At 41.2% G+C, this 126277-nt stretch overlaps 6 protein-coding genes across 11 annotated transcripts; 4 read left to right on the top strand and 2 right to left on the bottom strand.

Annotated features, from left to right (window-relative positions):
* The first annotated feature begins 17089 nt into the window (after positions 1-17089).
* On the top strand, positions 17090-40501 carry mxd4 (MAX dimerization protein 4). 2 transcript variants are annotated; one of them, XM_086295580.1, is made up of 6 exons: positions 17095-17359; positions 18010-18109; positions 21437-21466; positions 34341-34455; positions 36559-36721; positions 37141-40501. In XM_086295580.1, the coding sequence occupies exons 1-6, from the start codon at positions 17296-17298 to the stop codon at positions 37299-37301; spliced, it is 633 nt and encodes a 210-aa protein (XP_086151706.1). In that variant the 5' UTR covers positions 17095-17295; the 3' UTR covers positions 37302-40501. The 2 variants fall into 2 exon arrangements, with proteins under 2 accessions (XP_086151707.1, XP_086151706.1); XM_086295581.1 differs by lacking the exon at positions 21437-21466 and having other exon boundaries at positions 17090-17359.
* On the bottom strand, positions 40144-56495 carry LOC147327720 (PRELI domain-containing protein 1, mitochondrial-like). 5 transcript variants are annotated; one of them, XM_086295578.1, is made up of 7 exons: positions 56115-56365; positions 54631-54837; positions 53708-53933; positions 52771-52884; positions 51836-51914; positions 51037-51062; positions 40144-43422 (listed from the first exon to the last, which is right to left on the bottom strand). In XM_086295578.1, exons 2-7 carry the CDS (start codon positions 54720-54722, stop codon positions 43387-43389), a joined length of 573 nt encoding a protein of 190 aa, XP_086151704.1. In that variant the 5' UTR covers positions 54723-54837; positions 56115-56365; the 3' UTR covers positions 40144-43386. The 5 variants fall into 5 exon arrangements, with proteins under 5 accessions (XP_086151704.1, XP_086151703.1, XP_086151705.1 ...); XM_086295577.1 differs by lacking the exon at positions 51037-51062 and having other exon boundaries at positions 56115-56358; XM_086295579.1 differs by lacking the exon at positions 40144-43422 and having other exon boundaries at positions 51037-51123.
* Positions 56496-57782: 1287 nt separating this feature from the next.
* Positions 57783-60834, top strand: ndufb6 (NADH:ubiquinone oxidoreductase subunit B). The gene is made up of 4 exons (XM_086295574.1): positions 57783-58058; positions 59699-59791; positions 60496-60540; positions 60691-60834. Exons 1-4 carry the CDS (start codon positions 57879-57881, stop codon positions 60754-60756), a joined length of 384 nt encoding a protein of 127 aa, XP_086151700.1. The 5' UTR covers positions 57783-57878; the 3' UTR covers positions 60757-60834.
* Positions 60835-60972: 138 nt separating this feature from the next.
* toporsa (topoisomerase I binding, arginine/serine-rich a) lies at positions 60973-69049 on the top strand. Its single transcript, XM_086295571.1, has 2 exons — positions 60973-61818; positions 65847-69049. Exon 2 carries the CDS (start codon positions 65850-65852, stop codon positions 68247-68249), a length of 2400 nt encoding a protein of 799 aa, XP_086151697.1. The 5' UTR covers positions 60973-61818; positions 65847-65849; the 3' UTR covers positions 68250-69049.
* Positions 69050-71111: 2062 nt separating this feature from the next.
* Positions 71112-93817, top strand: mtap (methylthioadenosine phosphorylase). Its single transcript, XM_086295572.1, has 8 exons — positions 71112-71235; positions 74369-74455; positions 74610-74668; positions 74851-75018; positions 85975-86077; positions 87687-87926; positions 92126-92248; positions 92764-93817. The coding sequence occupies exons 1-8, from the start codon at positions 71155-71157 to the stop codon at positions 92800-92802; spliced, it is 900 nt and encodes a 299-aa protein (XP_086151698.1). The 5' UTR covers positions 71112-71154; the 3' UTR covers positions 92803-93817.
* Positions 93619-96905, bottom strand: cdkn2a/b (cyclin-dependent kinase inhibitor 2A/B (p15, inhibits CDK4)). The gene is made up of 3 exons (XM_086295573.1): positions 96692-96905; positions 96456-96596; positions 93619-95562 (listed from the first exon to the last, which is right to left on the bottom strand). The coding sequence occupies exons 2-3, from the start codon at positions 96588-96590 to the stop codon at positions 95302-95304; spliced, it is 396 nt and encodes a 131-aa protein (XP_086151699.1). The 5' UTR covers positions 96591-96596; positions 96692-96905; the 3' UTR covers positions 93619-95301.
* Positions 96906-126277: the final 29372 nt, after the last annotated feature.

Genomic DNA, 126277 nt, shown 5'->3' with positions numbered 1-126277 from the left:
TTAATTTTAATGTTGTTGTTTTTTCAGGTATGCGCGCGCGCAGGCAACCACGTAAAGTAAGTAAATTTAAAAATTGTTGTGCTTTATGTTGTTGTTCGTTTATGCTGTGTTTGTTACAGGGGCGTAACAAGTCAGTTCTAGGCCCCGAAGCAGATATCTGTGTACAGCTTTAGCCTTGAAGTGGAGCAGCATGGAAACTGTACAAGCAATAGATAGAAGAAGAAGAATGAACATGGAAAGCTTGAAATTAGCTGAATACAAAAGGCCAGAACAATTGGAAAAAATTGCAATTTTTCCAGTAAAGTTCAACAATTGAATCAAATATTTTTGAACTTTACTTTCTTTGAAGCGCTGAAAGGATCAATACTGAATTTGTTATATGCTGTCTTTTGAAAATGAATTTCAGATATGGAATTTATGCCTTTTTGTTATTGTAATGTCTTCACTGACAACCAAAGTCAGAGGTCAGGGGATTAGGCGTGTTCACGTTAGCTTAACTACACTTTGGCTCCTCCATCAGTCAGACGTTACGCCTTTGGTTTGTTACATGGTAACTTTGTCCAAGTTGTTACTATTTTCACTGCTTAGGCAGTGTTTCAATTAATTTGTTGTTGCATCCACCCGTTTTTGGTGTCAGTGGTTGTGAGGAAAAGTGACCAAAATTGTTAAATAGAAATCATCTAATTTTTTTTATCGCATTTGTCAGCATTTTTGTTTTGTTTTTCTATTGGTTTGTATGACTTAATGCGTATTCTGTCCTAAAACCCAAATTCCAAATCCTTTCATCAACTGTGCTGCCAGACCCAACGTGGGTAGAAACATAGCCAGCAGTCCACCACAAGAGGGCAGCAGACAACATGCTTTTGCTTTTGGAGGCTTTTTTTCCCCCCTTCAGGGTTCAATGACCTGTTGTGGAAAACAACACTTAAGCTCAAAGTGAGCAAAACGAGGGTAGTTACAGATGTATACATTTGTAGTTAAGGAAGTCATTTAGTCTTTTTTTGTCTCTTATTCATTGTGACGCACAGCCTCTCCTTATGTTCTCTTCAGTAGGTGTGTTTAAAACCCTTGAAACAAAAGGTTAAAAAAAGACTCTCTAAGCTGCTTTTGTTGCCACACCTATAGTTTTCTCCACGTTTCACACCTGTGGTTGAAATCCCTCACTGTGTAATGCACATTTTAGAGCTTACACACTGGTTTTGATTCATCTTTCTAAGGTAAACCCAGTTAATTAGCATGGATTATAGGTTGCACTCATTATAAGGGTGTGTTATCTACTTTATTTGTAAAGGCACACGTGTTGAGATGGTATCACAAATGAACTTTAACATTTCTCAGTTTTGGTGAGTATGCAAAGTTTGAAAATGTTTGCAGCTCCACACACACGAGCCAAGACAAATAATTTCTTTCCTTCCTTCTTTTTATACTGTCGCCTCATACCAGCTCAACTGTGGCACTGGACCCAGGTTTACTGTAATTTACAGAGCACTAAAGAGAAGACGATTGGTCAACTTGTTTGTGACAAAAATACACTTCCTCCACTCCATTTTATGCACATGAATGCCCACACGCACACATACACACACGCATAAAAAACAATATGCTTTTGCATACAAGAAACGGTCCAGTTTCTGTTTAGAATTCGCACACTTCATTGTAAACTTTTACATCCCTCGACTGATTTGTGAGTCAAACTGTGCAATATGATTTAGAGGAAACTCAAAATGAAACTAATTTCATATTTTGTGTATTTCCACAGTGAGGTTGGTGTTCTATGTAATAATTACTCTGGCTAATTGCTTTGTAACTTCTCTGTAGCTCATGAAATTTCCAGGTTACATAAATTTCACGCTAACTGTCTGAGACGTGACCATGCAGCACATGTCTTCCTCTTCTTCCTCGCAGTCTCACGTCAGAGTGTTTTCTCTTTAAATTCTGAGAGGGGAAGTAGGTACTGCACAAAGCAACATACATGCATATATGTCAGAATAAGGCTGGCATCCAGATCCAGCAAATCATTTTTCTACAGGCATAATTTAAGAGTTACTTGTTTTCTGTTTTCCAGGAAGCCCAAATCATCACCCTTCCACCGCCATGCTTAATAGATGACATGATATGTTTGTGCTCATATGCTTTGTTTGCTTTTTCACCAAACATGGAGCTGTGCATTATGTCCAAAGGACACTGATCAAGATTTCTAGGAGATGCAACTTTGCAAACCTAAGACATGCTGCCATGTTCTTTTGTAGAGAGAAATGGCTTTCTTCTAGAAACTGTTCAGTCTTTTTCTAATTGTGCTGTCATGAACTTTACAGGCCTCAGCTAGCATGGTAAATGTTAAGAGTCTGAGATATCACATCGGGGGTTTTCTGGAGTTTCTCTGAGCATCGCACGATCAAACCTTTGCTTGGACGTCCACTCCTGAGAATATTTTGGCACCTGAATGGTCCAGACCAGCAGACTGTCAAAACCTTTGCTATTACAAAGGTAGTCACACTTGCTGATTGTAAGTTAATCAAGTGCATTTGACTCTTAATTTCTATGAAAGCAGCATTCCTTTTTAAACGATTCAGATATGAAATATAAAAAAATAAATATAGATTTTCACCCATCTTATATCTGAATCAATTGTAGTTCCACAGACGTGTAAAGCAAATAGGATAATAATACAATAAAAGGACAGCTTATCTCTGTGATTAAGCGCAGATGGAGACTAAACTTGAGTTCATATTGCAGACTTTGACACAGTTATCAATAAAACGATTATATTACTGTGAAGACCGTTTCCTGTAGCTATGCGTGCTGTCATTTTTAAACCTATCAAACGCTAGGTGCTCGTAGGGCTCAGCACCGGTGTCACGGCAGACAACAGACCGGGAAAAGGCACAAGTGGTGTAACTTCCCCTTTCTCTATAAATCTCCAACAGAAAGCCCAAAGGAAGACGTCACCAAAGCTTAATAATTTGCTAATGCCAGGAAATGCAAAGTGGTCTAGCACTGCAAAAACAGCATGCATCTGTCTGCACACACCACACTGTCAATTCGCATCCTGTGTCTCGTGGTCATGTGACATTTAAAAATGCCACTGTAAATGACAGCACAGTGCACAGTGGGTCCCTGATGGGCCCCTGAAGGGGAGAGCGAAATTCCATACGCTTAGCATTAGTATCAGCCATATTTCCAAGTAGTGAAGGAGCACTGCATGACAAATTTTAACTTTGTTTGCCTTTTTTTCTTCATGCAATCTCCTTTAATCGTATGCATATGCTTGACTTTTGAGAAAGCTACTAACCCACAGGTGTCCTTGCGATGCTTTACTGGTTTCTAAAGGCCCTGTTGTTTCCCTGAGTTTGACCTGCTATTTTAAAGCATGCAAAAACCACAGGTTCTTAATTCACTCAGACGTCTAATGAGAGCTCTGCAGATTAAAATCATTGATAAAATTCAGCACTGTAACATCAAATTGATTGTCTCTGTTTGAGTCAGCAGCCTCTTTTTTTTGGTGATTTTTAAATGCGCCATGAATATTGTGCGGCATAGTCCTAGATTGATATATTTCAAATCAGCTGATCTGAAGGGGATTTATTGACTTTGAGATATTTTTTATTTGATCTATTGTCTGGTATGGTATATTTTAAAGGACCAGTCAGAGTTTAAAAAATGTAATAAACTTTTAAGTGAATATATTGGAGAAAATAACTAATCCAGTGTTTGCCTGATAGCAGACAGAACTGTCAACCCACTGTGCTCAATTGAAATCTTCATTCGGCTCGGTGGAGAGGTCACTTGCAAAGGTCGAAGCTCAGTCCTGTGCACAAACGATGGCTATGTGTTCATGCCCCTTAAAATTTGTCTAAGAAGAACCTACATGCTCATAGTTACACCCACGGCCAATTTAGAAAAACAAAATTAACCAAACATGCATTCCTTTGGACTGTGGGAGAAAGCCAGAGTACCAGGAGAGAACTTAGAGACACATGAGGTGAGCATGCAAACTCCACACAGAAAGGCCTCAGCTGGCCAGTGGATTCACCCCAGGACCTTCTTGTTAATCACCAAAACACTGAGCTGCACGTAGGACACTCAACTATATTCTTATTATAGTGATCATAGTGTATGGCTGTCTATTTCCAAAGCCCTCCTAGACATGTTAATCAATGAATTTGTTTATGTAAAACACTCTTTTGGAACAAATCGTAAGGGTTTTTGTAAGTGAACTAAAGTCCATGTAACACAAAGCCACAGCACCCAAAAGATGGAAGGCTGACGTCATAGTGCCAGAGACCATTGCATGGATGGCAGCATGAGGAGGACCAAGACAACAATAGGCAGGTGGTTTAAATGATGTAGTTTCTGTATGGATTTGGTCTGTATCCAGATTTGACAGTTTTGTTTTGTTGCCTGCTCTGATTTTAAGATTGAAGAATTTCTCAATGCTTAATTCATTTTATATCAATTGCAAGACTCAATACATTAAGGCACTTTAAAATTTATTTGCTGTTTCTACAAGCAGCCCTTGGGCAATTTCTAATTTCTTGTCTCATCAGTCGGTTGGTGGTGATACATGACATTTAGCATGAGGCCTTTGAAAGATCCTCCTCCAGCTGTCCCTGGTTAAGAAACACAAGAGTCACTGGATCAGCGTCTTTGGGCTCTTTGTTTGAAGTATGATGGCAGTGTGTTATTAGAGCCACTGTAAATCAGCTGTGCCTGTGCTAATATACTTCAGCTGTCAAACAACTACACAGAGACACACACAGAAAAGTGTTCCTCTGATGTTTGTAAAGGATCACAACTCTAATCCGGGAGCAAACATTTGTCATTATGTTCTGCAGCAGCACAACCCTTCACCAACATACAAAAACTCAATACTGGTCAATATTCACACACGCACACACACAATGGGATTGAGGGCTTTTACACTCTCATTGTCATTGACATTCGGTTTGCAGTATTGTATTTCTTTGAGATTTGAGAGTTGAAATGACTGTTTCTTGAAAAGGCCACACCTTGGTGCTGTGAATTGAGGAGCTGTTTGGGGCAAATGCTTCCCTGAAACATTAGATTTTTCTCCACGCCACTTTCTTTGTATTTTCTGATGAAATTATTGTTTAATTGTAGGCAGTCTGAGGGAAAACATGATTCATCTCTCTCTAATGCTGGAACAAACACAGGGGGGGCATGTGACTGACAGGCTGTTTAGCACTCATACTCGTACTCTGTTCCTCTCGTTGACAGTAGATTGAACTGACAGACACCTCCTTGAGCGCATGCACATACACACACACATGCATGCACACACACATACACAGTGGAACCACAGGCCAGACAGAGCTCCATGACAAGTCCTGGTAATTCAACCATAGTTAACTTAATGAGGGTAGTAGACACCTTGACACATACACATACAAGGGGCATGCTATCAAACATGATTGTCGTAGTGTTGAGTGAGACAACCAAAACATCATATGAGAAGACTTGATCGGGTTACCTCTGCAGTCTGAAGTGTGCAGCTGCATAGCAGAGCAGCGTATCATAATCCACTGAATTAGTTTTGTTTGCTGCAGGCTTAAAAAGATAACCTACTGAGCCACCTACATCATGAAATAAGCTCATGGCGTTTTGCTTCTGTACCTCAGCCATGGAGGTTTTGATCATGTTAATACGACAGCAACAAATGTACATACGTACAGTGTGAGCAGTAATATGGGTTTCAGTTTATACTTCATTTGGCATTAACACTTGTTTTAAATTTGAGTTTACTTGTAATTGTGTGCACATCGGTGATGTAAAGAACACTTGTCTGTTCAGTCGAGCAAGAGAAAAACAGATCAAAGTGAAACGAGGATCACATTCACAGAAAGGTCATCTTTGGCCTGGGACAGGACTAGAAATAGATGTATATAGATTATTCTGCAAAATCCGATTTGAGGGGAAGTAAAACATTGGGGTCAGATAATAAGGGGGAAAACCACAAAATGAAATAGTTGAGTTTTTAAAAAAAACAAGAATAAACAACAAACAAGGTTCCCCCATATTAATGCAGTTCCTCCGCCACCCCTCCCTCTGCAGGACCGTGGTGACTTTCAGTGTTTAGTGCCGCTTCTGCTGCTGACACAAGGCTTTTGTTTCAGCCTGGCTCCAAAACAAGAGGAACCCAGAGGACCATACGAGCATAACAGGAGCACAACAAGTGAACCAAACTCGGACACCCTACTGACTCCTGTAACCCAGTTAGCAGAGGAAACTTCACACAAGTAGAAAAGCCAGTTCCTAGTGCATGTCTGCAATGTGTCTGCTTTCCCCATGTGAATGCTTTTTTTTTCTTCTTTTTTTTTTTTGCTGACAGTGGAGGGCTGACTAATTACAGTCCAACTACTGCAGCCACACTTTGATAGGCACCACGCTGCTGCAGCACACAAGCATCTGCAGCCTGCATCGCTGCAGTTTCTGGGGACAAGAACAAACTGTTTTCTGGTGAGAAACTGTCAATATGGTATGCATAAAAAAGAACTGTGTGATACTGTAACATGAAGCCTCTTTTCCACTTGCACTCATTTTTTTTTATGCCACACCTGCTTTGAGTGCCACAATGTGAAAGAAATGCTTGTGAGAAATACTTTTGCAAACACCTTTTTATTTTTAGCTTTTGTGTTGTTTTTTCTTACCACATTGCTTGAGTCATGTTTTATCTGGTTTTGCCCTCTTTCTGCTCCTTGTGTGGATTTGTTGCTGCACATTTGAGTCCTTTGGATTCTTAGCTGGCCTCCACTGACTCTCTCTGTCTCTCAGTTTTCTCTTCTCCCCTGCTCTCTATTTTTCTTTTTTCCTCTCTTCTGGAGTCCTGAGACACAGTGACCCACTTCCAGTTCCTTCCTCTCTCCAAAGCAGAGTGTGTGTAAATGTTAAAGTTAACGGTTTTTGTTTTTGCAGCCTTTTTGCTGCACAACGCCCCCCCCCCCCCCCCTCTTCCCTTCTTTCCTCTCTTTTTTTTCTCCCATACAACAAACCCAATTCCACTGACTCTCTCTCTCTCTCTTTTTCTGCGATTCAGAGAAACTCCGTCAGTTTCTATGAGCATATATGAGCATGTGTCCAAAGATGTGCACATATACTTGGAGCAGCAATGAAAAGATTTGAAAGTGCTTACACAAGTCTGGTGTCTGACATGCCATGCAACCTGTTAAACCTATAGCTGAATTCTGCCTCTCTCTCACTCCTGTTTCTTTTACCCCTCTTAACTCCAGTGTCTCCTCCCTCTTGTTTTTCTCCCTCTACCTTCCCCCCATGGCTGAGTCTGGCAGGGCCACGGGTTCAAAGATGTGCAAGCACCAGAATGTAGGTCAGCCATCGGTGCTGAGTTACCGATTAGAAACAGCTGTGTGTTTGTGGGCCATTTTCTCCACTGAGGCCATTGCAGAGAAACGGTGCAGAGAAAAGCTTTGCTGTCTTTGAACACCCTCTGCTCTGAAACTCCTAAACTTCATTCTACTTTCACCCCCCTAGGGATGGGGGGGGGGGATGAATCAGCCACTTTGGCTTTGGTCAGCTCATCTACAATGACATGTAAACAAATCTAGTCAGGTAGTGCTGTCCTATATGCATGCAGAAACAATAAGCATGTTTAATTTGTCGCTCTTTTGTTCATAAATGGTAGTTCCTTGACCCCCCCCCCCCCCCCTTTTTTTTATTTTCTCTTTCCTCTGAGCCCTTAAAATAGTCTGGCATGTCTGTGGTTCTGTCTATTGTGTTTGAATGAAACCATTGCTCAACTGCAGAATGTGTTTCCCTCCTTATGCTGTAACTAATGTGTAGCATGAAATAACTGGGAATGAGGGTGGGGGGGTGTCTGTAAATGACACCAGTACTGGCATGTCTAGATCAGCCCTGGATGCCCCACCAGAACAGCCCTTATTACCAGTGCCTGTCTATATATATAATAATTACCTTTTGCCTGTTAGAAATTCATGTTTAAAACCCCTAAATACACTAGTGTTGTTGTGTGGGAGGAGCGCAGGGAAAAACGACATCACTCCTTGCACATCCAAACTATGAAACAACCCTCCTTCTAGTGCTGTCTGAGCACCGGATATGAGCCAAACCCTGTACCTTGCAGCTGCGTGCCCAACATGTCAAATGGGGAAAAAAATAAATGCATGCAGACACCCAAACACATACATTTACATGTAGCAAACTCAACAAAGCAAATGTGCGTGCAAGCAAACAAAGAGCATATACAAAGGCTCAGATGCAATCAGTCACAGAAGCTCAAGTTGTACGGTATGTATGACCTCGAGTGATGTAGTCATCACAGCGGCGTGCTGTCTCTGACAATTGTCCCTGCCATGCCCTTTTGAACACTTGTGAGCTAGCTAATGAAAAGCTTAAGAAGGGCATGTCAGTAACAAAAGTACGGACGCACACTGACACACACACAACTCATTACTCGCACGGCACGTGTGCATTTTTTAAAGATTGGCAGAGCCCAGCTGAGAAACTGATCCTTCGACCAAAATATATGGTGTCCCCCATTTGTGCACTATGTGATATTTGTTCTGGGTCATGGCATCATTTAGCAGGAATAGTAAAAAGTAAATTACAGTGCAGAAGTGGTTAAAGATGTTTCTGCTTACTATTTGGAAACTCTCGTGCAAGTGAGCGAGATGTAGAGCCCCGACGCTGTTGTCACATGCTCCTGGGATGGTCCTAATTTCCGCATTAGGAAATTGTTCTGTAGACCACTGTGTGTTCATCTGACCTTGAGTTGGATTGTGGAAACAACATGAATACGAGTCTCTTTTTAAAGAACACGTCGGCAGGTGTTTCCAGTAAAATATTACTTTGCAAGTCAGGTGCCTAAAAGTCTGAAATTTCCATAGTTTCTGAATGGTTGCCCTGACTTGCAAGGGTGTTTTCCCAGTTGGGAAATTTATTTTTACCTTTTCCAGCTCTGCATGAATGTGGAATTAGCATAAAATTTGAAAACATAAATAGGTGCTTCCCATTAAACTACAAATGCGTGTGTGGATTTACTTCTGGCCTCTGTTCAGCTAAAATAAATGAGATGCACTGTCCATTTGAGAGTTACAGTTACAGTTGTTGGTGGGTTTATTCATTTTTTTTACATTTCTGACAAAGCAAGCTTTTCCTGATTGATGGTGACGCTTTCATAGGTTAGCTGCTACACATGCAGGAAAAAAGGTCTAAGTACTCAAGTATTTCACTCTCAGGCTGATTGATGTTGATGTTTTCTACAATCAAAAACTACAAACTTCAAAGCAGCCTTTCAAGCCTACAGGGGCTGGGTGTCTCACTTCCAGTGAATACACGGAAGTGCACAGTCACAAGTCACAACAAGTCCAGAGGTTAGACGCAATGGCACAGTAGGGATCTGCAAATCCAGACATCCTGACAGGGAACCTCGGCAGAATGTCAAACTCGCTTCTGAACTGTGAGACATGAGCCTCGGTTTTTCTTTTTGTTTCAGAAACAGAGTGCTTTCATTTGCTGATATTCAGCCATCATGAGGAGAAAATCACATCCACTGGTGGGTGGTCTGTCACCATATGTCTATGCTGCCCACCCACAGGAGAAGATCGGCCTGGTTTGCATATTTATAGGGAGGATGTTTGCTGTTGGAGCCCGCTGTTTGAGTGTATGAATTAGCTTAAGTTCGCCAGTTGCCATGGTCACCGATATGGTTGTTTTATTTAGGCCTGCCCCCCTCCAGGCTTCCTTGACTTTCTGTAGCTGTATGGGTCGTGCTGTTGTCTGTGTTTCCGCCTGGTGGGACACCCCCCCCCCCCCCCCCCCCCCCACTACTAAACCACTCCAGCATGAACATAAATATTTAATAAAAGTGAATCAAGCAGAAAATCTATAATGATTTACATCCTACATGGCATATTATGAATGCAGCAGTGCCACGCACTCAGGTTTTAACACTGCATGAGATCGTGGAGGACGCATGGAGGACATATGCCACAGCAACATGGTGCTGTCAGGACAGCACAGTGCCCAGGAGGGGAAGGAGGATGTGACAGTCGCTCTACCACATGCAAGGTAGGCAGAGGAACCCAGGAACTGGGAGGGAGTCCAAATGAGAAGAGCCAGACACAGAATATTGTCCAGAGTCCACCGCTAGTTCCACAAGAAAAGGGGTTGGACCACAAGATTTGGAACAGCAAAGGATAGCCGAACAGTTTGTCACCTTTCAGCCTCTCGTTGTGTGGACAGCCGTCAGCTCTGTGGGAGGAGCTGCACAGATGGAGAAAGCTGGGCATGCTGTATGAAGGGACATGGGAGGAAAAAAATTATTTTTTGTAGCCTCAGTGTGCACAAATAAACCCAGTGCATTCAACAAAATCACTAACAGAGGACCTAAAGAGCAGTCACCTCCAAAATAATAAAATCCACCCCCTTTTTTTTTTTTAAAGGACCAAGGCACAAATCACTTCAGAAGTTCCAAAGCTGTTTCATCATCTGTTAAGAACATGTTTTTAAGCCATATAGGCCCTGAAGGTATCCAATCTGTGAGCATGTGTACATCATATCAGTCTCATGCTGAGATTAGCACAGACGTTGTTCAAAGAGACGTGACACCTAGCACATTCACTGTGCGCTCGGACTGCAGTGCTGCCAAAGCGAATACTGACCTTACAAAACAGAAAAAAATGATGACCTTCTCAAGTCATCAGAAACGCTTGGTAAGAAGAGATCACTCACCACAAATGTTGCATGATTGTGGAAGGGAAATGTCCCTTCCACCCACTCCCACTCCATGACATGCTGGTCAGTCACAGGAGCACGTTCAGTGAGAGACTGAGATTACCGAAAAGCACCACTGAACGACACAGGAAATCATTCCTGCCTGTGGCCATCTCCCTGTACAACGCATCCACTTAACACACTGTTTGCTGCTACAACTACACATGTTTCTTTTCCAACTATTTATTTATGAGTGACTTATGTATGTATGTATGTATGTATATGTATATATTGTACTATTCTTAGTTAGTGTATTGTCTGTCTTGTCTTAATGTTGGTTTAAAATGGAGCACTGTAACAAAAAATAATTTCCCCCAGGGATCAATAAAGTATTCTGATTCTGATTCTGATTCTTAAAGAAATTCAGTTAGATAACGAAAAGAATGGATACACAGTAGATCCCATTTACAGAAGAGCGGTGTGGCCGATTAATAGTATAGAGCATGTAGATTGCACCCACACACAGAATATGACCTGGGAGGACGTCAAACAACTTCACGGTGATAGGAGCTGAGTCACGTGACCTTGTCTCGACCTGGAGAGAGGGCTGAGAGACAAAAGGCAAAACCAACACACCACTTTGAACAGAAATAAAGGGAGTGACGAGTAGTGGCATTTTGTGTCTGGGACTGCCCGACACATCTGAGAGAGTCTGACTGAAAGAAAGACATCTGATGGTTTGAAGCCTGCCAACATCAAAGGCTTTTAGTCGGGGCCGAGATGAGACTCGAGCTCAGAGGTTTTGTTGTGCGACAAACTGCAAGCTTCACCATGACAGCGTCCTTCCTTTTAAAAGCAAAACAATGTGATGCAACATTTCTCAGCGCACCTTCTCATAAGCATTTGTTTGCCTTTACAGTAAAATGTTAAAATAGAAAACTTATTTTCACCTTTTTTTTTAAGCACTTTTTAACAGTTCTAATTAAACACTGATAAATACAATATTGTGGTGGCGATCGTGGCTCAAGAGTTGGGAGTTCGCCTTGTAATCGGAAGGTTGCCGGTTCGAGCCCTGGTTTGGACAGTCTTGGTCGTTGTGTCCTTGGGCAAGACACTTCACCCTTTGCCTACTGGTGGTGGTCAGAGGGTCCGGTGGCGCCAGTGTCCAGCAGCCTCGCCTCTGTCAGTGCGCCCCAGGGTGGCTGTGGCTACAATGTAGCTTGCCATCACGTGTGTGGATGACTGGATGTGTAAACCGCTTTGGGGTCCTTAGGGACTAGTGAAGCGCTATACAAATACAGGCCATTTACAATAAATAAGTAAATAATATTACATGATGCAATCTGATGTGTGGCTTGCAGTACAGTAGTTGGACAGACTTATTGCCTGTTGTGGACACACCCCACCTCGCCCTCAGGAACATTTCCAGACAGTTAATTCATTGGTATTTCTTTACTGCATCAACACCTATGACACACAGGAAAATGCATCGGGATAGACGAAGGAACATGTAATTTCAATGACTAAGACTGTTTGTGTCAGCGTCTACTACACAAAACCTGTGGTGCGCTGCATCACGCTAATACCGAGTGGTTAATTTTCAATAGCAAGTGTGAAGTCACATGAGGCGTTAGTACTTTTTCAGTCATGTGAATATGAGGTGTTGCTCAAGACCAATCAGAGCTTGCTCATAGTGAAAAAAGAAATCACCTACATGCATGAGCACGAACACTGAATTTTTAGATATCAGCTTTAACTCTGTGCACTCTTGAAATCGTCTTTACGGCTTGAGTTTTACTTCGTGGTGCAAAAATGGCAGAACGCAGACCACACTGAGGAACGTTGGCCCAGAGGATGTTGGGGAAGATGGGTGGGGGGATGAGACGGAAGGAAGGTACCCCGTAAACAATCAGTGTCAACAAGATAAACAACTCCCTAAGCCTGCAAATCCCTCTCCCCTTGTCGCTCATTAGCGTTCCTGATTTACAATCGCACTGAAGCCCCATGAGTACACTGCAGCCTGGCTGCAGGGCTGGTAAAGCTAAGATAGAGGTGTTTTATTACCAACCCCCCACCTCATTTGAGCTAAAACTTTTTGGGCATTAAATTAGACATATATGTATTTACTGAAATAACACCGTCCTGGAACATATTTATAATTAAAGATCAAATGATAACCAAGTAAATAAAATTGACATGTCTTGTCATTTCTTGCCACGTCTTTGCTGTTTGCTGCCTCCGCTGCTTCAGATTATTAATTATTGAAAACATCTTTATGACTCATGGGCACAACTGTAAGTGTTGTGAGACTAGCTTAGAAGTGTCATGTAAAAGAAAAAAAAAGCAGTAACCCCAAATTCAGTCACTTAATGGAGGCGTTTTAGGCTGTTTCCTGTGAACATCGCTGTGATTAGGGGATTATCACTTTGATGCTGGTTGCTTAAAAAAAGTGTTTTCGATATTTTGTTTGTCACTGGTGACTAAAAATGGAAAATGTTGATTAAAAATGAAACCTTGCATTTTCATTTCACTGAATCTTCACCTTCTTTGATTTCTTGTCATCACAGTTAAGCCTTCGCTTTTGGTTTTTGATAACTGTATGTGGAAGGTTTCTGCAGATTTGGGTCTTGGTGTCGCATAATTATCTTACTATAGTACACAAAATGCCTGTGTTTGTTTCTTTGCCCATGAACTCCTCCTAGATGATTGTGAGCTGAGCTACCAAACTAGGCACACAGATATATCCTCAGGCTTCTGAGGGTTCTTATCTATATCAGACATTATGTTGTGACAATGTAACCTAGAAAAAACTTAGCGACTTGCAAATACCTGTTTTTAGCATTTATGCACCTGTGACACCTTATAAAAGCATTATGTCAGTTTTCAGTTCATGAGAGTAGCATCTCATTTATATCCACTAAAGTTTAATTGTGCAGGCCTAGCAACAGGCTAAAATGGGCAATTTTTAGCACCCCTATTTTCCCCAGTTTTCATATGTTTATTTGTTCATCTTATTCACGCTGAGAAAATTAAGTATATCAGTTTCATAACAGCACAACCAAGCCAATCAGTTCTGTACTAGTAAAAATAATACTCCAGCAAACAAGGAGAAGAGAAACAACTTCAAAGCCCAAAATGAAGAAGCTCATAGTTTGATTAAAAAAACAAAACAAAATACTGGCATATACAGTTTCTGATCATATTCTTACATTAACAACATTCAGTAATTAACCCCCCCCCCCCCCCCCCCCCCAACATTAGTTTAAAGCAACCACTATTAAAAAGGCCAAAAATAAAGTCTCTTCCTCAGTTGACTTTATGACCTAAATTTCACAAATAGTCATAATGCTCTTATTCACAGTTCAGTGCTATTAATTTGCAGCACAAATGCCATTGGTCTGAGGCCAGATGGGGCTATAGCGTTGAGGCATTTGACTATGATGGAATGATGGATGAGGGGGTTGGAAAGAAAGAGCAAGTGGAGAGAATTGTCATTTGTATGACAGGCCTGAAGCAATGAGCAATGCAAGGCCTGGGCCGCTGTGATCATAGAGCATGCAGATGATAAGTCTATAAATAGGCGTATGCAGCAGGAGGGACAAAGGCTATTTCCTCTCATATGATGCAAAGGGATTGTTGGACTTCTGCACTGTAATGAACGCTTGAGAGGTTGACCAGTCACCACTTTTGAAATTTAGGTTCAGGTGTATAAAATGTGTGAGCCTGGTGTCTGATTTGGCCACGCTGCATTTCTTTTTAATGTCTAGTTTATGTCTGTAAAAATACTCTGCAGATGTCTACATGACAAGTGTTTCCGGTATTATTTTTAAACTAAAATAATTTAAAATTCTAAGCACACATTTTATATTCTGCCAACCATGCTAACTTCTTTGTGAAACATGTTTTGGCTGAATTTTCCACTGGAACCGAATGGGTTGTCAAACTATGCCACTGAATAATTACAGCAGCCCAAAAGCCACATCTTTCTACTTAAGAGCACTCGACTAAGAGAGGAAACAGAAGTGATAACATGCACAAGATGATGAATGCATGCTTGCATAAAGGATCTTTGCAGGATCAAGGTCAGTTTACTTGTAGGCATTTGTTTTATAGTGCTGACCTCCCTCTGAGGTCAAACAAATGCTCATACAACAAAACCCAGAGGAGGCAAACACACCCACTGTGTCTCCATAAGCCTGTGGCCTTCTGCGATCAGAAACCAGCTACAAGATTATGCAGGTTTCAGTGGCACAGTGCATCAAATGTACATGTGGGCCCATGATAAGAAGCGTTCAAGTTGCCTAACGTCTCTGTAATTACCCAAGGAATAGTCATGAGATGTAGTCCAAACGCAGCATCAGGCCTGGCCGGAGAAAATGCAGCAACTGAGCAGATGTGAAACACTTGCATTCTATGTGTGATGGGTTATATTCTCACTATGACTGTACCCAAATGCCGCAAGGCTAATTTCGTCTCTGTTTACTGTGCTCTTCGAGCACACATATTCTCAGTCCTCCTTGGTATTGTCTAAATTCAAAGGAAACGCAGATAAAAAAAAAGCAAATAATTCCTTTTTTCTGATCTGTGTGCATGGGAGGAGAAATCTGTTTACTGACAAGTAGGCATGCCTCATAAATGTGTATTAAAAGGAAAAACAAAGCATGGAAAGCATTCGTGCAATCCTGTCTATTACATTTCTCAATGCATTTGTTTATTTTGGAGCATTATTAAGCGAAAACAAGAGTTCAAGCTGACACTCAATATTAAGTCATGCAAAACACAGGAAATAAAAGCTTTGGATGTCCATCAATTCATATACAACTTGATTCGCACCTGACTGTGGTTTCTGCATGGCTTGAGATGACTGAGCCAAATTCTGAAACCAATTTTTTTTTTCAAAATGTCAAACGATCTAAAATCACCCGCATCCTGAACAACGTGCACAGTTTTAAGTGGACTGAAAATTCTCCAGCTGATAGCAGTGACAGTACGGTTAATATAATGCTTATAAAGATGATATTCAAGATTTAGCCTGTTTTCTGTGTGTTTTTATAAAGATGGTAGATATTACATATATTTCAATTTGAGTTGGTTTGGCTGCTTGTGGCACCCGTACACAGCTTCACACATTTTAGCTGTACTCTTTTTTTTTTCTTTGCACATCGCACTTGTAAACTTGCTGACTGTCACAGACTTAATGTGTATTGTATTAAATCTTGCAATTCATGATATACTGCCTGCAGTTTAAGCACCACAAAGACCCTGTGAAACACATAGTATCAATAAAGTACAACAAGTACCTTTTCCTCATCATCCACACTGAAAGTCACTTCCCCCTCAATGGTATTTCTTCAGAAAGCACTCCCAACAATCTAATATCTGACTGCTAGAAACATAAACTGCCAGCCATGCGAAGCATCTGCAGGCATCCCCCTTATTGCTCCAGCAATTGCAACACCCAAAGTTCAGCTGCAAGCCTACACAGCTGAAAATTAATAAACACTGGGCTTCGCTTCTGATGCACTTTTGCAGATGAAATTAAAGGTGTTGCAGACAGAAAAAGCTGCTATCAGAGATAAAACTAGAAAAATTGGAGTCACACGATTTGAAATATGCTGAGTGATGAATCATGACCTTAAAGTTTTAGAAAAAAAAAAGGGGGGGGGGGGGGGGTATTTTAACGGCACTAAATTAGGTGAGTTTTATTTTATGTTATTTTATTTTGAGGACTTGGGTTTATTAGGACTTGGACTGGACAAAACCAGAGACTTTTTTTAAACCTCAAGGTGGATGCTTTGCTTTTTTAAAACTGCTTTGTAAAAACGAGTTGAGAGAATTTCAAAGGAACTATCTTTATTTTCCTCAAAATACCAGACAAGAAAAGTAGTTCATCTCATATCTTTTGCACCAGTAAAGCCTGCATACTTTCTGCAGACTCATAAAAGACTTTCACAATGACTTGGGCAGGAAATGAACACGAATACTGAAAAATTTTCTCATGTCACACACGCATACGTGAAATTGCTGACGTATATTTAACGGAAGACAAAAAAATAGACCTTGTTGACTAACAGACCGGAGGGGGCAGTTTACGCTAAAGTCCAAGACCAAAAGCATACTTTTTGAGAAGTCATTAAATTTGGCAACCAAAACAACATCCCAAGTTCAACCGTAGCACACGCCCAAGACTTCCTTCCAGCCAATCAGAGGGCTATTTTCCCGCCTCAACCCTATCATGTACTGAGAAGGCGGACAGCTCAGGCTTGTTGCTAGGGCATGTCCCTGCTCGCTTTAACTGCGCTCAGCCAATAGAGTCGGATCTTATAGTTTCCGCCGAATTATTGGTTGAGACGAATGCCAAACGTTTGCCTATACGGTTTTCCTATTGGCCAGCGCTTCCATCAGTCATTTCAGTGAGTTTTAGTTAGCTGCTGTTGATATGTAGTTTGGAGTCACCAAAGACTCAGAAGTGAACGTAGCTGCGCATACATACCGCTCTGAAACATTTTTTAACGTTTTCATTCCATTCATTTTATGACTTTATGACTAAGTAGTTTCTATTTTTTTAAATAACGAGACAACAACAAGATGGAGCTTAATTCCTTGTTAATTCTGCTGGAAGCTGCAGAGTACTTGGAAAGAAGAGACAGAGGTATTTCAAGCTAAACAGACAAGTTGTCAGCATTTCTAAGCCAGTAATTATGTCGTAAATGGGGATTGGGACGGCAACTAACTTCATTTTTTTTAAATAATTTGTTACGTTTTGACGTGCACTGCCATAGTGCAGGTATGATGTCACTTTACAGACAATGGGACATAGACCAGGCGATGGGTGCAAGCTGCACTCTGGGAGTCTGTATGCTAGACAGTGATAGGTGTAAATGTTTAATTTATAGTGTGTCATTTTTTATAAAATATGTTAGTATCATTTCCGAATGTGTGTTGTTGCAATCGAGTGTTTTTCCTTTGGATTTGGATGTAAGAAAATGAGTAAACAAGCCTGACATTGAAAATATAGGACAGAAATCGTTATGCAGCGGTGGCTATATCATAATATAGACCTCGGTGCTAAAAAAGAAAGAAAAAAGACTGCACTTTAATCGATCTTATTAATGATTTATTACGTGTTGTTCCTCTTTAATTGAGTCCCCGGTTGATATTTCACGTCTCAACTATTTCTCCAAAATGACTCACTGTCATCTATTATTATTAGGATGATTGTAATTGTTTTTGTTTATTTGCTTTGCCGTCCTTGCAGACCAAGCTTAAATGTAACACTCATTTTGCTTTCTGTGTTTACAGAAGCAGAGCACGGGTATGCCTCGGTTTTACCGTACAGCGCCGAGTTTTCCCGAAAGAAAACGAAAGCCTCGCCAATTTCCAAAAAAACTCAGAATAATAGGTAAATATAATCCTTTCTCCCTTCCCCCCAGCTTTATTTCTGACTTCATGCCAGCTTATAAAAACACACACTCACTCTCTCTCTCTCACACACACACGCTGTCTCACTCTCCTGTCTGCTGCCTGGGCTGGGCTCTCTGTTTTGGGCTCTCCAGTAAACAGTGCCACGCGTACACTGTCAAGCCTGCTGCTCTCACTGTTCTGTTTCACTCACACCTATCTCTGAGAGGAGAGAGAACACCGCATACGCCCGTAACCTTTCGTTTCTGCACCTTGTCTCACACAGTTGCATCCAACCTCTGGAATTGTGTGAAGCTTTTAAACAAATGTGTGTATGTCTTTTTTTTATGTGGTTGTTGCGTTTAAGCTTTCGTGCTTCTGATGGAAGTAAATTGATATTTGGAAAGGAAAGGGAACCTCAGCCCAGCACACCCAGAGTTCATTACTGGTGTTGTCTGGAGGATTGAGTTGCTCCCACCGAGTTTAACCCCTTTATTTTGCAGCTGTGTAAGAAGTTAAAGCGAAATATATTACATAAGTGCACGGCATAGCTTTCAGTTTCGGTTTGTCTGCTTCTTCTTCTCAGACCAGTGCCATTGGCAGATTAAAGGTCATTTAAAAACAATCATGGCAATTAATGTGTGGCTGTGTAATGTGTGACCTATGAAGTTAAAACACCCGTGCAGGCTTATGTTTGCTTTCTAAAAGCAAAAATAAAACCATCCAAACTTTCAACTAAAAGTAGGCCATGTGACAAAGAAAAGCAGGAAATCCTCACATTTCAGAGGCTGGATCCATTTAGTGTTCAGCTTTTTTTTCCCATCCCCACCAGGCATGGAGAAACTTGCTTTCTAGGCTACATGCAAATTTGGTTGCCCTTCGGTCTCATTTACAGTAAACAGGCTATTGTTGAAATGATTGTGTCAATCTAGTTCCGTTCCTTAGAAGATTAACACATTACGATCTGATTTAATAAAGTGAAAGATAAAAAAAGAAGGGAAAAAAGCATTGGCTAATAATAGTTTAGGGAAGCAAAGTGTGGAAATGGCTCGGCAGTGAGTCTGATGGTTACGACAGTGCATGTAGATGTACGCTAGAAAGTAGTGTGATTACGAAGGGTGACACAGAGCATCGGAATCAGCAAATAAGGTGGCGATTGCTGACGCCAGTTGCTGTTTTTTGTCCTCCGTGTCACGCCAGTTTTGTGTCAGGTGACTGCTGAAAAGATAGCTCTGTAGATAAACCCCTTAAGATGAAGAGCGAAAAGGCTTCAAATAATTGCAGATGATACTTAATAATATTTTGATTTAACTGGCACAGAAATGAATAAAACAGCATTAAATAAACAAAATAACAAAAGTGTTTTTGCACGCATTTCTGACATGGGTATCAGACTTTTAGTGTGGCTCCATTCCCATTGTCTCTGTTAACTTCCACTCCTGTTTACAACGTGTGGGTGTTCTGATATGAAAGTGATACTTGCACTCGTTTGGCAGAAATGTGAAAGCAGCACCTTCCACATTCCTCTAATCCACAAGTTAACGTGCATTATATTTTGTGTACACCCGTGTGATCGAGTGAAGGGGTGTGGTGTGGATGTGGCAGGTGGGTGCGGCGCCTGAATAAGGCGGGCATCTACGCAAGCATATATGACAAACACCAGACCACTCGCTGGGCTTCATGCAGCCAGGCCTGCGTTTCCATACTTTTTTCTCGTGACAGAGCTTGGGGCACATCCCCCACCCCCGTTACGCCGTTTCCCTTTTTACACTCGCCCTCAGCTTCTTTTTTTTTTCTTTAAGTGTAGACAGGAGCTGATGCAGGCTCCTAGTTATAAAATCAGAACAAAGCAGTAATGTTTAATGTTACATCTGCAACCTAACACGGATAATGTGTGTTAAAGCGTTTACTTAAAGGCTGTTATTACCCTGCTTCATCGCTCTGTCACACCATATGTGAAAATTTAGGTCAGCTGACTTCGTTTTCCTCCTCTAATTCCTTGATTTGAATGTAGGAAAACTTTTTGAGTCCTCCCAGCTTGCCTTTTGGCCATTTGTAGCTCATAAAAAAGTGATAAAAGGCTTATTTTAAATGCCTCTGATTGTTAGAGGATGATTTTATGACATGTAAAAGTCCTCCTCATGCCATCCTGTGGTTTTACATAACATGTAAAGGTGTGGGCTAACCTGCTGTAGTTACAGGTCTGTGAACATTCTCTTCCTCGGAATGATTTCCTGGTCGTGCCCTGTGCTTTGACTGGGACATTTCCCTGATTTGTGCAGGTTTGAATTGCACAACTTCCTCCACGATGGCTCTTTGTCGGCTTCTAAGATCAGCCGCCCAACATCCTGTGTTGTCTTTCGGGATGATTTTGTGCAGACGCCACATTATAGCAGTCGCACGGTCAGCTGTAACCCGTTTTGGTGCGCAGGACGGCGTTGTGGCACACAGCTGTGGGAACCAGTGCTTCGCGAGCACAAGGGCGCCTCAAACAGTGGAAAATGTGAAAAGGCTTGTTGTCAGTCTGTCCCTTTTGTTGTTGCTGTTTTTGTTTTTATTGCCGTGGTATCCATGACGGTCTCATGAACAGAGGGCCTGTTTCAGATGGACCGCAGTGCCCTCGCCGCTTCTGGCTGCGTGTCATAATAGGGGTTCTCCTCGGAATAGCCCACACACTGATGAATTCTGTGGCGTCCGGGCCTCCAGACGTCTGAGAGTGTTTTCATCCCGTGTCCACGCTGAGCAGCCGCGGCGGGGGCAGTGGTGCGTGGATGCTGTTTGTATATGTGTAGAGGGGGGCAGGCAGGCTGTGTCACAGATACAGCTCTCTCTCTCAGGGCCATTTTTGCCCTCGTGTGCGTGCTCTCTGACAGATGTCCCACAGAAATGGGAAAAGATTTTAGAAGTCGTTTATCATACATTTCCCAGTCTTTGCATGTCTGTGCCCTTGATCCACCTGACTGGTATCCATAGACAACAAATTTGTCCTGTTTTAAGCATTAAAATACTGCATTTATTTCTTATAGTACAGCAGCATTCAAATGCTTAAGGCCTACAGCCACCGGAAGGCAGAAGAGCAAGAACATAGAGATGAATCTAGGCTTCTCTTTGATCTCTTGACACACATTTTTCTGATTGTTTCTCAGATCTGTTACTTAACATATTTGCCCAAATTGCTTTCATCTGCCTTGCTCTCTGATGAAAACGTGTACTAACTAAGCCTCTCACTATTATACAGAATCTGATGTCATGTCAGATGATTTTTTTGTAGTATTTTAGTAGTAGTAGTGTAGTATTCCTGCCCTGACAGTCATCTTTGTCATTTCAGATCATCGCACAATGAGCTGGAGAAACACAGGTAAGATGACATCTGACCCCCCTCGACCTTGCCCGTGTTTGATTGTGTGTTGAGTGCGTGTGTCTTTTAGTTCCTGACATAGGTAGTAATTGAAGAGCTTCATGGGGGCTTTCAGGTATTTTCTCCAAATCAGAAACACTAGTACGACAGATCAGATCAGAGGTCGTCTTCAAAGAGCCAAAGATTTAATCTGTTAATTCTTGTGCCTGAAAAACAGATAATAACCTGATTTCAAAGAGCACCTTCACGCTGTCTCCGTTTCACGGATGAAACTCGTGTCCTTGTAAGGAAGAATCTTGGGTTATAATCCTGCCCAGACTGACACTTTGAAAAGAAAAGCAGTAAATCTGGACTTCACCTATCATTCAGCACTGAAATTGGGCTTTTTCTCCTTCCTGGAGGCACAGAATCGCAGCTCATGGTTTGCTTGTGTGTGTGGGGTTTGTGTTTTTTTACTTCACAGCTTTAGAGTTTCTTGTCAGGAAGCAAACGTCTCTTTGATATCAAAAAGGCCTTGCTGCTTCAGAGTAGATTCTTTAAAAATTGCCTTGCAGACAGGAATAAGAAAACAGCTGATGTGACTATCAGCATGTGAGCAGTGGCTGAAAAGGGTGTGTGAGTGTTTGCGTGTGTGAGCGAGCATGACACATGCTGTCACCCACGATGAAGGCCAGTCACATGGCCGGGAGTGAGTAATGGATGTGCGTGGCAGAGGGAAAAACAAGCCCGGACATATTCCTCCCTGACCTGCGAGGCACAGGAAGGCCCCGGCTGATTACACTGCAGGTGTTGAGACACAGGAGTTACCTCATGTCCGACGATGGGTGTGGCTGGTTACCAAGCGCCTGTGACGTCCAGTCAAACTGACAAAAGTGGGTGCCAGTAAAGGGTTTACTCACTTCCTTTGTCATCACCGCAGCCACGAGTTTCTGAAAAAGCGGAGTTTTCATGACAGACATGTCACTGATTCCATGATGGAAGGAAAAGAAGAAGAAGCCCTTTGAAGAATAAAGTTGCGTTCAAACACGCCGTCACATTGCATCATCACCTGTGACAAGCGAGGAGTTATTCTGTATAATTTCATGCCTTGTGTTTTTTCCTGTTTTTGCATTCACCATGCCCGTTTGTGTGGAAACATCTCCACCCTCTTATTTGAAATGACAGGGCTGCATGGTCACAAGGTTTTGCCACGTGGTCCACCCTGAGTCAAACCCCTGTCTGAAAGCGTGGCCACAAATTACATGGTCAGCCACTATACAGGTGTTAACAAGGCTCAGACTCCGCCTTTTGGCACAGCCATGTCTGTTGTACTAGCGACCGTCGTGTGACTAATACGCAACATTGAAACTACTAATAGTTTTTTATAACTGACAAAAAAAGAGACTTCTGAGCTTCTAAAATGAGGCAATTTTTGCTCAAGTACCTTTTGATTTTCTTTTTAAAGCTAATGGCGGCACAAAATGAGCAACTTGAAGAATGTTTTCCTCAAACTTGTAAACGGACATTTGCGTATGACTATCAAGAATCTGGCATGCCACTTGACCACGTTATCAATCGTGATCAGGCTTTTGTTGCAGTCACACGGAAAGTCTATATCTGATAACCAGTAGCTATCATCCAATGAAGATTTAGCATTTTACATTGTTCATGCGCAAATTTATTTTTGAATTTTTAAGACTTCCTCTTCCACACCGACAGATGGACTAAGACGCCTTATCCTAGATATATGAAGCCTTGAATATTCAGCTGCTGGCCTCAGAGTCAGATTACCTAGTATATGAAACTTGCAATGAACCTTTCTGACGAGCTTCTCACATTTGATTTGTAGCTTAAAGATATAAAGAGAAGAGCTTTAACAGACATGCTCAACAAAAGAATTTTTAACTTCTGATTCATAAGAAAACCAAAAGTCTTTAGGTGTCCTGTTCAACCAGTTTAATGAATGTATGACCAGTTCAGGGGTATCTGCTTAAAGCATCAGCCCTGTTTGATCTGCAGTATCGCCTCAGAAATCTGTACCTCCCACACGTCCTTGGACGCGACTCCAGGGAGGTGGCTGCTGTTTGAGGCCTGACTCACTGTCTTTGTTTCTTCGTGTGTTGTTTTTGTTTCCCCCGCTGCTGCACAGAGCAATCCTTGTACTATACATTCACGAGGTAGATAAGGTGGCGGATGAACGTCTCCTTAGAGGCCGAAAGGCATCGCATGTAATAGTACCAAAATCACGTTTTCTTGCATGAGAATGTCCTCTAACCAGATTTTATTAAATAAGGGAACACTTTAGTATGCAGTTTTTAACTTTGAGCAGTTGACAAAAAAATATGAAATTATTTTGTTTCATTAACAACAGATGTTAAAATAAAGGAGATAAAACTGGAAAATGTTGATTGAAATTGGGAAAGACCTGATGTCAAACAAGTTTGGAAGGTGGTTTTCATCTTTTAAGATTTTTTTTGTTTGGTTATTACTTTTTTATTGTTTTTTATTTATTTATTGATTACTTTAAAATTATTTTTTAGAACTGTTTGTCAACAAAGATACCAAACTTTCCACATGCAGCCAAGACTGAAACGGTGTGGCTAATCGGTACATTTGCTGAATAATCAGCTAAATGATTAATCAACTATTCATTGCTGCTGTTATATGAAGCTGATTAAGTTGGAACTTTTTGGCTCTCTGGGTACCGTTCGCTGACCTCGTGCATGCTAGGTGTCTCTGGCAGCTGCTCCGGAGACACCCTGCATATATTTGTGTCCCATTATCAGAGTCAGTCAGCTGCTTCGTGGATGTGGAGTCCCACAGAGTCGGCTGTCCTGACACTTATCTGCTGCAGCCTGATTTTTAGCTGTGACAGCTCTCTATAGACCATCTCTTGAATGACTGTGCTGCTTTTTGTTTTGTTTTTTCCTTCCCTCGTCAGACCTGCAGAGCATCAGCTCAGAGTCTATGTGAAACTTAAGTGCAGTGTGTTTGTTCTCCACGAGCATTGCTTCCTTCCCATTTCTGACTTTAACCGCTTTTGATCACGCTTATGACAGCTCAAGTTTCCTTTTCAAGCAACGCCAAGAAATTACGAAACTAGATGTTTTACTTTCCCACATATCACCTGTTTACAGGAAGCCCAAGTCCAGTCTGCATAATCTAAGCTGTCTGGTATGTTTGCCATGCCTGCCTCGATCGAAAAAGAAAAGAGAAATATTTAGAGTTCTATTTTTATCCCCACCCATTTTGGCTCTCAGGTGCTCTTGGTTTCAGTTTTTCGAGATCGTAGCGAAGCTCACGAGTTTGCAGGCTGATTTCGACAAACAGTATCCTCTTACACTACGCTCTGTATCACACTGCAGACAATGTGCAGCAACTGTGGAGCACCCATTGAACTCGGCTTTAAATTTACATGCACTTCATGGACACGGGAGCAAGCCCTCCATTTGTCATGGTCTAGTCTTCTCTCTAATTAAATTTACTCTCCATGTTTCTTCTACTCCCAGCTGTGAATGAATCACTTTTTTTTGGCAGTGAGCAGGTCCTTTTTTCCTCGAGTGAAGCACACTTATGTGTGTCTATGCCGGCCGGGCAGCACCTCTTTGAGTTACGGCAGCGTGCTGGTGGGAGGGATGCCCATCCACGGCCCTGTTACTTCACCTCCTTGACATCTTTTCTTTGCCCCACCCCCACTTTCCAGAGTCCACATCTGTCTTTTCTGTTATCTGTCTTTTTTTCCCTCTTCCTTCTCCTTATTCTCGCTCTCCTTTTCGGCCCTACTAAAAGCCCCTGAGTCAGCAGAAACTTGAGGCAGCGAGGAAGAGAAGGAGGGGCAGGGCTCTCTTCCTTCTCACTCTTTTTTTCTTAGTGACAAAACTCATCTGTTCCCATTTCTCCTGTTTTGAGGTATAAATCCTTGTCGTGTCTTCGATTTTATACCTATGTTTATCCTGTAAATGTGCAACGCTGCTTTTAAGGGCTGCTGTATATCCTGCTTGTTTTGCTTATTTTTTATTTTGAAGTTAAATGTCATGTTTGCCTCTCAGGGGCTGCTACGTAATTAAAGTTTGGAAAGTTTTCATTTTTTCCTTCCAGTTTTGGTTTTGGTGTGACGTCCTCACATGTGACTGCATGTGCACTTTAGTTCCCTGCTGTCACAATGCCAGTTAAATTCCCCTTTTTGTTGGCATCATGGAGGAATCATTGTAGTTAATGATGTCTTGTACGCAGTCTAATTACAGAACCTGTAGAGCAAGGATGTTGTTATTTGTCATGAGATTGAATCAGCCAGTGCTGAAAGAGTCAACTACATATAGTCGACTATATGGATAACTAAGTTTTTCTTTTATTATCTGGAATAGTTTAAAGGCCGGAAATTATTTTTCCATTATTGTAGTTGATGGTTTTGATTTTAAAATTGTGTAAAAAATTCAAGGTGACATTTTTAAAGTGACATAAAACTGAAAAGTGTAAAAAAACACACACACAAAAAAACTGTCTGCAGACGAAACAGAACAATCTGGGTTGAGTTAAAGATGCAGTGGGAATAAAAATAAAATCTAGACAAGCAAAGACTGGAGGGGGAGAAGAGGCTTAGTTTGAACTTTGACAGGCCTCATCCTGCAGTTCTCTCTCTGATCTAATGGTGCGCTCCATTTGAAGTGGGAAATCAGAAATCACGACTTCCAAGTTGGAATTGTCAACTGGGAAAGTCAGAAAAGCCCCACCAATGACATCACAATCCAAGATGTTGACAGAGCATGTAAACAGTAGTAAAAATGTAAACTGTCTGCAAGTGTCACAAACGCACTGTTAAGTGTTTGCGACACGCTCAAAAAAGCATGCACTGAGCAGTGACGGGGCTCTGTCCACCAACGTGCTACAGCAGTGTTTTTAAAAAAACAGGGATTGCATTATGTCGCTTGAGATGCATGAATGACTCTACTTTATGTATGAGCAAAAACAAATCCAGTTTTTCCTCGCTTTTCCGACCGCTACTACGAATGCTGAAACGCAATCAACTTGGGAGTTACGCCACTCCCAGCTTCAACAGTCAGCTTAGAGGTAAAGGAATACACAACTGCTGGGGACTACTCCTCAGACGTATGTGTGTACGCTAAAAATAAGTCAGTGGCAACATTTGACTTTTTAGAGCCTAAACAAGGCGTAGGAGGTCTAGTTCTGTCTTGGATTAAAAATTCCATAGTGGATTTTTGTCTTATGGCACTAAATCCTGTTGGATGACTCAACTTAAAAAAAATCTTATATATCTGTCAACTTACAATCAAAATGTAACAAACGTAGTCCTTATTAGTTTGCGTCGTTACCTGGAAGAACATAGGTAAAGAGAGTAAAGTTTGGGTTAGCTGATGCTTTGTCCTAATACATGTGGCCATGTTGGCGTGTAAAAGAAAAGGTTTGTCCAAACGTGTGTGTGTGTGTTTACTTATCCAGGCATGGGACAGTCTGGGTTTGTAGCTGAGCTGTGTGTGACTAAAGGGTAACAAACAGGCCACAGCTGGACGTCAGCAGCAGTGCTCCCATGTGGAATTTTCTCCACCCTGAGGTCACCCAGCTTTAAGAAGTTCATCAAACCCGGTTTTTTGTAAAGCCCGTGGACGATCTGCTCTGGCGGGTGGGTGAGGCGCGGGGGGTATCTTTACACGTAATGCAAATATTTCAGGCCACCGCAGACCTACATTTACAAAAGAATGTTCTCGTTCCAGCTCAGGTGTTACTGTGTTCTCCGCAGTAAACTCGGCTCGTTGGCACAAAACAGTCGGTGCTCATAAAAAAACAGCAGTGTAGGATGCACTTTAACAAGGTGTGTGAATAGCTTTGGGGTTTCCAGGATAGGAAAAAGAGAGCAATTAAAGAAAGACGCAACTAGACACAGAAGTGCGATGACTGAACCATTCATGGTTCGGCCATGGCTGAGGAGGAGGTGGAGAAGGAGGAGACAAAGACATTCTTGAGTGTTGCTGAAGGGAGGAACTTGAGGCAGTGTAGGACGTGGCTGTTATGTGTGTCAGCCAGGCACCCTGAAATTCAGGTCAGCGGAGCATACACACATACACTGGAATGCAGAGTTAAATAAGAGAAGCGGCTTATGGGGAAAGTTTGAAGATGGATGGCAGGTGGGGTCACAGAACTAGCAGGCCGAGTATTACTAGAATGCTTCGCATTCAGCGCTGTCTGCTTTTTTGGCACAAGTGAGCCCCAAGTGAATGTTTGTATGATTATGCACTGATAGGCAAGATTACAGCTGCAGGCATTCTGGTTTTGCACTTTTGTCCAGCAGTAGTTTTAAACCTTTTGGTAAGCGAGCTCTAAATCAGCTACTTGGAGAAACAACATAAAAGTGGAAGGTAGTGGAAATCTCTTCTTTCCTCTTTTCCTGACCCCTCTGGATTTTTTCGTAGGCAGGCCCAGACCTTCATGCAGGACCCCACCCCACTGCTCTAAAACCCTCCTTCAGATGTAAACAACTCCAACTTTTACAGTCAACATGGAGCCAGGAATCCTCTCTCATGCCACTAGATTCCTGCATGTTAATCATTGACAAGGACCATTATAAAACCAGAGCGCCCCATGTCAGGGGAACGTGTTTATGGTGCTTGCTGAACTTGTCTCTGCTAGTCTGTCCCAAGATTTGCGAGATGCACTTTTCATGGCACGCAGGGAAAGGCAATTAATGTCCAGGTCTGTCATCTGACGTTGGCATTGAAATGGGATGTGCAGAGAAAAAACCTTCCTCTATTTTTAAGCCTCCGCCATCTCTGTTTCGCTCGCACGCTCTCCCCTTTAAAATCTGTTTGACATCTGTTTCTCTGTTAACACCGCAGTAAGCTGGCTGTGCTGAGAAAGGGATTTTGTAATGATCCTCGCTCGCACAGGGGGGATTGTTTGAGTACACGAAAACAATCAAATGAATCTAATTACTTGGCATTCCCAAGCATGCCCCGTGGAAATTCCAGTTTGTTTTGTGGAAATTGTACTACAGTGAGTGAGCAACACACTGCTTCTACTCTTTCCTGTTGTTTAATCACCAGAAAAGCATGCTGAGCTTTTCCTTTAGAGTAATTCACCGATAAGTGAAGTAACCTCCCTCTGCCTGCTTTGCTGCAATCGTGTGTGTGTTTTCAGGTTTCTGTTTGCTCCTCGCGTGTGAGAGCAGAGTCATGTGAGAGCGAGCTCCATGTTCCTGCCGTCAGGAGAATGTGTTTATGGGGGACTTGTATCCGTCTGTCTCACCTTACAGAGTTGTCACTGCACACAGTGGGCGTGTGGGTGTGGCGTCCCCGATGACAGAAAACAAACATAACTCGTCCCAGACGACTGACATTTCATATGAGCGAGATAAAGACTTCTTGTGTCTCCCTGCGCCTCGGTGCGTGCCTTTCTTCTCACTGGCGTGGGCAGCGTGGTGAACCACTCTGTCAGTTTCACATGAGCGTGTCTTATTTTTCTGCCGTCTTGTTTTCCGTGAGATCGCTGTTAAATGGGAACGCTTACGGGGCTGACCTGCAGGGTGACAGTGAGACTAATAAAGGCTGGGTGTGTCTTGTGTTTCTGTCGGCAGGCCACTGGGCAGGGTCTCAACTTCCCTGCTCTCTCACTCCTGAAGATATATTCAGCCTGATATAAACCTGTAGCAGAAATTGCCATGTTTATAGCTAACAACAAAAAATAGTTTTGGTTTCTATGGCTGCATGGATGGTAACTGTACAGGTAGTACATTTTTTATGCAATAAAAGGGGGCGTGGTCGTTTTCAATGTCAAGTTTATGGTGACTAGGCTGTTCATGCTTGGCTGCAAATTCGCTCTCTGAGCTGCAACCTGTCGACCGTGTTTATGGTGCTGTTTTCTGACTAATAACAAGCTCTGCTGTGGTTAATTGTACTTACTACTGGGTTTCAGAGTCTGTGTGATACTTAGCACTTCTGGATCTGGGGGAAAAAACACAAACAACCAAAAGGTTAAAAGTGGCTTTAAAATGTGACTTGAATGTATGACATCACGGTGCCTGTGTCCATCTTTTATATGCAGTCTGCGGTTATGTCATATAATCAAACAAGCAGTCAGAGAGTCACATGGGTTTAAAGCAAACCTTCAGGTTAAAGAAACTTATTTAAAAACAAATGTAATCACATGATAACCCAAACTAACTACTGCAGGTTATTTGGAGGTAAAACCTGAAGTGGACAAGTACAAAATATCAGTAGGAAGTCCACAAGCATGTGCATGTACAGCTATGGTAAAATACATGGTCTTAGCCTTGTTTTTTAAGCTTTGCTGTAAGAATAACGAATAAAACTATAAGAATAACAATTCCTCAAGAACACAGTTTTTGTATCCTCTCATATGCGTCTTGAGATTGAATGACTGCAGTTCTGTGCCTGCTTAAAGCTGAGCTGATCAGAAACTCTTCTTCATCTTGATGTCTTGTGGGCTCAGCTCAAAAGGAAAATAAACAAACAGGCATAGTTGTTGCATTTTCTGCTTCTGGGTACTGGGGCAGCTCTAGCACTGAGAGCTAGCATTGTATCATGGCTTCTGATGACCTTTGACCTCTGTTTAGTAGGCCTGGCCCTGTGCCAGACAATCCACTCAGCCCTGTGCATATGGGTGGAGGAATGTGCTGGGCTGCAGTGAGCTCATTAAACAGTACAGTGAGCGAGGGGTGAAGGTCTGTTGTTTGCACTAGCTCGCCTTCTCAGGCCCTTTGTGTGCCGATGGAGCCTCCTGAGGGACACTGTGTCCACCAGGAAAGTGTGTGTGTGCGAAAACACTGCACAAATGGTCACTGCAACCTTTTTCCTCTGGTGCACAATACATCAATACCCCTAACGTGCACACCCAGCCTGCCACAGATGCACTTGAGCTGGAAAACAAGATATATTGTTTTCCTTCCAAGGCCCAGAGTGTGAGGAGGTCTGTGAGAATGGCCTGATCTGTACCCGACAACCTTGGAGCGCAAGTCAGCGGTTTGGCTTGTTCCAGTTTCAGCAGTGTGCAGCTTTCTGAGCAAAAGTTCCTTTTTTTTTTTTCACCTCCCCGGCGTAGTCTGTGCTTTGTTTTGGCTCTGAGCTGCTGATGGAGAAAAAAGATGGAGGGGGAGGGAAGGCCAGAGATCAGACACAATCATCCCGTGGTGGCAGCACATGAGAACAGTCAGGTGGTGATTTCTGGGCAGAAAACAAGTTGATCAACCAGATTCACTATTAAATCCTCAACTGCAGGCAGGAGTATGGGGCAGTCTGATTTAGCATTTTTAGCAGTTTTTATTTGCAAACTTTTATAAACAAACAAACAAAAGGAGACCTCTTGCAAATATTGATATTGTTGTATAACGAAGCTCCAATCCTTTCAAACAAAATCTGCCTCAACCCCAAATCAAAGGCTATCCTATTTTCAAACCAGACAAATTGGAAAATTTGCAGTGATTCACAACCATGTGGCCCGGTGATGGGGGCAGTCTGCTTCCCATCATTAACATAGCATATGCGTTCACCTCGCGCAATGCTTTGCACAGCGGTTTTAGGCAATCTGATAAACACTGCGTGACCGGGGCTTTTTTAAGTAATAACAAACCTGTGTGAGAGGGGGTCCTAAACCCCGCTCCGAATCAGCTGTGTGCTCCTGAAGAAAAATTTCTCGTGGCGGGAGAACCCCTGCTGCTGCTGCTAATGCGAGGGAGCTTTCAGGGACACACGTGCCAGGTTTAATTCTCTTAATTATATGCAGCTAAGCGCCTGATTCTTCTCGGCCGGGGCAGAGTGCACACTTTTGTTACTGTAAGGTTAACTAGTGGGGATGGTGTGGGAAAAGCTAGGTGTTTCCCCTCATTTTAACCTTTGTGTAATGCTAGGCTAACCATATGCTGGTTTCACCTTCATAGTTAGTATTCAGATATCAGAGCAGTATCAATCTTCTCATCTGAAATAGTGAACAAGTGGGTTTTTGTTCACCAGTTTCATGAACTGAAGATCTGCTAAGATACGTTTTTTTCTTTAACCGCAGAGATCACATTTGAGAAGAATTCTTCACAGGGGGGCAACGACGAACTTTTTAGGTGCAGCCGACAGACACCGGTCTCCACCAGTCATTGCATATGAATGCAGAAAAAATAAAAACCAAAGCTTCTTAAAGACTGACCCATTATTGCTTGATAGCAGGTGTGGACTGAACCAAGATCGACTCAAATTTTGAAAGCACAACCTTTGTAAGCCAGAGAGCTTCTGGAAACAAATATTTTGTCTCTGGCCTGCAAATTCTTCTTACTCATTTTTAGCTATTAAAGTTGGGTATATATTAAAAGTGTTCTGACACTTGGATGGCAAAAGGGGAGGGGCCTCCTTGAGGTTTTCTAAACCTGTCCAGTGGGCTATATTTGAGTCTTTCCCGAGCCGATTCTGTCCCCCATCCTGGGGGAAGGCAACTAATCCGGCATAACAAAGCGAAAAAATGTTACATGTAAGACCCTTTCCAAGAAGCTGTTAGCCCACATATTTGGCGAATCAGCCAACCCTAGCAAAATAATATTTTCATTTTGGTCCCGGCAGCATTTCACTTTATTTTTTTATCTTTTTTGCAGCTGCAGAAAACATGGGTGTGGTCTTCTCCCTTTGGTGGCGAGTTTGTGCGTTTAACTCTTTGCTCATTTGTTTCTTATGTGGTCAAAGGGCACCAGGGCACACTTCTCTCTTCTGCGTGGCAGGTAAAATATGAGGCCAGGATACATGAAGGGCCTGAGGTGAATAACACTGGTGAAAAAACACGGAAAAAGAGTTTTCTTGAGGTGGGTAGTCGGGCAGAGTATTCAGGGAAACGCCTTGTTTTTGTTTTTTGTTTTTCGCTATGAGAGAGCAGTGGGGGCAGGGTGAAGTGCAAGATGGTTGCCCATTGGCTCAAGTTACCCTTTGGATGATGCGTATGGAGTGCTGCCTAGTGCAGCTGAGCACACTGCACTGAAAGGGTCCTTTTTTCAAACCAGAGAGAAAGTCATCCACATACTCGGACCCCGCTGCAGAACTCCTGCTCCTCCCTGCCTGCTTCCCCTGGCTGCAGACCAAGCGCTTCATGTGGCTTGAATGGGGTAAGCTGGAGGTGGCCCCCACCCCTGTCCTCAGAAGACACTTGTTTTCCAGTGGGATGAGGGTGTGTTAGTGTTGGCAGGGTGGAGCAGAGAGTTGAAGGGGTTCAGCGGATGGGGGGTTAGGCGGACTTGCCTCCTGGGAGAGGAGGTAATAAAAGACTGAGAGCACTTTCACATGACCCTTTCACACACCTACGTGCACCTGTAGAGAGATGACACGTTGTTTATTAAAGCCATATCTTTCTGTTTTTAAGATTATTTTCTTAATAATTGTGCAATCAAATCCATCAAAATCGATACTGTGCATGAAGTGAGACTGGTCAGATTTATTGCCCACAAGATGTCTCTGGTCGAGGTCTAAGTGAAACAGACGTGGCTACTGAGATGGTCTCATTTTGCATAAAAATGAAGGTGACGCCCTTCCTGAAAAAGAGCTGGGGAGAAAAAAACACAGAGTGTGTAAAGATTGTGTATGATTGCACACTAACCGTGGACTCAAAGAGAGCCTCATTTCTCTGATTAGGTTTATCTAAGCTGCGGCAATGGCTGGTGGAGACCTTGTGTTGTTGGAGTTTGTTTACCATATAGTCAGAGTTCCTCAAAGGAACAGGAGAAAGGCAGTAGTGGTGGTGGTGGAGGGAAGGCTAGCTCAGAAGAATGAAACAGTTCATGGACTAGCTTGACTAATGGAGGATTCAAAGGCCTTTTTGAACAAGTCTGAATGGAGCAAAGTCAGAGAGGGGATCTTGCTGATAGGATCTTCTCTTAAATAACATACAGTATCCATAAAAAATGTAACTCTGTCTTCACTGTCTCTCATATAAACATCCAAATGACGCTGTTTACTCGAGGATCCAGGGCAGGGTTGTTGGCCTGCAGGGCTTTGGCAGGGATGCAGGGTTCACAGTTTCGCTCTGCGACCTTATCACAGCTGCCATTTTGATTGGTGACTAATTTTTGTCTCTTCTTTTGCACGTTTTCTCAGTTTTAGCGTACGGTGGGTTTGCCATTTTGCGCACACGAGGTTTGGAAAATGTCGGTCAGACAGCTGTGCTGGAAAGTATGGGGACTACTATACTATGCACAGTGATATTTAGGTCAGCGTGTAGCACACTGGCACTCTGCCCATACGCTAGTGAGTGTGTGCACATGTGTTCAGAAAATTGTGAGCAGGTTTGGGGAATGAATAATCACCTCATAAATGAAAAGTGCATACATGAAAATCCCAAAAGTGTGTGTGTGTGTGTGTCACATGTTAGCTTACAAGAAGAAGATGGATAAACCGTGGCTGGATTTCTAACAATCTAATCATTAACACAGTATATCTCACTATTTTTATTATAATATTTGCAGTTGCTCGTGAACTCTTGATTAGTTCACTAATCACTGTTTGACGTAGCTCGTCTCAGATCATTACGCACAGCAGTGACAGTAAATGTAAGACTATCTGTGTCAATTTTGCACAAGTACAGCACAGCCTGCGCTTTGTTGTGGATGAGGAGCTTTGAACATGACTAACCACAGATCCTCTGAACCCCTCAACCCTTTGAAAATGTCTCACGGTCAAGCCCAGAGTCAAAGTGAAACCAAGCGTGCAAAAGAGCGTCAGGCCACGATCGCGCAACATTCGCACGCGAGAGCAGGACATGTAAAAAGGAAAAAAGAAAAATCGGTGTGTGCTTCTCATGCACACACCGATTTTTGTGTGTGCATGAGGTTTTGTGGAGGTTCTTTCTCACTTTCTGCCGGTGGATGTGTGCTGACTCACTTCTGTGTTTGCTTGTGTGCTTGCAGACGTGCCAAACTACGGCTCTACTTGGAGCAGTTGAAGAAGCTGGTGCCTTTGGGTCCAGACAGCACGAGACACACCACTCTGAGCTTGCTAAAAAGGGCCAAGATGCACATCAAGGTACTAAAATGCACAAACCTTATGAATCATTCAAGTGTTCACGTGGCACATCGCATGTTGGATTTAAGCGACGCATACATTTTAATGTTTTCACCAAGCATTTATCTGATGGAGTGTTAGGGCCACTTTAAGAAAAATATGTCGTTCTTTTTAAGATTATAGTCAAAAAGTGGAGATTGAAGTTGTCGTTTCAAGTCAAACAAACTGCCAGGGCTGCTCTGTAAAACGCCTTGTGTACATGAGTTAGTGAAACAACATCAAACATCAGCTGTCTTATTGTGTGTTGTGACACAGCATATCCCCTCCGTACCGCACGAGGGTGTAACCATCGGCATCCTCTCATCTGTCCATTGTCAGCTATTTCATTTTGCATGAATCCGACCAGCTCTTTGAAATTTTTTGAGGCTTTTTCTTTCTGACCAGAAGCAGCTTTCTGCACCATCTGTTCAACATTCTTATATTTGTCACCACACTGTGTTTAAGTGCCAAAAGAGAAATCATTTCCTTGTTACTAAAACTGATTCGAGTGTAATTTCATTAACTCACAAGGCATTTTGTAGAGGGTACTCTTAAAATAACACAATGCGGCCCTAATACTCTTTCGCAGTATGATGAGTGAATTTTTTCCTTATATTTTATTTTCTGAATAAACTATTGACGCTCCTCTGTGGGGAGGACCCCCCTGGAGGGGCACCGAGCCACTGTGCATGGGTGTGAACACCCAAGAGAAGAAAAATTAAATTAAAAATTAGATCCAAGTGAGAGGACTTAACTTTTTCTTTTTTTTTTTGCTTTTGGAAATGGGGTCATACCAGAAGAAGCATGAGAACCTCTAGACTAAGCAAACAGAGTAATCTAAAAATCTTCTCTGTACCAGCTTCATGCTCTACTTCTCCTGTTTCCTCTAAGTAATTTTTTTCTGCACTTTAAGTGTGTCGTTGTTTTCTAATTGTTCAATCAGGATGGATCGGTGCTCAATGAAAATAAAAATCAAACAAAAAAGAAGAAGAAAAAAAAATCTTAACACAGAGCCTTCAAAGTAAAATATGTGGGAGACTTTGTGGCTGATGTTTAGATTGTGTATTTAATATTTGGCTTTGCCAACTTTTCCTCCATGGTTCATTAAACTGTTTCACTTCACAGACACCAAGTGACGTGCTAAAAAATGCTCTGCAGCAGCAACTAGTGAGCGGAGCTTAAAAAAAGTAGCAGCAGTGCTTCTACCCGTGCTGTAGAAGACCAACCATAAGTAGACTTTAGGACACGCCGCACTGATCTTGCTGTTTACAAGCAGCAACAGTGTGGTTGGTGGAAAATCCAGACGTAGCGAGTTTTAACCCTTCATTTCCTGTTTACTAAGCATGTCCTCTCTGCTCAGACGACCTGCGCTAATTCTCGGCATTGCGACCGTTTCTTCTTACGCGAGTTCGCTTTGATTCACCACTGAAAACCTTCATATACAAATAAGGGCACAAAAAAAAAATCGAACCCCACTCTGAGTCAAAATTTGACTTTGAGTTCAAGTTTATTTTTAGTTTCAAACCCGTGAACCTCACACAGTCATTTGGCTACTTCCCCAATAAAATGTTGAAATTCAAGGTCGTGTTGTAACTTTGACAGAGATCTGATTTAAAGCAGATAGAAGATAAATCTGGTTTCAATTTTTTTGTTAACTTGATGAGATCAAAAACAAGAACTAATATTCATGTTTCAGCTAAAGTAATACTTCACCCTGCAGCAGTGATACAATAGGAAAATACTGTGGTCGTCACACTAGGAAGAAGTGTTGTCTTTTACTGCAGAGGAAGCTTTTTTGGTCTGGATTGTGGGTTTAACCATGTGTATTATGTGGTGTGCAGTAAAGAGAAGGCAATTACTAGAACCCTGCACAGGCATGGACTGAGGTTGCAGATGAAAAAAATCCATGTCTGCAGAACAGACACCTTTAAACCAGTCTTAAGTATGCTAAGGAAGAAAATATGTATACTAGAGGTCTTCACTTCAGTTGCATACTTTAAAGGCAGAGCAAAAACGGGGAGGTGGTCCAATCCGGTGAGCATGGTCGTTAATTTTTCGGCATTTTTGTGTGTGCTTTGTGTGCAGAAGCTGGAAGAGCAGGACAGGAAGGCTTTAAATGTGAAGGAGCAGCTTCAGAGAGAGCACCGCTACCTCAAACGCCGCCTGGAGCAGCTCTCCGTGTCCGGATCTGTGGAGCGCATTCGCACCGATAGCATGGGCTCCACCATCTCCACCGACTCAGAGCAAGGTAGGCTGTCCTTAAAGAGCCAATCACACCTTTCTGGATTGCACTTAGACATGGATTGCGCGCCGTATTATTAGAGTACACTGTAAACGCTCTCCATGAGCCGGTTCTTTGTGCCTCAGATGTCTCTGTAGTGCTTAGTTTGAACTGTTGAGGTATGTTTGATATTCCTGAACGAGGTAACACACATGCAGTTGTTTGTCATTGTAAGGGATTATCTGCTGGGGCACAAAGATCTGGCTGTTTGTGCGGAGGTAATGGCTGCCTAAATCTGGGTTTAATCTCCAGGCACAGCAGGCTTCCTAATAAATATGCCCACGTACTGGTTGTGTGGAAATAAACAGTTTCTTCTCTCTTGATCAGTTTCTAGCAACACTAAAACCCCCCAAAACATTGTGTATTTTTTTCCTTCTTGTGTACAGAGGTGGACATCGAGGGCATGGAGTTCACGCCTGTTGAGGCAGACAGCGTGGACAGCATCAGCGACGGCGAGGAGGAGGACCAGTACAGCCTCCAGAGCAGCTCCAGTGACAACAGCTACACGGGCACACATTCCCACAGACTGCAGCCACACCACTGTTAGACCCATGGCGGACATCCATCTGTCGACCAGCTTCCTCACCCATCCACGCTTCCCTCACCTCATCCCCCTCCCTCCCACTCTCCCCCTTTTGTGTTCACCTACGCCGCCCACTACCTACACCACCTACACAAGACCACGATGGCAGTACCCCCGAGCCTATTCTGTCCACACTTAAGACTTGCTGACTTTTCCTCCCTTCTCTGACCACTGATCCTACCTCACCATACTGTATCCTGCCTGACCCCGCCCCCTCCTTACACACCTGCCCTTTTTACCACCCAAACAGCGCAGAGCAGAGCTTGTAGTTTTTAATCTGGGTTCTGTGGTCAGGTGCGCAGCTTTGACCTGTTAATTGGTTCGAGAAAAGTAAAAGGAGAGAGTTATTATCAGGTGGCAGTAATACCACACACAGTTTATGATATAACAGATGAAGCAGTTTGGTTTGTTCTGCAGTATATGCAACATTGGGAACCTCGGTAGTCATTTTCATCATACAGATTCTTCCCTTTTACACAACAGGATTGTGCAGGAGGTGTCCTGTCCTTTCCTTGAAACATCTGATTGGTGAAAAATGACGAAACCTTTAGAATTTCTCATTTGGAGGCGGTGGCAGGATGTTCTCAAACCGCTGCCACCGCCCGAGCGTACCCAGTATGGGAAGCATTTTGCTTCACTTTTCGTGCGCATCGAACAAACAAAGCACGACTCTGATACCTAAACAGTCACTGTGCACTTGCGAGAAGTTTATCCACCACATCGAACTCTCCACAAAACGGTGAATTAAGCTTTCCCTTAAATGTCCAAACTTCTTACTGACTCAACTCTGCACACATGCTGAAAATGTGTCCACAGACCACCTGAGAAGGTTCGAGAGCTGCAGCAGAGCAGGAAGAATGTAAATAGATGTACAGATACTGTAGAAACCCTCGTGTCTCCCCTCTGGTTGGGTTGCCTAACCACTACTCCACACTACTGACCACTACACTATACCACCCTATGGTGTGGATGGACTACTATGTCAAACAATGAGAAAAAAAAAGGAGTTTCCTCAAAACTAAAACTCTACTCCTTACATTTGACTCAAATCTTGTTTCCTTCTCAGTAGCTAATTGATGTAGCAATAAATACATGAGGCAGGTGCTTCCTCTGAGTGTTTAATCGATTCTGGCAGACCATGAGGTTCTATGGGAGACTTTTTTTTTTCTATTTTTCTTTTTTTATTTCTAGATGGGGATTTGTCGCTCACCATTAACAGACCTGCATCTCCTTCACTAACGGATGCTTCTCTGTGAGCGCGTCACCATCTACCTAGATCTCGCATTTCTCTGCAGCTCTTGTCGCCTTCTCGGTCAGAAGTCGGTGGTATTTTAAATATTTGTTTAAATCGATTAACAAGTCAAAGCTGTAAACACCCGGGAGGGGAGGGAGGGCAAGCTTGTAGTGATTTGTTCATTTTAGAGGCACTCGTTTTTATCTAACCTAGCAAACTAATCACTTTCCTTATCCCCTCGGCTGATCTGTGGCTTATTTGCGAAGCTTTGGGCACGGCTGAACACCGATGTAGGTGAACCTTGTTCTCTAACCCGTCTGTAACTTATGCACATTAGTCACTGTTGACGAACGAGGCGCTTCTGTCGCTCTCTGACCGTTTAATAATCCTTAGCCCCGGTCTCTGGCAGTCCTTTAGAGCTTGGCACTTTAAAAAGAAAAAGAAAAAAAAACACACAGACACAAAAAGGGGCAGGCCATTGAGACGGATCTGACCCCACCCAAAAAAAAAAGAAAAGAACTACAAAAGACTCGAATGAAAAAGAAAAATACTTGCATACAGAATCTACTCGTCACTGAAAGTGAGTTTAGCCAGTGTAGTCTATATTTCTTGTATTAAATTTTGTATTATATTTTCCTAAATGTTCTCTTGTAATGAAAAGACAAAAAAGAGTGAGTATATCTATCTTATCTATATATAAAAAAATATATATATATAAATATATATAAAAATATGAGTGACAGCCAGACAGACAGGAGGCCAGGCTTGATGAAGGGAGAGTGGGAGCAGGGGAGCTGATAGACTGGCCCCTCTCCCTTTGGGTGACTCTCCTGCTGTCATTCTGTGCCTTGGTGAGCCTTCGACCTCCCTCATCCTCCTCCTCTTTGGCCCTTACTCAGGTCACGCTCCCCCCTGTCCTCTCCCCCTCTCGCTTGCATCCCTCCCTCCTCCTCCTCTGGCGGGGCCTTTTTTTAATTTCAACGTGAGACACTTCCATGCGTGAGGGCCGCGTGAAGAGAGAAGACCTCATAAATGAGTAAAAATTATCCCCCCCACCTCCCCCTTTATCTCAGTTCCTACTGAAGCCGCTGTTGTACTACACCCTGTCCAGGCACTCCTCCGCCCTCTCGCTGCCCGCCCGTCTGCCAGCGTCATGGAGATAAAAAACAAACACACACACACACACACACACACTGGTGAACTCCCATGGCAGCTTCCAGTCGCCCCGAATGGTCACCGAAGGGGTTAAAAACTTCTGGGCTTGAAGCGTGTTTATCTTTATTTTGATTTTTTTGTCATTTTATTATTGTTGTATGTTGACTTGTTTGTTCGGTGGGAGCCACTGGGAGAGGAGCGATAAAAAAACAGAATAATCCAATCAATGGCAGCTTAACGGTGTTATCCTCCGAGCTCCCGGTGGTGCGTCCCAAACAAAGTGTTACCCATCGATCAGGGGACCTCTTGAGACACAGCAATATTACCATCTTGTGCTTTCTGAGGGAGGGTGGGGCGGGCGGGGCGCAGGGTTTTTAAAGACAAGCAGGTGGTTTTTGCTCTTGACTCTGTGGTGCATTGTTTTTTGTTTTTGTTTTTTTTTTGGTGACCAACTCTTATATATATATTTTTAATTTTTACCTCCTATCTGCACTCTCTCCATATTCTGCAGGAGGGGAAAAGAGTAACTATAGATGAGGAAAAAACAGCTGTTTGTTTTGGGGTTTTTTTAATCATCGAGTTTACATTCATGTCAAAGACTTTGTACATGACTGTTTGTAGCAAAAAATGTCCTTTTTTCAGTTTGTCAGTCAAATGAACAACTGAGTAAACCATTACTAAATGGCATATTCTCTCGCACAGAACCTCCCACAGCGATAATTGACATAAAAAGAAGCAGAAGACAAAAAGAGGGAGGGAGCGGGACGATGAGGCGGTGGGGGTGGGGATAGATATGAGATTAGAGATTTTAAAAACACATACATATATTTTCACTCAGTGTAGTGTATGAGCAGCTGATTGGACATGCAGACATTTTGCTTGAATGTTGGATGGATCGTGTTTATGGGAAAATCTTTTAATGATGTGCCTTGGGGGGTGGGAGGGTTCTTTAAAGAGATTGTACCACTTAATGAACACTGTTGAATCAGTTGCCCTAACTTTAAAAAAAAAAACAACGAAGTTCCCCATCTTGTTCCACTTCCCTTCTCGTGACAAAAGAAGCAAACGGTTAACGGCAAGACACAGAGACACAGAGGAGAGTGGGGTTGTGCTGGGGTGGGAATGTTCATCAACATCAAAGTGGGATTTTATTTTAAAAAACAAAACAAGGTCATAACAAGTACACAAGAAAAGATTTGATGTTATTGCTTTCATGCTGCTGTTGCACAGAGATTTCTAAGAGCACAAAAGTTTGTTTTTTGGGTGGGTGTCAGCAGGCGGAGAAGAAAGAGGGTGGTGGGCATGACGGAGTATGGGGGGCGTCTGCAGCTCACGTGCACACAGATGAAGTGAGAAACACGTCTTTCTGTCCCTTAGCCTGCTGCTGCTTTAAAGGTGCTTCTACAAACCCACAGAATGACTTCCATGAAATCTTATTCCTGCCAAATAAAGAGTCACTTTTGAATCTTTTTAATGATTAATACGATAGCTTTAACTACCTGTAGGCTTTAGGTCAGCTTCCTGCTTTCTGCACTTCAGCCTTTTATTTTGTATTTTCTCCTTAATTGTTTTGTCCTACAACGTTATGGTTCCTTTTTTTCTTTGTACCCACATAGAAGCTAGAGGCTGAACTGGCTTGGATTTAGTTGAGGGGGAGATGATGAGGGGGTTTGTTTGGGCTGAGGGGGGAGTTCTGTGCCAGAGACCTGTGAATATGTTGCTTTTAAGCAGATGTGTAATTCAGAAGATGTATAAGTTCCATTTTTTTTTTGTGCGTGTGAGCGTGCGTACACGAGTACCTGGTGCTGGCTGTGCTTTAGCAAACACTTTAAGGTATTGTGTATTCTCTCATTGTAATATAATTAAAATGTTTTATACAGAAAGCCGTGTGTGCTGGTGTCATCAGTGCTTTTCGGGGGAAGGTAGCAGATTAAAAACTGACGACCTACAGCTGAACAAAGCTGAAAGAAAATGTAGGTAAAGACGTTGAAAAGTTTCGGGGTTTCCTGTTTGGTTTACGCAGCTGTGAAACTGGAATATTGGGGGGATGTTTAAAGTTCAGAGTTCATCTTTTGTCAGCGTGACAGCGAAGAGACATTGGGTGACGGCGTCAACAAACAGGCGCAATTAATTCGACAAATAACTCGTCAAACTTTTATTAAATCTCAGCTTAACACTGACGAGCTTCAAAACATGTCTAGCTATTAAACTGAAAGTCCAGAGATTTATGGACATCTTACAGCACAAAACCCTAAAGACTTCTTAAAAATACATCACATGAATAATTTTTAATGATAAATAAAATGTTGGAGCGAAAAAACAAATCCAGTCGATTCCATCCTGAAGGGAATGCAGTTGTTGAAAACAGTTTACAACAGGGGTGTCAAACATACAGCCCGAGGGCCAGAACCGGCCCACCAAAAGTGTCCAATCCGGCCCAGCAGATGGGTTTAGAATATTGCAAAGAAGAAAAACTTACATTTTTGACATTTCACTGCATTTGTCAGTTTTATTATTTTATTATTACTGACAAAAACATCACGCACAGCATAGCATAATACACCTAAACAAAAATAATAAAATTATTCTATAAAATTAACAGTAAAGATCTTATTTATTCATTTCATTTCATCCAGAAAAAAAAATTCTGTTATATTACAGAACAAAAAGACCCTTTTTCTGTTAATTTATGCTATTATTCCTTAACGTGAAAGCCAAACAGCCGTCCTTGTTTTTCATAATGCAGAACAACAGATATATTTAAAATTGCACTTCATGTTCATAACACATCATCGTTTAAGCGCGTAGTTAAACTTCTTTACACTGAATCTAAAGGGCAAACAATTGGCAGTGTGTTTTTAAGACTTTATTAGGCAGTACTGTAGTTTCACTGGTCCGACCAACTTAAGATAAAATTACTCTCTATGCTGCCACAACACAGAGTTTGACACCCCTGGTTTACAATAAAATAAACTTCAACAGTAAAGAAGATTTTACTAAAACTTTAAATTAGCTTAATTTTTTTCTTGTGATTATCCATGCATCAGTACAGACCTGCTGGCAGAAACATATATGCTTTCCAAACATAAGAACGATATTACAGCAGACGCTGTGTGCTGACACCTGTAACAGATATTCTCTGCAGTTTATTGCAGTGTCAAACCTGAAAAAATGAACCGTAAAGCATTTAAGTACAGTTAAGCATTCAACTACAGCTCTGATAACTAACCGATGAAGTTAAATTAAAATTACAAAGTCACGTGATCGTGATTTGGTCTAATTTGAGCTTTTAGCTGGAGCTCAATAATAAATGATATGTTAATAAATATAATAAACTTGAAAGAGCCAATGAGAAGAAAGCATATGTGCTGATAATAACGATGTTTATAATCGTCTTTGACAGCAGATTTGTCAGCAGAGGTAACCCGACAGAGGAGTCAGACTGTTTCTTATTAAGAGAAATCGTAAACAGCGAGCATACAGCAAAACTTCAAGATGATCGAGATGATCAAAGGCAATCATGCCGAGTCCACACACACACACACACACACAGACACACAAACACACAGTGCTTTCAGATAAACTGCCGGGGTTTCTGTGGGACGGCAGCAGCTGAAGCCAGCGTCTTGGCTGCTTCTTTGGCCTTTTCTGACGCGTCCTTCACTGTGTCCCTGAGCAGCCGCTGGGGCGCCTCTCCTGTGGGAAGAGAGCGAGGGTGAGGCGGGAGAGAACGAGGACGACAGGCATCAGCAACACTGCGAGATCCTTGCTGAGATCAGGATGCTCACTGACACTTCTGTGGCCGATTTTCTCGTGACTTTCATGATTTAGTAGCTTGAGAAGTGTGCTGCCTTTTTTTGTTCTTGTTGTTGTTTTTGGAGCCACCCACAGGAAACAAGCACACAGAAACACACGCCTTCAAAAATCAAAGAGAATACTTTTACTACAGTGAAGATAAAGTGAGCTCCTCTCCGTGCACTTGTTAACTTTTACCAGACAGTGCTCACTCAGTTCAGCGCTGTTACTAAGTCAGACCTAATGATCACAATTGTGACTTTCCTCTAACAGTCATTAAAGGTAAGGAAAGGTAAGGTGACACATACAAAAAATAAATACATATCAACAAGGACCTTTCTAAAAAGGCTTCACTGAATAAGTCTGCACTCTCCTCATCTGTATGCTGTCAGGAACAGCCTCATACTGGATTTAGCGCCAGGGGCTGCACAGTCTATTTGTGTCTGCCCTGACTATGAACCCCACAACCTTGTGTGAGAACAACAACCTGAGTCACAAAAAGACACAGTGATCCCCCCCCACTCAAACACGAGATGATAAGGAGATACATTTCCTTCAATTCTGCACTTTTATTTTTTTAAACCGAGACGTAGATATGAAGTGCGAGTGTGCGTTAGCGCTGTCAAAGGGAAAGGGCTCTTTGTGTGTCTGAACGCTGACAATAACAGCGGGGAGGGACTCCTTACGGTCAAAAACAAAAGTCTCTCACGTTTTTTTCAAGGCAGCATTTTTTAAACAAAGCAAAAATTGCTTATTGGATTTAAATGTAGTAAGCAATATTAAAAAGAAAAAATATCCAATCAGCAAACTATAGTGAAATTCATATCAGCAAAGATATGAACTTCTGGAGACGTGTGGTACTTTCAGATACTCGCATGCCAACTGTCTAAGAAAACATGTTTTGTATCCCAAGATTGTATCTTGGATCAAATCAAATAAATGCATAATTATAATAAAGGTCAATCAAATGGACCAATATGGCAAGGCCATGATGATCCAATAGGTAAAGTAAATCCTTCAGACAACAATTCTGATGGCTAAAGAGCCAAATGGGACAGGCGGAAAAAAAAAGAAAAAAAAAAAAGTATTATTTTGTATTTTGTCTGTGAAGGTTCTCAGTCATCCAGGTCATCGTAGTCAAAGGAGCTTGCAAAGAAAAGCGTCTGGACTTCTTTAAGTTGCTTGAAGACGTTTCACCTCTCATCCGAGAAGCTTCTTCAGTTCTAAGGTCAAATGGTGGAGAGTCCCAGAAATAAACCTAGTGGGAGTATCCCCCCCACAGAGGGACAAAAGGACCCCCTGATGATCCTCTAATCGCCTGAGCCAAGGTGGGAAACTGGGCGTGGGTCCCAATCAGCCAGAGTTTCGGGTGTGTTCATTGTGAAACCTGGCCCCACCTTATCATGCGAATTCCTGAGGTCAGATGGCCCAGGATGTGAGTGGGCGTTAAGGCGTCTGGGAAGGGATCTCAAAACTGGATTATAGATGGCAGAGAGTTGGTGTCGTAAACCCCCGCCTCTGTTCAAAGATGGTCGCTCACAGTGGACATAGATGGCTTCTTTCACTCCTCTTTCAAACCATCTGTCCAAAATGTGAACATTGGCATCCTCGAAAGAGTGACCTTTATCCTTAAGATGCAGATGGACTGCTGAGTCTTGTCCTGTGGAGGTGGCTCTTCTGTGTTGTGCCATGCGCTTGTGAAGTGGCTGTTTGGTCTCTCCAATGTAGAGGTCTGAGCATTCCTCGCTGCACTGTACAGCATACACCACATTGTTAAGTTTATGTTTTGGCGTTTTGTCTTTCGGGTGAACCAGTTTCTGTCTGAGCGTGTTGCTGGGTCTGAAATACACTGGGATGTCATGCTTGGAGAAAACTCTCCTGAGTTTCTCTGATACACCGGCTACATAGGGGATGACAATGTTGTTGCGTCTGTCCTTCTTATCCTCCCTCGCTGGTGTCTGGTCTTCTTTTCTGTGCCTCTTTGCTGACTTTAAGAACGCCCATTTAGGATAGCCGCACGTTTTGAGTGCTTCCTTTACATGTGTGTGTTCCTTCTTTTTCCCTTCAGGCTTAGAGGGAACATGTTCTGCCCGGTGGTGTAGGGTCCTGATTACTCCAAGTTTGTGTTCCAGAGGGTGATGGGAGTCAAAGAGGAGGTACTGGTCCGTGTGTGTGGGCTTCCGGTAAACTTCGATGTTGAGTTTGCCGTTCTCTTCAATGTGCACAGCGCAGTCCAGGAAAGGCAGACAGTTGTCCTTTGTGTCTTCCCTGGTGAACCTGATGTTTTTATCCACAGCGTTGATGTGCGCAGTGAAGGATTCCACTTCTTGTGTCTTGATTTTGACCCAGGTGTCGTCCACATATCTGTACCAGTGGCTGGGTACTCTTCCTTTGAAAGAGCCAAGAGCCTTCCTTTCCACTTCCTCCATGTAAAGGTTGGCTACAATAGGTGACACGGGGGAGCCCATGGCACAGCCATGTTTTTGTCTGTAAAAGCCTTCGTTGTACTTGAAATATGTAGTGGTGAGGCAGAGGTCTAACAGTGTGCAGATCTGATCGGGTGTGAAGTTGGTCCTGTCCTCCAAGGAGCTGTCTTCTTGTAATCGTTTTCTGACAGTCTCCACGGCCTCCATGGTGGGTATGCAAGTGAAGAGAGAGACTACATCAAAGGACACCATGGTTTCATCTGGATCCAGGGTAAGTTTCTGGACCTTGTCGGTGAAGTCGGTGGAGTTCTTGATGTGGTGTGGGGTGTTCCCCACGAGAGGAGCAAGGAGCCCTTCAGGCTTAGAGGGAACATGTTGTGCCCGGTGGTGTAGGGTCCTAATTACTCCAAGTTTGTGTTCCAAAGGGTGATGGGAGTCAAAGTTCATCCTGAACCTACACAACCCAGAGAAGAAAACACACCTGATGCCAGTCAGGAGAAATGGGTTAAGAACTTTTCAGACAGGATTCTCACTGAACCTGAAAAGAGAGTATTAGCCAAAGGACTCAATTTTGCCATTTCTCCACAACAGTTGCCCATAGTGGACCTCATCACAGCCACAGAATCTGCCATACGGATTAATAAATTATCACAGACAGAAGCAGAGCAAATCAGGATGAAAGTCTCAGCCACGCTCTCCAGTGCCAAAGTCCCTCCATCCAACCTCACAATACAGGAAAGGAAGGCCGTCGCTTCCCTGAGCAAAGACCACAACATCACTGTTTTACCAGCTGATAAGGGAAGATGCACCGTGGTCCTAAACACTACAGATTACCATACAAAGATCACTACTCTCCTCAGTGACAACAATACCTACGAAGCCCTAAAGCGAGACCCCACAAGCAGCTACAAAAAGAAAGTTATAGCTTGCCTTCAAGACTTTGAAAAGGACAAAATTATTGACCGCCTTACATATCACCGCCTTTACCCAGGGGATGCCATACCCTGCATCTATGGACTTCCTAAGATCCACAAGGAAGCTGTCCCACTCAGACCCATAGTCAGTAGCATAAACTCAGCCACTTATAACATTGCAAAACACCTTGCTACCATCCTTGCTCCTCTCGTGGGGAACACCCCACACCACATCAAGAACTCCACCGACTTCACCGACAAGGTCCAGAAACTTACCCTGGATCCAGATGAAACCATGGTGTCCTTTGATGTAGTCTCTCTCTTCACTTGCATACCCACCACGGAGGCCGTGGAGACTGTCAGAAAACGATTACAAGAAGACAGCTCCTTGGAGGACAGGACCAACTTCACACCCGATCAGATCCGCACACTGTTAGACCTCTGCCTCACCACTACATATTTCAAGTACAACGAAGGCTTTTACAGACAAAAACATGGCTGTGCCATGGGCTCCCCCGTGTCACCTATTGTAGCCAACCTTTACATGGAGGAAGTGGAAAGGAAGGCTCTTGGCTCTTTCAAAGGAAGAGTACCCAGCCACTGGTACAGATATGTGGACGACACCTGGGTCAAAATCAAGACACAAGAAGTGGAATCCTTCACTGCGCACATCAACGCTGTGGATAAAAACATCAAGTTCACCAGGGAAGACACAAAGGACAACTGTCTGCCTTTCCTGGACTGCGCTGTGCACATTGAAGAGAACGGCAAACTCAACATCGAAGTTTACCGGAAGCCCACACACACGGACCAGTACCTCCTCTTTGACTCCCATCACCCTTTGGAACACAAACTTGGAGTAATTAGGACCCTACACCACCGGGCACAACATGTTCCCTCTAAGCCTGAAGGAAAAAAGAAGGAACACACACATGTAAAGGAAGCACTCAAAACGTGCGGCTATCCTAAATGGGCGTTCTTAAAGTCAGCAAAGAGGCACAGAAAAGAAGACCAGACACCAGCGAAGGAGGATAAGAAGGACAGACGCAACAACATTGTCATCCCCTATGTAGCCGGTGTATCAGAGAAACTCAGGAGAGTTTTCTCCAAGCATGACATCCCAGTGTATTTCAGACCCAGCAACACGCTCAGACAGAAACTGGTTCACCCGAAAGACAAAACGCCAAAACACAAACTTAACATTGTGGTGTATGCTGCACAGTGCAGCGAGGAATGCTCAGACCTCTACATTGGAGAGACCAAACAGCCACTTCACAAGCGCATGGCACAACACAGAGGAGCCACCTCCACAGGACAAGACTCAGCAGTCCATCTGCATCTTAAGGATAAAGGACACTCTTTCGAGGATGCCAATGTTCACATTTTGGACAGATGGTTTGAAAGAGGAGTGAAAGAAGCCATCTATGTCCACTGTGAGCGACCATCTTTGAACAGAGGCGGGGGTTTACGACACCAACTCTCTGCCATCTATAATCCAGTTTTGAGATCCCTTCCCAGACGCCTTAACGCCCACTCACATCCTGGGCCATCTGACCTCAGGAATTCGCATGATAAGGTGGGGCCAGGTTTCACAATGAACACACCCGAAACTCTGGCTGATTGGGACCCACGCCCAGTTTCCCACCTTGGCTCAGGCGATTAGAGGATCATCAGGGGGTCCTTTTGTCCCTCTGTGGGGGGTCACTCCCACTAGGTTTATTTCTGGGACTCTCCACCATTTGACCTTAGAACTGAAGAAGCTTCTCGGATGAGAGGTGAAATGTCTTCAAGCAACTTAAAGAAGTCCAGACGCTTTTCTTTGCAAGCGCCTTTGACTATTTTGTATTTTTTAAAGTTATTTATTTTCATTTCATTAGTTCATTTTTTTAAAATTAATTAATAAATTTTTAACTTATTTATCTAGCTGCCAGCATTGCTGAAACCATGTTAATAAAAAAAAAAAAAATCCACCCCTGTGTGCGATCAAAATGTCAGAAATATTTCAGCATTCCCGTCGTCTGGGTTTACCCACACTGCCTGAACGTTAAAGAGTCCTTGCAGACTACAAACACGGGTGGGAAATAACTTTCCGGTCTGTTTCTGTGCTGTGGCATTTCAGGCGATTTTCATTCATTATGTTATGAAACAAATGCGGCTGTTTACATTTAGACATCTCAGGACCTGACGACCTCTGAACACACCCTCATCAGTCCATCTCTCTGTATGTGCTCTTAAATAGCAAACTAACACATAACCATAGATTTCTCCTTTACACTGACAATTTCCCTAACAAATGAACGAGGTAAGGACAAACCTTTTTGACTAAGAAAATCGAATTCATCATTGTGTTTACCACCAGAATACAACATATGCTGAAATCCTTCTAAAAGTGAGTTTTGCCACTCTGTAGCCATTTCGGTAATGCCTCTGGGCCGTTATTTTGAAGGTGTTCGTGTACAAACAAAGACTGAGCAACAGTGCTTAAAAATGCTCTCATAAACACTCTGCTCACATTGATTCTTGCTTAACCCATATGGAAAAGATATATATAAATCTTATAAAGTTTGTATCTGTCTTGTATGAAACTTGTATGTTTTGGATACTTACTAAAAAAAATATATGAAAGTAATGAGAAAGTGGCCACTTTCATGAGTAAATCATATAAGTTTTTACTATTTCTTTTCCATATGGGAAGATAAGGCTGAAAAACCTTCCCTCTGCCCCAAGCTTACACTTCTCTTCCAAACATGTAGAAGAAGTGTAAGCTTATACAGTTGGTATGAAGTGACCCAAAGGATACATTGTGTTGTTTACATCAAATTCTATTGTCCAATTTTGGTGAGCTTGTGTAAATTGTAGCCTGAGTTTCCTGTTCTTAGCTGACAGATTGCACCTGCTGTGGTCTTCTGCTGCTGTAATCTATCTGCTTCAAGGTTGTACATTCAAAGATGGTCTTGTGCCTTCTCTGGTTGTAATGGCATAACAACATGGTATGCAGGGTGCTCAGCTGCGAACAGGAAAGTACTGCAGAGGGTCATCAACACAGCCCAGAAGATCACTGGCTGCTCTCTGCCCAGCCTGGAGGTCACTGCAAACTCTCGGTACCTCAGCAGAGCTGGCAATATCATCAAGGACCACTCTCACCCCAGCAACCAACTGTTTGAACTATTACCGTCAGGCCGACGGTACAGGTCACATAAAACCAGGACAAACAGATTCAGGGATAGCTTCTTTCCCAGAGCTACCACCGTAGTAAATAAGCACAAAAACAATTGAACCTATTCCATACCGTCACTGTCATTATATTAATGCTGCTATCCTGTATATATTGTACATACTATTGTTTGAGTACTTACGATTGTTTTTTTGTACTTTTTATATTTTACATTTATATTTATTATTGAAACTTGCACCAAGGGAGTGGCACTCCAATTTCGTTGTACATAACCCCTAACCCTGTACAATGACAATAAAGGCTATTCTATTCTATTCTATTCTATTCTATTCTATTCTATTCTAATGAGTGACAATTTGAGTTACTGTCGCCTTCCTATCAGATCCTATGGCTCCAACAAGGCAAAACTGCAGCTCACTGGACATTTTCTCCTTTTCATTCTCTGTAAACGTAGAAATGGTTGCGAAAATCTCAGCAGATCAGCAGTTACTGAAATACCCAGACCGGCCCATCTGGCACCCTCAACCACGGCACATGTAAAGTCACTTAAATTCCTCCTCATAATGATGCACAGCTTGAATTTAAGCAGGTTATCTTGACTGGGTCTAAATACCTAAATGGCACCCAGCTGCTTCCACGTGATTGGCTGATTAGATATTTGCATTAACAAGCATCTGAACAGGCCTGCCTAACAAAGAGTCCAGTGAGTGTGATCTTCTCTACATGAAGGTTTGCCAAATTTGATGAAATTCCTTCAGTGGTTGATGATGACTCAAAACATCACAACCGTATTTAATTCGTTTTAAAATAAGAATCACATCAGAATCAACTAAACAACACATCTACTTCTATACTCTAAACTACTATTTAGATCACTGTTGCTCAGACAGGGTAAAAAGTTACTGCCTCAGCTACGCTGTCTACTCTGTGCAGCAACATGTGACAACCCCCGGGCAACGCCTGGGATGGCAGATGGATGCCTCAGTCCTAGCACACTTACCATGACGCTCAGCCTGATGCCGATTCCTGTAGTGGCATCAACAAAAGTGGCAACAGGACGGAATCACACAATCAAGACACACGTACGCTGCATCAGCACAACACACAGTTTGGAACAATGTAAATATTATCTTATTCTTTGGGGTTAAATTTGACTTTCCACACTTAATGTACAAATTATTTGAGGTTATTCGTAGTGCGCAGACTTACAGTACTTTTAAAAAAAAATCCCTCAAATGTGAACATTTTCAGGTTTAGCTGGTGTCCTATTATTTTAAACTAAACCCTACCCAATATGAGAAACTGATAAATCAACACTAGAAAAAGTGACTCATCTGCAGATGGTTCATCTCTAAGTGTTGTTGTTTCTTTAATACATCTCTTCATACATCCCTCATTATGATTTACTCTGTTAAACTCTCTTTATGCAACACTGACTACCTAAATTATTTCTGTCCAAACCTAAATTAGGAAATTGTGCCATTTGTGACTGTAGCTGTCATGGTTTCACATCCCCCCGCCTTTTATCACATGGCACGTGGAGGAGTAAGATTTCTTCAGGCTATTTGTCAATTATGTATTTTCAGGATGCTGGGAAGTTTAGTGTTGAGTCCAGAGTGGCAGGGGTTGTTATGACAGCAGTCCTGTGTTTCTGGGGCGAAAAGAAAGCTCCATTTCCTGTTTAAGTTTTCCCCCCTTCCAGAAATGGCAACAGTTAAAAATAAGCTGTTTTGTTTTCCTCTGCTTTTCCTCCTGCTCTCTGCCCTGTTTCAGCTGGAACACACATGAAGTGTACATACCCTGCAGGTTGGACAGCGCGTATTCCAGCCCCTTCATGGCCTTCACCTGGTTGCTCTTGAAGCGAGCCAAACCAAACTCCTGTGAGAAGACAGAACAGGAAATGGCTTTACACAGGGGAGATTGTCTGGGAAACAACACCGTCTTGTCACTGCAAGTCTCTGGGGATATCCAAACAAGCCTGGCATCTTCCATATTTAATGATTCCAATTTAGTAGACTTATTTTTTGTTTTGTTTTTTTGCTGTAATTTCACTTCTCCCACTACTTTATTTTAGCATGAGCGCTAAAGTAAAGATCTGAAAATTCAGGACATCGGCCTCTAGAATGAAAAGAATTGCATCTATTCTATCTGAACCGCCGTAGAGTAGATGAAAGCAGACGAATAAATGCTTCTAAGAGTACTCATATCATTCCTGTGCTGACTGACATCTAACTTACCTAAAGGGCAGATGGGCTCTTACTGAAAGAAAAGAATTCATTTACCGTCTTGTGTCTATCACACAAAGGAAAGCCAGAGTACAGACTGTATATAAAAGTTGGGAGAAGCAACCATGACATCGCTATGTGGTTTGTGGATTATTTTTTTTGAATTTGCAGATTTAGCACGTTAGACATTTATAGATGGTTAGCGCAAACAGTTGATCTTACTAAGAAACTAAGAAAACGGCACAATAAATCTTTATTCTGTTTAGTTTACTAAACACGGGATCATAACTTCTTTTAAAAAGGAACATCATGATTTGAATTTAGCAACCAAGTCCAAAAATGTAGGAGGATAGTGCTTACTTTGAGCTCCTAAATCAAATAAGAAGTCTGATTGTTTCCTCACAGAGGTCTGCTTGCAGCTACATGAGTTGCCCTCTGCTGGCAATGAGAGTGAATGCAGGTCTCAGGCACATTTATATACAGTGGTTTTGGCTGGGGTCTGTCTGTACCTGAATGGGTTTGGAGAAGCCATAAATGCTCGAGGATATCCACGCCTCACGTTTCAGCTGTGTGGTCGCTGGATGCTCCACTGAGCCTTGGAAAACACAACGCTCCTCAACAGACTTGATTGGGAAAGAAAAGTGACAGCAGGTTATAATAAACTAAGATGCAACTCAACAGATTTACTATGGAAGTCATCATTTCAGGATTTTAAGTAACTTGTGGTCTTGGCAACAAGATTTCTGGAGACGTAACTTCACTAAAGACGATCTTTCTTTCTGCAAAAGCCTTTGAAGGATTTGAAGAACTGTTTTTGTCTCAACAACTGCACAGAACTACCATGTCTCAAAATGTTTTCCATATTTTCCCATGAAGCCATCATGTTTCAGACTGCAGCAAATTAAAAACACAAGCATCATCAAGTATGTTGCAACGTAGTGCAGTTTTCATTAAAGTTTTAAGAAAAGATCATAAAAATATAACATTTAGTTGTGTGTATAAATGCGTGTGCGAAATAAGGACCTCTGTCCTTGTGTGAACTGATTTCTTTATTCCTGTTATTGTCTGTGCCAGACTCTGGCAACCCACAGTACTCTACAACACCTGTAACCACAACAGTGATGTGATGTCAGACCACATTACTTTCCTTATATCATGGCAGCAAGATGACAGCTTTGACAGAAGTCCTACACAGTTTCACATGTAAAAAAACAAAACACAAACAACACATACCTACTTTCACAGCAACTTCAGCAGAAAAACAAGCAGAGTCAAGTGAAAATTTTAATTTCTCTCCACCACACAAGATCACAAAGGCAATGATGATTAAAACCCATCAGGAAAAAGGCATAACACAGGAAACTGGCTGCGTGTTGATTAGAATCTCTCTGAAACAGCTCAACAAGTAGACGGCAGGAAAAAAACAACAACAACACAAAGCCTCACCATGAGAGTTGTGTGGTTGAGGTTCCAGGTGTAGGTGGTCAGGCTCTTGTTCACTGGGTCCACGATGGAGTCCTCGATGATGTACACAGAGCGAGACATGCCGGCGGGGAAGAGCCGCTCCGCCCAGCGAGGCAATCGATTGGTCTTCATTAGAAGCCGTCTGGAGAGGAGCCGGTGGTCTGCTGTTACCTCCCGGTACACGACGTCCTCCGTGAGAACATGGGTGCTGGGTGACACAAAAACACACAGCCACATCACCTACAGGGTTACTGTGAGGCTTCTCATCTGTTTCTAGTGTACGTTCAAAGAGTGCACCATCATAATATACACCAAAAGAAAGAAGAAAAATATATGCAAGTAAAATATTCTGATGTCGTCTAAGTCAGGCATAAAAAAAACAAGAAGCACATAAACCACCTGCCCACCTCGATCAGCCAAACTTAGTTTTGCTTCTCTGATACACTGTCTCAGTTCTCAATCTCACTCAAGACTGACAAGCGTATTTTTGCTTGCGAGCCTCCAAAATTGAAACAATATACAGGCATCACCTGCACGACTGCCTAGTTTTGAAGAATGATTAAACAATACACTAAAACATTGCACTACATAATTATTTACATTTTCTAAACCACAGTTCAGCAAAGTTAATGTAATTCCTACTTTCCAACTAGTGAGGAGATCAGGGGAAATAGAAAGCATTTAAAAGATATCACACAGCATTCAAATGTTCACTAAAAGTAAAAGCCAGCAATGGTAATCCCAAAGTCAAAAAGGACTCGTTTTTTTGGCACCTTAATTTTTAGTAGCAAATTTTATGGCTCTCCATGTGACGGCTGAAGGAGGACTGACATCTGAAGGCATGCTGCTAGTGTTTTCTAATGAGCACCTTTGATAAAATACTGATTATGAGAATGCTGGAGTACCTGAATGGGTTTGGGTACCTCTGCCAGAAAGCAGAGACAACATGGTCCCATGTACTCCTGATGTCGGTGCTGCTACAGAAATACTTGACCATTTTTTTTTTGATGGTGTGCAGGACGGTGTGAATCCCAAACCCTGAGGTCCCTCGCTGTGATTATACAAATCAGTGAAAAGTTTGGTGCTGACTCCATCCACAGTCTGTGGTGATCCTGCAAAAGTGAAGGGAACAATGAGTAAAAAGGTTACGCGGATAAAAATGCTGAATAAAGAGTATTTTACTGCTGGGTGGGATGGACATGGTCAGCACCAATAGTCAGATAGGCTGTGGCATGTAAACGATGGTCAGTTGGTAATAAGGGGCCCAAAGTGTGCCAAGAAAGTATCTCAAACACTATTACAACTTCAACAGTCTGCACCATTAATAAAAAGCAGGATGGATCCACGCTTTCATGTCATTTACACAAAACCTCTGATCCTACCATCTTAATGTCTCAGAAATAGAGACTAATCAGACCAGGCAGCATTTTTACAAGCTTCTATTGTCCAATTTCAGGAAGCATGTGTGAATTGTGGCCTCAGTTTCCTGTTCTCAGGTGATAGGAGTAACAGCTTGTTCTGCTGCTTCAGAGCTTGATGTAGTGTTGGCTCTTTCGCATATCATGATTGTAACCAGTGTTCATTTGAGCTGCTATTGCCTTCCCATCAGTTGAATGTTCTCTGACAATCATTCAGACCTGCAACCAGCTCACTGGATATTTTCTCTCTTTTTTTGGGCTTATTCTCTATAAACCCTAGAGATGGCTGTGCAGGAAAATCCCAGTAGATCAGCAGTTTCTGAATGCTTAGAGCAGTCCGCCTGGTACCAACAACAACGCCACATTGAAATCACCTTAAACTCCAGCAGGTCATCTGGAGCATACCTGCCGGCCTAAATGCACCGAGCTGCTGCGATGTGATCAGTCGATTAGCTAAAACAATGTGAACAGGTGTATCTAATAAAGTGGCCGGTGACTTTATGTTTTTCGATTTTGTTGTATAGACTTCAATGGGTCCCCCAAATATCCATTTTTTTCCCAATTACAGCACCAATAAAACATTTTTGAAACCACCATTTGTTATCTTTTATTGACTTTTCACATTTTCATAGCTCAACATGACGTAAGTCCTTACGTAATATACGCACGTCACCTTGACATATGGTTGGCTGGTTATCGTTACCGTTGGTTTGCTGGACAGCTAAGAGCTATCAAGTTAGCTTCCAGAAACCACTTAATTAACCACATAATTCAAGTGATTTACCTCTAAATGTTATACTGAGCTTAAGTAAAAGACCGGTTATTTCACAGCTTAATGTTAACTGAGTTCAGAGTTTGACAGGAGGTTTACAGCAATAATACCGCACTTCAAGTTTCGGTAGCCTCCCGTTCCGTTAAATGGCCACTAACCGAAATGTGAAACATTCCGGAAATAGTATAAGCAAGCTTACCTGTAGTTGCTGCTACTTTAATGCTAGGCTAATAAATATTAGTTGTTTGTTGAGCCTAAAGCCAACAAACTAACTGATGTTAGCTAGTTATATTCATAGTGTCATATGAACCCGGTCAGCCAGCTCCGAGTCGTAGGTCGGACCGTTTTACTGTAAAGCCACTTCCGGTTGTCGTTTTAAAGTAAAAGCTCTCACAAACATTTCTCTTTTCACGCATTGGAGACTGCTGTGTGATACAAAGACCTGATGGCTAGTCCCGAATTTTGAACCTTTAAAATATATATATATTTAACGAGGAACCTACAGTTTTCATAAAAGTACTCATGAAATACTTGTATTTAGATTCCCATCGTGCCTATTCTTGCCTGCTGGTGTTCTAATTTAAACAGTCAGCTAAAATAAACATTAGCTGCATCCGTTACAATGTAGTAAAGACACTTATTTAATTCTAGAAAAACAGTGAGAAGATGAAGCCAGTGAACAGTTTTTACAGTTGTTCACTAAACGTCACTATGAGACCACCCTGCAGTAGGATATGTATGGTTGCCCATTATATCATTTCACACTCCTTGAATTTGTCCCAGACCAACAAATTGCCAAAGCTTCTGCTTTCATGGAGATGTTACACTTGCTGATGATCAGTGAATGCATTGCATCAGGAGCACCTGGCTGCTACTTTACTCTCTTAATTCCTATGGAAGCAGTAAGAGTGCACTTGGGTTTTTTATTTACAGGGCTGCAGAGAGTCCTGTGATAACTTTCTTTTTCACGTGGCTGTGGTGTTGTTGAGCTCTCTCTGCTCAAACTCACATCCCAGTTTGCAAACCAGACTTTTAGAAATCATTGTTTTTTTAATGCTCACATGAACTGTGGAGTAGCCTAATCAAGACACTGTCCCTTTAAAAGGCCCGCTGAGGCTTCACGTCAGTCTTGTGTTTTATTTTGCCATCTAGTGGGCAGGATGAACCACAGACATGACAGTACCAGACATTTAAATTATTGATGAAAATCTCATTAATTCAGGTTTTCATTCTATTCTGGTCACTTTGAGGCTTTTGTCACCCACAAAACCAATTTCTGGATCAAACTATTCACAGATATTTGCAAGGAGGATGTAATGTGACAGAAGAGCTGGTGCAGGGATTACAGTCTCTGCATCAGTGTCAGGAAAACAAAGGAGATGATCATGGAGATAAGAACGATCCTCAAAGGGCTCCTGGCAGCAGCCTCCCAACAACTACAGACATGTACATAAGCAGATGCTGGAAAGAGCCTCCTGAAGCTTAAAAGACACTACTCACCCAGCACACACACCGTTTGTCTCCCTCCCTTTGGGAAAGTGGCTGCAGAGCAGAACCACCAGACTGAGGCACTTCTTCCTGGAGACTGTGACTCTGCTGGCCCAACCCAAAGGTAACAAACATGAGAAAACACCTGTGTCTTTGTAGTATCCACCACACACATTTAAAATTTGTTTTTTATTTATACTGTGAATTTATCATCTATTCCTGATTTCGGTATATATTGCTATTGTGTGAGCCCGCTTTTGTTCCGCTTAGAGCTGAGTGCAACATTTTGTTTCACTACTGTCATTGGTCCTCCAGTAACCAGTTCATGCAGCAGGTGGCGCGCTATAATACACCACAGAACGATATGTGTCCCATTTCCGACTCTTCTTCTTCGTCGGTGCACTTTCCTGCAGAGGGAAGTGTCCTCCATGGTGTCATTGTAGATCTTTCGAGGTTGAATATTAGTAAATAAGAGATGTCTGGGTACACACCAGACCAAAAGCTCCGTTTCGAGCAGATAACGAAGCTCCGGAGGCAGTGGCTGAAGGACCAGGAGCTCAGTCCGAGGGAACCCGTGGTACAAGCTAAACCGCCTGGCCCTGTCGCCAAGTTCTGGGCTGGTTTTCTGGAGCCCAAGAGCCTGTGGAGGGTTTACGTGAGTTCTCGTACACAGCTGATCCGACGACCGCTAATAATGACATTTACAGCTGGAATCAAACCGAGCGGTTTATCTGCTACTAGTAGCGTTTCATTAAGGACAAGGGCCAGGGTAGCTGTTTACTGCTAACGTGGTTGGCCGCGTTTACTTTGCAGGCTTCATGCCACACACACACAGACCGCATCTACTACAGCTTATATTGTGATGTTGTTCTATGTCAGTGACACAATCTAAGGTTTTCCTTGGATTATCTTTAGTAGATACAAGAACTAAACTGCCTCAACTAAGCAGAAAATACTCTAAAATGTATTTTTTGTAATGGATTCTTTGTTTCCTTGCCACAGAATAGCAACAACAAACAAACAAACATAAAAAATTAATGCTCAAATTGTAATTTTTAAGCATGGTGTCAGTAAAATCTGTTGCTTCAACAATACCTACTTAGTTTAAAATATGCACTATAGTTTAATGCTGGAGAAAAATTATGGTTTGATTGACTCACCAATAAGTTTACAGACAACATTTTAAAAGTGACTAATCCATACCTATGCTATTAAAAATGTTGTGTATTATGCATTGTTATGACCCTGACGAAGGCCATAAGACATAGCAGAATAAAGGAGAATAAATAAGATAAGATAAGATAAGATAACCTTTATTAGTCCCACACGTGGGAAATTTGTTTTGTCACAGCAGGAAGTGGACAGTGCAAAAGTTATGAAGCAAAAATTAGAATACAATAAGAATAAATACAGTACACAACTGTACAGAATAGAATAAAATAAAATACTATATACAGTAGAATAAAATAAATTAAATATACAATAAGATAAAAATAGAATACAAATACTATATACAACTGAGTAAAAATACAACGATGACAGAAAGGATTATTGCACTTAGTATTATTGCATATGTATGGATGTGTGTGCTTGATCAGTTAAAGTCTTTATTATGGAGTCTGACAGCAGTGGGGAGGAAAGACCTGCGAAATCTCTCCGTCCCACACCGTGGGTGCCGCAATCCCCCACTGAAGGAGCTGCTCAGTGCTGTCACAGTCTGCTGCATGGGGTGGGAGATGTTGTCCATCAGGGATGACAGCTTAGCCGCCGTTCTCCTGTCACTCACCACCTCCACTGGGTCCAGAGGGCATCCTAGAACAGAGCTGGCCATCCAAATCTGTGCATCCCTAGCTTTTAGAAAATGTTGATACAAGGGTAGTCACTGCAGAGAACTTTACACAGAAAAGAAAAGAAAGTCAAGCAAGACAGAATAAATGTGTGTGTGAATGAGAGGAAAGCGGGTGTAATGGTGAAGATGCTAGAAGTAAAGATGGTGAAGGTGAATGGGCAAGATAAGATCAGATTAAATTATAGAAACAACTCAGGTTAATCAGTTTGGAGAGGTTCAGATGGTTTGGGCGTGTGCAGAGTGTGGCTTAGTGGATATATTGGAGATAAGATGTTGGGGGTGGAGCTGCGGTCTTCATAATCTGTAGAACACTGAAAATCTTTAGGCCCTTTATCTAAACCGTATATCACATATTCCACGTCTTTAGCAAAAGAACAAACTCAGTCCCTGTAAACATTATGATTCTGTATGTTCTTCTCTTTACTGATATTTGTTTGTCCTTGCAGACCTACAAAGCGTACAGAGGTGGAGTTTTCACATTAACACGGCTGCTGATACCCGCTTGGATTGTTCACTACTACGTGAAATACCATGTTGCTGTAAGTTTCCACATTTGATCATTTTTATTTATATCTAAGCCTTTAAATACAGGAGATGGATGATAGAGCCATAATATGAAGTTCAAGAAGATAGCTATTTTTTTTTAAATTGTATTTAATTTGTTTGATAGTATGCTCCCAGGTAACTTGAAAGAAGAAATGGTAAATGGCGCTTTACTAGTCCCTAAGGACCCCAAAGCACTTTACATATCCAGTCATCCACCCATTCACACACACATTCACACACTGGTGATGGCAAGCTACATTGTAGCCACAGCCACCCTGGGGCGCACTGACAGAGGCGAGGCTGCCAGACACTGGCGCCACCGGGTCCTCTGACCACCACCAGTAGGCAGCGGGTGAAGTGTCTTGCCCAAGGACACAACGACCGAGACTGTTGGAGCCGGGGCTTGAACCGGCAACCTTCCGATTACAAGGCGAACTCCCAACTCTTGAGCCACGATCGCCCACGAAAAAAAACAACTCTAAAATGACATCCTGTACTTGTGTACAACTTAGCTTAGAGAATAACTTCACAAGGCAACTAAAAGAAAGAGTTTTAAGTTACAGACATGCAGTATTAACTTATTCTTGGCCAAACTAGAGAACCCTGCACCTTGAATTTCGTTTGTAGATGGAGATCATGTGACTGATTCGATCAGAATGGGTAGCATATTAAAATTCCGTGTCATTGTTCCCTACAGCAAAGGCCGTATGGCATTGTGGAGTTGAAACCCAAGCTGTTCCCAGTAAGTGTGACCCATTTATTATTTATTACTTCCAACAGTTAACTTTTTTTTTGTTTCTCACATAATACCCCATTTATTCTTCATATATTTGTATAAATGTAACTGAATGTTACCTTGTTTTACCATAACTAATACTTTTTTTGTGCTTAGGGTGACACGATCCTGGAGACGGGTGAAGTTGTTCCAGATCTCCCAGAGACCCACGGCCATCATTGAAGAGGAAATAGTTCAGCTTTTTCCTTGAGTTTCTCTTGTAAAAAATTCTGTATATGTGATTAAAATACTCAAAAGTTATGAGTGTGAGCTTGACTTAACAGAATAAATTAGTGATAGTGTTTTAGTAGAATTCCATCCATCCATCCATTGGCTTCCGCTTATCCTTTTCAGGGTCGCGGGGGGGCGCTGGAGCCTATCCCAGCTGTCATAGGGCGAGAGGCGGGGTACACCCTGGAAAGGACGCCAGTCTGTTGCAGGGTCAACACACAGGGACAGACAACCATTCGCACTCATATTCACTTGCACATTCACACCTAGTGGCAATTTGGATTATCCAATCAACCTATTCCCACAAGTTGCATGTCTTTGGACGGTTTTAGTAGAATTGTTTTTTTTTTGTTTTTTTTAATTGTGCAGTCAGTCGATCAGAGTTCATTTTTGCAAACATGGCCATGTGCAGATGAACACTTGAAAGATGCCTTTAAAAAAAAAACCTTGTGACCATGATAATGTGACAAAGATGTCACCTGGGATTTTCAAATTTATACCAAAAGCGTATTTACTTAAAACCTCGACCTCAACTTAAAGATCACATGTGAAGTTTTCTGAAAATCATGTGAATGCAATAACTCAAGAAGAATAAGATACCTAGGATTTCTAAATTCACGCCATAAGTGCATCTAATCCATAAGTGTATCTACTGCACTTATGGCATGAGTTTTAAAGAAAGTCATCCTTCTCCGAAATGTTTTTGCATAGGTTTGCTGACAGGCAAAGGGCACTAAGAATATAATTGTAAATATGACGATAGCGCTTGATATTATTGTGAAGGGCGCTAATTTCCCCATCCCCCCCGAAGCCTGAAAATTGAACTTTTATTGTGAAGGAAGTTAGCGGAAGTTCCTCATTGAATTCACGGTCTGTTATGGAAGAAAAGGGGGTTCATAGTTCTGTCAACAGCCGCTTCAGGACTGATGGCCATATAGAAATTAATGTGTTTCCACAATAAGGGGAGAAGTAATCAGGTGTCACCGCATTCGTGGCTGTCTGAAGGATTCAGAGGTAATTATTACTTAACTTTTCTCGAACGTCCCGAGTAGCCACGGAGTTCCAAGCTTTGTAACGTCCGTAGCTAGCCTGCTAACTTGAGCTAACCTGGTCAATGTGTGCTCAAACTACTGTTTGAGCACACTATGTTTTGCTAAGTCACGTTGGTGTTTATGTAACATTTCATATACCCCAGGGGCTTGTTACTATATATGTAACAGCTCTTAAAGACGATTTTTAAGTTACAGTGTCTAGATATTATTCAACTTCTCCAAAAGGAAACACAAGTGTTGTAGTTGCTATGCTAACAAAATGATAAACAGAAACAAAGTGGGAAAACGGTTATTGGGGGCATTCCGGTGTATAGATTTTATTCTGTGACATGTCTGTCGAGATTATCGATGGCCAAGAAAGACATTTAGGGGCTGTGTAATATGTATTTTATCGCTCATGTAGCTCATAAATAGTTGTTCCGAATGGCTAATTGTAATAATATTACTGTTAACAATATCGCTCGCCATGTTATCCTCAAGCAAGCACCCATTCCTGTTGTTTGTAGTGTTTTTTTTAACCAACGTTTTAGTATAATATAATAACATGTAGCCCTACCAGTATATCAGTGCTCAGACATGAGCCTGCCACAGATGTGCCATCGTCATGTGTGTATATGTTGTATGATAGGCAACAAAATGAATATTACAGAACATAAAGCAGAAAAAGTTGTGTGGGTGGTGTTCTTATCTTAAGTCAAATTCATTAATAGACAAACAGTAACCTTATCGTGTACTCTTCCTCTCACGACCCCACAGGAGTATCTCGCCATAGCGAGATATTTATATTATTTATTAGTGATGGTCATCAGGGAAAGACAAATGCTTTACATGCTTTTAACATTGTAGACCCACCACTTTTCATGCACCAGAGTTTGAATTGGAATAGTCCTCCAGAAATAATGACACTATTTTCTGGAGAATTGATTGGTCAGGAGGAGGTGATCTCTGATCTTGCTCTGGAACTGGTTAGGTCTGCAGTATAAGTTACTATAGCAATGTTCCCCTGGTAAAGAAGTGAACTGCTTTCATAGTACAGAAAACCCAGATTTAGCCCTGAAGTTACATGGATAATCTTCAGCACCTGCTTTGTAGGGGGTTCTGGTCTATGATGACTTACAGCTGAATTACAGATGTAAAACACAATTAGTTTGTTATTGAGGCCGCAGTTAAGTGTTTCTGTACTACATTTAATGAAGACATGCATGTGGTGTTTTGTAATGTTCGTTTTAGCCAATGTGAGGATAAGATAAGATAAGATAAGATAACCTTTATTAGTCCCACACGTGGGAAATTTGTTTTGTCACAGCAGGAAGTGGACAGTGCAAAAGTTATGAGGTAAAAATTAGAATACAATAAGAATAAATACAGTACACAACTGTACAGAATAGAATAAAATAAAATACTATATACAGTAGAATAAAATAAAATAAATATACAATAAGATAAAAATAGAATACAAATACAAATACTATATACAACTGAGTAAAAATACAACGATGACAGAAAGGATTATTGCACTTAGTATTATTGCATATGTATGGATGTGTGTGCTTGATCAGTTAAAGTCTTTATTATGGAGTCTGACAGCAGTGGGGAGGAAAGACCTGCGAAATCTCTCCGTCCCACACCGTATAGAACAGGAGAAAACAAATAATGCTGACCAGTACAACACCCCACCTCTTTTACCGTATTTTCACGACCATAAGGCGCACTGTGCTAAAAGGCGCAGTCTCAGTTATGTGTGCCCTTACTGTATTTAACACACACATAAGGCGCACTGGACCATAGGGCGCATACAAGTACCGTATGCGTATTTAAAAATAAAGCGGGAGCAAACCTGAATTCGGTACCTTACTCACATTTCTATTGCCGGTAATCGTCATCATCAACAACACACAAGCATACAAGTGTGCGTATTTAAAAATAAAGCAGGAGCAAAACAAAGTTTGGTACTCACATTTTCATCATCAATCAAACCCATCGAAGTCCTCATCCTCTGTGTCTGAATTGAACAGCTGCGCTAAATCTCCATCAAACATGCCAGGTTCACTGTCTTCACCGTCAGAGTCACTTTCCGTGCCGTGCGGCTCCTCGGAAACGATGCCGGCTTTTGCGAAAGCTCGAACAACAGTGCCAGCAGACATGTTAGCCCAAGCATCTACAATCCATTGGCAAATTGTGGCGTAACTCGCCCGGCGCTGCCTTCCACTCTTAGTGAAACTGTGGTCTCCACCGGTTATCCATCGCTCCCAGGCCGCTCGCAGCCTTACTTTGAACGGGCAGTTCACACCGATGCCCAGCGGTTGGAGTTCCTTTGTCAGGCCTCCCGGAATGACAGCAAGCTCACAGTTCATTTGCTTCACAAGTTTTTTCACATCGGCTGTGAGATGGGCACGCATAGAGTCACAGATCAACAGCGATGGTGATGCGTGGAAAAAACCACCTGGTCTCCTTACATACACCTCCCTCAGCCACTCTTTCATCATTTCCTCATCCATCCAGCCCTTTTCATTTGCCTTAATGATGATTTCTGCTGGAAACTTCTCTTTAGGCAAAGTCTTTCGCTTAAAAATCACCATAGGCGGCAGTTTCTGTCCATTAGCATGGCAGCCAAGCACAACAGTAAAAGAAGACTTTTCATACCCCGTTGTGCGTATCGCTACCGTGCTGGTCCCCTTCTTCTCCACAGTGTGACTCACCGGGATGTCAAAAGTGAGCGGGACCTCGTCCATGTTTGTGATGTGGCTGGGCTGGATGTTTTTGTCGCCGATGTGTTTGCTGCAGTAGGAGCGGAAGATGGCCAGCTTTTCCTTATACCGGTAATCCGCTGGAAGTTGCTGCGCTACCGTAGTCCTGGTCCGGATGGAAAAATGGCACCGTTTCATAAAACGAAAGCACCAAGACGGACCTCCTTGGAAATGTTCAATGTTCATCTCTTCAGCTAGTGAAACTGCTTTTAGCCGAATGGTGACCGTCGAAACGCTTCTCCCGCTCGTTCTTTGCTCGATGATCCACCGCTCGAGTCTTTCCTCCAACTCGGGCCACCTCGCCTTATGTCCGCGGAAACTCAGCTGCGTTTTCTTGACCTGCCGGAGCTTGTTTTCCAGCTTCCTCCATTTGCGAACCATCGATTCGTTAATCTTAAATTCTCTCGCCGCTGCTCGATTTCCATGTTCCTCCGCGTAGCTGATGGCCTTCAGTTTAAACTGTGCTTCGTAAGCGTGTCTCTTTGCCATTTTCAGGGTTGTTAAAACAACGATGTCCTGCATAATGCACATACCTGTTCTTTTATACAGGTATGTGCGATTGTCCCGGTATATACGATCAGTGCCCACACTTCACCCTTTAACGTTCTCATGGTGTTCTCTACTACGTCCTCCTTACAACGCTATAGGGCGCGCCGCACTTTTTGAAGAAAATCTAAGACTTTTAAGTGCGCCTTATGGTCGTGAAAATACGGTATCTCTAAAACATGTAAATGAATGACAATATTGTGAAAAAGTGAAGATTAGGGACATCGTAAGTGGCTAACAATTGTATGTTGAAAAAACTTTTTTCAGTGCAGCCATTTTTACCCCAACACCGCAGGTAAACACAGATGTTACTGATCACATCGATTAAGGCTTTGGCCTGACTAGAACAGAAGCTTCATTAGTGGCATTGCTAACACCTGTGGCTGCTGAAAAAAGGTGTTTACAATATGTGTGAAGATATATTTGTAACTTTAATGTTTTCAATGTTGAACCTGACAGAAACCAAGTGAAGTCGCACAGTGTCAGAAAATGTTATCAATGTATAATGTAAAGTGAGCCACTCAATAACATCTGTATAAGTCACAGTGTAATCAAGTGCATAAAAGTTACATTCTTGTCCTCTAACAGTGTTTATTATAAAGTCAAACTAGTAAAGTTTAGAGCTCCATGAATGCCTTTTTTGGGTAAATGTATTTAACTATTTTTCATTTTCAACGTGTTTTTGTTATCATGTCAGATCATGTCAGCAGTCAAGCTCGCCCTGCAACTGAGCCAAAAAAATGGCAGAAAAAGGTCCTCCGAAACAAAATCTGCAGAGGTGTCACCCGACTCCAAGTGCCCCATCTGCTTGGACACATTCAGCAACATTTCCCGCCTTGACCGCTGCTTGCACAGGTTCTGCTTCCGCTGCATTCTCGAGTGGTCCAAGAACAAAGCAGAGTGTCCGCTGTGTAAACAGCAGTTTAATTCAATTTATCACAGTATAAAATCAGAGCAAGACTTCAAGACTTATGACCTGCAGCCAGTGGACAATGGCTCTTTTGGTTATTTTCAGGGAGTGCGGTTTAGATACCGCACAACTCTCACCGCAGCCCATCGACAGTTGAGAGGAAGGATGTCTCTGGCTCCTGACATTGGTATAATATCTGAAGGCCCAACAAATTCTTCCCAACAGCGGCCAGACCGTTACATGCGGCGCATGATGATGAGGCTGGCAACCCAGAGGAGAGCTGCAAGGGAAGGCAGGGCGGTGGCCAGTGTCCGAGAGCAAGAAATTATCAACTTTAGACGGGAGCTGTACCGACGGGGGGTGAGGGTTCGAAATGTTCAGGATGGTGGCCGCTCCCGAGACACCTCAGCGGAGTTTTACAGAAGAAATCCAGCCTGCCTTCACAGACTGATCCCCTGGTTGAAAAGAGAGCTGAATGTGCTATATGGAACCCATGGCTCTTTGGGCAACATGGTTCAACATATCATCATGTCACACATTACACGATATAACATGGAAGACGGAGCTATTCAGGAAGAGCTCAGGCACTACCTCCACAGTCACGCAGAGCATTTTATGCACGAGTTCATCAGCTTCGCAAAGTCCCCCTTCAACATGGAGGCATATGATCAGCACGCTGTCTACGACTGTCCGGCGCCTTCCTCAAATGAAGACAGCAGCTCCAACTCATCAATAATCGCTATCTCAGAGGATGAAGACAACTCTACAGGGTTGAACAACCCAGATGACTCCACATCTGCTTTGAGCCTCTCGTTGTGGGATGATGAGACACCTGGGCCGTCGTATTCTACGACAGCAGAGCAGGGCAGGACAGAGCATCTGTCAGTCTTGGACTCAGACTCTGACAGTAGTTTGGAAGAAGAGACGCAAGAGTTTGCGTCACCACAGCAAATGAGTCCTCATAACCAAACAGACCTGACTCAGGGCAAACGCAATAATGAAGACTGTGTATCCTCTGACAGTGATGACTGTGTCATTGTGGGTTTTGTTAAACCAACAGTAGATCGGACTCCTCAGGTGGTTCAGCTTTCCTCTGACTCTGAGTGGTCTGCTGACGATACTCAAGAAGTGCCTCTTCAGCCTCAACACATTCGATTCACCAGTAGCAGTCCTGCAACTCTACATAGCAGTGATCGTAGTGGGGCTGGACTATCAGAAAATGTAGACACAGATGATCGTCACCACTCAAGTTCAAAAGAAAGATCAAGCAAGATGTATAAGAAGTCAGACAGAAAAGGTCAGGGTAGAAGATTTGACAGCAAAGAGAGATCTAAGGAGAGGCACAAATCAAAGGACAGACACTATAGGAGGAGGAGGTCAAGAAGTAAAGAGCGGAGGCACTCTAGCAGAAGCCCGGTGATCTCCCACAGCAGTGTGAGCACTTATTCCACTGAAAAAAGTTATTCTTATTCAAATGGCAGAGACTACTCCAGGTGTGACAGATATAAAAGGGACAGTGATTACACCTACCAGTCATATAGCCATTACAGCCAAGAGAGAAACGATAGCGGGCTCCATTACACACAAAGGCACTCGTACTATTACAGCAGCCGCAGATGCTCAGGTTTCCGCTCTCGCTCCAGTAGCCGCGACAAGGATTTACGGAGACGGTACAGGAGGCGCTCTCGATCCAGGACTTATTCCAGCAGCCGCTCCCCTTCTGCCAGAAGGAAATCTCATTATGACAAGCCTGGTGGGAAGAGGAAGTACAAAAAAAGACATTTAGAGGACCCCTCCAGTACCACAGCGTTTAACTCCCATGCAGATGGTGACTCCTCTGCATTAAGAAAACACAAGAAAAAAAGCAAAGAGAAGCACCGTAAAAAATCCAAAGAGAAGTCTAGAAAGACCAGCAGGAGTCTCAGTGTGGAGCTCCTCAATGAGGAAAAGGCACATGAGCGGGGCAGGCGTCACCATAAGAAAAAGAAGAAACACAAGAAGAAAAGCAAAAGGCACAAGAGCAGCGAACGCACAGAGAAGCGTTCACCCACTATCATTACCATTGATAGTGACAGCGATTCATTTGCTAATGACAGTATCACTCAGGCCACTAATGCTAATAATGATAAGCCCGCAGACGATAGGACAGATGACACAGTAGACACTACCCCTGCAGATACACTGTTGTAATCCTATATCAGATTTTTACCCTCAGCTGCTGCCACCATTTTTTTTTTTAAATCACAACAGTGTTCAGTAGGGTGAAAGCACATATCACATGTTTGCTATAGTGATATTACATTGGACACTGACAAACTGATGGTATGATGTATGCACAATGAGAAAGATGACCTTTTTAGACCTCCATGGCCTGATTTAAAACAATGCTTTTATATCTGTTATGTGCTACTATGTGTAAGACAAATGGAATAATATTGGAAGTGTCGTCTTTTTGTTGTTGTTGTTGGTTTTTTGTTTTTTAAGACTCAGTTCTTACTCTGTATTAGGTGCTGAGGGTCTCTCAGGGTTAATGCTGATTACAATTTGTGCTGCCATCAGTCGGCTATAATCTGGAGACAAAAGAATATAATGTTTTGATTTCAAAATAACTTCATTTGTATTGAATTTTATTTCTAAATAAATTGTAAAGATTCATTGTGTGTCAGAGAAAAAGAGCATAATTACCAGTCACAGTATTTCCCCCCTTTTTTTACTGTATTACGTTACAGCTTCAAACTCAAGCAAACAGTATAAAACAGGGCAGATCCAAGATGTGAATGGAGAATGTACGTAAAAGTACATTCAATTTATAGAAAAAAAAATTGGTGGTGAAATGTTTGTAATGAATCTGAAAACATGCAGTAAACCACAGAAAATGATAACAATTAAAACCTTTATGAAGGTACTTAAGGTATGTGTTATTTTAAAGGGTTGTAAAATAATAATGCAAAACAGAAATAAAGTATTCAAACACAAAATCCCCATATTACATCTCAAGCTTCAAATGGAGTGGACTACAATATTCTGGTGAACTGAATTGTCCTACTATGTAATAGATGAGATCTCTGTTTGTCTGCAAACTCCTCCCACACAATCAGGAGTTCAACAATGAGAGCTGGCACACAGGTACATCATTGTTCCCCTGAAGTTTCTTGTGTTTCTTTATCAGATGCTATGGCATCACTATATTGCCATATGTAGTAACACTGTAACACTTCATAAAACCATTTGATTTTGTGATAACATCTCATTTAGTTAATATTGAATATATTTGTTGATGACACTTTAGTTTATGCAGTCAAGCTTACTTTACATAGTGACTATACCGTCTAATGTTGGATAAATACCATTCTAAAATCACAGTTTATCCAGGACACTATTTTATGCATTTCTGTCAGGTGCTTGTTATTCATGTTTATTTGTATTTTTAGTTGTGTGAAAAGGAAAATTTCACAGGACTCTCCCGTCATGGGAAATATTAAGCATACCTAATGAGTAATATTTCTGTGTGACTTCATCATTTTGGCCCACACTTTGTTCCTTGAGGTTTGCATGCATTCATTTATACACTGGTGTCTTAGTGGTCTGCCACAGCGTTTCAGTCAGGTTGAGGTCTGGAATTTGCACACCTTGATTCTTTTCTTTTTCAGCCATTCTGTTGTAGATTTGCTGCTGTTCTCACTGGCTTGCTTCACAACAAAATTTCATCCAGGCTTTAAATGTTGGACAGATGGGGTCACATTTGACTTGAGAATACTTTGGTAAACAGAGGAGTTCATGGTCAACTCAATGACTACAAGGCGCCCAGGTCCTGTGGCTGCAGAACAAGCCCAAATCATTACCCCCTACATCACCCCACTGACACTTGGTATGAGGTGTTTGTGCTCATATGCCATGTTTGATTTCACGACACAGGTCACTGTACATTATTATGGTCAGACATCTCCCCTTTGGTCTCATCTGTCCAAAAAACGTTGTTTCAGAAGTTGTGTTCTTTAAAGTTGCAAACCTAAACTATGCTAAAATGTTTGGTTTAGAGAGAATAAGCTTTTTCCTGGTAACCCTTCCAAACAAACCATACTTGTTCATCCCTTTTCCAATTTTACTCTTGATGAACTTTAACTTTTAACATGGCAGTTAAGTGTGTAGTGTAGTCCCTGTAGAAAAGTAGATGATTTTTTAACCTCATAGGACCTGGCGTCCACATATGTGGACATCACATTTTGGGTTATTTAGACCAAAATACTCAATTTTGCTCTACAAGGCCCTGATATTCACTTACAAGGACATTATACTGCTACTGTTCTATCGAAAATTTAAACGAATATCCTCATATATGGCTCTCATTTTTCTTAGAAAAAAAAAATCAGGTAATTCTTTGTTTTTACATTCACCAGGTCTCAGTATGCCCAAATAGCAAAGAGAAATTAAAAATGCATGCCATGGAAGGTCTTAGGAAGTTAAAATAATCTCTCCGAGCACTGCATGTTCTGAGCTTGGGTGTAGCCTTTGACGTTCACTCCTATGAATACTGGGACTTTTTTAATATACGCCTGAATGGTCCAGACCAGCAAACTACCAAAAACAGAGGCGCTCATATTTGCTGACGAGTGCCTACTTGTTAATCAACTGCGTTTGATTAGCAATACCTGGCTGCTACTTACTCTCTTAATTCGTATGGAAACAGTAAGGGTGTGCTTAGTTTTTCACAGGACGGCAACTGTTGGTAAACCATAAGATATGTAAATATGAAACCAAAATGAAAGTTAAGCGAGGAAATAATATTTTACTAAATGGTTGTATACTCAGTGAACAAAATCTTGCATACCAACTTTCTTTCTTTAATGTTGCACTGGACGTTTGACGTGGTCATATATAGATGTAAATTGTTTTGCTGAATACAATCATACGATTACTTCATTACTTGTTTTCTTTTTAATTGTGCATTTAAATATATAAACATCATGACCAGAACAAACATTACTATAACAGGGATGTTTTATACATAAAAATAATCAAACGTTGCTTTGCTTTTATTTTGGAAAAAAAAAACAAACAAACAGGAAGAGGAATTTGATGTCCCGCTTCCTTTCGGATGTATAAAAGCCGGAATTTGTCTAGCTCTACTGTTAACAGCAAGAAAACTGTCGTTATGGCATCCGCCGTACCTATTAAGGTATTAACATTTACTTTAATATCGTTTTAGTGATTGAATGCTGTGTGTTTGTCTTTGACAGAGGAGAAACATCCATGAAAAATGTAACTTAAAGGCTGCTGGGGCGCCGTTAGGTATGCCAGGAGAAGCCCTTAACCGTTAGCACAGTGTTAGCAAAGCTTTACAAGTCTGTAAAGTACGCTCCCTGCCTTAATAATACAAGCTAAAATTCAGGTGCTAACGTACTGATTTCTGTTAAGGTGTCGTACTGTTAAAAGAAGCTAAAGAGTGATTATGTCAGGTACAGCTGGTATGGCACGTGGCCAGAGTAAGTGCACGCGGCTGCTGTACTGTTACAGCTGTCAGCAGGGTATCAAAAAATGTGTAAAACTGTGCAGGTCATAAAAGCTCAGTACAAGAAGCATGTTAAAACGTTGCATAACTACACTTCTTATCAGAAAGATGAAGTGGGGAATGAAATTGATTGCTGTGTTTGTGCAAGCAGCTTTTCAACTGCTCATTAACACAAATGTGTAATTAGCAATCAAATGGAAGCAAGTCCATGCAGATGGCTGTTCAAGATGACCTGCTGAGCACCAGAATATGGAAGATTGGGGGGATTTCAGTGACTTTGAACGTGACATTGTGTTGGTGCCACACAGGCTGGTCTACTGGGATTTTCCGCCACAGTTTACAGAGAGTTGTCTGAGAAAGAGAAATTATCCAGTGAGCAGCATTTCTCTGGGAAAAGGTGCCTTGTTAATGCTACAGGTCAGAGGAAAAAGACCAATCTACTTCGAGGTGATGGGAACAAGCTCACCAAAATGAACCATAGAGAACTGGAGAACCGTTGCCTGGTCTGCGTATTGATTTTTGCTCCAGCATTCAGATGATAGGATAGAATGTGGTGTAAACAACAAAAGCATGGATTCAGGTGCTGCTGGTGGTGTAATGTGATGGATATTTTCTTGGCACACTTTGGCCCGCTTAGTACTTAACTGAGCATCGTTTAAACACCTCAATCTACATGAGTATCCGTAGTTTTCAAGTGAAATCGGAGGTACTGGGACACACCCATCAACATGCCTGTAGCTGTTCATACTTTGAAACCACAGATCCTGGCAGCAGTGTAAGGTGATCAATTCTCTACAAGTTGCAAGTAGATGTCACTGAACTGGAGCTTTGGGAGAGGCATTGCCACTTTCAACGATTTAACTAGAGCTGCTGAGGCACAATATGGAGTTTCTCTTCATATCTTTGTTTTTCATCCATGGATAGATGATCCAAGCAGAAACAGGTGTTCCCCCCTCCTTGTCTTGCGGTACATCTAACTGTCCGCTATTGGTTGTCACGACAAGGTATGTTTTGCCCTGTAGGGTAGTGAGTCACATACTTGGTTCATGGCGCAGCTGTGGGGCAGATAGACACACCTGAGCTCAATCAGCTCATCACGCCTCCCTATTAAACGCGCCGGGACCTGAAGAGTTGGTTGTTGTTGTGTGTAGGACGCAGCTGGAAAGCTGCGGGCGTGTTTTAAGGAAAATGACAACCGGAATAAACATGTATTTAAGAGCGAATATGTGGTCAGGTCTGTCCTTACTGCCACAATGACTTAAAACTATGGAATGTTAATGACCATGTCTATCCCTTTATGACCAGAGAGCAGCCACCAAATATGCAACAATAGTATTTATGCTGCAGGAGTTGCTGCACTAGCTATGACAGTGTACTGGTGTGTGCTAAGCAGTTGTGAAGTATATTCAGTTCTTGGTTGAAACTGATAGAGGGATGTTGTGTCAACCCTATGATTGTTTTGGACTATGTAGTTAGTAGGGGTGCAACGATACACGGTTCGGTTCAATACTTTGGTGTCACGGTTCGATATTTTTTTCGATACAAAAAAGGTTAATGCCTTTTTGATTTGTCATTTATTAAAATTATAAATATATATTTTAACTCAAAAGTACAGTTCACTACACTATACGCTTCTTCTGGGCTATATTCTCAGCAGCATATTAAACATATCAGGTCCCCATAAGGAGAATCATGTGCTAACGGCTGTCTAAATAACTCAGGTAAAGTTTGTAGCATGCCTGCTTGTTGTTTTTGTCTGCTTCCACTTGTCTTTGCACTAGGATGATGTCGGAGTAAATGTGCAGTCATATTCGTTGTGTTCCCACTAGTGCTGTCAGAGTTAATCTCGTCAAAATGACGTTAACGCCACAACACGGCTCGTTCTCCGTTAACGAGCTACCGCGGATCGCCCTGTGTGTCAGGCTGGACGACGTCAACACGTTAACGAGCAAACTGCGCTAACGCACTAGTTCCCACCAATGTAATTGAGCATTGCGTGGCACATCGACATACTGTTTTACTTTTGTCCATGACGCCCTTACCTTCAGGGTCATACGTCACATGAAAACCAAAATAGTTCCAAACGCCAGATCTGAATGAGGGTGGGGGAGGTTCAACTTGCCATGTTCCAACAAGAGCTTAACTTCTGTCTTGCTCGCTTGCCCTGCGCTCGGTGAATCTGCGTTCGACTACTCCGCCTAGGCTGCACTGTCGAGCACAGATCCACTGAGCGCTCAACACAGACAGCATCGTCAGAAGGAAAGTTGATAAAATAAATTAAAAATGTTGTATTGTTCGATACATATGCATATCGAACGGTTCAATATCGATACGAGTATTGTTGCACCCCTAGTAGTTAGTGACATTCTTAAAATATTTCACTTATTTACATTTAAACATTTTCTAGACAAAAATTATAAATGAGCCACGAAATAAGCTGTTGGATGGAGTTTTTCTCCTATTAAAATATAGTGAAAGGTTAAGTATAAATTAAATCATTTAATAAATGGCAAATTTGGCACTATTGTTGGCGGCTCCTTTCTTTCGTTTTTTTGTTCTTTTTCCTTTTTTTTTTTTTTTTTTTTTTTTTTTTTTTTTTCTGCATCAATTCTGTGGTCTTCCTTTCAACATCCTTTGTCCAATATATCTTCTGTACTTCCATTCTTCACATGTATGATAGTAAATATGTAATTAGCTGCTTTGAGGTTTTGTTTTTTTATTTTGAAACGTCTTTTAAGAAACGTGTTTCAAGAGATTCATTCTATAGACTGAAGTTATGAACTGTTCTCATATCTTTCAGATTGGAATAATCGGGGGTTCAGGTCTTGATGATCCAGATATCTTGGAGGGAAGAACTGAGCGCTATGTTGAAACACCATATGGGAAGGTTAGTTGTATCTTTTGAAGTCGTGCTCCAGGTGAAGTAGTATAAATATTAGACTCTATTTGGGTTATGCCCTGTCTTACTTGTGAAATATTGTACTGCCTTGACAATGAAGTTTGTGTGTATATATAAATTATCCTGGTCCTCCTTTAAACAGCCATCAGATGCCCTGATATTGGGGAAAATAAAAAATGTGGACTGTGTCCTCCTAGCAAGGTAATGTGTTCTTTTTTTTTTTTTTTTTTTTTTTTTTCCCAATTGTGAAAATTTCCTCTCCTTTTTCTCCATCTAGTGGACAACTGTATTATTTGCACATACTAGTTATTTCATGTGTGTGTGGATAGATTTTTTTTTTTTTTTAATTACACGTATTAAATGTTGAATTGTGCTATTCATAGGCACGGGAGACAACACACCATAATGCCATCCAATGTCAACTATCGAGCCAACATTTGGGCCCTGAGAGAAGAAGGCTGTACACATCTGCTGGTTACCACTGCCTGTGGCTCCCTCCGGGAGGAGATCCAGCCAGGAGATATTGTCATCATAGATCAGTTCATTGACAGGTTAGTTCTGCGAGTCCATTAGTAGGTTAAGATTCAGACATACGTTTTCTGACACATCATGAAACTAGGTTATCTTTCAGGAAAAGTAGAGCATTAAGTGTAGGCGGTGTCCTGTTTTTGTAGGTGGAGTAAAAACCTGGTGATAATTCCTATGAACACTTCCTGTATAGAGTGTGGAGCTGATCAACAGTTCAGTACAGGGATGGCAAAAAAAGAATAGGGAAAATTGTTTTGATATTTTTTTATTTTCTTAGATAAACAAAGACCTCTACTATTCAAATATGAAAAAGGAGCTCTGCACCACACTCAGGACTTTCAATCAAACATGTAGATTAAACTCTTAACCCAACACTTGCATTCTTGCATGGCTAGGTGTATCTACGAAAACTCTCAGATGAGTTTGAATCCTTGTGACCTCAAGCTCCAGGTCAGATGTGAAGTTTCTGAAAATCTTGTGAATGCGATAACTCAAGGAAGTCTAAAAGATTAATATGGTGTGACAGCGCATTCATAGTTTCTGTGTACTGATTGAACTAAACTAGCAGAACAGATTTGTCTTTTGAGTATATAGACAGACCAGTTTTTGCTAAATGTTTATTTTTGTTCCTATATCTAGACTGACTCTGTCAGAAGTCATTATTAGTGGTTATCCTGTGAGTCTGTTGTGCATCCTCCCACATATCGCAGGGATTACTGCTACTGGTAATCCCTGTGATTGGGTTTTCTAATTATGAAATTAACTTCATGCTTGCAGAATTCTGTTGCGGAATACCATGTTTACATTGTATTCACATTAACACATTGGCCAGGTTACTGGATAAGCCTAGTTAAATGTTAGTCTAGTCTGCCACAAGTCTTACAATCGTCTTCATTATAACGTTCACATTAGAGCAGGGGTGTCAAACTCAAATACACAGTGGGCCAAAATTCAAAATGGAACAAGGTCGCGGGCTAACGTTAATATTTATTGAAAAAAAAAAATCTTCCTCCAGATATAAGAATGAATCTTTTCTTATAGACTCAAACAAGTTTAGCTGAAAAACTGAATATGGAACAGCAAAGCTTAATACTAAACAATATATATATTAGCTGTATAATACCAGTAGGCCAGCTCTAATAGTAATTTGGTATGGCTTCGTGGGCCAAATGTAATGAGGCTGCGGGCCAAATTTGGCCTGCGGGCCAGAGTTTGACACCAATGCATTAGAGCATGGTGAGAGTGGTGTTTGAATTTGTTTTTCTTCAATTTAGAGCTTGCAGTTAGGAGGGAGAGGGAGAGATAAGTGGGTTTTTTTATTTTTTTTATTTATTTTTATTTTTTTAAAACAAAATTAAGTGCATAACATGCTATATTTCAACCACATCCACAGTATCCCATTCAGGGTTCTCAAGCCTGTGGCTCTGTAGCAACTATTGAGGTTTTTGCCTGTTGCTTTGGCAAAAACTTGATGGAGATGGAAATGAACAATTGTTATATTTAAATATTTTTATTTCTATGTATCACTGCTGTAATTGACTCATGCTTGCTATGGCTTCCAAATTCAAAAATAGGTCACTGAGGAAACTAATGAATTTACAAGTGCTCGTGCTGATGCCTTTTAAAACTGGTCTTTTTCAAAATCTTATGTATTTATTTACACTTTTTTTTTTAAAAGCAATTGGACCACTTTGTTTTTTTGTTTTTTTTTTATTAAAGTAGACTATTTCAAATTTGATTTATTTGCACACATAAATAGGCATCATGGTGGTAATTGGCCTAACCCTAAAAATATTTTTCTTCTGCCTCACAACACCGTTTTATAATTTATAAAAACTAAGAAAAAATAGAAAAAATAGTTCTGTAATTACATTGATGCTACAAAAACATTGGATCACTGTAATGAAAATGCAACTACAGCAAGCATGTTGGAAAGATTTTAATTATTTATTAATAACCTATACTTATGAGTATACAGGCTTCTAAGGTACACATGTTTTGCAGATCCATGCTGAGGGTTGTTTTACTATCAAAAGAGTGATTTTTGACAAAATTTTAAAACTTCTGACCTATAGACAGTTGATTACATTAAAATAAATAAAGAGTTCATATTTGTTTAACCATGACTAACGACATATTAATGAAGTTTGCTGTTTTGGCTTGGTCTGTAGTCTCCACACTAAGCTGTGGCCACCTACGGCACAATGTTCCAATTTTCCAATAGAAAGCATTAAAGTCTACCACAGGAAGCTGTCCTCGTAGTGCTGCAGACCACAGTGACAAGCACCTGGGGAGCCTCTCAAATGGACTGTTTGACTGTCCCCATCACTGCCTAAACAAAACTAATAACTGTCATTAAAGACATTTCCTGTTTGAGTTCACCGGCGTTCATGATAAGCACAAATGTGCATTCTTATAGTATCAGATATTTCAGGCACCAGTCTCATTTATGCATATGACAACCCAGCTTTATCTGTTCATGAAGCCAGGTGACACCCACCATTTAAAGAGATGTGAAGCCCTGGATGACCTCTAATTTCCTAAATCTAAATCCAGGTAAAACTCAGGTAATTGTACTCGGCCCTATTACTATTATTACTCAGGATTATCATGTTGTCCTAAAAACTCTCTGTAAAGCCTTCAGTTGATCAAGAATGCCACAGAATAAGTATTGACAGGGACTAGAAAGGGAGACCATATTTCTCCCATATTGCTTTTCTTTATTGGCATCCTGTTAAATCCAGAATCAAATAATAGTAGGATAATGGTAATGTTGTGGGTGCAGTGTTCCTTGACCTAAAAAAGGCTTTTGACACTGTCAGCCATGACATACTTCTTTTCAAAGCAAGCAGTTGATTGGTTTGAGTCCTATCTTCACAAAAGAGAGCAGTGTGTGAGGGTTGATAAAGATAAGTCGTCCATGTTGGAAAACAGAATGGGTATTCCCCAAGGATGTGTTCTTGGCCCATTGCTATTTAGTTTGTTTATAAATGATTTGCCTGCCAGTTGTCCAAAAGCTAACTGCCAACTTGATGCAGTTATACACGTACCAGCTAAGTCACCTGGCGAGGCAGCAGACACCTTAATGGTACATCTAAATGATGTCCAAAAATGGCTGGAACAAAATCATCTTGTATTGAATTAAAAACAAAAAACTGTTTGTTCTATTAGGAAACGAAGTTCATCTAATGATTTTAAAATCAAGTTGGGGAACGAAGAAATAAAGGAAGTCAAAGATTTTAAGTTTTTAGGAATAATTTTAGATTCACATCTTAAATTTGACATGTAAAGAAGATTTCTAAGACGGTCAAGGCTAATCTGAATTGTTTTAAGTTAATTCGGCACTATACCCACTTAGCAGCTCAGTTATTTATGCATTCCATGACATTCTCTCATTTGTCATATTGTATGACAGTTTGGACCCAAGCAGCACCATCTACAATTCAGTCTGTGGTATCCTTATATAACCAGTCTTTAAAAATAATGGATAAAAAAATCTGTTCGGTGGCATCACTGTCAGATTTTAAAGAAATATAATCTACTTAGTTTTAAGAGTTTTAATCATTTGTTTTCTTAAATTAGTTTTTAAATGTATAAATACGATGGCCCCAGAGTGTCTCAATAGATGCATCCAGAGACAAGATGGTAATTGTATTACTAGGAGCAAGGTGAACGGCAACTGCAAGATATTATATTGCAGATCGACATTCGGTCAGTCAGCTTTTTCCATAAAGGCTTGCCATCTGTGGAACACACTTCCAACCGAAATCAAATTGATTACAGACATCAGATCCTTTACATTGAAGGTTAAAGTTTGGTTAAAGGGAAATCAGAGATGTAGTCATTTTAACTAATGATTTTAATTTTATTTTAAATTATTGTCTATTAATTGTAATTGTATTTATGATGTAATTTGGTTTTATGAAAATGTATGTTTTATTGCTAAATGTACCTATTTTGATTGTAAGCCCAACAAGGGACAATTGTTGAAAATTAGCAATAGCTATAAACCTATGGGCGTTAGTTCAAGTACAAAACTGATGTATGTTAAACTGCACTGTCCCTTTTTAAATAACAAAATAAACAAACACATTTGAAGTCCTATTCCAAACAAACAAGCTCTTGAATAATCAGGTAGTACTGTTTTACCCCAGCAGAGCGCTTTGCTCTCAGACTGCAGGTTTACTTGTGGTTCCAAGAGTTTCTAAAAGTAGAATGGGAGGCAGAGCTTAAAATCAAAACCAAATCAAAATTTATTTCTATAGCACATAATAATACAACAAAGTTGACCAAAGTGCTTCACAGTCGGTCAGAGCAATAGCATAAGACAGAATAAAAAGAAACAGTTAAAAGGAGGGCAGGAAACGACACGGATTTAAAAAAAAAAAAAAAACCAAAAACATAACTAGCCACGAAATAACATACTAGTTTGAATCAAAAGCCAGGCTAAAATAAGTTTTAAGACGCAATCTAAAAGACTGGATGGACTCAGAGGAACGAATATAAGGAGGGAGGTTATTCCAGAGTCTGGGAGCTACGACAGCAAAGACCTCGGTTGCGTCAGGAGCATTTAATTGGAAGATCCAAGTGCCTTATTAGGGATATACAAATGGAGGCATTCGCATAGATAACTGGAAGCCAAATTGTTTAAAATTTTAAAGGTAAGCAAGAGAATTTTGAAATTTATACAATATTCTACAGGGAGCCAATGTATGTTGGCTAAAACTGGTGTGATGTGGGCATAATTTCTAGTACCAGTTAGGAGAGGTGCAGCTGCGTTTTAAACTGGAGCCGGTGAATAGAGGAAGATGGGAGGCCTGAGTAGAGGGAATTACAGTAGTCTAACTTGAAAGTGATAAGAGCGTGAATAAACTTTTTTCCTACGAAGGGAGGTATGGCTTTGTCTTAAATATCTGACGCAGCTGGTAGAAACAGGGTTGTTTTTTTTGTTTTGTTTTTTTTAATTTATTTTTTCCCAACGACAGAGGAGATCTGTTTCTCGGGTTTGAAAGAGCTGTCCAGGAAAACACAAAGGTTTCTAACAGTGGGCGAGAGATGGCTACCAAGGGGACCTAACGCATCAGTTAGTTGTTCCAGCAGGGTGTGACTATCAAACACTACAACTTCTGTCTTATCCTCCTTCTGGCCTCTCTTCTGGGGAACCAGCTCCTAGTTTGGATTCAGGACATAAACTTCCTCTCTACCTTTTAAGATTAGCCCTAAAACCTTTGTGTTTTTTTTTCTTCTTTTTTTTTTCTTTTTGATAAAGAATATAGTTAGGGCTGGATTAGGTGATTAGGCATTAAGCCCACACCTGCTCTAAGTTCAGACCCACAATGAACGAAAACATTCTGTGCATATCAGAGATACAAACTTTATGACACAAGTTTACGTGTGTGTGTGTGTATATAGGGAGCTCAGGAGGAAAGCAGTGTTGTAGAGTGACTCGGTAGGGATAGTGCCAAAGCTTTCTTCTTCATAAATGAGAGATGCAGGGTTTAAAATGACCGGGAAGCGCATCTAGTACATGTGGAGTGGGTGCAAAAAAATTGGCGGAGTGCAACAGCAAGTACAACACAAATTTTGGGCAATTTGCTCCAGCTAGCGGTTAGCACAGCAGATGCCGCATCCTGCCGTGTGAATGGGCCTTTGCTCCAAAAGTGAGTCAGTCCCCCATAGACTCAATGTTAACTGTAACTCAAGTTTAGAACAAAAATAAGCTGATTTCCATCTGCTTCCAACTTTGTCAATGAGATGGAGAATATATAAATGGGTTTTTGTGATAGTTCTTCAGTTAATTCATCCTTAGTTAACAAAGCGTGTGGGAGGTGGAGGAAGAGAACCTCATTGTGCTCTAGTTGCATGATTCATAAAATTGGCAGTGAGCAAATAAAAAGCAGTCTCCATTTTCATCTGGTGGAGCTACAGGTATGAAATAATTGATGTGATGATGGCACTAGAATTTAGATGGAATCATATATCATAGAGAGATCTCTCTATCTATAGACAGACTGAAAGGAACGTTTAGTATCCGTGCAACAATTACCGGTAGTAACAGGACAAGTGACTGAACACTGATCGTTGGCTTTTTAAAGACAGACTGGTATGTGCAGTAAATATTCATGGGAACAGGTTGAATTGGTTTATAACCTGTCAGTTTCCTTCTTGTCAACAGAGTCAAAGTGTGACTCAGAGTAACCTTGTTGACATAAGGATGACTCTTTTTAAGTGTCTCTGTCCGTGCACTGAAAATACTTGACTAAAAGAAATCATCTCCAAGTAATAAACTAATAAAGATCCAGTATTTTGAGGATTTTATAGATGTAAACATGCAAATAAATACACTCATATATGCACTTTGATATTTAGTGTCAAACCACTTTCTAAAACAAAAAAAAAAAAACTGAGTCTAGTATTGTTTTATCCCTCAAAATCCACAAGAATTTGCAGCTTCATCTTTAATGCTCATTATTTTGTATTGTATGGAAAAAATCCTACTTGAGAGAGAAAACAGCCTCTGGTTAGGAAGCACTTGGTGACGGTGGGGAGGAAGGGGCAGCCATGTTCTACAGTATTTTATTTATTTTTCAGGTGAAGGGAAAGAGCAGAGGGAGAACAAGCATTGAGATACGATGATATATGACAAAACAAACCGGGGGGACGTAGATAAAAGGGTTATGGCTTGCAAGTGATCGCTGGTATTGTATGGCTGTGGTTAAAACTGTAGCACGCGACTGAGTTCTTGCTTAAACACACTTGCTGGTAAACCTTGATAATTTCTTTCTGTTTCATGGAGGGGGGAAAAAATAGCTTGTCAGCTGTTTCTGACCTCAAGGCATACACACATACTTCTGCTGTAGCGTACCAAGAGCACGACCTTGTGGGAGTGTTGTTCTCTCAGTTAGCTGACAGCAGAGATTTTATTAAATGGCACAATATGTGCATTGAGAGGTGTAAAAAGGATTCCTTATGACTCATGAGTTGGCATGCATCTAGCTGAATTGAGGTAAGTTGTAGTCTGCCTTCCCTAATTTATGTCAGTGTGTTCTATTATGAATTTCAACATGAGTGAGTTTGCATGTGGGTTTGCCTGTTTTGTTGAAGTCGATAAACTACTAGTATCAAGAACAAACAAGATCTGTTTATCGGAAATGAGGAAGTTACTTGTTGGGACATGCACAGACTTGTCCCACAGCATGTGACAGCATGCTGTGCTGCTGAAGGCTTTACTTCATGCCATCACCTCTGCTTATTTGTTGTGTGCAAACCACATGGTCACTATAAGAGCTTACTTTGTCAGATTCTAATCATGGCTAACACTGTGCTAAATTGTACTTTTAAAATGCATCTACGGACTGTCAGGTTCTAAGTTTAGCCTTTACAACAAATGCTTTTGCTTTTGGATGCAGCTCGTCTTATATTGATTTATGCGTGCTCAATAATCCAGGAAAAAAGTTTATGTAGTTCATGTAGATTCAGTGTTTTCAGCACAATAAGTGTTTCATCACTGATCCAAACAACTTTTTTTTTTTTTTTTTTTTTTTTGGGTTTCAACTAACTGCAGGTTTTCCCAGCCACATGAACAATTCCGTTGCATTATGGCCGACATTAGCACCATTACCTAATAATGGGCCACAAGATCGGTGCCATGACTGAAGAAATTAAAATTACTCTTTACTGCTTTATTTATTTTTTGTTCTTCTTTGGCCACTTATGAGTTTGGGTTGCAGGGTCAGTCTAAGCAATAATGTCCAGACCTGTCTCCGTCTGGCCACCTCATCCATCTCTATCCATCGGACATTTCTGAGCTAATAAACAGATGGAATCTCTTCAGTTGTTCCAGGCATTTCCAACTGGTTGGAAATGCCTTAAATGCCTCATCTAGGAGGCGTCCAGGCAACATCCTAGTCAGATTCCTGAACCGTCTCAACTGGTTCCTCTTGATGGGTTCGGAGCAATGTTCCCTCTAATTTTTCACGTGTCTGAGCGAACACACAAACTCCCTGAGCGGTCCCTTGGACCACTCTGAGCGACATCAGACGTGTGCACTGTGGTCGCGCCGGCATCTAATCCATCCAAGTTACATGGTTTATTAAAATAATCAAATTACAGCATTTACATTTATGTTAGACTTCTTTTAATTAACTGCTTTAGCCCCCTTACAATGAAAATGTAAAAAATTCTAGTCATTCACCTGTGCAGTATGTTAACACTATTGGAAGTACAAATAACTAACTCCAATTTCGAAAACACAACTTGATTTTTTTTTTTTTTTTTTTTTTAAATTTATATTCTAAAGCTCTGGCTTGTATTATGAGTCTGTGGTCTGGGAGACAGTCCTGTAACTCTGTCTGCAAAATATAGTATATAATGACTAGGGATGGGTATCGAAACCCGGTTCTTGTTGAGAACCGGTTCCCACTGTTTCAATTCCTTGGAATTGTTTGCCATTTTTGCAAACGATTCCCTTATCGATTCCAGTTGAGGGCAACTTGCAAAGTAGATATTTCATTTAAGGGAGGAAACACTACGAATATGCAAAAGCATTTGCTCACAAAACACGCGATGACCTTAAATGAATGTCGTGTTTTTAATTCCGCTCCGGACTCGTGAATCTCAACCCAGCAGCAGCGGTAACGTTTGCACGTCCTCTCCCGTTAATGCGGCAGGTAAATAATCAACTAACGGTGCATATTATGTTAGCGCGATCTGCCTTATTACAAAACCTGCCATTACTGTGCATTTAGGTGACCATGATGAGAGAGACAGAGTCTGGCTCAGATGCTGGCAGTTCTCGCTGCAGTCTACCGGTAGCGTCTCCTTTCAGGCCAGGATAGACGAATGTCACCAAGCAGTGACTAAGTTTGTGGTAAAACGCTGCCGCAGCAGGTGCCCCCGATTTTCAGTAAGTGAATGTGTTTAATTGTAGGCAGGGACATTACTGGATATTCTTGTGTAATTGCTACAGAATAATTTATGTTATACTTTGTTATTGCTACAGAAGAATATTTATTTTATTATTTTACATTTACAATCCAGCCTAGGCTTACAATGTTTTTTCCAGGGTCCCCAGGAAAAAACATTGTAAGCCTAGGCTGGATTGAAGAGCCGTAGGCTGGATCTCTTAAGGTCTCACTGCTGGGTTTGTAAATGGCCTGTATTTATATAGCGCTTTACTAGTCCCTAAGGACCCCAAAGCGCTTTACATATCCAGTCATTCACACACTGGTGATGGCAAGCTACATTGTAGCCACAGCTGCCCTGGGGCGCACTGACAGAGGCGAGGCTGCTGGACACTGGCGCCACCGGGCCCTCTGACCACCACCAGTAAGCAACGGGTGAAGTGTCTTGCCCAAGGACACAACGACCGAGACTGTCCAAGCCGGGGCTCGAACCGGCAACCTTCCGATTACAAGGCGAACTCCCAACTCTTGAGCCACGATCGCCATGTTACTCCTAAATTTCTATCTTGTTCAAAGAGAAGATATAAAACAAAGTTCTAAGCCAGCAATGTCACCAGCACGGCCCAAAGAACAATCACACCCACTTCAACTAAAACTACTCTTGCAGATGTCAACATTTCACCTTAACTGCATTTTGTTAAGGTGTTGTTTTGAAACAACATTATGGCTTATTTGACCAACATACAGGTCTCCACTATTCATTGTGTTCCTTGTCCCAAACATGTCTTTCCTTATTATTCCGTGTAACAGTTAACAGTCACACAGCCTTCTCTGAACAATTGATGCGTCTACTTAAATCTTGGGAAGCACTGACATTAGCTCTAGTCATGCATGTTGAAAACAAAACCAATGATCTGCAGCCGAGGCAACTCGGTCTTCCATTTCATGATTTGTTTTTTTGTTTTTTGTTTTTTTCCAAGTATGAGATTTCTCTTAAGGTGCAAAGCACACTGAGGCAAAGCAATGTGGAGTGTGTGCTGATACGTGAATCATCAGATTTGATGCATGGCTGGAATTCCCCTCTTTATTTTAAAAACAAGTGCTGGTGTCCCATTGACGAGCGCGTCATTTCATGCTGCATACCTTTTTGATTGGTTATTTGGTCAGTATCTTTCATTGCAAGTGTATTGCTGTATAATGCAGGACCACTGCTTGAAGCCACCATCAATGTATCATCACAATTCTTTCACTTACGTAATCTTTCACCTTTTGGATTACTAAAGTAGTCAGATGGGTCTGTTTGGTATATACCAGCAGAACCTCAGCATGATGCAGCTAATGCTTTTGAATACAGTTAAAAAGGAAATCATGTGAATGTGCACAAAGTCACTTCTGGCAAGCTGTACAAGACAAGTGCAAAGTGGCCATGAAGGCAAACAGTGGCTACTTTGGTAAATCAGTAATATGAAGTAAATTTCTTCTACATTGAAGAACATGGCTTTGTCCAAACTGCATCCACACAGAATTCCCTTTATACAAAAGAAGCTAAGAGGCTACATGGAGCACAGAAATCCTGATGTTTTCAGGTCACTTGGATAAGTGAATCAGCCTTTTGTGCAATCCTGACCTATTGCCATGAAGAACCATGGGGACACAGGCTGGCACTTTGCCTCTTGCAACAGCACTGACTCAGCAGAAGGGAAAACTTTAGGTCGGTTGTTATAGCGAAGCTTGAGACCTTCTTCCATTCTGTTGATGTTTATAGTCCTGACTGCTGTGAAACTGGTCATGCCACAAAAATTTGCAGATTTCTGAGCCAAATAGTCCTGATTATGAAATGAATGATTTCTGTACCTCATTCATGTCGACATGTTGTCTAGAATGATTTTGATGGCCATTCCCAGTATTTCTGCAGTTATTCCTCATATCTTTTCACATTTTTTCTCAACTTTAGGTCAGATAAACTCATTAAAAAGAAAGTTATTAATCTTACATCTTTAAGTGTTTTTATATTTTTGTCATTGAAGCAAATCTGCTTTTTTTTTTTTTTTTTTTTCTGTTTTGTTTGTTTGGTAGGACAACCAAGAGGTCTCAAACACTCTACGATGGTCAGCCCACCAGTCCCCCAGGTGTCTGTCATATCCCCATGGCTGAGCCTTTCTGCAACAAAACTAGAGAGGTAAGTCTATAAATCTAAACACGTCCTACGTCAAACTTGTTATTTTGTAACTGACATGTAATTTTGCTCAGTACAGTGGTCCCTTGCTATAACACGGTTCACCTTTTGAGAGCCTCGCTGTTTCGCAGATTTTTTTTTTTTTTCTTTTTAAAATAGTGCATTGTGTTCTGAGTCCTGATCAGCTGTAGACCATTGTCAGTCAATCTCCTTCATGCCGTGTCTCCTGTACAGTACAGAATGCGTTCAGCTTGTCAAATTTACATAAATCTTCGATCGCTAGCAGTGTGTGACTGAAGTGCTGCACTGTGTGTTTTCTCCCCAACAAACACAACAATGTCGACAAAACGTTTTGCACCATCAAAAGCACCCGTGATAACACCCAAAAGGCAGAGGAAGATGCTAATCATCGCACACAAAGTTGGACTTCTGGACATGCTAAAGGAAGGTAGAAGTTACCATATTTTCCGGACCATAAGGTACACCGGACTATAGGGCGCATTAAGCGAAACAAAACAGTCAGATAAGTCAAACTTTACTCATCTCATTGTTATTGCTTCCTCTACTTCCGTACCATTGATTCATTAATGTTGAATTCTCTGGCGGCTGCTCTATTCCCATGTTCTGGACCTGAGAATAGGGTCTGATCTTTGGTTTCATTCTATAATGCTGGACTTATTTTTCTACGAAGGTTTGAACTTTGAGTGTTTAAACAAGAGAAAATGTGAGTGTTCATGCCTGTCTGAGAAAAGTGTATAAAGTGTGTAGTGAGGGGTTTTACAGCCTTAAAATCTATAATAATTGTAAAAAAAATAAAGTTGACTACTTTGCAGATTTCACCTATCGCAGGTTATTTTTAGAACGCAACTCTCGCGATAAACGAGGGACCACTGTATACTAAATTCTCCTAAAGTGATTATTTTTATTCAGTGTAAGTATTGATAGCATAAAGTGCACATCACTGTGGGTCTTTTTGTCTGACAACGTAAAGGAGGTTTTTTGTGATGCTTTTCTAGACGTTACATGACTGAGGTGCATATGAGAGCACAAATATCCGATGCAGTCAAACTGGACATTAAATGGTCTTTAACCTGCCAGCTCTCTAGCACCAAGTCTAAGCGATGTCCTGTTGGATGGGAAAGTAATACAGGTAATTTGGTGGTGAGTTGTGTGTCCTGTCCTCTGCAGGCTCTGCTGTGGCAGCACCCTCGACTGAACCAACGTACCATTCTAACAAATATTAACCCCGCATCATTTCCAGAAATGGGAACCTCGACTAACGCGGGATATCTGCTGCTGTGTGCTGATGGAAAGGCTTTACTGTCTGATTGCTGGTTACCTACTGTTTGTTGTTTTGTTTTCGGGCCACAGAATGCACCAGGTTGAATAAAACCATAATTGTCTTTAAGTTTCCAATATTGACATGAAAAACTTCTCCTGGTCAAGAAAAATAATGGACCTTCAGAGACAGTGTTTTCATGGGGGTAGCGTCTGTGTTTAGAATGAATGTCTGCTTATCTGCAGTAGACTGAAACGGCATACAGATAAGCAGTTGCCACCCCACCTTGGGGGTTAGTGATTTATTCCAGAATGACGGTGATATTCCCTGCAGGTTTTGGTGGAGGTGGCGCGGAGTCTGGGGGTCAAATGTCATGTGCGAGGGACCATGCTGACTATCGAGGGGCCTCGGTTTTCTTCGCGGGCAGAGAGCCTGATGTTCCGCCAGTGGGGTGCTGACGTCATCAATATGACCACCGTGCCAGAGGCGGTCCTCGCCAAGGAGGCTGGCTTGTGCTATGCCAGCATTGCCATGGCAACAGACTATGACTGTTGGAAGGAGCACGAGGAAGCAGTGAGTGGCGGGCCAGAGGTCCTAACTGTCGTTTTTATTACTTTGATGTTTCAAGCTTTTATTTGTCTTGTGAGTCAGTGGCAGTGGATGATGCCCTGTTAAAGTGGGTCAGTTAACGGTGCATCGTGCCTCTTCCCTGGCCCACTGCACAACAAACGCCAACCTAAACATTTTAATTTTACACGACGAAATTAAAGAGCATTATTTAAGAGCTGAATGAATATGACTGATTTTAAGTGTAAGCTTTTTGATATTAGGCCTGAAGATAATTGCACAACTTTAAGAAAAGGGTAGCATAAAGCTAATGGCATTAGGTTGCATTTATATCATTTATTTGCAGCCTAATCATCATGTTTGTTCTGCGATCCTCAAACTGGCTCCCTTACTTTATCTTTGCTAAGCTGTGATCAGCAGAGTTTGCAGGTGAAGTTCTCTGTTTTTTGGCTTTGAAAAAATAAATCACTTTTTAACATTAATTTCTTAACAATACACTTATTTTTGGGAGATTAAGGAATATGCATATCATTCTCCTATGCCAAAGCTTAAAGACACAAATCGCACCTCAAAGTATGTAGATTCATAATACTGTGACTAAATGTCAACAAGCGCAGCAGACTGTTTTGGAGTTTACCTTTCAAACCCTCCTAAACGACAGTCACCCTGTTCAGCCTGATCCAGCACATGCCCTGATGACTTGTGTTGATACATTTAAAAAAACAAAACAAAGACGACACTAGCAAGCTAAGTATTGCTTATCATAACATCTTTTTACGCATTGCAGACATGGTTTTGTTTCTTTACAATGGAAAACAAAATTTACCAACAAATAGAAAACTGCCTTATACCACAACATCAGCTCTGGGAACTTTCCTGCTGGCTGGCCGACCAGGTAGAATCAATGACAACCTTTTAACTCCATGGTGCTCTTCAGAAGCTCATTCAAAGGCCATCTTGGCAAGCTGTGCGAGGTCAGCCTTGGCCTTGGCCTCAGTTGCTTTTGTGCAACACAATTTAAACGCACGTCCACTTCTTGCATCAAATAGCGCACTAAAATAATTTCAGTGCAATTATATCCAGTCCTCCCAGATTACCTCTGAGATAACAAAGTCTGATATGTTTATGATGCCAAAGCAATAAACACTCGTTTCGTACAGAAACATGTTGTCACGTCTGCAGTGTTCAGCTCTGGGAACAAATTAGTCTTGCCTTTTTGTAATTAGAGTTAATGGGTTAGTTTTAAGCCATTTAATTTTAGTCATTCGATTCAATTAAAGTTAAAAAAAAATAAAAAAAAATGATATGGCCAGTTAAGTAGCAGAGGGCACTGTTTATCAGTCTCAGCTGCTTTGGCATTAATGAAATTAACAGGTGCACTAGAGGGACAACAGTGAGACAACTCTTAAAAGGGGAATGGTTTTACAGGTGAAGGCCACTGATTTTTTTGATTTTATTTTTTTTTTTAACCTCCTCTTTTCTGATTGTTTTTGCATTTGGCTAGCATGAGGCCTGGATATCTGGATCCTAAAGAGGTTGCACAGGTGGGCCAACTCCAGGATGGCACATTGATGCGTGCTATTGCCAGAAGGTTTGCTCAAGGAGAGCTGAACAGGGCTGTAGAAAGTCAAATCCATCAGAAGGACCAGTATCTGCTCATTTGTGCAGGGAAGAACAGGACAAGAACGGCCAGAGCTCCAAAGTGACCTCCAGCAGGATACTGGTGTGAATGCCTCTGATTAGCTAGAGAGCGTCACCCTAGCTGTCATTAGGCATCAGTTGTTTCATTTCAGGCTGTTCATGAGCCAAGTGATCTGGGAGATCCCCCAAGACACCATCCATTGTCCCATTAGGAGCATGGTCCAACATCGCTGGGCAAGCATGTGGGGGCCAAACTGAGTACCAGTGTGAATTACAGTAATGAAATGTCAGCAAAATGGACTAGTCCGCTGCTTTTGATCTTCAGGATGCCTTTGAATTCAGCTCTCTGTAGGTTGATACTTTTCAAATTGATCATTTCCAAATTATGTGGCATCCTTTCATTCCTCACACACTACCCAGTCCGTATCAGTATAGATGTCCAGTATTATTTTTTTTCCCCCACACTTAAATCTAATAAATTTGCTTTCATTTTTTTTGAGCAGTGTATTTTAAGTAGTGGCTGTAGTTTTAAAGTTTACTGTATCACAACGAGTTTCTAAACCAGATCGTTCACTCTCACTATAAATGATGGGTTAGAGGTTTTTAACATCTGTGCTCCATAAGTAGATAAAAGTATCTGTGGCTTCTTATGGCTTCCGAGTGACCTGGCCTCTGTCAGGCGCTCTGGATTATGCAGTTGATCTACTGCGTGTGGGCGAGCGCCGGCTTATGTAGAACTGATCCAGCCCAACTCACAACTCCACTTCCGAGTTCCTGCAGCTGACCTCTTCCCCCTCCTGTTAGAGAATGCTCGCCACATCCTTCCGCCCGCCCCCCCCCCCCTCACTCCCTCGCAGCTTGATACTACCTCCTGGCCTTCCCCCCCCCCCCCCTTGTCCCTCTCCAACCAGTCGGCTTGTTTGCCAGTCTCCGGTGGAAGCCCTGCCAGAGGAGGTTGAGTCACACTGAGTCATCAGCTACACTGTCTTCATCCTGACAAATACCACAAAAACATGAACCTAATCATTGAGTGTGACATAAAAACAAGCACTCAAGGGAAGGGTTAATGAAGGTTACAGGAGGTACACAGGATGGAAGTAATGTTGTGCAACTTACTGTAATGTACACTGTAGTTGTGGCTGAATGAATTTCAGAATGGATTATGAACTAATACTTCACTGCATTTATACAAGAATATGGGAATGAGAACTCCACGTTTGTGCGGTATAACTGCTTATTTCACCGTTTTGATTTTTAGTTCCTCCATTGTATTGCATTAGCCACGTGAGTAAAGTGATTGCTAGTGTCGTATACATGGTTCAGTAGGCTCGAAACTGAACCATGTAATGAGTCACTAAATTTCAGAGCACAGGTGATGGTTGTAAAATGTACGCAGCAATCCCAGTACAGGTGCAAAGAGCAAAATATTGTTTTTCCACCTACTGCTGTGACTCACTCACAGGTCCCGACGTGACTGATTTGGTTAAGCCGGTACTTTCACAATCAACTGCTCTCCGTGTTGTCCAGTAGCTTTGTTTCTGCTGCACTCGTACATGAATGTTTTAATTCTTTTTTTTTTTTTTTTTTTTTTTTTTTTTTTTTTTTTAAATATGGTTTTACTAAACCAGTGCTATTAAGATCATATTCACATACCTTTTTTCCACCAGCACAGTGAAGGTGCAGTCAGTTGTGCCTTGGTGCCAGATTGAAGGTTTTATCAATTTATTTTTAAAGGATAACATTACAGGGAAGACAAGCATGTGCTCCATTTGCCAGACATTTGTGAATTTCTCACACACACGACTCTGGTTTTGGTGGTTCTTAGCTCAGCAATTTTGTGTTGCCCTACTGATGCCGGCTTTTTAGCATCACTTCCAGTCATTTGTGGAAATGCACTAAACTGGTTCCACATTGGGGGACTGAGTACTGTTCACAATAATCTTGTAAATTATAGCCACACACCACCTTAGTAATGCAGAAAGTATTTTCACACTAAAGATCATCGGTTTTTGTTTTCAAATTGGTAAAAATTACACCTGTAATGCATAGCTGCAAAAGAAATTATGTGTTGTTGCATGTAGAATATGAAAGTGTATCTTTCTTGAGAAAGCGGACATCTACATTAACCGCACTGGCCTTTTACGGGAGGAGTGGGTGGTGTCATTTTTCAGCTGAGTGGATTTTATTCACCATTATGTTGAACTGGTTATTGGCGTTTTTGTGCAATTGTGACTTGAGTAAAGAGGAGGCCACATTATGTGTGTTACATCTTAGCGACTGAGTTCACACCGTCGTTCTTTTAAAGTGTATACATAATCTATTCATAATAGCTCTGATTTTACAAGATGGTGCCTGTCTTTACATCATGCTCTGCTTTCAAGAATTGTTCACAGAGGAGTGTTTACTTCACTCAAAGTAGACAAAATAAAAATACACACCAAGATGGTTATTTTCGAAATGCGTGGCTGTGACATTTTAAAGGAAGTGAAATTTGCACCATTGCAAGTGATTCCTCTTAAATGGCTGCTATACATTTTTTTTCTCTTTTCTTCTTCTCGTCCTAGGTCTGTGTTGACAATGTACTGAAGACGATGAAGGAGAATGCAAACAAAGCTAGCAGTATCCTGTTAACAGCAATACCCCAGATTAGTCAGATGGACTGGGCTCAGACAATAAATACATTGAAAGTAAGCCGTCAGCTTTATGATGATTCATTTCCATTCTGCAAGTTGTGAAAGAGGGTCTGTTTGCTTTCTATCTGGTTATCGTGAACTTTGATCTCACTTATTTCTCTCAGCATTTCTAAAGAATAACAAAACCTGATGGTGCATGGCTTTTTTTTTTTTTTTTTTTTTTTTTTGGGGGGGGGAGCCTATTAACAAGATGATTTTCTAAAAGGGGGGGCTCACTCAGACAGTAGGACACATTGTGCTATGTTGGATCTCTTGCAGTACTTGCACCATGATAAACATGTATTAATTAAAATTTTGAAAAACACTCTGTATCCCAGTGTTTTTGCACAGACTGCCTGAATTTCCTTAGTTTTCTCTTCAAAACTTTCTTTAATGACAGTGCTAACTTTTGATGAAAAATGAGTACTTTCTTAAAGACAATGTTGATAACGACTTTTCCTAAATATAGAAAAGGCTCCTTCACTCTGTCAGTGACACACTTTGGTAATAACATATTTTCTTTCTTCCAGTCGATGGCTCAGTCTTCAGTAATGATACCGAAGCACTAAACGCAGAGGAAACTACTAGAAAGGATAAAGAGACCAGACAACCACCCACACGGAGTCAAACACCGACTGCAAACTCAACCCTGCCCGTCCAATCATCATCAGTGAATCACAACAAAGTGCCTCACATTAAATAATCCACTTTTTTTTTTTTTTTTGGGGGGGGTCTTTATTTAGTTGGATGTTCAGTGTTTTGTGTTTACTCTTGACTCTGATTCAGAGATCACTCATTTATGTCTGGAGCATGTTTTCCTCTCACACAGTGTTAGGTGGGAGGGCCCTTCCACTCTAGCTGTAGTTGAGGAAATGGATGTTTGTTACAGTTACCACATTTGGGTCTAAACATTCTAAGGTTTTAAGTATTCAGTATTTTGTGGACACATTTGTGTATGTGTTTGCTGGTTGTAAGCCACTGGTGTCTTAGTTTCTGGTTATATGAAGATGATTTTTAAAGCTTTGCAAGTTTAGCACACAAAGACTATATTACTGCCTTAGTTGCATTTAAGCTTCTACTCTTCGAGCTTGAATCTATTGTCAGCATGAGAATGACTGAACGTCTACATGTTACTTCAATCTGGCCACTCTTGTGGTCTTTACGGAATCATTTCATTTTTATTTGCTCTTTATGACTGTTTAATGACTAGAGAAACATCTCATTTTGAATGGCATGCTGCTCTGTACCTGCAAATACCGTAACCAAGTCAGTGAAAAGCTGTCAAATCGGCAGTAAACCTGTACCAACAGTGGTAGTGGCGGGGAAACACCCAAATTATTTGCTATACTGACAGTTTTTTTTTTTTTTTTTTTTTTTTTTTTCTCCCCCCAAAGCATGGATTGAAATGGGAATTTTTGTCATGTTGCATCATATTGTAGTCATTTGAGATTTTTCTTGTTTAGATTTTCTTAACTTGAACTTACTCTGTACATTGCACAGCATATTTAGTAGCCTCTTCAGCAGCCTGTTTTTCTGTAGTATGAATAATTTGTCTCAATAAAAGTTAGACTTTGACTAATCCAAGTTGAGTTTGTGGTTAATTGAGTTACTTGGACTTGCAGTGAATATTTTCTCAGTTGGTTTGCGGCATGTGTTCATATCCTAAGGGGAACAATTTAGGGTTGTTTTTTTTTTTTGTTTTTGTTTTTGTTTTTTGTTGTTTTTGTTTTTTTTGCTGCTCTTGAAACAGGAGTGTGCTGGAAATCACTGATTTAATCTTAAAGATACTTTTGTCTGACACAGGATGAATTAAATCTTATTTGAAAGGGTTTACTATTGTTACAGTTTATGACAATTTAAAAGCAGCAAACACTAGAACTATGGAGTGGATTTCTGTATGTTGTAGAATACACCTTTGGTTATTGGTGAACTTAAGCCATCCTCATGTTTAACATAGCTTTATACAATTTATTATTTTCTTTAATATCTTTTCAGATTTTTATTTTTTAATGAGGAGTCAGTAATGTACCACTATAAAAGTAATTCTGACCCAAAACGCTACTAAAGCACCGTTAGGCGAGCTCAGTAAACGTCAGTTCTTCACTGAATAAATAAACATTTGCACAAATACTGGCATGATAATAATCCTTACCATGCGCTGTATGCAGTCTGTATCGGCTCAAAACCGCTTGGTTGTATTTTTATTTTCATGTTTGAAATAGAGCAATTAAAATAAGCAACACAAGTAAAGCAGGTGAACAAAGAACAGGCGCAGCGGGTTGCCTCCAACTCCGTACCCGTCAATTTACACGCTGGAAAAGGAAGCGGGACGGAGCAGTTACAAACTTGTCTACGGTAATCCTACCCCAATTTAAGAAAAGTTTAATTTATTCAAAAGCTCCTTTGGGATAATTAAACTACTGAGTTCAGAGTTACGTATTTCATGTATTTTCCATTTGTTTTTAATTCTCCAGTACGCATCCTACAGCAGTCCAGCCCTCAAACCAGTGTTACAGTTTACATCAAGGTGCAGAATATCAGTATTAGGTAATAATGAGATTAGACCTCAGTAGTGTGCATCCTGGATTTAAAAAAAAAAAAAAAAAAAAAAAAAAGTTCACAAACTTCGCAAACTTTCCAATTTCTTTCTAAAATATCTCTTGTATTATTTAGTTAAATATCTGATATGCAAACAATATAATTGGGTAAAACTGTACATTATATTTACAAGGAAAAATGTTTAAAAAGTGAAAATAAACACTTGGAAAAACCCCCCCAAAAAATAAAACAAAACATAAAACGTATTCTTAAATTAACAAAAGTTGCGATGTTGTTGTGTGAAAATGTGGCCTACATTTTTACACAGACCCATCGACAACCCTGATTTCGTTAGAAATAAAATAATGATACACACCGAAAGTGAATAAATAAAGAGCAATACTGCATTTTACAGCAAAACTTCAAGTGTGTAATTTCGGCTGAAGGCCTTTTTAGGCCCCTGCTCTGCAAAGTCCACCTTCAGAACCGGCTGCAAGGAGTTAAAAAAATAAAAATAAGACATCACAGCGTTAGGGATTTTGCAGACTCTCCAGGAAATCAACAACATCTCTATGGCCGTGCTGTCTGGCTAAATCGACAGGCAGACGGTTTAACTTGTCCCTGGCCTGTGGGTCTGCGTGGTGCTGCACTAAAAGGTGCACAGTGTCCAGAAAGCCCGCCCGAGCAGCGTCGTGCAGCGGGCTTGCCCCGGTGCTTGAGTCCCCCACGTTGGAATTCGCTCCATGCTCGAGTAACAGCTGAGCCACCGACGTGCTCCCCATCATCATTACCTACACACACACACAAAAACATGACCGGGAATCATATTAACCGATTTAACTGAATCCGATTATTTTACTCTGAAGCACAAAAACTATTTCATGTAAGCCCACCGTCACTCACTAATATAGGCGCACATTAAGCACAAGTACAGCGCCAGTTAATTATTTTTGCACTATTTGCACAGACACTTAACCCTGTGCGTTTATTTATTCATGTATTTATTATCATGCGGCTGACTTTAGTGTTGACTTTCATTTTACTTGAACCCGAGTCTTCTACACCCAACCAAAACAGGCCTGCTGTGACTGACGTGACAGGTTTTTTAAAAAGCTCCAAAGAATGTAGATAAGATGGATTATTGTAGTTGTTGTAGTGCAACAACTGAAGAGGCATTTCACTACCGATCAGCGCAACATGTGGGCCATGAATTCAAATATATATATATATGTGTGTGTGTGTGTATATAAAGAATGCGTAAAAATATATTATGATGCTTTATATTGTTAAAGTATTTTTGTGCCACATATATTGCAATGCAGCCTAGTTTTTTAGGCCAATCCAAAGGCAAGAAACAATATTATAGTTTCATTTCACTATTGATGCCGTTACAGCTTTTACAATAAACCAAAGGGATCCGGGATTGTTGCTTTTCCTCAATAAAAATACGCGACTTCCATAAACACAACAAAGCGCGTCACTTTCAGACCCGTCGTTTCTTTCTTTCTTAATGATTATTATTATTATTACTGACATGTATAAATCTCTAATAGCTAATAGTTGTAAAAAATAATAGAAATAATAAGGATTTATGCCTGCGTTTGCCATTTGGAAACTTTGAGTTACCTCGCCTGATGAGACCCGTGAAAGTGGGAGAAAGTGGGCTGTTACTGACGGCACTGACCTGCAGAGCGGTTCGTCCAAAACTGTTCGTCCCGTTAACTTGAGCCCCTCTCTCCAGAAGAGCCTCCACCGCTGCCGTGTTTCCCTTCGCCGCGGCTGTGGTCAGTTCATCCTGGAGAGTCATTGTCACGTCCATAAAAACCTGCTGCGATAAGCTCCGTGTCAGGCTGCTCTGACAGGTAGCCCGGTGATGCTTATACGAGGAACAAAAAACGGCACTTAAACGCAACACGGTACCCGTCGAATAGTCCCGGCTCCTCGCTGGTGTGGTCTACGGTGTGGTCTTCAACCGTCCCCGGCTCAACAGTTTTTTTGGATCCCCCGGTTGCCTGGGTCGAATCAGCAACGCCGCTCATCGCCTACCGGTGTGTGTCCGGGCTTGCCTATCGCTTGAATTGAGTGACGTCACCGTCTAGCTGTGACTGCAGAGCCGTTGCAGTGGTGCGACTGTGCGCATGCGCCTCAGAAAATTCGTTTGAAAGAACACGTCCTGCTCCCGGTGCTTAACCGGGTTTTTACTGTGAGGGGATGCTGGAAATGAGCTTTTACGGACAAATGTGACAAACCTCGACTAAACAGAATTGTTTGGGAGTTTTTCGTGATTTAATTAAAAAACGCAGCGGATTAAAGTAACTAGGTAGGCTGCATTTTTATCAAGTAGTGCTGTAGAATCCTCTTTGAGGAAGGCCTATTTATAATTTTGTCTACGAGTTAGCTAAATGTAAGTGTTCTGCTGCTTTATATTTTCACAGCATTTCAGTGTAAAAATATTGTACTTTTTACTGTTTTTACTCCAGTGCAGTTTTTAAACTTCTATTTTCTATTTAGTGACAAAGTGGACAGGTTAATTTATTACTGCTACTATGCTGCTAGTTATATGTAAAGTTACAACATAAAGCAGTAATGACATTTTGCATAATTACTGCTTTTTCAGGGTGACCATTTATAATATGGTAATGTTAAGAAGCAAATCAATCTAATTACACACACCCACAATGGACAACTGTACCCTCAAACACAATAATAACATGGACTGAACCACCACTCACAACCACTAGCACTTTATATAGCCTCTGTAGAAACTATCTACACCCTCACTTATCTTAACTGCACTACTGTATAGCTCTGTGTAAATAATCATTCTGTACATTCGATAATTTTTAATCCTACAACTGTTTACAACTTGCATAGTTCCCATTTCTGTATAGCTGTATATCCCAGATTCTGTAAAGTTATTTATTTCATATTCTGTATAGTTTTTCATATTTATATCCTGTTCATATCCTGTACATAGCTTGTACTCACTACAGCCTGTACATACTTATAGTTATAGAATATTCACAACATACTTCATACCGTGTACATTATAACATACCATAATAGACCCATTTCTGTAATATACTCACATATCTATATTATTGCTAATATATATTGTAATATATCTATATCACTAAAGCACTTCTGGATGGATGCAAACTGCATTTCGTTGCCCTGTACCTGTGCATGTGCAATGACAATAAAGTTGAATTCTATTCTAATTCTATTCTATTCTAATCTAGCTGGCTGTGAATATATCCAATCAATATTGTGACTTACTTTGTGCAGTTCACATTTGAGCATTAAAAACAGAATATGACTAAGCAGTCTCACCCATCTATATATTATCACTGTGCCAGAGTTTTCAGTATCACATTATCTTCATTAGGGTAGAAATCTGTGTTCAGATAACATTAAATAGATGACAATACTCCGAGAAAAGGAGACTTGAGGTTCCACAGCTCGATGGTAATTGACTAGCAGCAGTAACTGTATAATTAATGGTTTCCTTATGTCTGATATATTTGATTATCTAAGCCAAAACAGATAAAAGTAATTGTTTAAACTTTGCTTTTTTCATAATGGTAACTGGTGTCATAGTGAAACTGCAATGCTGTGTTTCTTCATTTTTAAACCAGTTTTACCACATCTGGGCTTGTTCTACCTGTCAGATGACAAAATCTTTTTCATAACCTCTTTCCCGTCATGTTCATTCACTCAACCAAGCTGCTCTGCTGTTCACTGCTCCCCACTTCCTTCTGGCGTCTAACCTCTAACCCTTTAGAAATACAAAATCTATAATCCTTTATTATGCATTCCTCAGCCACCATCTTCCCCTGGCCACTGTCCGTTGTACCTAACCATGTTTTTATAACCTCTAATCCACAGGTGTCGAACTCCAGGCCTCGAGGGCCGGTGTCCTGCAGGTTTTAGATGTGTCCTTGATCCAACACAGCTGATTTAAATGGCTAAATTGCCTCCTCAACATGTCTTGAAGTTCTCCAGAGGCTTGGTAATAAACTAATCATTTGATTCAGTTCAGGGTGAGATCTAAAACCTGCAGGACACCGGCCCTCGAGGCCTGGAGTTCGACACCCCTGCTCTAATCAGATCTGGGTACTGTGTCACACACCTCACCTGCATAATCTTAAATTTCTCCTTAAAAGGGGAGAACCTCAATGTGCAGGTGTTTCCTTAGACGACAATGCTCCTCAAGGTCAGGTTTACTTTTAATCTTGACCTTGTGATCAGCATATGAACGGCCATAATGGAGGAGACGCAAACACAGACAAACAAACAAACAACCTCTGTAAATGATGTTAATTGTTAGCGTCACCTCTCTGTAAAAAAAAAAAAAAAAAAAAATACACCACATTATTTGCTGAAATAATTCTGGGTTTAGACTTGAAATATAGTTTCTACACCTACAGCATATGTCCAGGATTTTTGAAGCCTGAACTGGGAAGGTGTGGTCTGTGTTGCTGCCTGTTGTCACGCCATTCACCATCTTATTTTGAGTTTCTTAGGAATAAACAGTTTTGAAACTGGCTTTCGCAGCATGCCACGCATAGCAAGTCTTGTGATTTGACGTATGGTTAGTAATATGATTAGTAATAGTTTTAGGATGATGGCTAGTCAGCATACATGTGGGCAGTAAGCAGTTCCTGATTTCATTCTTTGGATGAATCGTTTTGAGCGATGCTGCATTCAGATTGAAATAAAACAACAAGACAGACTTACTTTAAGGCACTTTATTTAACGTGTGTAAGTATTCAGGCATCTGTAAAGAAAAGTATTTTAGCTTTCTTTGGGTTTTAAACTTCGCTTTTCCAGTGAAAAACCTCTGCTTAACCCATTAAGCTCCAGTGTCTTACTTCCTTGTCGCTGTGTACACTTTATACTCACATAATCGCAACTGAAGAGTCTCCCTTCCGGGTTTATATTTTTTCTTTTGCCTGAAAACAGAGCTCAGAAGAGGTGTGGGCGTCTTTGTCGTGTGCAGAACAACTGAATTGCCAAATTGTGTGTCACAGTTGTTTCAGCTCAATCCTGGTTTCAATCTTTGAATGAAGTGTGTTGAGCAATGCTTCATTCAGGCTGATTTATCACACTCAAATTAAGACAGAAAGTTGAAGTGGTCATGTAGGAAACCAGACGCCTTTCAAAGCAGAGCTCAGGGCAATAAAATGCATGTAAATTGAATACCAAATTTTGAATTTCTCAGCTAAGACTGGGATCACTCTCAAGACCAGGAGAAGAAAGTATCCTACCTTTTGACCACAAGAGTCTGTTTTAAATCTTTTTTTTTTACATTAAGTTATTGAAGTGATTTCATTATGTAGTACACTGGCCTCTTTTTAGTATTATTATATTTGTTGATATCATGGCTGTTGTGTTTTGCCTATATGTTTGTGCACTGTATGCTGGGTAGTTTACAGGAAATAAAGTTCTCATTTTTATAACAGGCTCATACACTTTGCAAGCACAATTTTGCCTTCTCTGTGAAAATTCTATATTTGGTTGATATTTGAATTGAGGTGACATTGAGTAAAGTAGGTAGACCCTGTGCACCAGATATACACTAAAAAGGAACCGTTCTTTAAATATTTAATGCATGCAGTCATGACTTCAACAGTTTCTCTTCACGGCTATTTCTTAATGACCTTTTGGATGATGGGGAATTTCAAGCTGAAGATACATGGAATTCTTTGGCAACACTAGACTGCTAATAGATGAAAAAATTCCTAAGACAATTTTTAGCTCAGTCAGCTGAACTGAGGTCATCCTTTGTACGTGCCTCCACGTTTTACAACAATGGCTTCCGCTTCAGGATTGGACGGAATTCAATCAAGCTCACACAAACACGCAGTCAACTGATGGGTCTTTACCCAAACTGTGCTCAAGGACAAAGTCAAATCAATTGTTTCATGTTTTTTTATGGTCGTGGTTACTATTGACCATTCCGTTATAATAGCCCATAAGTCATAAACTTTAATTTGGGGGTGTTTTGACATTTTTTGAGTCTGCCTGACTTCACATTGGACTTAAATTATTTTTAGTTAGTGCAATACAGCCAACCAATGACAGCAAATCTTTCTTAACTGTACTTTACACATTACAGTAACCTGTGAAGTGTAACCGACTGACCACGTCCGGCTGACCTGTTGCACAAGACCTGAAAGGTCAATAGTGGCGTAAGGAGTTAACTTAGGTTCCAATAATGTGCAAGGATTTTCCAAGCTGTAACCTTTGCACATGTTAGCAGTTACCATGTTAGTTTAAATAGTAAAAACAAAAAACTTGCATAAACACTTGAATAAAAGCTTCTTTTTTAATTTTTGGCTGCAGGTTTTTTTTCTCCTTTTCAAAAGTAGTAGTTTGCCGAGGATGACTGTGCAGCTGTTTGGTATGTAGGGCATTTTCTTCTCTCTTTTTAAAAAACAGTAATAATTATGGTGCACATAATGTAGTGTAAAAGCAAGGACATACGGATGCAGTGTGTCACTGCTTAGTTTAAATACCGTTGAGTGTGGGTGTAGGTGTGTTGGCCTGGAAGTCCCCTGTATGCACGCACTCGTGTATATGTGTCTGTGTTTGGTTTAAGAAAAGGGCACAGTGACTGAACAGCTTATGCACCAGTTTAAAGTATGAAAAAATAAACAGGTCACTATTTAAAAAAAAGGAAGAAAAAGGGCATTTAAAGTTAGCTTTATAATAATAACAAACCGATTCATCAAAACACGTCTTGTTCAGCGGTTTTTCTTTGTAGGGATTAACTTTGTGACATCACTGCAGTTGGAATGTCCTTCTGGTCAGAAAAATGCTCTGAGAAGAAAGGCCTCCTTTTCAGAGGTAAATTTAGCAACTTAGTTTGGGGGAAAACCAGTCAATAGTGATGTGGGCATCATTGTAATCTGCTAATTATACATAGAACTATATGGTGTTTCCCACAGAGCCTCTTCCAAGTTATATTCCTCGGTTTAGGAATTTTGTGCTCCGTTTGATGTTTGCTCTCGATGGCTTCTGAATGTGAACAAAACCTTTTAACGATTCGGATCTTCAGTTTTTGTTTTTTATCTCTCACCATTCGCACTTTGCTCTGTGCCTGCCGCCGTCCTAACCACAGTCCTCGAGAAGGGGAATACCTTCGCTCTGATTCCCGGCGAATGAAATCACCTCCTGCTGACTCTTCGTTTGAAATCCCCCTTTTTTTTCTATTGTCTGTTTTGACCTGAGTCTCGGCTGCCTGCTAATTAATTTAATATAAATATTCTGATGCTGCTCGTCGTTAGTTTGCAGAGGCAGGCCTGTCTTGTTTATCTAGGTCTGTTTATATTCTTCCTCAAAGCAAAAAAAGCAAGTTCAGCAGTTCAACTTAAAAAGTATGCTTTTATGTCAACCTCTTCAAACACACATAGGCATGTTTACAAAGTTATATTCCACCTTCATTTTGCCTCCACCCAGTGGCATCAGCACACCGTGGAGCTGTGTTTTCTTCCTAAAACCACACTTCTATTGATAGCTGCTAAGCAGTTCTGCACAATCTGTGGTATTTCGCCATGCTGTGATGAATCCCTGCCCTGCCCACCCACCAGGCTTTCTAATTATTTCCCTTTATTGCATCATCTCGATGTTACTGGTAACTTAATTCTTTCTCGCACGTCCCTGAAAATTAATTTCTTATGTAAACTGTTGTCAGGCTTTCATTGGATCGGTGACTTCTCGGTGACTTGTGTACCTAGAGAGGACATACCGGCTGATCCAGCCTTTCTCCCAATATTTGCAGACCGCACATGACATCAAAGACACATCAAAAACCGAGACTAAGGTTAAGCACACATAATTCAGTAAACTGTATTGCTGATAAAGTCCTTGTTATGTCTGTGTTTTTGCTTTGAAGTCTGTGCACGAGCTGAGGAGTAATAACCAGACAGAGGGAGGCTTTGTTGTGTATTTAGGTTACTTTTTTAACAACTCTATAAGTCATCCATTCATTAGATACGTATTTGGTTAGTCTTTCATTCTTTTTTGCTGACTAATCACCATCTTCATTCATCATCAGTGAGCTAATAACACTATTCTAGACATTAAACTCCTTTTAGATCTTTTTTTTCAGTCGGCTGTATCTGCAAGGATTTGTTTTAATTCATACATATATTGTATTATACAGTACATTTATATATTTAGATATATATTTAGTTGAGCACAGTTAATTATATTAATGCTTACTAAACTTAAAGGCCTCCAGTATATATTTTATGGATTAATATATAAAGAGTGGAAAATACTCACGGTTATCTGCCTGTGGAGTACTATTTTGTATTTCTGATACATAGTGTGAACTGTTCAGGTCTAAATAACACAATTATCCTCTACTATATATTGTTGGACACTTGGCAGTTTAGAGTGATGCTTTAATAGCTTTTTGTAAATCAGCTTGAAAAGTTAGTTTATGTTGGTTAAAAATGACACTGATACACTCACCATCTACTGTGGACAATAAATAATACAGTGTTTGTTGTTCTAGCTTACACCGATTGACTCCCAGTAAAATCCAGAAATGCTTCCCATAGTTTTCGAAACGAGAACTGGAGGCAGAGCCAATGGAAGCAGCTCTCGGTTCAGGCTGAAGGGACTGACGCTCTCTTTATTTTTCAGATTAGACTGAAAATGGGCTTGTTCTTATATAGCACTTTTCTACTCTGCATGAGCAGTAAAAGCACTTTATATGACATGCCTCATTCACCCAATCACATAAACTCTTATATAGAAAGCACCTATAAGTGCTTTCTATCCAACATTCGCACACAACTTGGAGTTTGGTATCTCACTCTCCTGAGCTAGTCCCCTCAAAAGTTTCCCTTTTAATAAAGCTTATAGTTAAAAGTGGATCATGTGACCCTAAACCATCCCTTAGTTATGCTGCTAAGGGCTAATGCTACCCACTCTTTCACTCTTTAATGAGCTTATATGCTACTATTGCACGCCATTACCTTCATGTTGTTTGTGTCCTTCGTAGCTCTTTTGTCTTTCCCCTCTGAGACCGGTCCCAGCACATAGCTGCACCCTGCCTGAGCCTGGATCTGCTGGAGGTTTCTTGCTGTTTAAAGGGGAGTTTATGTTCGCTACACAGTTGCAGACATTCTTGCTTATAGGAGTTTATTGAGATGCTCTCTATACTACTCAAGATGAGTATTGTTAGGCTCCAAATGTCAAGCACAAAGAAAAGGTTATCCGTCTTCTCTGTAAATGCTAGATAATACACTCGTAGTGACTTGGTTGCCTTACATTTCTGTGTCACAATATATTTATTCCCGATGTTAATTTGTTTAAAAATCTTCTAAATGCATCTTTTTAATCCAAAATTCTCCTGAAGTTTTACGTGGGTATTAATTCATGGTTTTAACAAATAGTGTGGGTAGAGCACTCCACCCTTGATCTTATTTCGTCACACACACACACACACACACACACACACACACACACACACACACACACACACACGGTATCAGTGGACTGTTTGTTAGAGGCATGTAAGGTCGCCAGTTTTCAGGGACTCCAGATTGAGAGTAGAGCGTGAAGAGAGGGAAGGATTTCCTTCCACTGACATTTTCTCATTGTGCCAGTCACACACATACTGAGCAGCCACCCGCCCACATATGTACGACTGCACCGAGCCGCTGGGCCACCCTAATAATAATGCTGAAATAGATAGAGACATGGTAAGTGTGAGAAGCCATATTGACTGTCAGAAGGCTAACATGTGGTTCTTTTACAATGTTTAAACAGTCGACTACTCTAACAAGGAGTCAATTGTGCACTGATACTGGAGATATTGAAATGTTCTGCATAGTCTGCTCATAGATGTGTGTTTCTCCAGATTTGGACTTGAGGGAGTAATAAAGGCAGCATTGCTTCCATTGTTGGTTAGTGATTAACAAGAAAGGTGACATCATTCCCCCTTATTATGACAGTGATTACTGGCAGCACCTGAAGATATGCTTACACAAACCAAACCAATGGCTTTATGAACTCTTTATAACCTGGTGGAAGCACGTCGACGAGCTCTTTCTAATGTTTCATCAATATAATAATAATAAAAGTGTTGTTTTTGTGAGGCTAAGGTTGTAGCTCTTTAATTTTTTTTGTGTGTGTTTTTTTTCAATAATGCCGAAAAATGCCACACACTTAGTTGTGGCATCTTTGCAGGCTTTTCTAAAGTTAATTTTAGGACACACTCCTGCGCAATGTAATTATGTAAACAGAAAAGGATACAGGCTTGATGTGACCTTTTAAAAAAATCTACTCAAATGTTCCCAGCAAGTTTTGTTAGTCTTATAACTAGTATACAACATGGTAAAAATTAAAAAAAGAAGAAGAAGACAAAAAAAGGTTTTCCTAATTTTTGTCAGAGGTTTTTCCAAACTCAGAATTTGGATTTTCTACCACAGTCCCACAGAAGTAAAAGCATCTTGAGGTTTTTTGTATACCGTTACATCAACCCTTCCCCTCAATGAGTTCCTGCCAAAGATAGTCATGTCCGCTCTCAGAGTTGTGTGGGTGGCCTGAGTGACTGCATGTTTGGCTCAGAGGCAGCTTTATGGAAATGTGTCATATTTATATAAAATGGAGATCCACGAAGATTCAGGGAAAGCTGCGAGAAATTTTATGAAGAGGGACGTTTGGGGGAGGAAAATATGTGACAATAATTATGTGGAAATTATGTGGTTTTCAGGTAATTATTATTTGCACTTCCCAAACTCCCTCTAGGAACACCCTTGCTTATTTCTGCATTCCCAGATTAAAGCGTAATGAGATAATAGCTTTGTTAAAAGGTGGGGTCCAGTAAAGGTGTTTGCTCTGTGGCAAGGGTGTGTTAGGCAGCTGTCTCCACCCAGTGTTTAACCCTCCATCAGGATTTCTACTGTACTCTTCATTCGTCCATAAGCAATGAGTGTGAAGTAAACATATCTCTGTCTCAGATTTTTGTCCACGCTTTCTCCAAGAAATCTAGTTCCCTGTGCTCACTTCCTGTGTGTTTGCGGAGGCGTTTAGTCAGTGGAGATAGAGCGTGGTTTGATTAAGGCTGAACCATTACCTAAAAATGATATCAGACACGGAGGAAGTGAATATATTCGGTTTACAGACACCATGAATAAACACGATTTAAGATAAATATGCCAGACATGAATAGTGTAGGTATTGATTTACCTCATAATTAAACAGCTGAATAAATGAGCAGTGATGGTGGGGAGTATTAATAGTCTCCTGCTTAGCTAATCTATAAATACAACATTCATAGGCATGACTTCTTTAGATATTTACAAGTGAGGGACCACTCACAACAATACTCACTAATCAAACTGTCTCTAAATGTGAAAAGCAGATATTTCAACTTCTATAAAAATTTGTTATGGCCTGTTAACAGAATTTGGGGTCACTGACACAACCAATTTGAAGAGGACTTGGGAAAAGGAATTAAATATAGAGATCAGTGACGAGGTATGGGACAAAGTTTGGGAGAATGCTAAATCTCTGAGCGTCTGTAATAAAGTTAAGGCAATCCAAATTAAAATCCTACACAGAGCTCACATATCACCTTCTCAACGCCATAAATACAATTCAGACCTTTCTCTGCTGTGCCCTAAATGTAAAATAGAGGTGGGCAACCTCACGCACTGTCTATGGTCCTGCCGCAAAATACAACAATTCTGGTTCCTCATAAAGTGTGAACTGGATAAGATCTTCACCACTGAAACTGAATGCAATCCACTGTTGTTGTTTTGGTTATTTGTTTGTTTGTTTAATTTTGGTGTCAGTGTAAAGTTTAAAACTCAATAAACACACAGTTAAAAAAAAATAGTCTCCTGCTTTTTTGTGCAAGGGTGACTTGTAAGATGAACCGAAAGAGAAACCTATCGCTCTAAAAAAAGTAGCGTCGCATGATAAACCAGTCCTAGGATTCAAAGGTGCAATCACTCGTACTTTTCATGACCTTTGCTTTACGATAAGAGATAACTATTTAGATGAGTATGTAGTGTCCTTAGTAACAGTTATTGCATTTTAAATGCCAATTATCTTTTATGGTCATTATTTTACAATCAGCCAACCTTAGATTACCCTTTCACTATTATAGTTGACTGAGGATTTTTTTAAAACATTTTGTCACTAGGGGGCAGAATAGTGACACTCATTTACAGTGAAGGTGCTCAGTTGAGCTCTGAAAAGGTCATTGGATGGTGAAAAGTGCACTGGTTTTTGCTGTGCACAGTCTGCCTCGAGGACCAGCCATGCTTCTAGGCTGCTGATTATCTAATTGATCTTTCTGGAAGATAAATCACTTCACTATTGTCTCTGAGTACAGTCAACTCAGTGCCGTGTTCGGAAAACCAGTTTGAGATAATTTGAACTTTGTGATGTGGTGTTTTGTCATGCTGGAAGCAGGCATCAGAAGTTGGGCGCCCTTGGATGGATATGGTCAGCAACAATACTTGGGTGTTTAAGCAATGCACATGCGATTATATGGCACCCGAAGTCTGCCAAGAAAATGTCCTGCACACCATTGCACCACCACATCCTCAGTCAATAATGCAAGGAAGTGAAGTTTGGAGTGGAAGCCAGTGTGGTTCTTTGCTGCTCATCTGCATTCAGAGATGCTCTTCTGCATACCTCGGTTGTACCAAGTACTGAGAGAAGTTGTTGGCCTCTTATCAGGTTGAAGCAGTCTGGCCATTCTCCTCTAACCTCCGGCATCAACAAGAAAACTGCTGCTCGCTGGAGATTTTTTTCAGTTTTCAGACCATTTGCTGTAAACTCTAGAGATGATTGTGCTGTTTTCTGGCATGTCTAGCACCAACAACCACATCACATTGAGAGTCACTTAAATCGCTTTTCTTTCCAAGTTCTTCATCAAGTTGCCTTGACCGTGTCTGCATGTCTAAATGCAACGAGTTGCTTCAGTATGATTGGCTGCTTAGATAATTGTGTTGATGAGACTGCTGCTGTGGTGATTTGGCGCTACGTATATAAAAATGAATCAAACGTGTGTACCTAATAAAATGGCAAGTGGTGTCTAGGAAAAGTAAAATGTACTAATGAAACCAGTCTCATGTGGCTATGAAAGCCTATTTTCTAAATCTGTCATGTTGCTCAGAGGTGCCTCCTCACTCATCTTGTCTCGGCGAATAATCGATTTATCGGCCACCAAAACAAACAATTCACGCTGCGGCGTGAACAAAAGCAACGCGAGATTACTGGGCCCAAATGTTAGATGTTGAAGTCAGCAGAGAGGAGATAGAGGCTACGGCAGTGCGGTTTGAGCTCTTCTCAGACAGATAATGTGTGTAGTCACCCACCCTTTCTCCCTCCCCCGCCTCCCACATCATCACCATCCCTCCGGGCAATATGAGACGTCTGGGAGAGCAGAGGGGTGAAACTGGAGAGATGCCGCAGTCACTGGCCCATGTAATAGAACGATAGAGGAGGGTGTGGACACACACACACACACACACACACACACACACACACACACACACACACACACACACACACACACACACACACACACACACACACACACACACTCACACTTTTGTATGTTATAGTGAATATCCTGAGCATTTTGATTTGGTTGTGTTTAGACAGCAGGCTAACCAGCAGTCCAGTTTTGGTACCTCTTGTTTTCCTTCTTTTAGTGTTGGTAAGAACAAAAAACTGCAGACACTCAGGGGTGGTGGATTGGGGAGAGGCTAATAATTGTTTTTTTTTTCTATTCAGATATTGTTATTCTTTCCAGTTGTACATATATTCTATGAAAAGGTCGAAAACACAGTGAAAAATGCCCATCAATAGTCTAACAATGCACACACGCATTACACATTATCCCTGCTGAAAATGTGTATCACAAGAGAAGCTAAACCATTTAATGAGAAATGACAATGTCTCTATTCTCTCTCTCACTTGTATGAAGCAGGCCCCACAGTACAGGAGCTTGCTTAAACTCATTAAAAGTAATGATAAAAGCCGTTTTTGTGCAAGTTAGGCAGGCTTTATGCGTGCTAGAGCTGGATTTGGAAAGTGCAAATGTGCACAGAACAAAGTCTGTCAGACAGGCTTTGCAGAATTATAGCTTAATAGAATTAGGGCCTTTATGGACTATTGATTGAAATTTGTAATATGTGCTCATAGTCATCCATCCAGTTTCTTAACCACTTGTTGAGCTTATTCCATCTGTCACTGGATGACTTGGATAAGTTGCCAGTCTGTGACAATTAAATGTAAAATATGTTTTTTATTTAGCTGTGGTGTCTGATGAAATGTGAACAAACACTGTCCACACTAACGTGTACTTCCTTCATATGCACCAATAAATAATTTCCATGGGTACACACCATGACGTTAGCAAAACACAAGCTTTGTTTATACATTAACACATACCTGTAGATTTACAGTAAATGCCCTGAGAGATTATTTGCCTGCCCGCAGGGTGGGAGTAATTCTGTTTATCACAGGCCCAACAGCTTTAACAGCTTCCTGTCATGTGATCTGCCTGGCTCCAAGAGGTCTGGACAAACCACCTGTCATATGGATGCAAAGAGTGAAGGCCGGTATCTCTGTTCAGGAGGTACGATCACAATACAGCAAACACGTGAAAACGAGCTTTAAGAGACACTATGTATGTGTGTGTGGCATCTATCTGTGTCTCCTGCCGTCTGTGGTAAACGGAAGTATCTAATTTCCTAATTGAAATGTTGTAAATTATAAGCAGTCAGCAGGAAAATCATTAAAATCAGGTGGCCATATCAGCTCAGAAACCACGCGATGACAATGAACAAATGCCCGATTGTCTGGCGGTAAATGTGACAGCTATACCGCAGGAAGTGCCAATGGCAAACAATCACATGAGAAATTCCACTCGCAGGCGGTGAAGAATATCCCATAAATCATCGTTAACTTCTAATTTGATCCCTATTTATTCCACAACTGTCCACCTGAGGATTAGGCTTCCCATTTATTATTGCACCACTAGATGGCACTGTGCCAACGACTATTACCCCCTCTCAGAGCACACTGACCTTATTCCCTATCTATCTAATTACACATTAGACCGGTAATATGCCATTCCACATCCATGGGTCTCAGATGAATGGTTTCCCCCTCCCTTCCTCTTTTCATCTCTCTCTCCTCCCATCCTTCCCCTTTCGCCCCCCACCCTCCCCACTCTGTTCCAGCCAGCTTCCCTCAATTACTGTCACGGGCAGGCCACAACATCAGGGGAGGCTGTGTGGATGGATGGGAGGGTGGGGTGTGGAAGAGGAGGGAGCAGAAGGAAAATGTGTATTATGGATGTGATGAGAGGAGGAGACAGTTGCTGACATACCAGCACACGGTATATGTTTACAGGTGTGTTATACGTGTGCGTGTGTGCGTATGTGTGTGTGCCTGTGCAGCTGTGTGTTTGTGTGATATGCCCATGTGGCAATCGCTTGCCACACGCCGTTGCTGTTGTAGCAACGATGCTGTGGCAACAACAGTTTGACATTTGTGAAGGATAAATATATTCCACTTAGACGAGAGCTATTACCCTCCACTAGTTGTGGTGGAAATACAAAAAAAAAAGCTGAGCAGCTGCAGTGATTGTTCAGCCATGTTTCATTTGCAGCATTTCACTGTCAAAATTAGGCAGACCGCTTTTTGTTAAAGGTTGTTTTTCTCATATTTTATACCTTGCAGTACACCAATGGACATTTCAGATCTGGTATTCAAAGTAAACATTTTTTTGACAATTTGAACCTAGTATCAAATCTAAGCATCTAACATTATTTTTCAGCTTTTTTTTTTTTTTACATAACTTTTGTGTTTCTGTTTGCCTTTAAATATTAAATACTCGTCAGTAAGTATTTAATGCTCCTGGCCTGCAGTGTTTAGTGCACTAACCGACATCTCATGCATGAAGTGTGCCTCCAAAGCATGAATGTGAGTTACACCCACAAGCCCGATGTTGTAAATTAGTTATCACGTGCAGGTACAGTGCCGTGAAAAAATATTTGCACCCTTCCTGATTTCTTAGTTTTTTCCATATTTGTCGCTTACATATTTCAGATCATCAAACAAATTATTAAAAGATGGTAACCCGAGTAAATATAACATGTAGTTTTTAAATTATTTCAATTGTTTAGGGAAAACATTATCCTAATCGACCATATCCGGTGTGAAAAAGTAACTGCTCCCCCTTGTTAAATCATGAATTAACTGTGATTTACCATTTTCACTAACCCCGCCCAGGTCTGATTACTGCCAGACCTGTTGATTCAAGAAATCACTTAAATAGAAGCTGTTTGACAAAGAGAAGCAGACTAAAATATCTCAAAAGCAATATATCAGGCTGCAATTCGAAGAAACAGCTGAGAAACAAAGTCAATGACATCTATCTGTCTGTAAAAGGTTACAAAACCACTTCTAAGGCTCTGAGACTTCAATGAACCACAGTAAGGGTCATTATCCACAAATGGAGAAAACTTGGAGCAGTGGGGAACCTTCCCAGGACTGGCCGACGTACTAGAATTACTCAATCACTCATCCAGGAGGTCACAAAAGACCCCAGAAAAACATCTAAAGAACTGCATGTGTCACTTATCTCATTTAAGTTTACAGTTCATGATTCAACACAAAGAAAGAGACCTAGCAAAAAGGCATCCATGGGAGAGTTCAAGGAGAAAACCACTGCTGACCAAAAAGAACAAAAGCTCGTCTCACATTCCCCACAAAACACTGATGACTTTTGGGAAGATATTCTGTAGATTAAGAAGACAAAAACGTAAGATTTCAAAGGCTTAAATCCGGTTGCATTTAGAATAAAATCAAACATGGTTGTGGTTCACGCCCAGAAGCCATGAAACGTGTAGGTGTGACAAATGTGAAAAAACGCAAGAAATAGTTTTTCGCAGCACTGTAAATATATTGATTTTGAACTTTCCTCTGTGATTTTTATGTTTGAGTCAATCCCCTAGTTTATGACTGCAAAATCTTTATGTACACCATTTTTGTCCCCACTACAGACATACAGTATAAAATAATTTCATTTTCTGCTGGAACTGTTCAAATGTTATGGACGAGAAATCTGAAAAGCACTTATTAGCCCTTAAAGAATAGCTACGTTTTGCAATCTGTTGCTGAATAGTCGATGAAGATCTACACCAGAGGAGGACAGACATTGTTGTTTGTGCCAGTGGAACTAAAAATAACCTAACAACGAAGGTTTGAATTATTATTTCGTTTCAAAATGAGTTGCTTAGAAGCTAACAAAACTCTGTCAAAAGATGTGCGTCTTAGGTGTGGATCAGGCAAAATAGGTTTTAGATACATATGTGATGTTGAAACTTACAGAAAAGCCTTGAAGCAGCCGTTCTGACTTTAATGGATCTTTATATTCTTTATTTTCTTTCAGCGTTACTGCTGTTACATACAAACCCCTCCCAGTGGCTTAGCTGGAGCGATTTAAAATTTGTGTCATCTAAAAATGCTGGGAATTTTCACATTTTTTTTCATTAGAGATAAAATTGTCAAACAAAGGAATATTATACATTTTTCCCATCAAAGTTCAGCCTGAATACATATAACAGCGGACCTATGGTTCTTTCTTAAATTTACATCATAGTGGCTGCTGGTTTAGCTTGCTGGGTAGATCAGGTGACCCATAGATCATAAGGCTAACTCTGAGGTTAACCATTGTTTATCCCAGCTTGCCTGTTTCTCCACCGTTTGGTCACAATAGCACCTAAAAACATAGGCTGCAGACTTGAGACTCCAGAAGGGCACGATGAGCTGCGATGCCATTTGCAGCTGACATAAAGGCAGCGTTTAATGTGCTTGGATGAGAATGGGTTGGCCCAGAGTGCAGATGATGATGTATGTGTTAACAATCAGATTTCCAGTGTTCCTCCGTCTTGCTCTCCACACACTTCCAATATCTGGCAAACCCTGGAAAAAATGGTGTCAAACACAAAGCCATTCTCTAGGTTTCTGCTCAGCTCCACTGCAAACCAGAGCATAATGCATTCGTGTTTATATGCCTGAGATATTCGTCTGCCTGTTTTCGGTGCAATTATTTGTATGTGTTTTTACATGTTGCCTGAGGGTCTATGGTTCAGGAAGCAGTATTTCTCCCATTCCTTAGATATCTTCTTTATGAACCCAGGCAAATCCGCTTCATTAAGAAGCCTTTTCACACCTCTACCCCTGCAAAACACTTCATACATAAAATCCCTAATTTCCTGTCTGGGTGAGTGTAAGTAATTGAATCATTTCACACAGAAGAAAGATCAGTATCACACTGCTGGAGGTGTCCACACAGACTCAGGGACACTGTGGCCACAGATGTATACATGTTTGGTTAGATCAAGCATAGAGTTTTTAGGGCCTTGGTTTACTACATGTACTGTTATACCCGTTACATCTTTTTTATCCTGGTGGGGGATTTCCTTTCTTTTTGGGAGATCGCTGAGTACTCTTGGATGAATTGCGAGAGTTTAATAAATATGGTAATCGCCCCAGCTTTTCCTCTCATACGATCAAGTGCTTAACAATTTTATGTTTAGAAGAAACTGATGGATGGATGACCATAAGATTTGGTGCAAAATTGTCCAAAGACAACACACTTGCACTCCCCATTAGTTGCATACTGAAGGTTGGTAAGAACTCATTGGCAACACATTTTAATGCACTCAATACCCCTTTAGCCTTTTTTCTATGTGTAGTGTAGCATAAAAACAAACAAACAATAAAAAACCAGCAACTCCTCCCAGAAGAAAGAACTTCATCCTCTTAAACCACTTTCACTAATAATGAAAATTCCTGCAAAGACTCAGGAACAGAACCCCTGTCTGTTAATGCAATTTGTCAATGCATCCATACGTTACAAAAACAAACATGGGATAAAGGTTTGGACAGCTCCTGTGAACTGATGAGACAAAGTTTTTTGGGAAATCATGGATACTTTGTCCTCTGGCACACTGGGGATTTAGATCTGTGCTACATCTACCCTGTAGGCACATTTTAACTGAAAACACATCTGAAATCCTACACCGTAGTCTACGCTGTAACCCGACATGCACCTCTCTAAGAATGTAACTACATGTCCCGTCGACATAGCCTGCACAAATATAAATGTGGGCAATGGCATCACCACAAAGGGATGAAGGTTGGTTTGGTTAGCATATGGTTCAAAAGCCATGGTAGGGGTAAATTGCACATTCAGCATGTATTACAACAACACTGCTCTCTAGTCAAAGAGCTCAGCTACTGTTAAGTCCTGTCTGTGGTCCAAAACCCAATTGGGGCATTACAAATTGGAAAATATGACAATTTGTAATGTCATATTTGCTGCTAAAATCATACATCAAAAAACAACGGGACAGTGTTTTTCTTTCAAAGCGACAGCAAGTAGTTTCATAAGCTGTCTTGTTTCTTACTGTATGTGGCCTTTTTATTCACTGTACCAGGGAAAAATGACAACAGTCTTTTTTTTTGTGTGTTTTCAGTTTGGAAACACGCACAACAGTGAAGATGCGCAAGTGAGGGCATAGCTGACCAACCACAACAAACATCCAGAGTCCAGCAGTAACACAATGTACATACACACACTGGGCAGGCTGTCTGTACATTTTTAATTACGTGTGTTGGGTTTTAATCACAAATCTTTTTTGTGAGCAGATGTTTGCAAAACCAATAACATTTTCATCAATCTTTGAGCTAATTATAAAAGTTGATGTTTAGTACCATTGTGCCAAAGTACAGCCCCACAGAGGCACTAGAATAGCTAGTGCTAGTATTCAGCCATAGAAAGATTATTAGAGTGTAAAAAAACAGTGATTTGGTAAAAACTCACCTGATACATGGACTTATTTCACTAAGATGGGCGGGATAATGTTAAATTAATAGTTTACTACATTTTTGGACCTCTTGCTGCTACAAACACTAGTAACAATATAACAATAATACTTTCCTAAATAGGCTCCAGGAAAACTTTTCTTGTGCTCCTTTGTCGGTTTAGTTGTCCTCGTAATTTTAAAGCTAGCCACAGTGCGACGGCCCCGTAAACAGGACGACAGTCTGTCAATGAGGTGCTCCGTCAAAGCAGATGGGGGTTAAGTACTTTGCTGGAAGGTGAATGATGATGAAACTGTAGTTGCAGATAGTTTGTCATTTTCATCACCCTGTCCGCATTTTCACTATCAGTCCATGCACTTGAACTGAATGAGCCTGAGACCATTTGTCTTTAAGCATTTTTAACATGGTTGCTTTGGGTTGTCTCACTCAGAACTGGCTGCATTATGAAGTCGCAGTATTGACTTCAGTGTTCTCTTCAGGTTTAAATACACGTGTGTCGGGCTGTTTATTTTCAGCATCTTGCAACTAAGGTCTTTTTGCCAAATTAGCTCCAGCTTGATAACTACAATTTACTAAAAATAATTCCCTTGCTCTCAACACTAATTCCTTTCCTAACTAATTCCTCTTACCTCAGTCCATCTAATGGCGCTACTGCAGACGAGGTTAGAAAGGGCTTTTCAGGGCTACGGGGAGGGGGTGAAAGGGTGAAGAGTGGGGTGAGTCTGTGGCGCTTTGTTGCTGCACATTAATTGAATGGGCTTGGGTCCTGAATCCCTAATTAGGGACAATGGCTGTGACATGGGCAGTGCAGAAGCAGAGAGCTCTTCTGAGAGGTAAGTGGGGAATTGAAGGACAGCCACGGGAAAGCACCTCACGCTCTCATACAGCATCCTCCAAAAGCCTTAAGAGACTATTGTGCGAGTGTACAAGAGTGCACGCACACGTGTGAACAAGCAGACACACACACACACACACACACACACCAGAACACACACACACACACACACACACACACACACACACACACACACAGATACAAATGAAAGAGAGGTAGAGTAGGGGATGGAAGCGAGATGGCGCTCCAGCAGCCTCTTTGCATCGCTTCCTTCTTCCAGCTCATTGACTGATGTCACAATAAGAGAGTGAGAGACGGGGGAGTGCATCATTTGTGGTTGGGGGTGGGGTGGGGAATGGGAGAATGACGTTAGAGCTGAAAAAAAAAAGAAAAAAGAAAGAAAATAAACATCTTACTAAGAAGCGTCAGACTGTGGCGGTGTGGATTGTTTGTGTAGGTTTTGCAGCACGTGCAACATGAAATAAATGTTTTCATGTGAGCATTTTGTTGACTAGTGGGTGTCTTTGCACCATATTTCAGCTTAGCAACGTCTTAGTACGTCTTCATGATGGACCATCAAAAAATCATTAAGAGAGTGCTGAATGACAGTTACGTACTAGTTCTGTTACATTAATTGATTTAGAAAGGCTCATTTCGATTCTTTTCAATTCTACCAGACATTTTCAGAGAATATTTTACTCAGAAATATTAAACTGGTGATTGGGGTTTGGTGTATTACTTAATGTCAGCAGCATATAAATCCTACTTCTGCAGCAGGTGTGATTTACACCTGAAAATCAGAGTAGAACAGTTGAAAACACAGCGTTGATGTACCTGCACTGCAACCCTAAACTTTTCTAGACATTGCTCAGAAAGACCTGTTTGTAAGAATGGAAATATTCAACTGAGGTAAATCAGCATTTGAACTGATTTTACCCTGCCCCTCTCTAGTGCAAAGTCTGAGTCATTTCCATTTGGGTTCAGGTGAGAACAAAGCAGGTAACTGTCTGTTGAATGAGTCAACCATGTCATGTGTCCTTTTCTTGCCCTGAGACCTGTCTGCTCTGCATGGGCTGCACCTTTATCAAACCTGACAAATTTAAAGAAAGTTAAATGTCAGTTTGCATATATACGTTTTAATTTGTGTTCGTGTTTGTGTTACATTCCTGCATTTTTATTGCTTAAAAGTGTAGCATGAAAAAAATCACATTGATATCAGATGTGATAAACTCTTCTTTTTTTTGTGTTAAAGGAGCTCAGCTGTGTATTTGATTATATTTGCATTTACAATAAACAACTTGAGGTAAAGCCTGGTAATAAAAGATTGTCTTAAGTCTACTGGTAGAGTGTCCTTTTATGTCCTTGGTTCTGAAGCTGTTTTTAAAAAATCTCTCAGGCTGAGGAACGTGCTTTTAGTCAAAGAGAAAGAAAAATAGGAATTAGAAAGCGTAACTTTAATATTAAGTAACGCTTAGCGTAACACTCGCCACTTTATGAATTTACGCAGCTCTAGATGTTCGACTTTACTGATTTGAGCTGTATTTACAAAATGCCTAAATACTTTCAATCAAATATTAGAGGGACCTCGCCCCGCTAACTCACCCATGTGATATCTGTACTGTCCTCTCCAAGTAACAACATGCTGGTATTTTAAAGTTTAGCAACCTCTAGTGGCATACACAAAGTGTAAGCAAAATGTTTTCTAGTGTCATCACCCTCACAGGGTCTGAACTTGTCAGCCTGCTAATGTAGAAAAGTTAACATGTCTTTAGCATCCTCCAGTAAATACAGACTACATTCCCATTTGTTAAATTTGTCTAACTCAAACAGATTTGCTGACCTCAGAAAAATTCCCTGAAATCATCTGACATGGCAGAGAGGCCAACTTCACACTAAGAGCTGATTATCCAGGCCAGTCTGAAGATTATGTGTAGAAACATCTTGAAACCATAATCCGCTGAGATTATATTTACCTTTGAAGGAGTTCCCGCCACATTATCTTGGTCAAGCAGTTTTCTTCCAGTGAGCCCTGGTACTATACTGCCCAGGGTAGCTAGCTCTTGTAGGAACTCCCAAGGCTCCCAACTGGTTCTGGGTGAGGGTCAGGCTAATTGCGATTCAGATGAGCCTTTTAAGGTAAAATCTAAAAACCAAGTACTCTTACCGAAAATAGAGATACTGTGCTCCCATCCTGTGTCAAAACCCTCTATCCACCAGGTGCATGACAATGAGACCATCTAGCCTGGAGTTCTGGGAGTGAGCTGCTGGCCCAAGTCTAGGAGTCCAAGTGTCTCAGGCTCTTGTTCACAACTGAGAGAAGAAAGGAGCGGGAGACTGATGGATGGATTGGTGCAGAGGGTGTGCTCAGGGAAAGCTGAGCGTCAAAGTAAGGCTGTTGATTTACCCATCCTTCTATGTTGTTGTCATTCATTAGTACAGACTGTAGAAATAATGAGATCCAGATACAAATGACAGAAATAATCTTCCTCTGTTGGGTGTCTGGGCTATTGGAAGTTATTCAAAAGTGGATCGGAGTTGAGCCGCTAAACCTTCACAACCAACTGAGCCAACAGAGATGCTGTTGAGATGCAGACGTGTCTGGAGTATGTCCATCAGGGAGGGGACTGCAGGGAAGCCCCTCAACACACTGGAGAAATTATGTCTCTTGACTTGGGGAGTACCTCAAAGTGCTTCAAGTAGGAAGCTGGGGAGCGGCTATTTGGGCCATCTCGGCTCAGACTGCTGCCACAGTGACCCAGGCCCTGATAAGTGGCATAAAATGGGCACTGACTTTGTTAAATCTCTATTCCAGAGCTTTACAAAATCTGACAAGCTACCTTAAGTGGTGTCACATGAGCTGGCTTTGATTGTAGCAGAACACAATGCATTTGAAAAGAAAATCTTGCTGTGCAGTTAAAAAAAGACATTGGTTGTTCCATGTCTGTAGTTGATGGAAGAGGCATAAGCCACAGCTTCTACAATGCAACCATATCATCCCCTCACACTGTTGAGCTGAATAAGAATAAAAGCGAGATAACTAAAAGAGAAGATGTCTCTGTTTCTGCTGGTTTCTAGAACTTTGCCTGTGCCAAAAAATGAACTGAGCAAAATGCAGTGTGTTGAATTTGAAAAGATGAGTGTCATTAGCTTTTAGTTTCATTAACACAAAACGTTCACCTCAATTCCCTTTGTAGTTTCTAGGTGTTCCTCCAAACATCTTAACCTGTACTCATTCTGACTCTGCTAAATACTGCTGTTTTAACATCTTAGTCTCCTTTCCTGCCAGTCCCGCTTGTCTATTGCACTTGCACTTGGACTACAATCAGGTGACTTCGGTTCATGTACCAGATGAGCAAAATAATGGCAGTCTGCAGCATGAATATCGACATCACTTTTTTTTTTATTGCACAAAAGGACCAGAGTGGGATGGTAAAGTGCAAACTGCATCCAAAAGAGAAACAACTGCATTATAATGCTAACACAACTCTAGCTCTTTGCAAGCAGCTGCACAGACAGCATGCTAACCTAAACTAGGCAAAAACCCTAAATTATGTTAAAGTTGAGCAAATGCCGACCCCAGCCTATCGCTAAATTCTGATAAATTCCCATCCCTAGTTGGAAGTGGTTTCTGTCATTTGCTGTGAAATTGATTGCTAAGCCCCAGTCACGCAAGCCTAGAGACCAGTTAGCAACACCCCTCCGCCCCCAAGCCCAAGGTTACTAGCAAATTATCGGATTAAAATTAAAACCAGGTTGTTGGGGGTTTTTTTGGTGTTTTTTTTTTATGGCTTGAGGCATTGAACTTTATAATTGTATTTCCTTTTATGTCACTTTCTCCTGTAATTTGCATCAAATTTTATGCAAAAATGCTTAACCCTTCTTGGAACTTATTGGAAAGTTAACACATTTCCTGTCTCACCTTCAGCATGTGTTGCTTGCTGTTGTTAAGTGATTGCAAAGAGGGATACATTGTTGCACTCAAAACCTCTTTGCTATTGCTTTGGCTGCTAGCAGATTGTTGCTAACTCGCTAACTGCTCGCTAAGCATTTATAAAATACCACTCAGTTAGGTAGCAAGTGCTTCCAGAGAAGTCAACAACCAAAGCAATATCAAGGAGGTTTTTGGTTTAGCACCCTCTTTGGGACAACCGCTCGCCAATCAGTCAAGGAATACAAAATTTCTTTAGCTAGTCGAGGTGGCCTGGGGATTGCTGCTGGTTCTATAGTTCTGTGTTATTGACATCTAATACAGAGTTGATTAAAAGAACAGATTTACCTTTTCGGCTCCCTGTACTGCATCTCAAAACACCATTTCAAAACATACCTTGTAGATATTTCTCCACAAAGTGTATTCCTGACAGTAGTATCTGATGATATGAGATGACAACATGTTGCACATTTTTATGGTTCTAAACAAATCACATGAACTTAGGCTACTAAAAAAAATTCCATCTGAAGCCCTCTGAGGACCACAACAAAACAAACTGTTTATTTCTTTACAGTAGTGGAAAAGTTAACTTGAGTGTAATGTGTGGACTGCTAGACAACAACACCCACTGTGCGCTGTAATAAAAAAATGGGAGACATTTAAACACCCGTCCAAACACATTCAAGACTCTAGTGATGTGTCGCAAACGAAGCGGCTCTTAGAGCCGGATCTTTGACGTGAACGACGCGAGCCGGCTCCTTATCGCGAGCCGTGGGTTTTTTTTTTCTTTTCTTTCTCTCACCCTCTCTCTCGCACTTTTTTTCCGCTTCACTCCGCATGTGAGCCTTGTGCTTTGCGCTGGGCAGAGGGAGGAGGGCGGTAGTTACACATGCAGTAGCGTAGGAACAGAGTGGGAGGGAGAGAGAGAGAGCCAGGGACAACAACGTCACATTAGAAAGGTATAGTAATCATCCACAACTATTTTCAGTTGCGGATGATAAAGGATTCAGAAAGTTTATTCATGCAGGCCCATATGACAGAGAATATGCATCTTCTTTTTGTTTTCATATTTTAATTTATATTTAATTGTGTTGTGGTTTGCAGTATTTTGTGTTGTTTCATTTTAAATTTGTTTAAAAGGAAAAAACTGAACATTTAAATAGTTAAAAGTTGAACTGTGACTAGTTGGTTTTTGTATTATATGATTTATTTATTACATTTTATGTGGAGTGAATAAATAAAAGTATATTTACGGTGGCCCCAAGAGACAAAGCACGTACAAACTTCAAAACACGTCCAAAAGACAACAGAAGTGCTCCAGAATGCTAGGTGCAGTGTTGAGCTTTTGTTACCTAGAGGCTACACAAGCCAGCAAGTACCAACGACCGGATTTGGTGTGTGATAGTAACAGGTAAATGAACATTTTTCTTTTAATTATTTGAATATATATGAGTGCTTGTGTATAAATACACAAGCAATAAACATATGCTTTCAATTGTGTAATTTAAGTGATCTAGGTAGCTCTGTTTTGGAAGTTCAGTTAACGCTAGAAATGTGTTTTGGAGTTTGTACGTGCTTTGTCTCTAGGGGCAACCACATATATTCATATATAAACATATATAAATAAAACCACTTTTTTTTACATTAGTAATTCCTTTTGTGCATAATTTTATATTATTGTTAATAATAAATTAATTAAAGCAACAAAAAAACCTGAAGAGCCAGTTCAGAGCCAAGCCGAAAGAGCCGGTTCTCTAAAAAGAGTCGGAAATCCCATCACTACAAGACTCCCAGCAGCTGGTTTGCCCGGTCAGTCAATACCCTCCCTGATACTCTCTACTGTCGTCCAGGTGTGTAATGAAGATCAGCAGCAGAAGTGAGGATCTAGGCATGTGTGAATACATTTGTGTCCTACAGAGACACAGCTGGATACTTTAGGCCAAGTGTGTCAGCCAGCCGAACAACCTTCCAGGCTGTTCGGCTCCCTCTTCAACTCTTCTCCCCTGTCGCCCTCCCTTCCCTCCTTCCTACGGGTCTCATTATGAGAGGGAGAAAGCGCACAGATACCCTCTCCTCCCCCAACTCCTACTGCACCACACCACAGTGTGAGAGAGAGAGAGAGAGGTGGGGAAAACAACCACAGAAAAAACGAGTCAGGTGCTAAATGTGAACGTGGATTAGTTTCTATGCCAACGGCAGGAGGACGCACTCACGCAGCCAGCCAGCTAGGGTCCCTGCAAGACACTTGTTTTTGTCCCTCTTGTTTTCTCTCCTCGCCTGCCCTCCCTTCCCGCTCCCTTCTCTTCCTCTCTCTCTCTATCAGTGGGGGAGATAAGACCGGGCCCCGTGACTGGTATTAAACCTTATCTCTCCAGCTGGGGCTAAGGCCTGCTGGATTTGGCTACACAAGTGCTCCAGTTCAGCTCAAACATGCCTTTTTTTAATGGCCACCCATTAGCGTCACTTGTCACCAGGAAGCTTTATATGGCTCCAAATGGATCTGAGTTTTTTGCGTCTGTGTGTGTCCATCCTGCACATGCACAAGTCCTAGAATAGATACGCAATCTATATTTGAACTTTTATAAGCAGGTAAAAAATATTTTAATTGACTGATGACTTTTTACTATTCCGTTCACATCTCCTTCCCACTGGCGCTACATTCACGTTTCCTTTGTGTGATATTTCCTCCTGATGGTGCTGTCCCTCTCTCTGTAAGGGTTGAGAGAGAGAGGGAGAGTGAGAGACTAAGTGGGTGGAAGGGAGGGAGGGAGGAAGAAGAAGAGCGACAGACAGGAGAGAGGAGATAGACGGGGGAAAAGAGAGACAGAGGCACAGAAAGCTAGGGGAAAAGACAGGAGAAAGGAGACAGGAGAGAGAGAGGAGGTGGGGAGGTGGAGGAAGGTACACACACACACACACACACACACACACACACACACACACACACACACACACACACACACAGGCATGGAATCAGGCAGGAAGGGGTTAAGGTGAAAACAATAACAAGGGGAGCAGGGAGCGTGCGTCTATGTGCGGCTCCCTGGAAGTGTCAGGCTCTCTGTTCATTGACAGTGTCGTGCACCCGCCGCCCTGAGAGCGCCGGCAGCCTCACAAAGACAGACAGCTCGAATTAATCCCACGGGGGGAGTGCGTGACAGTTTGGCAGAGCGGAGAATTGAAAGGGAGGAGGATGCCGAGAATGGGGAAGGCGCGAGCATTTGTCAAATCATAATTAAATGATGAATCACTATTCCGTTATTAACGATATGCCCACCCGAACCTCCCTTGTTAGGAAAAAAAAGAAAGAAAAAAAGATGGAAATGGAGAAATGAACGACCAACAGCACTGTGGCCGCTGAAAAACAGACGATTTATTGCCAGCTCTGCTTGTTTTGTAGGTTTGCGGTCGCTGGTTTGCTGATGGTTGTCGGTGATGTTGACGCAGGCTTTTCTGCACTGAAATCAATACAGTTTGAAACCATACGCAACCAAACGTCGAGAGCATTTTTACAGTCATGCATAAATGCTACAGATGTTATTTTATTACTACATGCTGAAGGAAGCATTTCTGACCTATGTGACGTCTAATGGAACAAACTGGGGTATTATTGACTGCTTTTCACATCCATGCATTATCAGGCTAGGACATTAAAAACAGTCTATGATTTAATTCTGTTCAGTCTCATTTCTCTTTTATGTTCATATAAAAGACCAGCATCATGGTTAATGAGGAGTTCAGTGACTGTGAAACATGTTGAATCTTACCTTCTGTTGCATGGTGGACTTTTTGGCAAGTCCTCTGGACTTTAAATGGACTGGGTCTGGTTACATAATGCTTTTCTCCTTTATTCATCCAGACAAAGGGCTTTCTTACTTCAAGCATTCACACAAACATGTACCTCAGGACTAGAGGACCTAGAGGATCAAACCACTAGAGGACATGCTCTTCCTGCCGAGCCCAAACCACCTACGTAATAGAAAATTAATTTTGGCGAATTCTACTTCAGAGTGATAGGAGCACTGACACTCAAGGTAAAAAAAAACAACGCTTGGCTGCCAGAAGCCAGTTATCCCTGTGGTAAGTTTTCTGACATCTCCTGCTTTAAACCCAAAAAGTCAGAAGGATTGCGAGGCCCTTCTTTCATGGTCTGTAGTCATACTGAAAACCAAGATCAAGCCAGCTTTTGCCCTTCTGCTCCACTGGAGATTTCTGTCCTTGCTGAGCACACCTTAGGACACCTGCAGGTGTATCGCTCCAGCCAAGCTCCCCCACCTGTCTTGTCCACCAGGTGCCGAGTCACCCCCCCGGCGAGTATCGGCACTTGACACCAGAAGCAAGAGTCTGCTCGATGCTGGGCTCCCCACATCACTGAGTAAAAGCAAAAAGTTGCACTAAGGTTTAGAACAGGGCCGTGCAGAGACCTTTAGAGGGGCAGATGCATGGGAGAAAAAAAAGATTTCCAATTGTTTGCATTCTGCAGACATAACAAAAAGTCACAGGCAATTAAAAAGGAACAGGCAGAGCCATGGTACAGAAGGCAAACAAGCCCAAAACTAGCAAAACAACAACAGCTGGAGAGCTACTGTCTACAGTTTAGCCTGCATGATTTTGAAGGTGATGCTGTGTAACACAAATACACCAGCATGTGACTGACACAGGTCCCAAAAACTATACTCTGAGCTCAGCATGGTGCACACAGTAATTTATTACATGGTATAAAGTAATCAATAATGCTGCAGTGTGTTTACGTTTGCATTCAGTTTTTCATCTGCTTTGCAAGCTATGAAGAAATTAGGCTAAAGGTCATCACGTGAGGCAAACTGGCTAAATATAGGTAGCCCCTTTCTTTTCTTACAGCTAGATTATTTTTGATTGTTAAATTGTTTTTTTTAAAAGAAGGATCACATGTATAAAATAGCCTTGGTAAAAAAAAATGTCCTTCAAAGCTCAGGAAATCTAAAGCAGAATGAAAAGCCAGTACTCTGGAAAGCCTTGAAATGAACTTTTCTTTGTTTGTTTTTTAGTAACCTTGTGTAAAAAAAACATCATGGCTGCCCATCAAACTAATAATTCTTGATGACAAAGTTAAGTTAGTTTCTGAACAAAATCACCAACACTAAAATCTCTCATGTACTAAACAATCAGATCGTTCGCTGTGGCAGTAAGAGTCAGGCTCGGTCATCGTATTATCAATTCTTGAGATGCGTTAAAAGTTTCGTACTTTAACTTGAATTCATTTAAGCTGCTTTTGGGGACTGATCGGAACATCCATCTGTCACTGGATATATAATATGATGTGCTGCTGGAAATCGAATGTGCAGTTACTGCTCAAGCGCTTTGTGCCAAAGCACACAAACATTTTTTTTTTAATTTCTTAGACTGAAGAGCAGATGTAGTGAACCAAAGTTTAAGTTATAAAATCAAACTTGTTGTAATACACAGATCAGTGTTTTCTGGTTCAGACATTTCTACTGTTTTTGTTTCCTTTGTTTGTTTCATTCTTTTGTTTTTGCGGTGTTCTGTTTCATTTTGTATTCAACCTTTTCAAGGACATATATGAAAAGATTTTTTTAGATTAATTGTTTGGAAATCAATATTATTTTATTTATTTATTCTGATTTGCAGATTCTGAGGTCGGGGTTTGTTGTGCAGCATCTATTATATTGTGTTAAATCTGTATATTTACATTTCCATTTGTTTTCACTACTACATATTGGTTTAATATTGTTATGCTTGGATAATCACAGTAAAGAGTCTTGAATCTTGAATCTTCCAGCATGAAGTTTTTTACAGAGTAAACTGCTGGATTTGGAGACTGAAATGTCAAATTTTCATACAGTGATTTACTGCAGCTGGAGGGTAATAGCAGGCTACTTAAAACCAAATCATATTTGTTCAGTTTTTAAAGGCTACCAAGTTGCAATCAAACCTCAGCACTGCTGCACACGTGTGCTGTAAAAATCACTTTTATTTGAAAAGTACTCACTGATGGCCGCCTGCTGTCAGCTGGACTTGGACCTGGATGTTGACTGGCTGCTAGATGAGTGCTGGAAGAAAGAACTGGACTAAATAATACTTAACACTAGCATTTTTAAATGAGCAAACGGCTGCTTAAACCTTTGTCAGGCATGGAAACATGAACTATATGGACAAAAGTGTTGTGCCACAACTCATAATTTTTGAATTCAGGTGTTTTCACTCCCACATCTTTATAAAAATCAGGCACCCAGCCATGTAGTCTGCCTTTCCAAACATGTGTGAAAGAAGGGGTCGTTCTAAAGAGCTCACTGAGTTCAAGCGTGGTTCTGTAAAAGAATGGCACCATTGAAAAAAGTCAGCGTGAGCCGTTTCTTCTGTTGTAGATATTTCACAGTGGCTAAGTTGGTATTACTCCAAAGTGGAAGTGTTTAGCAAACACACACATACAACTTACCAGCGCTCTGCTTGCTCAGTAACTGCAGCGATCCAAACCTCTCCTGGCATTAACATCAGCACAAAAACTAAGCGCCAGGAGCTTCATGTAGGTGTAATGTGTAGGTAACCACGCTTAATCTGTATCATGACGATGAAAGATAAAAAAAAAAATCCATGAAACTAAAAAAGTTACACTGTACAATTGAAATTTTATACAGGGTGTATCAAAAAGAATAATTCGATTTCAAAGTGTTCACTGTTAACGATTGAAACGCGTGCTGTTAGAAACAGGGCACTGGGGGCCTTCATGTGGTTGCCTGTATGTAGCATAACAATGGCAGAGGCTGCAGTGACCCCAGATTTTTTTTTAATACAACCTGTATTTTCAAGTATTTTAATAATGACGGGTAGAGGTTACAATGCTCCACAGCTCATTCTA

Source organism: Aulonocara sp. 'chitande type north' Nkhata Bay, linkage group LG6 (assembly GCF_057382095.1).
Source record: "Aulonocara sp. 'chitande type north' Nkhata Bay isolate Kocher_YH1m ecotype deep benthic linkage group LG6, A_spYH_male_GT1.1, whole genome shotgun sequence".
NCBI classification, from domain to species: Eukaryota; Metazoa; Chordata; class Actinopteri; order Cichliformes; family Cichlidae; genus Aulonocara; species Aulonocara sp. 'chitande type north' Nkhata Bay.
Note: the sequence above shows the minus strand (reverse complement) of the source record. Positions and strands in the feature narration are given on the sequence as shown.

Coding starts and splice junctions, on each gene's coding strand:
- mtap (XM_086295572.1), top strand. CDS start 71,155: ATGTATAAAAGCCGGAATTTGTCTAGCTCTACTGTTAACAGCAAGAAA. Junction 71,236..74,368: donor CATCCGCCGTACCTATTAAG/GTATTAACATTT, acceptor CATATCTTTCAG/ATTGGAATAATCGGGGGTTC. Junction 87,927..92,125: donor GGAAGGAGCACGAGGAAGCA/GTGAGTGGCGGG, acceptor TTCTCGTCCTAG/GTCTGTGTTGACAATGTACT.
- toporsa (XM_086295571.1), top strand. CDS start 65,850: ATGTCAGCAGTCAAGCTCGCCCTGCAACTGAGCCAAAAAAATGGCAGA.
- cdkn2a/b (XM_086295573.1), bottom strand. CDS start 96,590: ATGGACGTGACAATGACTCTCCAGGATGAACTGACCACAGCCGCGGCG. Junction 95,563..96,455: donor TTGGACGAACCGCTCTGCAG/GTCAGTGCCGTC, acceptor GTGTGTGTGTAG/GTAATGATGATGGGGAGCAC.
- LOC147327720 (XM_086295576.1), bottom strand. CDS start 54,722: ATGGTCAAGTATTTCTGTAGCAGCACCGACATCAGGAGTACATGGGAC. Junction 52,885..53,707: donor TCAACCACACAACTCTCATG/GTGAGGCTTTGT, acceptor TTCCCAATCAAG/TCTGTTGAGGAGCGTTGTGT. Junction 51,915..52,770: donor GCTTCTCCAAACCCATTCAG/GTACAGACAGAC, acceptor GTCTTCTCACAG/GAGTTTGGTTTGGCTCGCTT.
- ndufb6 (XM_086295574.1), top strand. CDS start 57,879: ATGTCTGGGTACACACCAGACCAAAAGCTCCGTTTCGAGCAGATAACG. Junction 58,059..59,698: donor AGAGCCTGTGGAGGGTTTAC/GTGAGTTCTCGT, acceptor TTGTCCTTGCAG/ACCTACAAAGCGTACAGAGG. Junction 59,792..60,495: donor ACGTGAAATACCATGTTGCT/GTAAGTTTCCAC, acceptor TGTTCCCTACAG/CAAAGGCCGTATGGCATTGT.
- mxd4 (XM_086295580.1), top strand. CDS start 17,296: ATGGAGCTTAATTCCTTGTTAATTCTGCTGGAAGCTGCAGAGTACTTG. Junction 34,456..36,558: donor GGGCCAAGATGCACATCAAG/GTACTAAAATGC, acceptor CTTTGTGTGCAG/AAGCTGGAAGAGCAGGACAG. Junction 36,722..37,140: donor CTCCACCGACTCAGAGCAAG/GTAGGCTGTCCT, acceptor TCTTGTGTACAG/AGGTGGACATCGAGGGCATG.